This window comes from Coturnix japonica, chromosome 5, assembly GCF_054131305.1.
Source record: "Coturnix japonica strain WE chromosome 5, WE-NBRP24, whole genome shotgun sequence".
Lineage (NCBI taxonomy): Eukaryota > Metazoa > Chordata > Aves > Galliformes > Phasianidae > Coturnix > Coturnix japonica.
Window position 1 is genome coordinate 44314276 of NC_140667.1, and position 144179 is coordinate 44458454.

The 144179-nt window shown below is 38.9% G+C and overlaps 4 protein-coding genes and 3 long non-coding RNA genes across 15 annotated transcripts in view; 4 read left to right on the forward strand and 3 right to left on the reverse strand.

The window, feature by feature from the left end:
- Positions 1–755: 755 nt before the first annotated feature.
- On the reverse strand, positions 756–1997 carry LOC146760784 (uncharacterized). Its single transcript, XR_014946786.1, has 2 exons — positions 1644–1997; positions 756–869 (listed from the first exon to the last, which is right to left on the reverse strand). It is a non-coding gene; the product is annotated as an uncharacterized LOC146760784 (long non-coding RNA).
- C5H14orf132 (chromosome 5 C14orf132 homolog) lies at positions 1106–29739 on the forward strand. Its single transcript, XM_085549434.1, has 2 exons — positions 1106–1707; positions 29359–29739. Exons 1-2 carry the CDS (start codon positions 1141–1143, stop codon positions 29581–29583), a joined length of 792 nt encoding a protein of 263 aa, XP_085405560.1. The 5' UTR covers positions 1106–1140; the 3' UTR covers positions 29584–29739.
- Positions 29296–112396, reverse strand: LOC107315221 (uncharacterized). 2 transcript variants are annotated; one of them, XR_014946784.1, is made up of 7 exons: positions 112260–112396; positions 111537–111657; positions 110329–110445; positions 39042–39211; positions 35068–35170; positions 33623–33709; positions 29296–30802 (listed from the first exon to the last, which is right to left on the reverse strand). It is a non-coding gene; the product is annotated as an uncharacterized LOC107315221 (long non-coding RNA). The 2 variants fall into 2 exon arrangements; XR_014946785.1 differs by lacking the exons at positions 110329–110445; positions 111537–111657; positions 112260–112396 and adding an exon at positions 87297–87451.
- Positions 41338–43676, forward strand: LOC146760786 (uncharacterized). The gene is made up of 2 exons (XR_014946787.1): positions 41338–41468; positions 43313–43676. It is a non-coding gene; the product is annotated as an uncharacterized LOC146760786 (long non-coding RNA).
- On the forward strand, positions 89197–108496 carry BDKRB2 (bradykinin receptor B2). 3 transcript variants are annotated; one of them, XM_015865331.3, is made up of 3 exons: positions 89197–89328; positions 94631–94754; positions 105575–108496. In XM_015865331.3, the coding sequence occupies exon 3, from the start codon at positions 105577–105579 to the stop codon at positions 106720–106722; it is 1146 nt and encodes a 381-aa protein (XP_015720817.2). In that variant the 5' UTR covers positions 89197–89328; positions 94631–94754; positions 105575–105576; the 3' UTR covers positions 106723–108496. The 3 variants fall into 3 exon arrangements, with proteins under 3 accessions (XP_015720817.2, XP_015720821.2, XP_015720822.2); XM_015865335.3 differs by lacking the exon at positions 94631–94754 and having other exon boundaries at positions 89199–89328; XM_015865336.3 differs by lacking the exons at positions 89197–89328; positions 94631–94754 and adding an exon at positions 99219–99321.
- On the forward strand, positions 111163–113489 carry BDKRB1 (bradykinin receptor B1). Its single transcript, XM_015865337.3, has 2 exons — positions 111163–111289; positions 111772–113489. The coding sequence occupies exon 2, from the start codon at positions 111784–111786 to the stop codon at positions 112870–112872; it is 1089 nt and encodes a 362-aa protein (XP_015720823.2). The 5' UTR covers positions 111163–111289; positions 111772–111783; the 3' UTR covers positions 112873–113489.
- Positions 113490–134543: 21054 nt separating this feature from the next.
- Positions 134544–144179, reverse strand: part of ATG2B (autophagy related 2B) — a 41651-nt gene continuing 32015 nt past the window's right edge. For 5 of the 6 annotated variants that reach the window (XM_015865250.3, XM_085549419.1, XM_015865249.3 and 2 more), the window contains 8 exons: positions 143208–143286; positions 142078–142282; positions 140779–140848; positions 140013–140095; positions 139386–139507; positions 139043–139197; positions 137975–138124; positions 134544–137175 (listed from right to left, as the gene is read on the reverse strand). In XM_015865250.3, the coding sequence (XP_015720736.2) occupies positions 136945–137175; positions 137975–138124; positions 139043–139197; positions 139386–139507; positions 140013–140095; positions 140779–140848; positions 142078–142282; positions 143208–143286 (1095 nt within the window). In that variant the 3' untranslated portion in view covers positions 134544–136944. The remainder of the gene's footprint in view (positions 137176–137974; positions 138125–139042; positions 139198–139385; positions 139508–140012; positions 140096–140778; positions 140849–142077; positions 142283–143207; positions 143287–144179) is intronic. The other variant, XR_014946782.1, reaches the window with a different exon arrangement.

Below are 144179 nucleotides of genomic sequence, written 5' to 3' on the forward strand. Positions count from 1 at the left end.
TTTCCAGTGTCAATGCAAGCAATAAATGCCTCTTTCTCTAACCTAATAGGAATTTCTCTGTATCCACAACAGTCTTACGCTGTTGCGTGCATGGAAGAAGGAGTGTCGTAGCCAGGAACCTCTTGGAGACAACTCAGTTGTCTGAACCCATTGAACATCACAGTAAAATACTTGGAAATCTGACTGAATGATCTTCTTGCCACTAGTGATCTTCATTAAGAGTTTTTAGGAGATAGACAAGACATAGTAATTTATCTGGATGATAAGGACTAAAATGATTTGAATTTACTTTATGGCTTCTGATGCACACACCAACATTCCTTCAAAATCTTGGAGAAAATCCACAAATAGACAATTTCATTATTTACAGAACTGAGATTAAAAATTCATAAAACAGCACCATCTCTTTTGGATTTTACTTGTTAGAGTTAATGGGCCTCTTGACATAAAAGCATTTTTGGCAGGTGCTCTAGCAGTCAATCAAGTAAAGCATTGATGTAAAGCAGCTGAGCTGCTTTTCACCACCACCTGCTGCAACAGCACAACATCATAACAACCCAAGAGCACACAGCTTGTGCTATTCTATTCTGGAATAGAATAAAGCTGAGTCTCCAGTTAGTTCTTGTATTGATATTACATTCACAGCCCCTCAGGTCCCTGTTTTAAGCTGAAGTAGTAAAGATATCACAAAATGGTTTAGGCTTAGAGATGAATCCAGCACAAAACAGACATTAAAATCTCTCAGAACAAAAACATTCAGCGCATAAGAATTTCCATTTTTATTATTCTTCCATTCTAGTTAGTGTCAAAGGTTTTTCAATGCCGCCCAATGTACGAGCGCACTGAATCTTCACTCAAAATGGCAGCATCTGTGAAATACAGGGGAAAACAAAATGTATATGCCATGAATTGTTGAATTTTGGACCAAGGAGGAGAGAAGTTACAGATGAAGTTGTAGCATCTAAGTCATGAAAACGTCTGAGAATGATAACGTGTCATGAAGTGTAACAAGTTCTTTTCAGCAGAGGTTGTCAGAAGGTGTGTTGTTGGATATTAAAAAAGCAAAAATAAATAAAAAGAATAAAAGATGGACTTGCTGGCTAGGCAAGAAAAGCAAGGGTATAATAGTCGGTGAATCTCATGGGGTTTGTATCATGCAAAGGATCAGCAGATGCGGAGAGAGCCGTGCTGCACCTGCTCCCTAGAGCGTGCCTCCGTCATTGCCCAGCATCGGCCGTGCCTCCGACCCGTCCTCCCTATCTCGGCACCCACAGGGGAGCAGGAGCTGCAGAGCAATTGCACGTAAGCTCCAGCCGTGAGGAACGAACAAGACGCCACAAAACAGAGACGTTCCCCCCGCACCCTGACCCGAGAGCAGCTCTGTCCCACGCGGGCGCTGCCCGCGGCCGCCCCCCGCCCTGTGGGGGCGGGACAACCCATCCCACGCGGGGTCGGGCCGCCTGTTCGAGTCGGAACAGCGTGTTGCATCGCACCGTGTCGAACCAGGAGCCACCGGAGCTGGAACTGGTCCCGGTGCCGGTCCCGCGGCCGCGCCCGCCGCTGCTGGGGGAGGCGGCGCCCGCCCCGCGCCCCCGCGCCCCGCCCGCCCCCGGCAGCAACGGCGGCGGCAGCAGCCTCAGCACCTCCGGCAGCTCGGGCAGCAGCTCCAGCAGCAGCAGCATGGACCTCTCCTTCATGGCCGCACAGGTAGGTGCAGCCCCGCTGCTGTTTCCTTTGCTAGGGGTGTCGGCGTAGCGGGAGTGCAGGAGGGCGAGGAGCGAGTCGCTGTGCCGCGTCGGGAAGGGGGAAAGTGACAGAGAGGGGGAAAAATGAAATAAAACGAAGGAGAAAGGAGGGGGAAATCGGGGAGAGGAGGGGCTCTGAAGTTGCTGGGAGCAGCAGGTGTCAGCGCCCAGCGGATGGACAGCTCCCCGCCCGGCCCTGGAGCGCATCCCTCGGGCCGCTCCGCTGCCGTCACGATGGGGAGGGAGGCGAACGAACGTCCCTGCCTCCTGCTGCGGGCTATAAATAGAAAGCGGAGAGCTGATTTTTTCGGTTGTTTACCTCGCTTCCACGTTTGTGCACGCATCTGTGTTTGTATGAGTTGTCTTTGTGCACGGATTCTGGCCTGGTGTATGTAGAGGTGCTCCTGTCTGCGTGGCCAAGTTGTTTCAAGTGATGGCTAAGTTTGAGCTTCAGCCCAAGGGTTGTTTATGGAAATTGGTGGTCAATGTACAGAGAAACACCTCAGGTCTATAGAGCACCCAAAGACAAAAAGCATCTTGTGAGTCCAAATGACTTAGATTTTTAAACAGACAAATAAGTGTAGGAAAAGGAATTCATATTGAGCATCCATTTCTTGTTTTATCAGAATGATTTCTTCTATCTAGAATAGAACAGTTCCATTGGAAGTTCCATTTAACTGTCATCAAGTCCAACTGCCTGACCTCTTCAGGGCTAACCATAAGTTACAGTGTATTTTTAAGGGCATTGACCAGAAGCCACTGGAGCACTGGCAGCTATGGGCCATCAGCCTCTTCTCTAAGCAGTGTGTGCTGGGGGCTTGCTCAGACAGGGCAGCTGTGGGCTCTCCCATTAGGTGCCTGGGCTAAGGTCTGGAGCCATACTCCAAGAGGTTTTTGTGTTACTGTTATAGAATTATAGGAGAAGGTTTCTTGGACTCCTGCTAAGGGAGATGTTTTTATGTTGCTGCATACTGTGGCTGCTGCTCTTACCTCTGTGCCGTTCCCCTCTGATAGGCCTTTTGCAACTCTTTCTGACACAGGCATTGCTCCCCACCTGTCATCACAAACACTTAATCCCCAGTGTCACTTCTAGAAGTGATTTTCTGCACTCCTTCCACTTTCTTTTCTCTGCTGTATCTTTTCCTCCTTTTTTGGAGTCCTTTTTGTGGCATTTCTGGTGACATGGTCCACTGAGATGATCCTTAGTGTGAAAGGTGTGTGGGAGCAGAGGAGAAGGCTGACCACCCCTAAATATTCTCTGCTGTTACTCATTAGTGTCCTGCTGGTGTTCAGCAGGGCTGGCCGTTTTCCTGGTGAATGTCAGGCTAATACTTCATGCCAAAATAGGCAGTACCTAAACTGAGATCCTTAATGGCAAGAAAACACTGCTTGCCTTCCAAGTGAATTACAGGATACTTTAGGCTATGTTCCTGTAAGTCGCTTTTGTGCATTGGATGCCCTGAAACTATTTTTTGTGCTAGCAGGAATATTAATGTAAAGCTCTCTGAATGATATATTAGATGCCATAGACAGGATAATATTTTGCTGTTAAAAACTGTTGAGGAAGATTGGAGATTGTCAGATCAGTAATGCTAACAAATGTGTGCACTGTAGGTACAGCACAAAGGTTGGGCTGCCCAGCTTAGGCGCTCATGTCAGAACAGCTCAGCTGTACAACATTTATTAGTGTGTAATGAAGAACAGCTTTCAACTCTGACAATTAAATCCCTTGTTAAAATAAGACCTTTCACATCTGTGTGTTCAGCAGCACTGGGCTGTGGAGGCTTCAGTGTTCCCTGCTCTGCAGGTGCTCTAATTGATTTCTGTCAGGTCACTTGTGCTAATAGAAAAGCCTATTAGTTAGGATTTTTTTCATTTTGAATCCAGATTTTAATTAAAGTAATCCTGTGTGCCTCAAAATATGGTCAGAGATGTTCAGCTGCTGCTGAGCTCTGTGACTGTGTGTGTGTGGCTCATTTCAGTGATTTCAGAGCACTCTTGTAGTCTAGGTAACCTGAGAAGTAGCCTCTTATCATAGGTAGGGCCTTCAGCTTCCAGCATTGAAACCTGATTATGGGGGACTTGAACACTGTGTCCAGGCTAAGAGCATTCAGTGGTTTTCAGAGGTGGCTGCACATTGTTTCTGCTGCTGAAATATTCAGCAACAAAGCAGGGGTCTGGGTTTTGCTATCAGGTGTTTGGTGGCAACTTGTTCCCCTCCCTCAGCTCATACCTAAGAACAGGCTATGGCATTTCTGCTGGGGAAGCTAACAGTAAAAATTGCATCAGGGTTAATAACATTGTGAGCAGGGCTGGAACATCTATTCAACATGAAAAATAGAGGCACACGGTGGGAAGCTACAGAGAAAAAAATGATGTCATGGTCCTCAGTAGGATACAAATCAATACCAGCTCAACAACACCTGCAGTCATTATAGCAGTTATCTGTTTTTCAGGATTTGTGTTTGCAATTTAGCTTTCCCGTAAATGACTTCTGTGTTTTTTGTTCTCTATTGAGAATGTAAAGTAGATTTCTACTTGCAATATCTTTATAGTTGGGTATATGTATGTGTAGTAAAAAATATTGCTGTAATTGCCAGATGAATGATCTTTTCTTTTACATACAGGACAGAGAAGAGCTAGTAAGAGCCTTGGGGACATGCTTAATTCTGTGGAATTATTTTTTTTGTCTTACTCACAGTTTATGTTTTTATCTCTGTGTTCAGGAGCTCTTTTAAAATTGTTGGAGCTCTGGAATGTGGTAAATAGAACCCTGTGTTTAATTTCAGTGAATAAAAGGGGGTTTTTAATCTTGAATTTCTATTATGGTATTGAGGATTTTTTATTGTAGACATTTGGAGAAGGCTGACCTATTTAAGGAGTTTGAGAAACATGAACAAACTTGGTACAGAAAGCAAGACCATGTAATAAAGAGAACTTAGACTTCATTGCTTTTGTGTTCTGTATCGCTCTGCAGGTATTTCAGGTCTGATCAATGACCACTCCAGTCACTACGTCTCTTTCATTGTCTTGGCAGTAGTTGAGGTCAGTTGTTTTCCCCAAAACAGGGTAGTGGGTCTTGGTGTACCTTGAAGAAGCTTTGTATCTTATCAGCGTGAGAAGTCTGAAGCTGTCATGCTTCTATATCAAAAGTATGTTGTTACGAGCCATGTAACTTCTGGAAAGCACTGGAATGCCCATGGTAAGCTGTGTTTGTTTAAGATGAATTTGATATACTACTCATATTTTCCCAAAGATACACAGTGTTCATGTCTATGCTGCAAAATTGGTGTATGTGTGTGGAGGGTTTGCTTGGTATTTTGGGAAATCTAATCACCTGGTTGAACAGAGCTGCTGCATCTTCAGGCATCTGAGACATAGCTGCTGCTCGCCTTAATTCCTTTCTAATGAGATTTCTGGATGCAAGGAGAGGTGCAATTAGGACTTGCTGTAGTCTGCTGTACAGAATAGAGGAACCAGAGCCCAGGATAATCCCACATCTGTTTTCCCTCTTCTCTCTTAATGTACTTTTGGTCTCAAGGGTCAAGGCATTCAAAGCCTTTATTAGCTGTGTGCTCTCAGCAAAGTATTCTGAAGATATTAAAACCAAAAAGGGTTAGATTTGTGGGTTTGATAGGTTATTTCCACTGCCTTAAAACAGATCCTAGGCTAGCTGCTCAACAAAAGCTTCTGTATGCATGCTTGTGTGCACATTAGTGTTCTGTGAAAGCTAACTTCAGAAAGTGCCAGACCTTTGGGTTGTGTTTGTGCTTTGAGAATCTGTGCTGATTTGGAAGCTTTAACACCACTGATGTAAGCTTAGGGAGACACACTGGTTTTATTTTATTTTTTTCTTTAAAAATCGTACTTGCAAGCAACAAAAACCAACCAAACAAAAACACCTCTAAGATAAATTGTGTGGCAAATCATGATTTAAGGTTAGTCAACCTTTCCTTGTCAAAGGCAGGGTTAAGATTATAATCAAGTTGTGAGACAAAAAACTCTTTGACCTGTCGAATCAAACAGTAATTATGCTAGCTAGGAAGATGTGGGTGTTCTTTTACAATTCAGTGGTCACTTATGAGAAGAATAGTAGGGCACTACCAGCTCTGCTTCCTTCCAAAAGATCAGGTGAATTCCTCTGAAACCCTTTGAGTCTTCCAGATTGTCTTATAGTAGATAGAAATCAGACATCAGAAGGCTGAAAAAGCAAAGCAGAGCTTAACTAAAGGTGTCTCAGGTGCTTGAAGTTAAACTAAAGTGCCTTGCTGTGGTATGGCACCCACACAGAGACCAGCTACGTAATCCAGATGATCCAGATGTTGTAAAATGCCACTCTATGTATGGAAATTAGTGCTGTCCTCATCCAGGATGTCATTAGCAGTTGAGAGGAAAAAAAATTTCTGGAGAAGTCTTTCTGCTACTTGCTTGGTGCACCCGCATTAGGTCTTCTTGGGGAGGAGTGGGGAATGAGGAATCTCTGCCTGTTTCTTATCACTGCAGTGACAGCGCACACTCCACTTCCAAGTTCTTCTATAGGAGAAAATTCTGTGCCAACAAAGCTTTTGAACGCTCTGCAGAGATTTGGACTAACTGATTTGGTCATGTGTAGATACTGCACTTTGGGAGAGGCTGCTGTTTCAGGCTGTAATTGCTGTCAGAGATGCTAAAAGCAGTGATTCCAATCCAACAAAACACTTAAGCACTTATTGCACTTCGAGCAAGTGTATGCTGTTCCAGTAATGTCAGCAGGAATGTCCACTTGCTTAAAAGGTCATATCTCAAAGCCAGGCGCTGATGGGGTGAGAACGCTTTGCAATTCATAGGAACAGCTCTTTGAATAGCAGGAGGAAACCTTTTAGTGGTCAGTTTTGTTCAAATTGGGAAAGGCTATGTTTTGGCTTGACTGTAATTCCATTGAATGACAGCAGGTCCAGTTTCTCTTGGGAGATGTGTCAGGAAAAATGGCAGGGAAGGGAAAGGAGGAAACAGCTCATGTCTTCATTTGTACAGTCTATGTGCATACTTCATAAGGAGGTTTAAGGAGAGACTGAAAATGATGTGTTTCATGTGCCAATTAACAGAGACTAATTCTGTAAAGTGCTTTTTGTTTTAGTTTTATTTTTATCAGTTGACACGATTTTCAGTGGATATGGGCTAAATGATTCACAAAGGGTGCAAATCTCAGACACTTCCATCTGTGCTGAATGCAAAAAAATAGGCTTGTAAGATGACTGCAAATGAACACATTCGCATGCATTACAAAAGATGAACCAGCATCAACAACATAGTTGATTGCAGCAGCAGCTGGGGTCCTGTTGTACCCAGCAAGTAGCTACAGGTGGCAGGTAAGAGAAGTTAAGGCTGAAGCAGCACTACATTCATGTCAGACATCTTGCTTGTTTGGGTGTCTGGTATTTCTTTAGCAGAAAGGATGCAACCCTGATACACCGAGCAGCAATGCTCTTGGTAGACTTGATGAGAGCTGAACATGGGTAGCACGATGGTGTTGGGCCCATAGTCTGGAAAATCTAGACTTAATTATATAGACATAAATATGTATTTTATAAGTTGGATTTACTGATATGTTAATGAGCTGCAAACGTGGGGAAGCTTCTGTTTTACATTTTGTTGGAAATGGCATGGATGGTGGCCATTAAGTTTCACCATTTAACTGCTCTTCATCTTGTTCTGGTATCAGGCAGAAATGTAAGTCCAAAAAACTTCAAATGAATCAAAGGATTGCATGGGATTTAGTAGTGCCCGGGATGCATTGTTGACCGTTGGAACACCATCAGATTAGATCACTGTTCAGAGAAAATATTAGTGTTTTCAAATGAAATGCAATGATGTGGAAAGCACAAAATTTGAACAATAACCCAAACAAATTCAGCAGTGACCAGCTCCATTAGCTTGCTGCACCTGCCCTCCTGGGACTTGCTTTCATTGAAAGCATTTTCTGTCATGAATTGCATTATCTCCTTTTGTCAGTGAGGTCTACAGGAGCCCCTGTCTGTTGTTTTGGTAGGCTCCTTGTGGCTTGATGAGTGTGTATTATCCTAAACTGGATGAGTTGCAACCATTTCCACTCTTTGCAGGGTGATGGTTTTTAGAAGTATGTTTAGAAATGGTGATGGCTCTCTGCTATTCTGAGCTTTTTTTCCCCTCAGCAGATACTCAGTTGTAAAAGGAAGGTCAGTGAAAATTGGTGTGAAGTGAAGGCAGTCATCACTCATCAGTGGCTTCATCTGTTTCTTCTGCCTGGGGATGAGTCAGGAGTTGCTCTCTTACAGTGGAACAGCAGTAGTATCAGTGTGGTGGAAGCCACTGGCAAATATGCTGCTGACACTGCATATATAAACTGTTAGCACTAGGGTGAAAAAACAAAAGGGTCAGAATGAAGTGTAAGACCTCCTTGCCATGTATTTTGACATTGCTGAATGTGCTGTCCAGTCTGCGCTCTCCCGTACCCTCTAGTACTCAAGTGAGCAATATTTGTCCCTACGTTGTTTAAATGGGAGAATACTCCATGATGCCAAGAGCCATGGACATTTACTGAATGAATGCTAACAGCTGTGGAAAAATTAGGCAAGATAACACCAGATCCAAGATAGCTCTCTGCAAACACATCCATGCTGTGTGTACAGGGAAGCCAAAGCTGGTCCTAGCTGTGGTTGCTGGCCACCCTTTCTCTTGCAGGCCTGCACACCTACATGGTGCTTTCAAGTTGTTTTTGCAGCACTGAATGTTTGAAGCAGCGTGTACTCTCAGGCTGAATCTTTAGTCTTTTTATTCTTAGAGCTCAATTTCTTGCTTGTAGAAGCTGCCAGAACAAAAACCTGCCAAGCGGCAGCTAATTAGACACCATTATTGTTACAGTTGCTTCAGAGAAGCCTGACTCCTCTTTGCAGCAGGCTTTGGGAGACTAAGTTGGGTATGAGGCCAATTCTTCTTGTTTCACAGATTATGTCTAATGTGGATGTGATTTTTAAAATAAATTTTTAAAAATTAAGCTTTTAACCTCAGTTGGTTCTGTTTTTTGCTGTTTTGCTTTTAAGCCTTTCAAATGCTTCTGACCTACACCTTTGTTAAAAGAAGTATATAATTAAGTGCCTTGACGATGTTGTGTATTGCCCCTGTACTTGACATTGGTGAAGCCTCACCTCAAGTACTGTATTCAGTTTTGGGCACATTGGACATGGAGGTGCTGGAGCAGATCCAGAGAAGGGCAACAAGATTTGTTAAAGGCTTGGAGAATATACCCTATGAGGAGAGACTGAAGGAACTGGGGCTGTTTAATCTGGGGAAAAGAAGGCTGAGGGGAGACCTTATTACTCTCTTCCAGTATCTGAAAGGTGCTTACAGTGAGAGCAGGGCAAGTCTCTTCTCACTGGTGACAGGACAAGAGAAATGGCCTCAAGTTGCACCAGGGTAAGTTTAGGTTGGATATCAGGAAAAAACTTTAGGGAAAGGGTTGCTAAGCACCGGAATTGGCTTCCTAGGGAGGTGGTTGAGTCACTATTCCTGGTTGAGTTTAAAAACTGTTTGGATGTGATGCTGTGATTTAGCAGAGGGTTGTTAGAGTTAGGGTAGTATGGTTAGGTTGTGGTTAGACTTGATGATCTTTAAGTTATTTTCCAGTATGAGCAATTCTGTGATTCTATGTGCAATAACAGTCAAAGCATTCTGAGAAATTATAATAGCTTTCCTTTGAACATGAGCTCCACTGAAAATAGATCAGGTTGTTCCTTTCTCTTCTGTCTCACTTTCTTTGCTTGACACACCATGTAATTTTATTTATTTCCTTACTTGGATTTTGGATATTTTCCCAACTTTTCTTTCATAAAAAATTTCCATCCAAATCATCTTCTATCCTTTTTGAGTACCTTCTTTCTGCGCCTCTCCTATCCCCTATGCCTACCTTTTATAAATTATCTCAGCTGCTGTAGTTGTACCAACTCAAGTCCAAATCCTTCAAAGATCTAAATTTTTGTTTAAAAAACAAAATCAGCAAGGGAATAAATATTTTCATTGTGCAAGGATTTCTTGTTTTGCCTTAACAAGGATTTATGTGTCTCTGGAAGACAGCAAACATTTACATGGGGTTGGGTATATCCAATTTCATCCTGTGTTGCTAGAGCTCTTTGAAGGAACAGCAAAACAAACAAAAAAAACCCTAAACAAATAATAATTAAAACAAATAAACAAAAACCATTGTCTACAGAACTATAGAGGAAGCAGCTCAATTTTGAACAGAGCTAATTCTACTATATGTATTGAGTAATGAGCTCTAGAGATCAGAATCTGTTGTCCAAACAACAGTATTTGTTCAGTATGTGATCCTGAGTAAACCTCATACTCATGTTTCCTGTGCTCCATATTAGCAGGTACTTGCTGATCTGTATCTCGATCAGCCTTGTAAATTGCTATAGAGAAGATGTGTGTTTATAATATATTGTTTATCAAAGGTGAAAGTGGAACTGAGTTGGGCCATCATAGAAGGCCACTTATGTTGGTCAGGAAGAATTTGCTTTCAGTGTTGCTGTGCTGGTTGTCTCGTATCACCTGCCTCTCTTCCATATGCCTTAACATAGCTTTCAAGAGGATCTGCTTCATAATCTTAGCTGGCACAGAGATAAGGCTGACAGATCAGTAGTTCCATGGATCAATCTTTCTACCCTTCTTAAAAATGGGTTTGAAACTGCCTTTGTTCCACTCACCAGGGACTCCAGCTGAGCACCATGATTTTTCAGATATCGAAGTGTGGCTTGGCGACTGTCAGCCAATTCCTTCAGGACTCTGGCATGCGTATTATTGGGATCCACAGAGTTAAGGATGTCCAGGTTCCTCACTCCACTCTGGTTCGCACCTTATGAACCATCCTCTCTAGGGTTCTGTGTAGAGCTACACAGACTAGAGCTACACTAGTCACTAGTGAAATGGAGGCAAAAATGTTGTTGAGTACCTCAATCTTCTCCTTGTTTTCAGCCTGCTTGCATTGCACACAAGGGATGGTTACACCCTCACGGACTTCTCTTTTCCAGTTCATCTACCTATGTAATAGTTCCAGTTCATCTACCATCTATCTAATACATAGAAGTATTTATTTTCTTTGCACCTCTTGACATGTTCAGTTCCAGCTGGGCCCTGGCCTTCCCAGCCTTGTCCCCACACAGTCTAGCAGCATCTCTGTACTTCCTTCAGGTTACCTGTCCCTGCTTCCACTGCCTGTGCAATTTTTTCTTGCTCTCCAGTTTCACCAGCATTTTAAACTGTAGATGCTGCTCTGTAGCAGGATCCATGCTGTGAAATGGTTCCATGTCTGACTGAGCATGCTGTGCATGTGGGCCAGGCAGGGAGGTCCTGAACCAAGTCATCGTCAAGGTGGCAGATGTTTTATTCCCTGATGACTCTTGTACACGTGAAATGGAAGCAGCAGAAATTGAATTGCTGTGCTTGCTCTCACTTGTTCTCCAGTGTGGTTTTGCAACTCATTTCTCCTGTAATCTTATCATGTGAGAAGACTCTTGACTTCTCTTACAAACTGAGCTTTGTACTTTCACAGGTAACCTTTACCCAAGCAGCTATAATTTTCAGCATGGTTGGTTTTCATAGTGCATCTCTTGCTCAGGGTACATAATACCCTTAACAGTGCTTTAAAAATTAGCATCTGGATGACTAAATAGAACAGCCCTGCCTCAGAAATATTTGTCTTGTGACCTCTGGTCTGCAGAGTATGGATGAGGCAGAGGAGGTAGGGCATAGGCGCAAGGCAGAAAGCAACATGCTGATGTAAGCCATTGACTTCCAGAGTTGGTCATCTGTTGCTGTTCAACAAAACCTCCAGGTATCACTGCAGCACAGGGAACACTGAACCGAAGGGAAATGGGAGATAGCCAGCAAAGGTAGCTTTGGCCTAACTCTGGTGTTCATCTTGAGCTTGCAGCATGGTGTGGTTGGAATTGATGCAGAGAATGCTGGCCAGTCTATGGGAGCATGTCCATTTTTTTTCTGAAAGTGTTGGCTTAAGAAATGATACCTAGATTATTAAAAAGCTTAAAATCAGCTCTAGAGCATAAATAGCTATCAATGAAAGCTGGTTTATCTCACCACGTGAGATGTTTGCTATTAGAAAACCAATTACATGGTTTTACACTTGGGTTCATTTTATTCAAGCAATAATATCATTCTGTCTATACAAATATGTTTTTTTTATTAGTTGTTGTTTTCGTCTTTTAAAAATTGCTACAAAAGATGTGGAATTTGTTTTCCATGTATACTGTGTTGGATTCAGCTGGACTCCACCACATCCACGATGTTGGGGTTTTTTGCTTGTTCTAATAGTGACGTGTAACATACAGGGTATTGATGCATTACTCCAGAAACCTCTGGAGCTCTGTTGTTATATAAGCGATGATTAGGTACACAACCTGACTTTGGGTAAGGTGTGATTAGAAACTGACTCTGCCATGTTATCATGAAGGAAATAAAACTCAGTGCATCCCTGGAGTTCTGAGTTTGGATGAAGCTTGTAGCCTTGCCTTTCAAAACTAGATTTCTGACTCTCTGTGGTTTTCTTGTGTTTTAATCATGGTGGTGTGTCCTTCAAAATGAATTTAGCAGGTGATTTTAAGGTTGGAAACTGCAGCTTGTCAGCCTGCACTATTTTAGCAAAGGCCTGTCCAGCTGCAAAATGGGGGTATTCTCTTCCCCGTTTAAGCGAGCATCATTTGAGTGCTGATTTTGACAGATGTTTAAGAGTAATACAGTTTGTGTATAGCTCTTTGCCTGAGGATCATACTATGCTGCTGTCAGACCTGGTAGTCATCCCATTCCCTGCCTGTCTCACAGGAGGAGCAGAGCAGTGACAACAGAAGAGATGCTGCAGCTGTCACACCTATTTACAGCTCCTTGCTCATTGATGTGAGGATAAACAAACTTGGTTTGTTTGTGCAGTTGCATGATTAGCAATTTATTTTGAAAGTTGTTCATTTGAAAAATACGAAGGCACAAGGAAAATAGCTCTGACAGCACTTCCTGTGCAATGTACAACCTAGTGCTTGACCCGAGGCTTGTCTTTTCCCTCCTATTAACTTGAGTCAACATAAAGGCTGCATCCCTATGTAGTGGAAGCACATGTTTCTCCTCTGTGAGGATTTGGCTCTGCAAATACAAGAGCATAGCAATTCTTGTTGCAATTGTTGCTGGCTCTTTATTCCCTGGTTTTATTACCAGCTCTGAAGTGATCATTACCTCACACATAGGCAACTGGTATTTACTGCAAAAGGGCTGAGTGAATTCATATTTGAGTGGATGTCTAAAGAAATAACAATTGGAGATTGCTTTCTTCTTTTGCTTGAAAACACTGGGGACCTGGGGGAGTGGGAAAGGGGGGAAAATGGCATTTGAAAGCATAAATGTTTTCTCTTGGATATCCATGAAACAAATACTCACGCTCATATCTTCCTGCATTGCATACCCATAAATGCTGGCATGAAGCCATATCTCATTGTGTGTTTAGTTGCTAAGTATTATGTACTCCATATTATGTACACCAGTACAGTGGCTGCTATTTTTTTTTGTATGCAGGCTGACCTGCAGTCAGTGTTCAATACTGGGACTTGCTGGTCCCTTAGCATTTCAGCTACTTCTGAAGTGTGTGGGAAATGGTGTGATAATAATCTCAGCACCTGGTGGGTGCTAATGCATGGACAGTGCATTTGGGGGGTGTGACCTTAGAGCTGCATAGGAACATCTTATGCTTCTTGGTTTCCTCTTGTTTTGGGATGCTGCACCCCTGCTGCTGCAGCTGCCTGTTGTTAATGTGCTGATGCAGCCTTGAACCCAACACCTATGTGACACAGCACATGGCAGTGCTTGAGTACCTCTTGTGCCCAGCCCTTGCTGCGGCTCTGTATGATGCTGCTCCTCTTTTCCTCATCAGCTGGTTCCAAGATGCTTGTCTCTCACAACCACTAAGGGATAAACATAGTCAACAGCTGCAAAGCATCACCCTCCATAGGACCTATAGCTGCTGTTACTGCTATAGGAGCATTTATTTCATTGTTGTTTTTTTTTTAATATAAGATGCATTTATTTTTGTGGATCCAAATTCAGCTGTGGGCTACACTGCCCAAACTGAGCCCTGGATTTTTGTGGTGAGAACTGTCAGAAAAACTATCAATTTTTACTTTACTTTTTTATTAGATCTACTTCTCAGAAGTCACTGAATGGTCTCTAAATCAGTTCTCTGGGAAAATGTGATAACATTGCAAATAAATGGGTTGATGTGAACAATCGACACTGAAAGGCTGGAAGCAAAGTGAAGTTAAGGGCATGTGTGCACTTAAATCATGTAAACTAGATGCCTATCATTGTGGGTCTGTGCATGCACTCCTTGCTGCCTGGGAAAGCCCAGAAGCCTCTTGGCCTTATGGCCGCTTAAGGATGGGGCTAGCCCAGACTTCATCACCAATATGCAGGAGCAGACAGCTGCAGGTTTATATATCCTAGGCAGAGCAGAGGCCCTTGAGTGATTGGAGGGTCCAACTGCTCTTCTGCTCTCCATCTGCTGCTACCCACCAGTACAGCTGCCCTCATCTTTCAGAGAGCAGGATATGCATTTATCCGAGGAACAGAAAGAGAGCCTAAGAGAAGGGGTGTTTCCTGTACACCTGCTGTCTCATGTTGCTCAAGGGGCTTCTCAGGTCCACATATCTGTGTGAGCATTTTGAGTTCTCATGTCATCCATAAATCATCAATATAGCAAACACATATTGTCTGAGTTAAGCCTGCTGCCTCAGGGAGCCTGTTCCATACCCACAGCTCTCAGGTGAAGAACCTTTTCTTCACACCCACTCTGAACCTTCCCTGTTCTTCTCCTTTTCTGTCAGTAGGGTTTTGTTGTTTTATTTTTAATTTATTTTTAACTGAAATATAAAATCTCATGCTTTTTATACATCTCAGGTGTGGATTTCAAAAGCATGTGTTTAGATCCAGTTTTTATGCGTCACTTCATCGCTCTACTTGCATAGTCCATTTCAGGTTGTTAGTCTTTATCTTTTTCACCCTATCACTGTAATTGTAGTTCTCTTTATGCGAGTATGTCAAGGTGTGATAAATACTGTACTCTTTCCAGTACTTTTCTGCTCAAGTTATAGTTTGTGGCTACTCTGAACCTCTTAACTCCATTCTTAAAACAAGTCTTCCGAGCAAGCAGCGAGTTCAAGATAAACTGTGGAGTTTTTGGTTGTCTAGGTGAAATCTGAGCTTATGTAGCATATTTTCAACAGATGTGTCAGTCCTTGGGACAGAGTCTGTGCTGACTCCTACAAATGTGGGGTATGATTGAGGGTGTCTCTGAGGAGGTGGCTTTTACCTTGGATGTAAGTCAGTACCTCTGTGTTGGATGTCTGATACGCATAGAATAACTTGACTCCAGGTAGCATATTGTTCTGGTTTGGATTCATTTGTTTTTACTCTATGATATTTAATTCTTCTGAAATCATGATGCAAATTATTAGTTCATTTTTTATTAAAATCATGTTTAGCCTTGCTATCAGCTTCTTTCACACTCTTTTTATTTGACAGGATGATACTGCCAACAGATGCAAAGGGTATTACCTGGAAGACACTATCTTAAATGCGGCTTTCATTCTTAGTTATTCAGGCCTCCTACTCTAACCTGAGAAGTGTGCTTTCCTTACCCTATTACAGTACTTTGTGTAATTTTTTTTCCCCACTGAAATAAATCATTAATAGCAAGTGTAACATTTATCTTAATAACATATGTCTTAATCAAGAAAAGATCACACTAACCTTTTGAGTACATCATTATTCCCATAGTTCAAATGCACAAAGTATCTTGTTTGCATTTCTGCAAAGGGGGGAAAAAGGGGGAATAATCTAAGTTATATTAACTAACGAGGGCATAAAATGTTAATGGTGGCCTAAAATCAAAATAACATTATGTTTTAATGAAGTGTAATGGCAAAATAATATTTCTATAAAATATCTTACCATATTTATTTATTTATTTTCCAGTTTGTTAACATGTACTGGGGGTCATCTTGCTCTCTTTATAAATGTCCAAGTACTATTAGGAGATGTTGCTGCCTTATCTTGCTTTCTTTAATGTCAAAACTGAAGTGCATCGGAGAATCAAATGCATAGTTTTTGTCTCTGGAATGCGAGGCAGCTTTTCATCAAAATCATGCATGAGTTTTGTTGAGACAGATCAAAGGCAGAAGACTGGGTTGCAAGTACTGGAATTGGCGTGATAACAGAAGTAGAATCAGATGGAAAAAATGGGAATAATTGAAGTGTAATGGAAGCAGGGAAGGAGAGATGAGCGAGATGGGAGGATAGAATGCAACATGAGACTGAAATGTAAGTGATCGTTTATGTGACTCCTCAGTTTTATTTCTTCACCATGCCCAACCTGAATAACCTATAACCTACCTGTGTCTCTGGGTCATTCTTAGTTCTAAGGTTGTTTATTCTGGCAGAAGTCCTTTGGCAGAATTGCATTTCTCTGTTTTGTTTAGGTTTGTTTTTTTTCCTCAAGCTTAACCCCAATAAAAGATGAAGCTACAAAACACATGAGGTAATTACCTTTAGTAATCAGGGCCTTTCCTCTGCTATAGCCCATTTTCTGAAAACAGTGGGCATGCTGCTGCTCTCTACGCGTGAGCAGATTCTTGCTGAAAAATCTCATTTGGAGCCTTCATAGGTCCTGATCAATTGGCATCCAAGGCTTGGTGCTGAGTAATAGGTTAAAATTTTCTTGGCACGAGATATACTGAAAGATGCCAGGTCATTCCAAAGCCAGATATGACCCAATTATATTTTATACTTCAAGCTTTCTAGAAATTCTTTTTTACTCTTTTTATTTTTCTCTTTGAGGTCAGCAGGAATAGAATGAATTGTTAATGTTCCATCATTATTTATCTTTGTGTTACGAATGTAGGTAGCTTGAAACGGAAGAGACAGATCAAGAGATCTGTGGTGGTCAGATTTACAGGCAACTTGCTTCTCTGTGGAGAGTGGTACAGTGGCATTTTCCAAAGTTGTAGAAACTTGAATGGTGCCTGCACAGCAGGATGTCAGAAGGAAATGGCTCCTAATGGAAGGAGAAATGGGAAAGCTAAACCTTCTGTTATGGCGTGGTCAGGTTACTGAATGACTACTGAATCTGGGTCTGAAGTGTGAAATTCAGGTTCTGCATTCACTTCAGAGATGATGTCACTGTTTTTAACAGTGCCTCCGTGGGCAGAGCTGTGATTCGCAGCTTGGCATCTTTACTTAGTGTCTGGAAAAAATGTTTGTTATGTCCCTTACATGTATATGGATACTGAATTGTTAGTCTCTTTTTTCAGGAGCTCATATTTGAAGCTTATAATTAGATAAACTTAAATTGGGAGAAGATTTGCTCTGGGCTTAAGTGAAGTACATACGGTATGCATAGCTTCCCAATCGATTGTCTTCCCTTACACATATTTCTGACATACTTCTTCCTCTTGTCCTCTTGCCTATCTTTGTCTCTCTGCTTTAGTAACTACCTCCTGTTAGTTTTCTGGATCATCACATAAAGATAAATCGGGGAGCACTGAGGATAACACCATGACTTTCCATGCCATAGTAAGGAAGGTCATTGTTTTATACACTGAATCTGTAACAGGCACCAGCACAATCTGATGATTATTCCTCTCCCTGTTAAAATTACTGAAACTGCATGGCACAGTCTGGTTCTCTTATCTTGATTGCACTGTTTAAATGTCCCTGTTGGACTAAGCAGCATATTGGATTTTGTGAATATTCTTTAGCTGTGTCTTGTCAGTTTTGCCTGCAAGCTTATAAACCCTGCAGGCCTCTGAAATCAGTGACATGATTGTGTATGACAGTCATTAGTGGTTGAAACAGAAATCTGTCTGCAAGCATCTGCTTAGAGAGAGCCAAATAGAATTAAAGTTTAACCATGCTGCATTTGCTCTTTTATTTGCTGGGACGGCCACATTTCATACAGTCCCTCCTGAGGAGGTTTGACTTGCTGCCTTCTTATGTTTTGTATGAGTGTGTTTTATATCTCAGGTTTCTTTAGAGACTTGCTTCAAGATACAGAAACTCTACCTTTTTGACCGTCTTCAAGATTTTCCACGGGGAATCCTCCTTGGTTTTGAGCAGTTCTGAAGGGACATACTCTTCAATGTTGCTTCTCACTCCCGTGTTTCTTAAATGAGGTGGAAATAATGATGGGTGAATTTTCTGCTTATTATTCCCTCCAAAATGATGTGAGTGCAGTAAAAGTCTAACAAACAGAAAGAGGAGTGGGTTTAGTGAATCCACTGGCTTGAATTTTGGCTACAGATAGCAGGTGTGGATATGCCATGCACTGATAAAAGATATTCAACAGCAGATGTTTGATTACACTTTTAGATCTTGGTATTAAGAGTCTCTAGTAGTTGCAATTACTAGTTATAGTAGCAAATGAATAGTTTTGTAGTGAAAGTGTCCAGACAAGACCGGAACATCAATGGGTAGTCTTTGTGTAAACTAAAACTAGGCAAAGCTGCAGAGAAGCTCAACCATTTCTCAAGGAATAACATTCAGTTTTTATAAAGAAGTTAGAACATAAAGAATAGATTAAACAAACAAGCAGTCTCCCAAGGTACTGGCATGAGCAATAGCAAGGATTCATATAAGAAGTTCTTCATGAGTACTGTCCTGCTTGTCCATGGCACCTGCTATATCTCAGACTATTCGTTTTCATTTGGGTGGCTGCCTATGGCCAGGAGTGTTTCTGCTTTGAAGCCCATAGTGCTTCTCCACTGGCATCTATAAGTCCCGAAGGTTGTATTAAATGGAATATGGTTTTTAATTGGCCTTAAAACACATCACATTCATCTTTTAAATTTGATGTGTTTGTTTTTGCTGACTCAGTGGGAATCCATATTAGCACTATAGAAATAAAACAGTTTAGAATTGTTTGACATCCCAGTCTGGGTATTTTTTTTGTGTTGATTTTTGTTTGTTTTAATTTCCTACTTCTCTACATCACTGGTCCCTGAACTTATATTTATTAGCTTATTTTTAGCTGGTTCTGAGTTTTTAAGATGGACAGTCCTCTTGCAACAACGTATTGCATTTTATCAGTGACATTTCCATTATGCTTTTTTAACAACAGGATTAAATGGGTTTTATGCTGTAATTATTTCAGTGTACTTGCCAATAGATAAATAATATCTTTCCCTAACTTAGAGGGACTTCAATTAACAGTAATCCACAGATGAAAGGCACTGTGTTATCTTTTAATGATGTATTAAAGAGGTCAATTTTGTACAGTCTCTCCAGTCAGGGTGTGTATTATGTGATATTGCATCATGATTACAATTTATCTTCAAGGGAGAACTGGAACAAGTAGTGAATGTGCTAGGAGGAAAGCATTCTGGGCACATCTGTACTTTTATGGAGTTTTAAGAGATCTTGGAAAGATACTATATAAAAGATTGTCTTGTATACCGGACTGTGTAGGAAACAGGGCATATGTAGAAAACTTATTTTATTTGGGAATGTTTTAAACCACCTAATCGACTTCATTTTAAGTCCAGTGAACATACTCATCTATTTGTTATGGTCATACATTTGTTATCTTACCCTTATCCCTTTGAGTATGCTTTCAGTGTACAAACATTACAGTAGAACTTACGACTCTCAGGGCACTTTCAAAGCAAGAAAATGCAGAATTGGTTAAAAGAAATGGAGTCTTAAAAAATCTTTCTCTTCTCTACCTCTCAATCTTTTATCTCCTTTTTAATTTCACAAAAAGATCTGTCAATATGTTAGGGAACTTCATGGAGAAGATCACCTGGAGTGCCGTCACTGAAGAACCCAGTTACACTGGGGATTGTACTGTGTTGCACATGCTGAAGTCTCTTAGAGGTGGATGTTTTACTTCAGGCATTTTTTTTTTTTTTTTTTTTTCAGCTGTTCTTATAGGATTTGTGTACAAAGGATTTTATAAAGCAGGCTTTTGGATTTTGGTGCAGTTTGCTTACTTTGTTTTCAGCTGTTTAAGCTCATTCTCACTCTTGGGCTGATGCAGCGTTTGAGGCACGGACTCAGATGTGAACGATCCAAATTGTTTATTACAAATTCTCACATCCCTTATATACGTTCACAAGTTGTTATTTTCTAACTTTCCCGTCTGCCCTTACAACTTTCCCAACCACCTTTACATGTCAACAAAGCATTCTACAAAACACTTTCCAACTGTCCATGTAGGCACGTATCAAATCAGAGCTGTGAGGCCCTTCTTCTCCTTGCAGAGGTGTCCTTGGTTCTCATGCTGTTTATCTTGCTCCACAGCTGTTGCTCTGAACAGCTTTTCTTGTATTCCCACAGGCTGATATTTACTAGATTGGTTATTTTAAATTTACGTGTGCAGCTGCAAGATGCCACCACATTATCGTATACCTGATGGCATGTGCAAGTGAGTATCAGCACAAGGGTATGTGTGTGCACTTGTCTTTCTCTGAGTCCTATCCCCTAAAGCACCAGCATATCCCTTAGCTGGGTTGTTGTTTTGTTGCTTTTACCATCTGAAGTTCCAAGGGTTCTGAAGTTCAGGTTTGAAGAAAAGTCTGCCTTTTTTGCTTTGCCTGTCAGGCTTTGGAGAAATTCTTACTGAACTTGGAACCAGACCATTTTCTGATTGGTTTTTTTTTTTTTGGTACCCTTTATGTGAAAGACTTCATCTGTTGCATTGTGCTGTTTGTAGTTATTTTTCTCTATACTTGAGCTGTGTCAGACTCAGGGACATAGTTGGATTTGATGATCTTTAAGGTCTTTTCCAATCTGAGCAATTCTATGATTATATGAACCTTAATGACAAAAACATTTCTGTTTATTTTAAGTGAATTAAGATGCTTGCACATTCAAAGCATCACTCTAAGGACCCTAGGATGCCAAGGGATTGGAAACTTGTGTCTTCTATTAAGTTTGGGAGGCTACCATGCTGCACTAGCTCCTAGAACTGTTTCAGTCCTCCAAATCAGTGGTGACTGTATAGTTCAGATTGCACTGAATAAAATACAGAAAAAGAATGCATATAGAATAAATTTTGCCTCCTTTTCTCTCTTCTCCCTTCCATAACACAGAAATAGCTGAGAAAGTTTTTTTGAAGTCATTTTTGAGTAGGAAAACACTAAACTTTTACATATTCATGCCTTTTAATTATCCTGTGCAGCCCTGCCAACTATGACAGCTCAAAGTACAAACTGCAAATAGAAGTATAATAAATTATACATTGGTTTGAGCCCAACCTGTGCATATGTATATAAACAGTCACTAAGGAGTCTACTTTGTGTGTGAATATATAGACTCACACTTATCTAGAGAGATAACAAAAATGTATAATTTATTATATTTTTCTGTGACGTTTTTTGAACTGTTTGAACAGTTTTAAACATAACACAGATGGTTTGGCTGTTCTGTTTTCTTTGGCGTGACAAAGATGTCATCAGCTGCTGTCTAGTTCAGCCCCACTTAATTATCCCTTTATTGTCTTAATATATGAGCAAAACCTAGGATGTGAGAATCTGAGTTTGTGAAAAACATATGGAATATTTGGCTCTAAGGAAGGCTGTTCTCACACTTTGTTGAGGACTTCTGCCCTCAAAAGGGCCAGTGAAATGTCCCATATGGGTGCTCCTCCTCTACTTCAAAGCAAAGTGATACAGGCTTGTTTTAAGACTTCTGTGAAATGTATGCCTGTTGACTTTGCACCAAAGTAAATGAGAAGCATGTTAATTCTTTTTCTTGAGCTCTGCTTTGGGAACAGTAAATCCCAGAAGGTGGCTGAAACAGCTGCCAGGTAGCACTTGCCTGGTTCTTGAGTGCTCAAGATTTATAGGCGACCAAGCTTTTAGCCTCCTCTTAATATTCAGCCTTTGGAAGACAGCTTTCTATGAATTTCTTCTTGAATTCCAAAAGTTAGGCAATTTTCAATGTTTTTTCACATTCTAATTTTTATTTTCTTGTATATTGCACACTTAGCGTGCTCCTGTGGCCAAAGTACAAGATAAAATGGTTAATTTTCAGGCACATTAATGTCGTTTCTTCTTTAGGTATAAAACCACTCCTTAAACATTAAAGAGTAAGTTGAGAGGGATGTGCAGTCTATAGGTTGTTCAAGCCATATGTTGAGCCTGGTATGCCTGATGGAATCAAGAAGCATGACAGTCTGCCAGATGTTGGTATTCTATCAAGTGAAATGTATGCAGTAGGAATAACATTTGGCAGTCCTTCTATCTTCCTAGAAGCTGTGTTGTATGTTTTACTTGACCTTCATGTGTACTGCTTCTCTTACGGTCTCCCAAAGTGAAGGGGGTTAACGATGTGTCAGCTTTTTCTATGGGTTTTTTTTCATCTCAAGTGGAATAGATCATATTTTTTCTTAGTCTTGGGCTTTGTGTGTGTCTTGAACTACACGCCAAGTTGGCAAGCAAAGGTCTTTATAAAAATAAGCTTAATTCTTGGGAGATATATCTCAGATTCTTTATCAGCATGCCTTTTTTTTTTTTTCTTTTTTGAAAATGCAATGCAACGTGAAAATAAAAGAAGAAAATAAACTGGTATAAAATGTTGGATGAAAATGACACATAGCCCAAATAAAATTGCTTGCATTGTTTTCTCTTTCCTGTGTTTTTTGAGGGAGCCTGATAGCTTATATAAACTTTGGGAAAATAATCATTATGGTTTCAGTTGAGGCTGTAAAATTGTTTTTATTTCCATTTTAAGGCTTTCTGTTGGATGCCCAGAAGTATTTTGCATGGGTAAATGAATTTCTGGAAGTCATCACAGAATGATTTTTTCCCAGTGGATTTGCATTATGATGAGGTTACTGGCCTCTTCTGTTATCATATTTGAGGATAGATTCCAGGTGGCTGTTTCCAAGGTGCTGAAAATGAGGCATTTATACCCCATCATTAGGTACAGCAGAGCTGCAGTGGTAGTAATTACTTCCTTTAATAGGCAGATGCATCCTAGCTTTTTGTAGTGCAGCCATCATTGTGTGAAACATCAAATGTATAGTTTGAAAGCTTTTTAGTCTTCATGGAATAGTAAATAATTTCTGTGATGAAATAGAGCTAAGCGATATCATGCCTGTTGCTGTGGTATAGCTGAATCTCAACCAATTAATTTTTCATGGGCTGTGTAGCAGGGATTGGAGCTAGCATGCAAGATTTTTCTTCTTAGTGGGTTTAAGTTTGAACATAATCAGTGTGTGCAACACAGAGGAAATTGTATGTAATTAAATTTTTGTCTAGAAGAGTAAGGTGTCCAAAACATCCTTCCAGGTCTGACTCCCTGAGCACCAGCCCCTTGAAATTCTTTTAGTTTTTGTGAGAAGCATCCTGATTACTGAATACTGGAAAATACGGTAATTTACATACTTACTGTTTTTGCCCATTTCTGAAGTCTAATGATTTTTCATCTGGATCTAGTTATAGTTTTGAAATTGTGTTGTTGCTTCTATTGCCATGAGCAGTTACTAAATTCCCATCCTTTCCCCATGGCTACGTTGCTGCCTCCTTGCATGAAACAGCCTAAGAATTGTGTTATGCTAAGGGAGATGGAGGAGAAAGAGAATTCTAAAAACTGTAGTCATCAGCCCCTTTCTTTGCTACTAAGATATTTTGGCCACAATGTCATGAGACATTGACACTTTGAAGTCATCCTTATTTGTGACAAAGACCACAATGGAGAATGGGCTTGTACAGCCCTTTTCCAAATTGCGAATTGGGATTAGGCTACATTTAGTTATTCCTACATGCCTGCTCTCGAGCTCTGCTCTGTGGTTTTCTGTTTAAACCTCATCGTTTGACTTCCTGCTTATGGTGGGAATGCTTTTTATTCTTGAATATACAGAACATCATTACAATCAGCTTGTTACACTTCTTTCCGAGTTTTTCTGTATTGATAAATGTTTACCTCCCTGGTTCTCTCTATTCATATTTTTTTCTACCACGTGTGTTTGTATGTCCCTGGAAGCGTGAAAGCTAGATGCAGCTGCTTCTCTAACATAATGTCCCCAGTAGGATGCTAGCTGCTATTATATTACAGTATTGATGCTTGAATGTTTTTTCCTGACTTATCCAGATAGTTCAAAGATAGTTCAAAGCTTGACTGCACTGCCCACCTTTGTGGTATTTGCCACCACCTCCGGTATCGAGGTGGTATCATGCTCATATTTTAAATTAAATAATAAACCTTAGACTTGAAGGTTCTTCACACTTGTTTTTATTTCTGTTCATCTCTGAGCAAAGATTCCTCTTTTTCTTGATGAAGCATTGCTGGCATTGGCTGGAAGGAGAGGAGGAACTCTTGAGACTAGGGATGAGATGAGACATCCCCCCTCCCCCCCGTTTCCATTTCAGACTTATCAATTTTCAGCAATTAAGAACTTTTACTTTCTCTAGTCTTCTACACTTGGAAGATGAGATACAAAAGCAGTTAACTGACCCTGATAGTAGTCAATTTGAAAGCATTAGTTTGTTTTTGTTTGGTTTGGTTTTTTAATAAGAGCTATAACAATAATTTGTGAAATCTAGATTGTGTGGAATGGAATTGTGATGTCTGTATCACTAAGGTAAATTGCATGCTGTTTATGCAGAAATATAAGAGTTGGGGGGAAAAAATCAGTATGGAAACACCTTCTCACCAATTACTGTTTCTTTCAACTGGTTCAGCTGAACAACTTTGCACAGGTACATGCTTTGGTTTGGACAAGGCATGTTCTCTTGCAAGGCGCTTGAGGTATAGCCATGCTTAGGGACAAAGATTAGCTGATCTCTGTCTGCTAGTGGATTTTCTTGCTTAAGACAAAGCAGTTTCTACATATAAGAGCAAACTCAGAAGTGAAGTGTCTGCTGCAGCTCTGGTCACATTTGGACATTCCTTCCAGAGTATCTAATGATCTTTTGAGCATGACTTACTTTAATGGACGGTTGTTAGAGTTAGGGTAGTATAGCTAGGTTGCAGTTGGGCTTTATGATCTTTAAGGTCTTTTCCAACCTGAGCAATTCTATTATTCCCTGACATCTTTTAGTGTGGTCAATGGCAAGGCTGAAACTTGTGCCTCTGGCATCTGAGATACTGCTGATAAAGAACAGCTGTGAACATTTTTCCATTGCTAGTTGTAGGGGCAGCATTTTGACAACTGTATTTTAAAAATAAGTCGCTGTTTTTCTTAAGCATGTCAACAAGAGACCATGATTTTAGTGTGAAGCAAGGATCTGAATTAAATGAAGTGAGAATTGGAAGTGATCTGCATAGTGCATTTGCATTGATCCTCCCCCTTCAGAATTAGATCTGTTTACTTACATTAAATAAGATTGCCTTAGGTGCCCTTTAATTCCAGTTGTGTGGAGATTTAAAGCATTTTAACTAATCTTGTAATGAACACCAACAGTCCTGGCTGTCACTGTGTAGCCAGTCCTTGTGTGGTAAATAATAGGGTGATGTTCTGGTAAATGGTGGATGGAAGGAATTGGTTCTCCAGATTTTACCAGTAAATGAGTAACGTGAAGAACTTACTTATTTGCATTATAGTATATGCCCTAGAGTTGGTGAATTACATAAATGTATGATTCTGTGAGAAGCAAGAGACTTAGTGTGGGGAAAATATTGGTCATGTGGGATATCTCTTTAAAGCAAAACATTTATATAAAAAGAGTCTAAGAAATTAAATGTGGTTATGATACTTCTGTGTACTGCCGTCATCTTTATCAACTGCATTATTCAGATTGAAGTGTGATTGTAGCTAGGTTTTAAGATCCATTGCAGCCATCACATGGTGCTAGGCCTGAAGGAAATACTCATTTCACTTTAAGCGCTCAGAATCTGTCATGTAACCTAAAAGAAACAAAACTTCTAAATATTTTGAAGTAACAACAGCAATTTGAGAAGACAACATCTGAGCTGGGGTGACATTTCACCTATCAGTATCTAATTTCCAGAAAAGTCTGCAACCAAGGTCAAGGTCCAGCACATCTATCAAAGATGCTGCTGAGGTTTCCTAGTCACTTGAAAACAGCTACTGGAAGATTTAGCTGTGCTTTCAAATCTCTTTGCTGAGCCTGGGTTTCCTCTAACATAGCAGGAACTGAATGTCGTGCTTGTCTAGCTTGATGTAAAAGATGTTCCCTGATTCTCAAAGAAATGGAACAATGTTTTTGCTAAATGATGGATTTTATGTGATGTTACTTAAGAAAGCCATCATTTTTAGACTGTTGGTGACTGGGACCTGCCATGTTTTCTTTCCTTCATGTGAACCATTTAAGTTATAAAACAGAATTTTTTTGCTAACAGGCAGATGTATTACTTAACTGTTTGAGGGCCTTGTTCTCCTACTGCTGCCCCTTAGCCATCCTCTTGGATGCAATCAGGAGGCATTTTGGGGAGTGTGGAACAGGTGCTGCACTGCTTTGCTCCAACTGTAAAACCCTCTGAGTATCCCTGTGCAATATCAGTGATGTGGGTTAAGTTCTTGGCTAAAATAAATTGCATATTTTGCAGAGGCAGAGAGAAGCAATTGGAGCAAGAGCAGGAAGTACTGCAGGGTTTCTCTCCTTAGCCTACAGTTTATTACAAGCACTTCACAGCTCCTGTTAGAGTTGGGTATGGGTGTCTCACAAGCTTTAACACAATATCTTAAATAAGGCTGAAGTGGGAAGGTACTGTACTTTTTGAGAGAATCAAAGATATCGAGGCTAAGGGTGAAATTCAACTTCCTAAGGTTAATCTACCACTAAGATAACCAGTTTGTATTTTCCCTGTGCTTCCCTCTCCACTGGAGAGCCGGGTGTGTCTCCCAGGGCACATTTATGTGGTGCTAATTACTGGGCAACCCTTCCAGTTAAGTGGCAGCAAGAGGCCAGATTGAGAAGCCTGAACAGCTTTAAATGTGTTCATGGTAACAAAATTGAGAGTTGGTTATTAAATCCAGAGTAATAGCATTGATTTTACATACTACCTTAGCAGAGATGTTAATAAGTAGGACCAGATATTCTGAGTCCAGTTGTGCTTTTACTCTTTCCACTTAGGGCCACTGTTGGAGCTTAAAGCCAGTCACAGCCCAGAAAATCGGCTTTCTTCCAGATACACTATGGCCATTTTATCAATGGGAAGGGAGAATGAAAACTTAGTAAGGATCAATTTTTTTTTCAAATGGGAAATCAGCAGTGAGGTTTATTTCCAGATCTGTCAATGAAAAGTGCCACTGACCTACAAACAGAAAAACTGAAAGTCAGTTTTACAGGGAGAGCCTGTGCCAGGTGCTGAACATCAGGGTTTTATGCCAGGTCACTGCAAGCCTTTTGGAGACTCGGATGAGCTGTTTCACCATGTGTTCCCCTCAGATGGTGAAAACAGCTTGTTTGATCCTCGCACGGAATGAGGAAGCTCAGATCTGACATCACTTGCAGCATGGTGTGTAGCCGTGCTGCTACACTCGTGTTCCCTGCCCCTGTGACAGCACCATGTGGACCAGCACAGTGGAAGCTTGTCAGCTCAAATAATTCACAGAAGGTAGAGAATGTATGGCCCAAAAAACAGATATCACTTATCGGAACGGTGCTCTCAGCTTCCCACAATCTTGGGCACACACACATTTTCATGTACCCCTGTGTCTTCCATAAACAATCACCAGGGATAGTTGCTATAGTTGAAAGACTGTGTAGATTTGATCAATGTAATTGCTAAAAAGAAAAACTGAGCATTTTGCTGCTGCTATGGTAAATATATGCCTGTTGTTTTCTGCTTTTAACTCCATAACTGCTGAATGGCAGCACTTCTGCATGAATGTTCTCATTGTGTTAGCTATAAAAGTCAATTCTGACTTCAGTCTCTACATAAAAAAGAATTCTGGTTTAATTGAATAGTCTTTCCTATTGAATCCCAAGATGTAAAAGGCGCTGGTGCTGTTGGATTCAGAGGACCAAGCTGGGCTTGCTGTGAAATTGTAGCCTTTGTTCTCTATAAAGCAGTGTTGCATGTAGAAGCAAAAAGTCTTTTGGTGCAGGGTCAGTGTTCCAGACCTGACTTTTGCAATTTCCTGTTTGTTTTCTTGCAAACTGCTTTTGTCTAATCATACCATTTATTTGCTCCCAAAGATAATTCTATTTAATGTGGATTGGGAAGTATGACATAACCGTTGCTCTCTTTATTTCATTTTCAATGTGACGTATTTTCTAGTATAAACAAAATCTGTTCAGCATTCAGTTTTTGAAACAGAGACTGCTCTGTAGAATGTTCTGAATATCAAGAGGAAAAATAGCTGCTTTACTGTCACACTTACTTACACTTATTCTTTGCTCTAATATTAGATTACAGCCACCACTGTGGGAGGAGAGAGCTGGCTTATCCTTGAGTCCTATCTTGTATAGAGCCTCCATAGCACAGCTGAAGGTAGACAGGTGGGGTGTAACTTGGTACCAGCAGGCAAATCAAAGTGTGCTGTAGGGTTTGAAGGATAAAGTGTTGAAAGACACTAATCTTCTGGCACAGTGAGTACTGCACATGGTAATTGAGCACCCATGGTTATATCAGCATTCTGTGGTGTGGCTAAAGGAAAGTCAATTCCTTCATCATTCATAGGCCATGCTGACTTAAATAGTACTGTGCTGCTGCTAGCTGTAATAGTACTGTTGCTAGTACTGACGAAGAGAGGGTTCTTATTTATTTTGTTGTTACTGGACCAAAGACTTTGTTTTCAGGCATATCAGAGAGCCCTATTGGGATAAATGAAGAGTAATGATGCCAAAACATCAAAAACATTTGCAAGTGGAGAACTGAAAACTTCATGAGGTAGCACTGACAAAACCACCAAGAACACCCAGTAGGTGGTAGTGATGCTGGAAATCTGTCACTAGTTTCATTATTATGAAGCCTGTCATAATTGAAGTTTTCCACTCTGTCAGTTAATAATTCTTTAGAATTATAGAATTATTAGAATTTATAGATTTATAAATAATAACACATTGCAGATATGGTTTGCAAGTGAACTTAGTGCACTTGGCACACTCCGTCTTCTTTACTGTTAACAACTAACTTCTGCAATTCGTGTTTTTGTTTGCATATATATAAATTGTGTTCCCTTTGAAGCCATACATAAAAATGGAACAAATTCCTTGCTCACATCTACACTGTGCTTACTTGATGAGTTCATTGCTGACCTGCCTTAGTACAGTTATGGTGCTGTGCTTTGGTACGTGAATCCTTTGTGGATTTTCATTTCTTTATTACTTCAAATCATCGTTTTCTTTATCATTTGAAAAGAAATGATAATTTCATATTATTGTGTAGCTTTACTTGGAGCCTGTAGACTAGCTCTGATGTATGATGGTACATGCAATATGTATAGGTATCCTAACAAAAATGGAAGAAATAGTGTACAGTGTGTATGTATGTGATAGGCCTGACAGCTTAGCACCATGAACATGGAATCTCAGTGATTCGGAAGGTTGGCTAGTGATTACTCTTTTGTAATAACTTTGAAACCAAACAAATCCATTTATTGCCTTTCAATCTAATTTTGCCATATTCTTCTTCACAGCTTCCTGTTATGGGAGGAGCCTTTATGGACTCACCAAATGAGGACTTTAGTACAGAGTACTCCTTGTTTAACTCGTCAGCCAACGTCCATGCAGCTTCTTCCATGCAGAATCCACCAGAAGAAACACCCCGGTCTTCAAATGATGCCATATTGTTATGGATTGCAATCATAGCAACAATTGGAAATATTGTGGTTGTGGGAGTGGTGTATGCCTTCACCTTCTAGGATGCCTGTCACTCCAAGCACTGGAAGAGAGGATAACTGCAGCAGTATTTGTCATGTGTATGTATGTATGTGTGTATATATACATGTATATCTATATAAATACATATAGGTAGGAACTTTGTTGAATAAGTACTGCCAAAATAACAGAAAAGAAAATGCAAGTTAATCATCGTGAATCTTGATGGCAGGAAGTTTGGATGGTATGGCAAACGATATGGAGGTGAGAGCTCTAATGGTGAAAGTGCCAGCACAGCATTTGTATGGAAATATAATGAATGGCAGACCAGTTTGATTACAGTGGATACAAAAAGAAAGTGAGATTTATATAGGAAGTGCTTATTTTCTACTGTTGAGATTTTTCTAGCAGCTTTTCTGGGTTTTGTCGGATTTTTGTGCATTTTTTTACTGTGGTATAACATTGTATAGAATTGTTCGATGTCATAGTTGCTAAACATGTTAGTTTCCCAGGTGGAGTGAGTGATAAGCATCGATTCAATTCTGATGCAGTACAAGTTCATTGTATGTGCATTCTAGCACTTGCATACACTAAGCAGTGTCAAAATTGTGAGTCTTAACATTATGAGAGGCAGATGCATACTACTAACACTTGCTTTCCACTATCAATGACTGGGTATGATAATCTAGGAATTGATGCTCCACCTGGCTGTTGTTTGCAGGAGGAGGCACAAAGTGTGATCAGAATAGGGCAGCACAAGCCCCTGTTTCTATGTAGATATACTGGATTGCAATAGCAACATCAGTTTATAGATGTCTCATCCAGGAACCAAAGGACAAATATTATGTTTTCAAGCTTTTTTCATTGTGAACCAGGTTTTCCACAGAACTCATATACCTTCATAAGCATACAATTCTAGTAAATGAATGTGGAGGAACTGTGAAATGTAATTAACAGTGAGTGATGTCTTATGAACAAAGTTGAAATGAAAAAAGATGAGATGCTTCTGTGCTCACAAGGGAGTGCGTATAGGAATCCAGTGTTGAGTGGAAATAGCACAGAAAGATGTGGCAGATACAAAAGTACCTGTCTCAGTAATTCTCTAGGTTCTGGTGAGTGTGTGGAAGTGGCTTTTATAGTGTGTACTTGAGTAACAGCTCTGATTTCTGATTTTATTTCTTTTCCATTGGGGAACATTTTCCTGTGGGCACTTCCTCTTCAAAAGAAGTTGCAGCTGTCCTTGTTTCAAAGATTATAAAAATCCTGAGGGGAGAGGAAAAAAAAAAAAAAGTGAATCACCTTATTGAAAATCTCCCTCTTCTTCCTACACAAAGAAAAAAAAAATAACACCAAAAACCAATACCTCGAAATATTTGAACTCCGAGACAGTGGAAAAGAAATTCTTGCTCCAAATCTATGTGTACTGCCTCATGGAACCACTGTGCTAATTCCAGAAAGCCTTTCTGAAGGCACAGAGCCTATTTTTGACATTTTCCTGCTACTGAGCCTGAGGTTGGACTAAGAGATGGCAAATCCATTGGGAAGTTTTCCTTCTCCTCCTTTTAACTCATTTCCCTTCAGGGCTGGCAGACAGTTACTTGAATCAAAGCAGCATGCTTCAAATTGGTGATTAGAATTGCTTCTAGTCACTGTGTATATTTTGTTTCTGTCTTTGTGAACTTGTTTGTATCTTTCCAGCTTTAAATGTGGCAAGCAAGAGAAAAAAAAATAGATTAAGTTGTCCTGAGGATGAAAAATCCAATGACAACTCAGTTGAGAAAATGAGCTGCTGTGTGTTGAGCGTTTTCCAATTTGGAGGAATTCTGTGACAATGGTTGAGGACAGAAGAGATGTTCTAAGAAAAATATTGAGAAGCAGTGTTATGGAAGCTTAGCCACACAGAAAGCAAATTATAATAAAACAGCTATATATTCCTAAGGAAAAAAAAAAAAAACCCTGCAAAAATATTGCTACACACTGTCCTAAAGTAGCTGTTTGCTCCTGTGGTAGATCAAAAATAATGAAGTTTTAAAAATGAGTAAGCTGTATAAATTGTGTACCTGTCCTGTTCTTCAATTCTTTACCCTTTCTTAGCAGAAGGCAAACTGTTAAGTGAGTCTGGAAGGCTGCAGAGGGGTAATTGAACAGAAAACTGGCAGGACAGTGTCACATATACAGATGTGTTGGACCTGTGGAAACATCACATGAAGTACAATTTTCTGATATTCTGTTGCTTTTGTAATTAGATCAATTACGTGCTTTTCTTCAGAATTTCAGTAGGCTCTTTAGTTATGCTAAAACCAAAATAAAAGCATATGAACAGCACAACATCTTTCACCATGATTAAAACTAATTTGACAATAAAGTACATGCCCATTGAGGTTATTCTACTGCCAAGTAACTGCCAGTAGAATGCTTTGTTTAGATTTCCTAGAATATTAATTTATGTTCAATTAGCAATGTTTGCATTTTTTTCCACAAAGCATTGGACTACATTCTTTGTCCATAAATAAATGCATTAAAGACAGAAGAGCAGAGAACCACCACTCTGCTAATGAACCCAAGTGACACTTTTGTGTTGTTTTTCCCAAAGAAAGTGCCCTACTTTCATGTGAAATTAATAGTAATTGCAGGAGTGTTGGAAAACAATGAATTCCGACTCACTAATCCAGATCATTCTCATACATATTTTCATCATTACAGGCTGAGTTGTCAAAAAGGGCCAGACAGAACTTTAATTAAAGTAATTGGCTTGACAGTGTGATAGGAAAACAGGGTGCAGGCAGCAAGCACAAGCAGTTCCTATCTTGTAGTTAAAGATGTTAACTGTTCTGTCAGTTTCTTGCTGAAAAAAAAAAAACCAACACACAAAAAAAGCCACCAACCCAAAATATCTATTAAGATTCATGTGCAAAGATACTGCATGCAAGAGTATGCACAGAATACTGTCAGGCACATAAGAGATACCTAAATTAAAGCAGGCAGAGCTGTTTCAGATTCTGGTCATATTTGACAGTGATAACATGCTGTGCATGTTTCTGGATTTGGTGTTCTGGCTTGATCCCTTACAGTCACTTACTCTCCTAGAAGAATCAGGAAGGTTAAAATTGAAGCACTGAAAAAGGAGACTTATCCATCATTAAGTGCAGCTAAACCACAGAGGGGAATGGGGAAGAAATGGCGGCTGTTTCTTAGATATGGTCCCTTTAAAAGGTGATATTGCTGCCTTTTTGTGTGTGTGTAAGTTATACCCTAAAGTGGCAGCACAGCTTGCCAGTTCTCCTTTCCTTGGAGCCCAGCATCTGGAGAAGTGCTGTCTGACACTGAGGGATCATGAGTAAGCCCAAATACACTCTACAGAGCTGTAATATATAAAAAGGTTGAAGAGGCTTCTGTGCTTTGCTGAGTATTTTGTATATCAGCTTCAGAGCAGGAGACCACTGTAGTAGATCTTTGCTTTAAATAATAGCATTTAGCACAGATAGTAGTTATAAGAGCCTGATCAGAGTTTGTTTTGTAGCAGGTAAAGCAAAACAGCTACCTACAGTACTAGACTCCTAGCTATGCTGTAAGCACAAAAGCAATACTTTGCTCTGCAGTGTTATTAATGATCTCCAGGAAGCAGGGAAAGAAACTGGATGCCCTCTGTGCCTTTTCTAGCCGTAGCCCCTAGGGATCTGTGACAACATATCAAATAATCAAACTGTCACTTACAAATCTTATTTTGGTCTAAGCATCCAGCAGATCAATGCAGCTGCTGTGCAGACGCAGCAGCAAGGAGACAGAAGGCTGAGCACCCATGGAGGCAGGTGGTGAAAAGGGACATTAGATAGGAGAACTGGGTGAGGAAACCCACGCAGCCATTCCTGTTACAGTTTTGTCTCCAGGGCTGGCTATCTGTGCTTGTCCACAGCATAAATATCCCCCAAAATAAAATGAGGGAGCGAGATGTATTTTCATGTCAATGCATCTGCAAAATTAAGCAACAGATTTTGAAGCTGATGCAGCAGCAATAGCAGAGGGACTCATCTGCCATGAATTATGAATTTAGTGATTTAAATGAATAAGTGAGCTGGTGGTTACCTTGAAAGTAAGGAGGTCCCCTCTCCAAAATCCTTGTTTGTAATGGAACTTGAGGGTTGACAGCATCCCACCAAACTGCTGAGCAGCCTGTAATAAGAAAGGCAAGAGTGAATAGAATCATATTAGCACCAGGGTTGGAAAAGACCTCCAAGATCATCCACAGTCCAACCATCCACCTATCACTGATGTTTCCCACTAAACCACATCCCTCAGTACAACACCTAAACATTTCTTGAACACCTCCAGCGACAGTGACTCCACTACCTCCTTAAGCAGAATGGAAGCAGACAGACATTTTATTCCGGCCTTGTACATTTGTTTGGAGTTAAAAGGGAAAATCTGTCTTTGTCTGTGATCAAACTAAAACATGAGTCTTTGGTCTGTAGGACATTATGCATTTTATCTATTATTAGAAGCTTTCTTTTTGCTGTTCTCAAATTTATTCCAGTTCTTAATATCCTCTTCACATCACTCTGCGGGCCACTGAGAGCTATTAATTTCATGTAGCTCTGTTCATTTATACAATGTAATTTTACTGGGTTTCCTGTGGCTAATCACAGAGCAGAATCTAGAAAATCATTCATTCTAAGGCAGAGTTCCATTATAGAGAAAAATAGGCTGAAAATCAGAATTGTAGACCAAAATGCTTCTGTGCTTTTGGAGCACGCAGAGCTCTGGTAACTGGATTTCATCTGGCAAATGCTCAGAAGGAAAAAGGGCAATCAGGTCTCTGATGATAATGTCAGACATCAGGGTTCTGACAAGCAAAGCTTAGTGCTTCATTAACTTCTCATTTGCCCCTCTGAGTCCCACTGCCTTCCTGCACACGCAGTCTGAGCTAGTCATCAGGTACAGCATGTCCCTCCTGTCTTACAACTTGCTCATCCTCAGGGAAACAAGAGTATTTGTTCCCTTAGCAGAAGAGCAGTGATCAATATTCTGCTAGGAAGGTTGTTACTTAGTACACTGGTCAGTCATTATACGATCAAGATCAGGATGATTTAACAAGCAGTAAGCCCTTTGCTGCTGATCTGGGAACACCCTAAAGAACTCAAAACATCTTGAGGTCTTAAAATCTTCTAAATGCCCTAGGTCTGATTTTTGTCTTTCATCATACAGCTCCTCTTTGCCTTTTACTTTGTCTTCCCAACTCAAGATGTTAAAAATGAAGTCACCTCTATGCTTGTGTATGGACATACAAGAAAATCATAGCAGGCTGGAACCATGTCCTATTTCAGTTTTGGCACTTCTAGCACAAAGTTGAAGAAAAGATTCCAGTTTTCCCTAAAGATGCTAGAGAGACATGTGTCACCCCAACACAGAATGATGATTTTGTGTCATTCTGGCCTGTTAGTACCAAGGTAAAAAAGCCCTTTCATACAAACACAGCCAATGGTTTCATCTTTTTGGTACCACTTGGGATCATTATGCTACCCACCTCTTACCTTTCCAGTACAAGCTGCTACTGAAGATATTTTTCACTGGTAGAAAATGCATGGAAAGCTTCCAATTTTGTAAGAATCATCTTCTAATGTGCTGCTCAGTCTCCTACAAAAGCAAAACAAAAACCAAACCAACAATCCAAGTTTGTTACACAAGGAATGTTAATGAGTCAAGTGTTATCAGTACAGTAGCAGCACCTCAATTTGCTACTTTAATCTACAGCTTTATGCTAGTAAATCTTAAAGTCAACCTTGTTATTACTGACAATTAACACAAGTGGAAAACAGAGACAAATAATTTTTTAAAGAATGTGTCAGAGAACACTTTGTTCCTCTTACCTTCCCAAAATACCCTGATGTGAACTCTCATCCATCACTTCAAAATCACTCGTCACCGTGCAACTTCATGCCTTCATTTTATTTCTCCCTTTGTCTTCTTGCCATTCTCTCTGGCATCAGAGCATGTGAGTGTTTGGAAGTCAGCAATGTTTTTCAGCCATTCTTAACCTTTGGTGACCTTCAAAGTAACATTATACAAAGATCAGTAAAATAATGTCCCTTGCAGAAGATAGATCTTAATCATTACCTTCTTCAGCAAACTGCAATGTATTTCTCCAAAGCAGAATAGCAGAATGCAACCGTTAATCTTTCCAGTTGAATCATCCAATATCTGTATAACAGAAAGGTACCTTTTAGATTCCCCCCACCCCTCCCCACAATCACTACTGCATCATTCTGAATTTACTAAGTTTTCTCCAGCCCCAAGACCTTTGTTTTTCCTTGCAAATCAGTATCATTGGCAAAGAGTACTTAGGGTAAAGCAAAAGATACTGAAAGCACTCACTACAAAATACTGCACACAGAAGAGTGAGAAAGCTCTGTATGATTTATTGTAGAGGGAAGCCTTGAACAACAGGCTGTTCAGTAAAGAAAAGCAAGCACAATGTGCTGAGCCATTGGTATTTCATATCAAAGTAACACCTGTACTTTTCAGATGTGTGGTAAAGCTGCTATAATCAGCTTAAGCACTTCTAAGGCTTATTTTTAAACACAGCAAAGGGTAGTCCTTAGGAACTAAAAAACAGTGAACAATCTTCCCTCAGTCCATGCTCGTTCTGGTATTGATCCAGGAGCTTCCTGAGCTCCAGTCACCAAGCTATATCGTGTTTGCTGAGGAATTTGATTCCATCAATAAGTGAGATTAAACTACTTACAGTTCTAGATCTAAAACACATTTCAGTTGCTGCCTTCACAAGGACGCTGATGGTCCCAAATCTGCAAGCTACTCTTTGCAAAGGGATCTTTGCCTCCACCTGGAGTCAACTGGATTAATAACACTTCTAAAGCCTGCTTCAGACACATTAAATATATGTTCATAGCTCCCTAATCAAATGAAAGCAAGAAGAGAGCTGTATTTTTTTAAATGAAAGAAAAAAAAAAAAAAGGCAAGTCTGAATATTTTAATAGGTATATAATGTAGCAAACTGTTGCACTATTTTTTCTACTGTCTGAGCACCAAACCTGAAAAGTGTTTTGTTATTTCTCCAATCCTCCTTCAGTTATGGAATTATTAAGGTTTGGAAGGAAGGGAGTGCAAAGCCTCAATGAAATTTTAAGCTAATGTAAATAAATCTAGTAGCTGCTTTTATGTGGTAGTCTATGCCATTTACTTTTTAGTAAAACAAATAGGCAATATTTGAGATACGTTTTGTTTTTCAAAATAAACTTATTATTGGCACTTCCAAAAAAGCATCTGTGCTTCACATAAAAAGGAAGTCATTTGGAAATTACATCCTCCTTCAGCTCATATAAAAACATTTTTACAGGCTGTTATTTTTCTTAATAATACCGGACAGTTTAATCTCTTGTTCTTTGTCTCTGCTACCTAGCAGGTTTGCTGGATCACTTTGTATGTTTTTTGTAGTATATGGGCTGGTTTAAGCAAAAACATTTACTCTTGTAATAATCATTCTTGAAATGTGGATCTCTATCTGTAAAGAAAAAGAATACCCTCTCTTTTCTCTAATTTTACTGTAATAAGCAAATTTAGCTAACAGAATTGTATTCTTTTCAGCTCCTGTTATATTCTTATCCAGTTACTGACTGCTTTCACTATGTATGTACTTGGTACTGGTTCATTCTTTTATTATGATGAAGATGACAAGTTTTGTTAATATCAGGTGGAAACTGTGTTTTTGGATAAAGCTCTTCAAATTGGTGGCAATGTGTAATTTTTCATTTTAGTCTCTTTATGCGGCAGTATTTAGAAGTCTGTAAATGCATCTATTTAATTATTACCTCAAGTGACATACAGACACCAATAACTTCTTAAAATTCGCAAATCTGCATTATTTGTAAATTTTATCTCCATTTGATGCATGGTACAAACACAACACTAGGGCTTTCTCTATAGAAGTGTGTTAGCCTTCTGTCAAAGCATCACAGAACACCTTGGAGCCAAAGAAAAAGTCATCTCAGCTTCCTCAAGCTTCAGCTGAACCCTGAACTCTTGTGGAAGTCAGTGCTCTCTCTCAACTCACTCCTCAGCCTAGCACAGCCCTACTTTCAGATAGCACAGCACAGGCATTTGTTTGTGATTATGCCCCCCAAACTGCTGTTCTAGGGCAGCCATGTGGAAGACATCACTGCAGGATCCTATATCACTGTAGGATGTTCAGCAAGTTTCATAAAAGTAAACAGTGGCAAGAGGAAGAAAGGAAAACATTTGGCTGTGTTAATGCAGTAACTACATGAAGATTACCACCTCCCTTGTAATTCCCCAAAGTAAAACCAATGGGCCAAGTATGTTCAGATCTACTAAAGAAAGGAAAAAAGGACATTCACATAGTATTACCTACATTAAAATATATTAGTACCCAGTTTATGTAAATTCTTTCATAAAAAGACTAAGAAAGACTATCAATTTTTTAGCCCAAGAGAGTCTGTCCGCAATGGGGTTTCCACTATCATATTTTGCATTGTATAGTGCTATGTTACAGATTTATTTAGGCTGAAGAATAACTCAAACTCAAAACTGTTTGGAAAGACTGCACAACTTCACTGCAGCATATATACTTTTGCTAGGGCTGAAGAAGTACTTTGCAAACAGCCTGCTTTCCATTTCATCACCTGCCGAGATAAAAGCACCAAACAGGAGTTCATGTTTTCCTTTGAATTCTTATGAGATGCCTCAGTGTTTTGAAAGCTGAAAGCACAGCACAATGAAATTGCCAGCCCATATTCAGAACAGGGTTTGGCACTGGGACATATTCCTTTACACACTCAAATAATCCATGCATGTTATAGTCAAGAAAGATGTTCCTTTTATGAAAAGTTTTATCTTGCAGTTTTTGTTTTAGCTTACAAATATCTTATTCTTGCAAATGCTAGTTAAGTACACAAGCAAGTTTTACTGTACATTCTAAGTATAGGTACAGTTTTATTATTTCCCGTTATCTCCAGTGCACCAAGTGATTTTAAAAGCAGCTGTTCTGTTTTCTCAGCAGCTCAGCTCACCTTTCAAGTGCTGGAGCATTTTTTTTTTGGTAATATTTCTCCTCTTCCCTTTTTAACATGTGCTAATACAAAGCTCTTCTGATCTCTGGCATTATTTACCATTTGAAAAGAAAAGATTGAGGGTAAATGTTCTTCAAAGTTCTCTGTGATGACAGCTAAGGCAAGTAATGTACTTAACAAAGTAATTACTTCCCTTACCTTCTGGTAAGTCAAAGAACACATTAATTAGTTTGAAAGTCTCATGGCTTTGTTTATATTTCTTTTTTAATGATTTATATGACCATACAAATTTTTTTTAGCCTTTCAAGTTTCTAACTTCTTAGCAACCTTCCCTAGTAATTTCTGCTGGCTGCTTACCAGTTTCACATCGCTAAAGATCAGTCCCAGTCTTCTAAAGTACAGCTTTATTGTAGTCCGCTAAAGCCAGACTCAAACTTTGATCATATAAGAATTGTTCTTACCCTCCTGATTCCTTGATAGAAGAATATGTTTGAGCTCATTCTTAAGGCTGCTGTGCTTGTTGCTTCATTTCTGCTTGCAGGATACTCTGGATGAAAGCTGGATATTTCTGTCTTCCAACTTCAATTTAGAACTCCTCTTCTTCAAGTGATTTTGGAAAAACAAATCCACTCTAAATGGGGAAAAGAAAACAACCCACGAAACAAGCAAGCATGAAGCTCGTGATATTTTGTCCTATTTGAAAATGTTTTAGTGTTGCTTCAATTGTGGTGCTTTACTATTTGAAATAAGAGCATTTTTGTACAATACAATGTGACAGTGTAGTTGTAAATAATCATAGGGTTTTATACTCTAAAACTTGCTGTATAATCTGTTCATTGGGGCCCCCATTACAAGAAAGACATTGAGCCACTGGAGCAGGTCCAGAGGAGGGCTGCAAAGATGCTCAAATGACTGGAGAACCTCTCTTACGAAGAAAGGTTGAGGTAGCTGAGCTTGTTCAGCCTGGAGAAGAGAACAATCTGGGGATACCTCATTGCAGCCTTCCAATACTTAAGCAGAGGTTATAATCAGGGGGGAGAATGACTTCTTACATGGTCTACTAGTGGAAGAACAAGAAGGAATGTTGTAAAACTAACAGAGGAGAGATTTAGATTAAAAGTTATGATAAAATTCTTCACTCAGAGGGCAGTGAGGCACTGACATAGGCTGTGTGAAGATCTGTGGATATTCCATCCCTCAAGGCATCCAAAGTCAGTTCGAATGGGGCCCTGAGCTGGTGAGGGTCAACCTGCCACAGCAATGAGTTAGAACTACATGAGCTCCACGGTCCCTTTCTACACATGACATTCCCAGATTTAATGATTGAAACAACTTCACTTTGAGAACACTACCGAGAAACAAAAAGCACAGTGCACAAAAATTACACTGACATTTTTCATAATCTCTCTTGCAAGAAAGTTCATCAGGTATTAGTTCATCAGGTATTTTAACATGTTCAAGTGCTGGCATTATGGATCCCTCCCCAAGTGAGGCTGATTTCTGGAGCCGCCCTTACTTTCTCGCCCAATGACCAGCCCTGCTTTTCTTAGCAGTTGCATCTTTACCATGTTTGTTCACAGTGTGTGTGCACATGCTGCCTCAGAAACCAGCTGTGCTGAGAACAGATGACTATGGAACCTAAAATGCTCTTCTTCAAACCAACTGATTACTTGAACACCACAGGAAGGTATCACAGATGCTGCCAAAAACCACATGTTTTATTGAGAAACTTCTGCTGAGACTGAGTACAGCACTGGGCTGGGACCAAGGATGGTAAATGGGGCAATACCCATCAAAGCAAGGTACATCGCTGCCCTGGAAATTACTGCAGGGTAATCACGGCTTGGGGGTTACCCTGGCTTCTCTCTGTGAATGAGTCACCCCAGAGATATAAGGAAGCATCTCCTTCAAATCTGTGTGGATGTCTTCATTGTGACACATCCACTTCAAATGGAAAGAATCTTCAGAAGAAAATAAAAGTAAAATCAAGATGTGAAGTATTGTTTTATATCACAAGAAGAAAAATAGAAAAACAAAAAAGCAGACTAAATTTCTAAATTTGGTGTAGAATTGAGCTTTATGTCCCCCTTAAAACACTCCAGTACTTCCTCTCTGGCACAGTATAAGCTAGGGAAAATGCTACCATGCTAGATTAGTAAAAATCCTGAGTGCAAAAGCATCAAACAACTGGAAACAAATAAAACCCTAACATCCTTTACTTTTCCTTCTGTATATCTCAATAGCCTATTGCATGCACACCTTGCAAATAGAAGAGTGGCGCAATAGCAAGACTTTAAAAACAAAAGCAGTTTCTACATTACCAATTTAAGGTTTCTCTTTCCCTGATCAACTTGAGGAAAAAAAAGTCACTTTGCCCTAGATATCTGAAATGAGTAATTGTTTTCATGCAAAAAGAAGCATCTCATGCTGTCTACTTCTTGGTTTTGAATCTCATATGAGCATCCACAAGTTAGCATCAAGTCCACATCTCTTACTGACTAGAAATCATGGCATCTTTGAACTTCTTCGGATGCATATTAGACAGCTAGAAATCTGCATATTGTTTATGTAGAAAACATAATTTCAGTGGCTTTGTCAAACTGTGCCTGCATATTTTTGCTTTTGTCATGCCTTTGTAAAGTAGAAAATCACCGAGTGGAGAAGCAGTGATAGACTCAGCTTCTTTCCCTGCTGAGTGACCTAACTGCTAAGCCACTTACGTTCACTTTCTCTCATGCACTTAATGTTTTATTAGAGCCTGAATGCTAAAATGGGAGTGTGGCAAATAGCATTCCTCAGTTCAGCGAGCGCATCTGTCACCTTAGAAATGAAAGTTCATGTCCCCACAAAGCAGAGATGGATCCTGAGCTGCTCTCCACCACATTTAGGTAAGTGCTCTGACCAACAAACCCTGAACATTGAGGGGAAGGAGGAAAAAGAATATGACTTTAGTCTCTTGTCATGAATTAGTTTTGTCCAGTGGTACACTGGACCTCATAAATGAACTTCAGTGTTCATCGTTCATACATTATGCTCTGCCTCCTTTTGTTGTTGTTGCTGTTGTTTGGTCTATGCCCCAAAATACAGATTTTAATTGCTTCATTGCAATCTGCCAGGCTGTCAGAAGACAGCATCATGATGTCTGTTTTTTGTTTGTTCATTTGACTGCTTCCTCTCAAGGAACTAAAAGAAGTTTCTGAATGAAAGCTGCTCCACTGGTACAACAGCCTCCATGGTACAACAGTCTCTAAGCCTCTACTGCTTAAGTGTCCAGCCATGAGAATCTTCTTGTTCGTTTTGTGCTATCAAGTGATACAATACCTAAGAATTGTTTTTATTCTATACTGATTTTTTCCCCCTTCCTTTTCTCTCCTGTGTTCTTAAATTATGTCAGCGTACACACTACAGGCAACTTTCATTCTTCAGATTATTTGATATTGGAAAAATACATAGGTTTCTTTGGACTGCTGTAAAGTTTAGACAAGAGAAAAGCTATGGATAGCTTTCATCATGAATAATACTATGAATGCTGTGCAACAGCCTAAAGTGGTATTTCTCCCATCTTGTTTTGGAAATAAGTAGCTCTGCTACAATCAGAACTGCAGGATTTTCCTTCATTTTCCAACAGTAATGAATACTGTTTAATAACACTGTTTAACGTAACTTTATAGCCCTGAGATAGAATTAGAGCTCTCTACTGGAATGCCACTTTATCTACTATGAATTAATCATTAAAACATATCACAATTACAGTGAATGATGAATCTGTTTCTTAATAGGCTGCAAAACCAAAATGATTTATGTTACATTTGTCCATTAGTATATGAGAAATTTAAAATAGGCAACCCACACCCACCACCCTGTTACTGCTTGTTTTTCCTAAGTCACAAAAGATACAGTCACATTAGTTGCATAGGGATGAATCATAAACTTAAAATAGGCATTGAAACAAAAATGTATCTCATTTCTTGTCCTAGATATGACTTACCACATAGCGTACTTGTAAAAATATATATTCCTTCTCATTATATGGCACTCAGTTACAGAAAAGATTCATGAAATTTAACTGGCAAAAACTCATTGTCTGAAATTATGTGGTCTATCAACAGAAATTCAAGTTAAATAACAAAACCATCTTTTAACTTTAGAAACCTTTTAAGAACTTCCATTAAATGTTTGTAAATATCTACAGCGTTATACAACCTTCAAACTTCTCTTTCTGCAGCTTAAATTTTGTAAAAATTTATTTACGTGACCTTCAACATATTTTTAGACGAACTACTGAGAATGCTTGGAATCAAAGACAGTAGAATTCCATTTCCATTACTTTAAAAAACAAACAAAACCAAAACCCCACAACTATAATCTATCAATTTGACTAAATTGAGCAATATTTTCAGCTGATGTCCAAGACATAATCTTCCTTGTCTCTTTCATACACATTTTAAATGACTCCACCTAATATAATACTGGCTCCAGTAAAGTTCTTCTTGATTTAGACCACTAACAGTAAATTAAGTCAGAGCTTTTGTTTCATATATGGCCCAGAAAATGACCAGAAGTGTGATGACTAAGTTCAGGCCTGGGAAAAGAGCAAAGCAAGTTCATCTAGCCACCCAAGTTGGCATGCTTTAAAGAACTCACAGGAGTTTGAAAATCCTCATCCTTAGAATTGCCATGACTTCTGTCAATATTTCCATTTGCTGAATAATGACTGGATTTTCTCTTTTAGAATCAGCACATTAGGAGAGTGCATCCATTCCTCAAGTTCTTCCAGTACTTTCCCCTCCTTTGCCATGGGAACCTGCATCCCTGAAGTCAATGAGAAGTTCTCTGCACAAGGATATGAGAACTGCTGCTTAGCTGACAGATAAATGCTTATTGCCCTTCATGCTCTGGATTTTTAAAGGCAATGCATACCATGGCAGGGGACCTTGAAAAACACCTTGTAAAACCTTGCTGGTTTTGTATTTCCTGTTACCACTCTTGGGCATTGCTTTTTCAGTTTTCTCACAAGTGCTATTCTGTCTCACTTTGGTATATCCAACCTGAGCAACTCTATGATTCTATTCATCAGCAATAAATATTTTCACTTTCTTGTGTTTCACTTCAAGATATGTGGTACTTAAGGATTCAATTTCTATTCATTAGAGATGAATTCATAACATTCCATCCATTCAATCTCTAACCTATTTTTTTCCCCTTTTCTCTTTTTATTTTACCTCTATACTATATGCAGTGCCTTTTCTATGTTCCTTCAAAGAGCAACTTCTTAATTTGTTTTCCTTATAACAAGCAAAACAGAGAAGAACACAGTTGGTTTTATGTATTTATACTTGAAGAGATATATAATAGATGTCTGCTGGTCATACGTAATTGATCTCTCTTATACATACAAACATCTTGTTCCCTTATCTGAATTCAATATGCTGAAACTGGGAAAAGTTCAGCAAGGGGCAACAGCAGAGAATAGAGATAAAGAAAATGTGCCTCTAAAGAAAAATCCGACAACTTACATTTGAAAGATATCTACAGAATCAGGACCAACATTGAGAGAATTAGCAGGGACAAGGTGGTCACCATTACATCCATGCAAAAATTAATGGCAAAAAGTGAATCTAGTAGGTTCACAGGTTTCAAGCAAAGAGACTGTTTTTCACATAGAAGTTGGTCAGCTTGATGAATGGTGTAAATTCCTAATAGACAGCTTGCTGTTATAAGCACACTTTGATAAACCTAGGTATCAAGTTGAACATCAACAATTCTTATAGGCAACGGACACAGGCACAACTTAGCCCATGGGTGGATCGGATCTCTCAGATTAGAGAAAATCATGTGTGATTATTTGACCTCCAGGAGCAAGATGGAAGAAAACGCTAAGGCTGTTACCCATTCACTTTTAGAGTGGAGTATTAATAAATAACACAGCTTTGAAGATTAATGGAGCTACAGCTGCTTCTCTTTCTAAAAAGAAGAACATCTCAAAATGCCCAGCATTTGAGGTTTTTACACAATCCAGTATTAGAAGACTGATCAATTTACTTCTTCCAAGTATTATAGTCAGGAACACAGCAGTTAAATAATATTATTCCAAAAAGTACAACAAAATACTTTGCATTTATTTCATGGGGATTTTTAAAATCTTTACACATAATGTCTTCTAAAACAAGTGACTATTGTCTCCTCCTCATGACCCTAAGAATTTTAAGCAATGCAAAGAAAGTAATTAAAAATCAAACAAATAAATAGCCACATCCCACAAAAGACTGATTTCTACGCTCACATACTACACATTCTTAATTGTGAAACAAGTAGAATGGTAGGCAAGCTCCTTCAGATAGATGTTGACTATAAGGAACTTGACTAAGCGGAAACGTCTGAATAAATGATTGTGAAACAGGCAAAAAAGTGTAAGGACAACAAAGCCACATGCTGCAGTTCAGAATTAACTAAAAATAAACTGAGTCCACGGCATAACAATTTATCAGAAAGACAGACGGCCAAGAAGAGGAAAACCATTTTTTTTTTCCTCTGGGGCTATATTTCTGAAAGTAAACAATCAGTCTAGTCCTGACTTTGTAATGGAAAACAGAACTGAATAGCATAGAGGAAACCCAGGAAAATTCTACAATTGTGTACTGCACTGTTTAAAACTTAGCCATATTAGGGAAGGGACAAGTGATGACAATTGTTCTTCAAATCAGAGCTGAAAGCAGACTGAGAGGAAACTTCGTCTGCCAGAAAAAGCAGTCTGGGTACCAGGAGACCTCTGTTCTCATCCTGGCCTCCCGCCACTGGCTCCCTTGAACTAGACATTGTGTACCTTTGTTTCTACAGTGCTTCTGAAATGATATGTCCGTCTGGAGGGAGATATGGTATATTCAAGGGAATCATCACCTGAACCAAGACAGAGCTAACAAAACACTTTTCCAAGTATTACCAAAATAATTCTACATAGTGATACAGTAGTCTGCTTCAAGAGGGAGCTTTACAGTAATGGTACAGACAGTTGCTATCAGAAAAACATGGGACACCTGTCAGCATAATATTTATATACAGCTAATTTTTATATGGTGTATTATTTCAATCAATCCTTGCCATTAAAACAAAAAAATGATCACCCACATTTTTCAGGGAGCTCAAGTTTCCCATGGGCAAAGGTCAGCTGTCCAAACAAGCTCAGCAAGGGTCTGCCCAAATTCAGAGAATATTTTCTTGGCATAGATGAGAACACTGTCCTGGGAAAGGCCCCAACTCAAGCAATTTTGCACATGGCTCATTACACAGATGGAATTGCTCAAATGATTCACTGGGTCCCGCTCTAAATTGGAGAAGTTTGTAGGCCTTCCCAATGAGAAACAAATACATCTACAAAAGTTGATACAAAAATGCAGTTTCTTAATACAAATAGTTTAAAAGTAGATGCATTTGTGATACTTTGATGACAGGAGGAGCTAGGCTAAAAGCTATTAAATCCAAACTCGTGCTGTTATTTATCCATTGTTTCCAATAGAAGTACTACTACTAATAAAATCTATTTAGCTTTTCTGAACAGTCTTCTGTGTTCTTAATAAATTGCTTGCCACAAGAAGAAATGTGGCCAGCATACCAGTACACTGAAGTGGCAAAGCATGTCTCACATCCTTAGACAAATTCTTCAGGTTGTAAATAACTCACAAACAGCCACATGCCATGGCATCTTATTCTCTGTGCCATAGCTGGGCAAGGGACAAGCAAGGAGACTGCATATTTAAATTGCATATTATCCAAAAGGCCTCTCCGTCTAACAGGGTAATCCTCAGTTTTGCAAACCCAACTCTTCTCCATCCACCTCTATCCTTGGTAGATAAGCAAGGGATCAGAAAATATACAGCAATATATCCCTATACCATGGCTGTGATCTATCACTCTTTTAGCAACAAGAGGAAAGTATATTCACCCTCATCAGCACTACCACTTACATCAGCAAGGTATCACTGCCATCTTTGGCCCCATAGTCTGCTGCTGACAATAAGAAGCAACAGCCTGGCCAGGAAAGGGAAAACACATGACACTGCTGCCACCACCAGAACCAGATGTACTGGCCTGCACTGCAGATAGGGTTGGGCTCAGGTCTTATGGTGTGTGAGCCAAAATTCTCACGAGTATGCCTGCTTGACAGCACCCACTATGTTCGTGTAACACCTTTTTTTTTTTTTTTTTTTTAAATTAAAAATAACTTTGGTTTCTCCATTAAAAATTAAGCAGTTGTTGGAAAAGAAATTCACTTGCAGGGGCTATTCAGAGCAAAGCATAACACATCCCAAACACTACACAGCAGGAAGTTCCTTAGTTAGGATTGTCATCTTCTCACTGATAGCGCTGACCTTCCAGTGGAGATGAGGGAGAAGTCACCCTCTTTCTGCTCTCTGGTTTTGCTGCAGTGTCCATATGCTGCTGCATAGGCTTAGTGTCCAATGATCAAACTCCTGCATCTGTCCTATTACACTGACCACACTAATCCCAGCTCCCCTTCCCCACTCTCCTTAGGTCTCACGCCTATGCCTTCTGCAACACCCCTTTTTCCATAGGAAGTGCCTTGGGGCCATGTATAAACCTGGGGAGACAGCAGGTGGGGTTGGTCATTTCCTCTGCTCACTGTATGGCACCACTTGAAACTAAGCGCTGATGTTTCCTGTCAACAACATGAGCTCTGGCCTGTGTTGCACTAGGAGAAACCTTGTGTACTTGCTTCAGTGATAGATACATTCAGGATACTTGAGAATATGAGCATATGAAAAACTAAAGCTCATTAAAATACAAAGCCACACTGGGGGAAACCAGTTCTGTGTACTTCCTTGTACTTGCCATAAATACACCAAGGCTCCTTAGAGCCTGGACAAGGTAAGGGAAAGCACATACCTTTCTCACAAGTGTATGTACCCTGGTTCACTGTGAAGCAAAACACCCTTCCTGCCAAGCTGCTTGCATAACCAGTTGGAATTTATCCCACACTTAATTTGACCATAAACAAAGGCACTGCATTTGCCTCCCTCATCTCTTAAGTGTTGTTTATACACAGCTGCAGAGATGGCTGTCTAGTCCATTTGGATTTCTTCCCCCGCTGCTTTCCAAGTTAATTAATACACTCTGCTCTGTTTACTGGTATCAGTACACACCACCAAAAAATAGCAAGTTGTGGTCTTCACATTAATAACTGGAACGTCATTGTAAAATAGCCATGACTACTAAGAGGATACAGCATCAGTTCTCTGTGAATTCAGCAAGGCCAACACAGCAGGAAAATCTGCCCATTGCTTTAGTAACATGTAGGACAGTGAAGAGAGCTCAGAGTGTGCTTAGGCATTTCACGTGAGGTGTTCAAAGTCCTCAGCAGTTCTAATAGAAATATTTTCATCTAAGCATTTGAGAGGCCTCCACTGAGCTACTCCAGAAGCCTGGCCACTTGATTTGGAGTGCTTGGCAGAAGCACACAAAGACCTTTTCTAACAAGAAGCCTGAAGGAATCCCTGTGTATACACAAATTCATATAAAAAAAAAACAAACCACCCTTTGAGAACTGATCTATAACATCTATTGATCTGCTACAACAGTACACAATTTTTTAACCCCCCCCCCCCACACACACAAACACACACGCTTATTTTTTCCCTACAGGAACCAGCAAGGTCATGCACTACACAAAAGCGTATGCTTTCCAATTCATCATCCAATGGGGAGACCAGATGGAAATGACATTATTTCTAGAGCTAGACCCTACAAGACATCAACACCCAGTGGTAGCATGCCTACCCATACTGTGCCAGAGCCATCTCTACTTACCCAGATTTACAGCATTCACCCCACAAAGATACAGGGAAAACTTCAGATGGTAACAATATTTCCTACTGGGAAACAATCAGATTCTGGGGGGAACAATATTTGATTCCAGAAAATACTCCTTGTTTCTGTAGTGCTAACCGTGTGCTGGCTGTTCTGCAAGCACCAGAGAAAAACGAAAGCCCTGGGCACAGATATGCATAGCACGTGACTTGCTGTTCTCATTTAAACGGAAAATTTAAACACGGTTGTTTAGATATACACTCCTCTAGCCTTAACTGTTGCTCACTTTTACAAGAGCCTTTTATAAACTGAAACATGCTCGAGGCTTTTGGATTACTCAGAAATGCCTTCCATTACAGTTCTGTTCATCCAAACAACCTCAGTCACCCTATGTGGGCTGTTGCTCTTAAGCCTCCCATTCCTTGCTTCCTAGTCTGACTACATCTTGGCTTTCCAAAATGCAATGGATGACATGCTCAGGACAAACAGTCTGACCAGGGACTCAAGTCAAGTCCCAGAACTGGGTTTTGCAGGGTGCTTTCCAGCCCAGTCAGACATAGCTTAATGTCAAATGTCCAGCAAAAGCATGCACTTTCTTTGACAACAAAAAATAACATAAACTAAGCAAAATTGTTTTACATTTACCCACATAGCAAATAAAACATTTATAAAAATAAAAATTTTCCTACTTAAGTGTTTACTGCAGGAATTGTAACTAAAAAGAAAAAAAACAAAAAAACGCTCTAAACAATCTTAGAAACAAATTCAAGTCACAAACATTTACAGTCTAAGATTATTTCCCCCCAGTGAATCATTCATGGGGATGGATTTGCTTGAAGCTCTTTAGTAAGATGATATGGATACATAGTCCAATTTAGGAAATCCCTACGGCTGCTGATGTTCGGAAGAATTATCCACACATTTACTGTTTTTATTTTCTTCTTTAAGTCAACGCCATCAGCTGCTGCTGTGCACAGAATAAGGATCTAGACGAACTTTAGATTTGATGCTATGTACTACTTATATTCCCATGTGCATCTCCTGCTCTGGTGTTCCTGATTACCCAGGAGCTATATGTGGACATACAACATTAACCTCAGCCGCCTGGCAGACATCAGCAACACTCAGGTGCTGACACCTTTCCTGTGTATCAGCAAGAATTTCACTATAGCACCAGGAGACTATAGCAAGATACTGTCTAGCAGCTCAGTGAGTCTTTTTAGACTATCTTAATGAGGATACCCTTATTTTCATCTCTCAAGACAGCCTCATTGACTTTTTCTAGCAAAACACTACTGTTAAACTCCATACCATGAATTATGCTAAGAGTATTCTCAGCTTTCCTTTAACACTGAGCTGATCACTGTCTGACTCACCAGAGCATTCTGGTAGCCAGATGTTGCCAGCTTAGGAGCATCATATTTCCACTTGTGTATGTTCTGCACACAGGTTCCCTGTGTTTAGCCTGAATGGACAGACCACACAGGGCAGATCACACAGGTTTTATGAGGATTTTTGCCAAACCATCCAGGTTAGCTGAACTTTATTTTCCTTCTTTGCAAATACAGAATAACTTGCACTGAACTACATTCAAGTATTTAAAAAACTCAAGTCTGTAGGAGATGGCCAAGAACACATGGTTTGAGTGAGGAGTGAGTACCTTTCCACTGCAGGGTTATCAAAGCTGCTCTTATGACCGCATACCTTATACAGAATAAGATTATGCTGACACTAGCCCTGAACACATGCCAATAATTCTCAGGAAAAGGATTCAAGTTGGATGGAAAAAAGCAAAGGATGGGAAAGTGGATCAGCAAAACCAACTGGGTAAACAAAGAGAAGGAAGAAGAAAAATCTTGGAAATGGGAATAGGAAGAAACACTGCACAGAATTTTTAGCACTTTAACTATTTTACCCTGTCTCCCAGGAGGAGCAACCCCTACCTTCAGGCACTAAACTTATGAGTGCAGCTGCCCTGCTTTGTCACTTTTTAGGGGTAAGAATTAGGCAAAGGCTGATGCATATAATCTCTCTGTGAGTGGCAATAATCAGGCCATGTTTTGATTTTACAGGTGACATTTAGAGGCCTAAGGTTCAGGAAATATGGGACTTTGTGATTTCTGTCAGCATCTTTACACTATCAAAGGGGATGGGAAATATTCATGAAAAGAAGGGATTCTGTTTACTTAACATAGAATGAACGTACACTTCAGCTTATTGGGAAAGCAAAGAAAGATGTCTAGGAAAGCAAAATAACATTTTCAAAAAGCACAAAAATCAAATCAGAAAACCCAATTTTGCAGACAGACATGGGAGAAGGAAAGACATTTATTTTCTGATCATTCTATGACAGCAAAAGTCATAGAAAGGTGAATTTTTATAATCAGCAAAGGCGTAAGCAGAGATGCAGCTGAAGTAGAGATGAAGCTGAATGTGCTTCTGCTACATTAATTTAATTTATTCAGACAAAATGGTATCATAGAAAAGCCTTACACGCTCTTTTGCTTCTGTGAAGCAAGTTTACAGTAAGAGCAATTGCTAGCACAGATCCATCAGCCAGTCTTTATTGTAGGCACTCAGCCACAGATATAACACAGATTTCTGTTTAGCTGCAAAGCACTTACAATTTGCTTTTAATCATATTTTACTTCAAATAAATAAATATTGGAGGAAAAAGTTCATGAACTCAAAGCTGTGGTGCAGATTTTGCAAGATGCATGATACAGTGCTATTGAATGCAGCCATGACATCGACACAAACCAGAGCCAGATGAGTGTCAAATGTTAGCACTGATGATTGCAAATACATACAATGTATGGTTACACATAAAGCAGTATTTGTGGAAGCACAAATAGTTCTCTAGCAACAGTGGTAAACAGAGCTATGCTTCAGTTTTTCACTTCTAGAATTATTTATCATCTATTCAAAAGGACAGTTCTCTCTTTCTGAGGACTGAATGCAAAGCACAGAGAACCACTGCCTTAGCTAGCCTTATCCTGTAGTTAGACTTGGTGTTGCAAGCATTATAAACAGGTTCTGAAGGGAGTCTGAGCTCTGCACACCAAGGTTCTTCCTTCTGAACCCTATATAGAGATGAAGCCCAAATGCACCAGAATTAAATAAAATCAGCAGAAAGGAAAATTCCTTTGCAAAGGTTATTACATGCTCAGGTATCAGTGTATCGTATTTACCTGATACTGAAACATCAGAAAAACACTATTTTAAACTGAGGACAGAGTGAAAATAAAAGGGCAACAAATAGATATTTACAGAGAATTCCCCTTCCTTTATGCTCAGCTTTCACATATTGACAACAGTTAACTTTGAAGTTCTTTCCCATGTTTCTTATTGAAATGGGAAAAGATTAATGACTTTATAGATGTCATTCACATGTAGCAGGATAAACTGTTTCAACAGGATTCTGTGTCAGACATTAGCTTGAGTACATGCAAGTTCATTTTACTTCAACACTTAAGTCAGGAATGCAAATTGTGTCCTGGAAACCAGGTCTTCTTAAAGCTTCTGAGAGTGGATATAAAGAGAACACTTTTATAAACTAAGTTTTAATTTCTTTTAAAAAAAAAAAAAAAAAAAAAAGCATAAGCCCCTACTTTTCTCAGGACAAGTAGTATAATAGGAAGAAATGGCATAATATCCTTCTGAACAAGCCACTATGCAATCTAAGTGGCTGCACAGGCTAATGAGATGATTTCACATTGAAACATAGCAGAGAAGTGTTTGAGCTCCTGCACCAGCCAGATTCATAGCAAGATGCCTCTCTGCACCTGCAAGCTCTACAGGTGTGCCTGATAGAGAATATTCTCTGGGAAATTCATAAGCAAAATGGGTACAGGTCTGTACTGAAGATGACAACTTAGGACAGCCTAAGTAAAAGGCATTTTAGGGGATAACTACATTCTGCAGAAAAGCAACTGAAAGGAGCACCACACACAGATATGACTAAACGCCAGGGATACGTGCGTATCCGTAATAAACATGTGGCAATCATAAAGATTTCTAAAGTGTTAAATTAGATAATGTTTTACCATATGGAAGTTACAAAAGGAGTGCTCACAGAGCACAGATGAAAGCTGTACATGCAATTTGCCACAAAGTACAGACAATGTACATTGTCAGAGGCAGATGTTAGAAAACAGAGAGGCTTCAGCAAGAAATCATATTTCTTCTAGAATATGCCATACTCCAGAGAATCCAGACTCTCCCTGTAGCTATGCTTACTAGAACACAGTACCCTAAAATACTATGGGGAAGGTCAGAAGTAAGACTGATAAAATCTTGCTAAACGGTGAGGGTATAATTTAACAACAGGGTATTGACCAGCCCCCCACAGCTCGCACCAATATTTGTCACGTGTTAAGATAGGGTAATCCAAGCATCCTCAGAACCAATCCTCAGAAAAGGAAAATACTGTTAGTACAGTGTTGAAATGAAGAAAAACACCATGAAGTCACACAGTATACAGTAAATAAGTTTAGAAGTTAATGAAGCACTGTAGAGGCAAGTAATAGGTATAGAATATTTCTATTTTAATTACTGTCAATATGAGTAACCGTGCCCTGCTGAGGAATTCCCCAGTGCAAGGCACGAAACAGTAATTTCATAACATTCTTCTTATTTTTATTGGAGACTTTGACCTCAAAAATCTCTGCCACAAAGACTGCATGTTTTCAAGTTAACTTGTAGAAATACTGAGTCCGTTGATTCTAATTGATGGATTTTATTTTAATAACATTGGAAGAAAATAGTTTGTTTTATAGTCAGTGCAACTCACAAGAGCTGCACCAATCTGGATGAAACTGCTGGCATATACATTTTGTCATGTCACCTGTTTATGTTGTTCAGAACTTAACTCTAAGTGTAAAAATGCATATATATATATATGCATATAAATTCATGCTCATTAGCATCTATAGGATGAGAAAACTCCCCACCAGAAGGTCTGTGGCCATTTTTGTGCGCAATTGAATTGTGTGCTTTGCTTTTGCTGTTGTCAAAAAACAAACACACAAAAGCTCCCTAAGACTGAAGACAAAAATCTATGTTAAATTAACATAGGTAAATAAATGTAGGTATTACCACAGGTAAATAAAATGTATTGGTAGAAGGACATATAATAAGAGTGATTTAAAAAAAAAAAAATCTTAAAATCCAGCTAATCTGACATTATATATTTTTTCAATTACTACCTAAAAGAAAATTGCTTCAACTCCAAAAATCCTAAACAATTGTAATGCAATTGAAGTATTGGAAACAGGATATTTTAGCATTATGGGAAAAAAAAAATCCTCAAAAAATATAGTACTAAGATTTTGTTTTATTTCTTGTAACTTTGTCTTGTCTCTAAAATTGCACAGCTTGAATGAAATAATGGAACTCTTGTCAGAAAAAAAAAACAAAAAAAAACAAAAAAAACCCCAAAAAACAGGAGCTCCTCAGATAACAGTAAGAAACCATTTTCATATTAAATTATTAAATACTTTTTGCACACCAACAAAGACCTAAGTTGCTATAATTCAAAGCCATTATTCTCAAGCTGGGATGTATTCTCAAGTGTCATAAGAATCCTTGAGAATGTTTTCCAGTACAGTTTGATTGAAAAGAGGTGAAAGAGGGATAGGAAAGACAAAGCAAGATACACAAAACTTTTAACAACTCTTTTTTTCCTTCAACATTTTAAATCTAGGAAGGAAAAAAGGTCTTTTTCCTGGCATGATAGCCTAGCTGAACATTATTAAATCTATAGCAATGCAAAAGAAAACTGTGGAGTAAGTTCACTGGTGCTACATGTGCTAAGTTTGTGCCTCCTAGCTTTAAACAAAATAAGTAAAAAGCATTAACACCCTCCTTTAAGCATTCCAAGTACCTTCTTCACAAATGGAAGTGAACCCAGGAAGATGACATGACCTGTTGCTCTGGTTCTTACTTGACAGTTTCTCTATCTCAATGAGCCTACTGGAACTTCCTGCTTTATCTACAAAATTACTCAGAGAGGATTTTCTATCAGCATTCTCCTATTAGAAAATCACTTCCCAAATAAAATCCGGCACTAAAGCAAAGACCAAGAATGGAAACAAAGATTGCATCTCTTTCAATCAATCAAAATTGAAACTGAAATCATAGCTCTAGGTTGTCCTTTGCAACAAATCCTGCAGAGGCATCACCTGTGGCAAGTATACCTGGTTTTGTGCTGGAGCATCTGAGATCTGCCAACCACTGAAGCAGAAGGTGGTTAATCCAGCTACTAATCTGAATGTGTAGAAGCAGGCAGAGCCTCTGTTATCCTTTGCTGCCCTCCGGTCTTCACCAGTTCTACTGCTACCAGAGCTTCTCATGCAGATAATTATTAAAGCTTTAATCAAGCAAGGGTCTGTCTGTTCCCTTCAGATGCAAGAGAAACTGTTTTTCTTAAACCTGCTTGTCCAATATGTTTTCTAGGATAACAGATCTGCTAAAACAGCAGCAACTGAACATGTCCACACAGACTTTCACTCTTTCAATATTTATAATTTAATAGCAAAGTTTCTGGCTTAGAAAAACTATTTGGAAACAGGGATAGATAAATAGGGTTCAGGAACAGCTTTCATTTTAAAAAAACAAACAAACAAAAACAAAACTAGCACGAACATAATGTACGTAACTAAAAGCAACAAAGCATTTGGTATGGCTTTCAGCTTAAGACAGATAGAATGCATATCTACAGATGGAACACTGGACGCTGCGAGTATTTTTCCCCCTTACTTCAGCTGTAACTGAAAAACACCTTTAATTTTTTTTTTCCTATGAAAGCTACAGCATTAAGACTTTCATTTAATATGAAAACAAAATGAATCATGTGATGACACAAAGAAAATGCAAACTGAACTTTTTTTGTTGTGTTTTAAATAAGTGAGTAATCTTTAGCTAACATGAGCACTAGATCTGGATCTCCACAACTTCTGCGTATTTTCCCACTCCGCCTCACAGGGCAGGTGGAACACATGCCATGGACAGCCCTTCCTCCCCTTGTAGCCTATCACCACACCCAGCTCTGCTTCATAAGTTTCTGTGCCTCACAGATCTCATAAAATTATTTGAGAGACTGACATCAAATAAAAGCCTTCTCCCACCCCAGCATACACGCTTCTGCTCTCTCCCTGCACACACCTTTCAAGGCTATTAACCATGAATATTTAATATTCACAGAGACCTATAGAAAAATCTTTTTACAAGGTTGGTAACCATCACTTAAGAGCTTTTGTAGTTTCATTCCAAAAAGTCATTTTGATACGTATACTGCAGTTAGCCTTTAATTATTTAGAGATGCGCATATCCCCAACAAATATGTTTAACAAGCTCACCACCAAACAAGTCTGCTTATAATAAGTTATGTTTCCCTGCATAAGTCACACTTTCTTTATAACATTATTCAAAGAGCAGGAATGGCTATTTTCCATTATTCACTGAAGTAAACAAACCTAAAAGCAAACACAAAATTTGAAAGGAGAATATGCTGGAGTCTAAACATACCAGTGGCTTTGAAAGGCTTTGAAAGCTTCTTCAGTGCATTCCTCCTGAAAAACACGAAGTCACATCTATGCCTGCAGCAGAGCAAAGTCCTAAATTGGTGCCCTGAGAACTAATCTCTCTCCTGCTAAAACATGGAGACATTGTGCATGGTACAACATGCACAATAGAAAAGTGGATGTACGCAAATTGTTCCACCTGTTACATTCTGCCTTGATGTCTCATCAGCCAACAAAGCAGCAGTGTCCCTGTGTGCAAGATGTGAACTTCTATCCTGTGCAGCAAGGTCTGATGCACGGAGCACCCAGTGGCTTCCCACAGAGCCAGCAGTCCTACAAGAGACCATGGGAAGCATTGGTACCCATGCCTATGTTCAAAAAGGTAGAAACATCCTTTGTGCAATTCTTACTGTTTCCAAATATCTTTATTCCTACAGTCTTTACAGCCAACTCTCATAATTGCATACTGGCAGATGAAGACAAGGAATCAGAGAGGCTTTGTGAGGGGAATCACAACAACAGTTCGAAAAGACAACTAAGATCATGTAGTCCAGCCATCAGTCCATCACTGCTATGCCCACAAATCACATCCCTCAGTGTCCCATCTACATTTCTCTTGAACACCTCCAGCAGCTCCACCACCTCCTTAGGCAGCCTGTGCCAATACCTCACTGCTCTGAGAACAAACTTCTCCTGGCAAAACTGAACCCATTACCTCTCACCCTGTCACTGTTACCTGAGAAAAGGTGCCAATCCTCACCTCATGCTACAGACTACTTTCAGGGAGTTGTAGAGAGTAATGAGGTCTCCCACAGAATTGTGAATCAGTTTGAAACGTTAGATTTTAAACATTAATTTACCTTTCTCTGTGCCTTTACTGGAAGCAGTTTCCTCCCTGTTCCCTCACTGAGCTATTTCAATTGCCAAAATGGGACAGATGCCTACAAAGGCAACGGTGCTTTGGGAGCTGGATATAGAAGAAGAGACAAAAGGTAAAATAAGTGATAACAGGGAGGGATGGAGTTGCAGCAGCAGAAACCTTACAGAACACAGAGTGAAGAGGGAAGCAAAGAAATGGGATGTGAACAGATTAGAGACAGGGCGGAGCACAGGTGAAAAGATCAAGGCTGGCAGAAAAAAAAGAAAGGAAGTACCCTATTTGTATCATCAATCTTTATGCGTGTGTTTTTCCTCTGAACAGCAAGGGATGCAAGAGAAGACAAAAGTAATCTTGTTAATAAGTTCTGGTTTTGACAGAGTATCTCTGCTGTTATTTCCTTTTTCTTCCCTTTCCTCCCCCAGTGGGTTCTGTAGTTAAAAGCTGAAAAACAATCCTGCCAAGGCCAACTTCATCTTCACATCAGCCTTCTGCTTCATTGCCTTCTTATCCCTCTAAGTGTCACCTCACCAGCTCTTTAAGTTCACAAGGTGTCATCTTTCCTTCACTCAGCTGACACTCAGTCAAAACCCTTTAAGCTGTTACAGTTGATGCTTATTTGGTGAGAAATTAGAATAAAAATCTTACTGCATTAATAGAGGTCTCTTTGCTGCAGTGGCCATTGCTGCTGCTTAGCACTTGTAACATTTGATGGGCTTCAGGCTTTGTGAAGTGCACGGAAAACAGGTTGGGTTTGTTTATCCTTTACAGATGAATACACAACTTTTTTTTCCTCTGGAGTTTTGGACAGTGATGAGGAGGTAGGAAAACAAAGTGACAAAGCAAGATGGTGGTAGATAGAACAAAATTTCTAAGTTTGGGACACTGTATTTCTGTATTTACTAATACAACTGACTTATTCATATATATGTGTATATATTTAGATGTCAAAGCACCATTGCAATAACATGCTTGGTAAGATAATACTAAGAACAAGGATGCTTTGCTAGGTGACAAGGATGACACAGCTTTCAAAGACCACACAGAATTGTGCCTCCCTCCAGTTGCATTAGCACCCTGCGCCTCCACCCATCAGCTTGTCCAGCATAGAAACAGCAAAGAACAATATCACTGCAAGATCTGAGTGTGACATAAGTTAATATCACTGTCCAGCTCTCAGTACCGTCAGCAGACCCAAGTATTTAGTCTGAAGAATATTCTCCCACAATCATTCCTCATCAGCTGCTGAGACAACCACTAATGCAATAGGCCTTATCTATGTCATCCCAAGGAGGAGAACATCACATTGGGCACAGGCATTACAATACAGAGTACAAGAGTTGTATTAACAATATCACCAGTGCAGTACTTACTGCATGGTACTAGTAGCACGGGTTAAACATGGAGTCCTACAAGGACAGCAGTATAGTGTCTAACAATAGCTGAAACACTGGGTTTCAAAGCAATCTGCTACTTTCCTTTGAAAATGCTTCTTGCCTGTCATGCTCTTTCAACAACAAACTAACAGTATTTCATGTCTTTCTTTTTATGTCCTTGATCTCACTTTCATTCAGAGCCCAAAAGACTTCCATAGCAGCATCACAGTTATTCATAGTGGCTTTGCTATGGATGTATGGTAAATGTTGTTTGTCTTCTACCTTTCATAGTTATTAAAAAAAAGTCTTTTAATCTGTTACATGAGTCTTATGATACAGTATCAAAAACCTGCAGCTCATCTTTACCCGTTTGTCTCCCTACTACTAACACAGTTGCACACCCTGAAGCAAGGAAGGTTCGATGTTCCTCAGTGCACGCAGCTCTGTAGTAGCGAATATACCTGCTACAGAGGGGTGGGGGTCTAACTTCGGAGCTGTTGCTACCTTGCCTCCCACTCTGAGGGAAGTCCACTAGTTATTGTCCATTTGCACCTTCCTCAAAATTAGCCAAAGGTAAGGATTAAATCAGGGCAGGAAGATTTTAAATCAACAAGCCAGAAGCCATGCACAAAACAGATTCTACAAATTGGTCTTTTACACCGGCAATTCAGACTGACACATCTCTGCAGCTGTGCTGGAGGTGCAGAGGCACATGGAAACTTCGAAGTTTAATCAAGGTCATAATTGAGATGCACTACATAAATTATTGATTTCCATCTCTTGAGAGAAAGCAGAGGACAGCTTCATTGCAAAATTCAGAATTTTAATTTCATTTACTGAGCATATTTTTGCATTAAGACAGATAATTATTTTTTACTGTAATGTTTTTAAATCTGCTTGCAAATGCAGAAGAGATCCCAGCTAACAGTTTTGTTCCAGAGCACTCTAAGTGCCCTTTCAGTGATTATTTTATCTGATCACAGGTTACAAAAATAATAACTTGTATTTAAGCTTTACATTTCATAAACATGAAACCCGCTCTCTCCCTCCATTATCTGATGAGTTTGAGCTGTCTCTAGTGGTGATGAATCATTTTCCAAGGAAGATGACACAATCTGACAAACCGCTTCCAACAAATCACTAACTCAGTGGAACTGGCAGTGAATTCTCCACGTGGTGTCCTGCACAGCCCCTTCTCCTTTGATTAGAAAGATGAACAAATTGTTGTATGAAATGCATCACTACAGTGGGACTTTCCAAGGAAAGTCTGGCAAAGTTTGAGTGAGCAAATGTTGTAACTGTTCCATTCCACATTCGCACACTCCCTCCTATTTCTCATTCCCGTTTCCAATCTGTCTCATTGTTCTACAAGGTAACTTATAGTAAAATTGGTGGATATTTTTTCTAACTCCATTCATGTATTTTCAAAGTTGGAGAAGCACTGAGTAGTTAGGGTATTAGGGTAAAAAGTGACACATGAGCTCACTGGACTGCAGTTCTGCAGCATAAATGGGATTCAGTGACTTCTCAGAATGCAGAGAGCTACATACAGTTACAAGTGGATGGTCAGGCCTGAGATTTATAGGGCAGTATTACTGCAAAGACCTCTTAATGCAAAGCCACAAAGTGAAACAAAGAGAAACAAAGGAACAGAAGCAGTGGGAAATCAGACAAGGGAATTTAATTCCTCATCAGTTCCATAAAGTAGAAACACGTAAAAGCTCCGGTGCTGCAGATGTTTGTGATTCTTATCTTAGGGCTAGAGTAACACCACCTTCATCACCATAAGGCCAGTCCCCATCTGCTTTTTACTCTCACATCTGTTGTGAAAATCTCAAACCCAGCACCCAAACGAGAAAAGAGACAATTTAAAGCAAGCAGGAGGCTTGTCCACCCCTCCCAGGGAGGCATAAAATCCTAGTCTGCGCTCACAAACACAGCTGAGCTCCAGCTATCACAGTTTCAGGCCTATGAATTGCTCGGGTGAAAGATATTCACAGCACATTCAATGAAAGCAGAAACTGTCCCTCCTTTTCCAACTGGTTAGGCCAACTCCAGACATGCTAAGTAGGCTGCTGCTTAAGGCAGCACAGTAACCATGACTCTAATATTTATTAGTGTCCAGCTGTATTATGAAAAGGCTGAACAAAAATCTCCAGGAGTACACAGAGAAGGATACTTCCAGGAGAACCAGCTCCTCCTGTCAACCTGCCAGCCACCAGTCACTTCTGACCATAGCTTTGGCACAAAGAAGTATAGCTTTGTATGCACTACTGAGCCAAATCTAAGGTCTGGTTTCCTAACTTGGGTAGACTTACATCCAAGCACCCAATGGCAGGATCTGGTCTGAAATATCTGCAATGTAAACTAATGCCTTTTTTCATTGCAGTACGTATTACTTCAAGGAAAGGATAAGAAAATCCCTGAAAATCGCAAAGATGCTGCATAGGTTCCTTCTATATGAAAACAAAAGAAATGCCACTTCACCCTAACCCCATCTTTCTAAATTCTGCTGTTTGTTGCCATGAAGCTATTATCCCCTTCCTTGTTACTGAGAATTTGTTTGGATGTTTGCATTTAGTCAAGATAAAGCATTCATCCATGACTGCTGCTTGTTTCTTATTTGCTGCAGTCCTTTATTTTTCACAGAAACTACTCACATTTTAATACAAGCACAGTGTGAGCATTAAAAAAGAAAAATAAGAGAGGCAGATGAGCTCTCTACAGGAGAGACACAATTAATCAGGACAGACATAGATGGGGCGCAGGCAGCAGGCTACAAATTCATTAAGTTAAACACTGAGCACTAATCTTTATTCCCATCTCACTAACGCACCAAGCAGGTGGTATCAGTGGCTGTGCCTAGATCATACTGTGTGGATAAAAAGAGGCAAACTCCCACGCCCTACTCTTCAGCCCATTTCTGAACCACTTCTCATTCCTCCATGGGGAGGAAAAAAATAAATAAGAAACATACTACACACCAGAGGGACTCTGATTTGCTTTGCGGCATCCTGATCCCATTGTTTGGCAAGCATTTCTTTGGGAATTAAGTCCTTGGAGTCATTTGCTTTGCATTCAGCAGCTGCCTACAGAACACACCCAACACAGGAGCTATTCCTGCACACTCCCACTAGCAACTGAAGGGCTTTGCCTAGTAGCTCACAGTCACCCTGTTCAGAACACCCAGGCCTGACCAATTACCCAGTTCCACTCGTATCTAAATCAAATATCTAAATCAAGTGCACAGAGGAAGCTGATTTGAAGCTGGAGTATCACAGTGAGGTGGACAACATCCAAGAACAGAAATTGGCAGAAGGCCCTAGTTTATACTTTTGAAATACCCATTCTGCTCTCAGGAAGAGGCATCTCAAATTAGATAACCTGATATTATCAGAGCTATCTGCTGGAAAGCCATCATGGAGCAGAACACTCACCAAGCCAAACCTAATACAGTCGAAAGCAGCAAAAGTATCTCCTCCTTGATGTTGCACATGATGTCAGTGAGCTGAACACAGATGCTTTTTCCACCACCAGTTGCAACTTAGTAGTTAAAAATTCTCAGATACTGTTGTCTGAGCTCTAAGGAACACATAGCTAAACATCATCCTGCCTGAAAGAAAACAAAACAAAACACTCCTGCCTACACAGTTGCCATTCCCATATAAAAGCAAACAGACATATATTATTAAGAAAACCTTTGACAAGCGAGGACAAACTGCTTCCTATGCACTGCTTTCCATTTGTCATAGATTCCCCATTCCTGATCTTTCAAGTATTCTAATACTCCATTCTCATCAACACTGTTCAACATAGGACCAGCATATTACTAAGTTGTTTTGAACAAACTGACTTGTCTAAACACTCTATGAACTCTACCGAGCTGGTCTTAGAAAGCCTGGCTAAGTGCGCACATATACACCCCTGAAGGTCTGGTAGTCTGTGTTTTTGTACTGAGGTAGCAGCTACTAAGCAGGAAGACGACACTGAATTCTGGAATCTGTGCTCTTGACACCAGGCAGAGCACCCACACTATCATCACCGGGCCTGAACTAAGAGGCAACAGACAACAATGGCACAGGGCCTGCTGCTTTCACAGACTTAACTCATAGCTGAGCTACCACCAGGGTGTCATATGACATTTTGGAAATCCAACTTTACAAAGTTTGTGGCTTTGTGGGTTTGCTTCTTTTCTTCTTTATTTGTTTTTAATTAAGACTTGAAGCCTTCCAGAGACAGCTACGGGCTTTTCATAATAATTAAGGTCAAGGCAGGGGTTAGGGGAAGGCGCACCCTGAACTACTTGCAGATACCTCATGGATGAAACAAAAGCTGACGTTGCCTAAAGAGCAGCCTTACTCATCCATTTTGACACTATGCAATACAACTGAGACATCAAGGGATTTCCACTGTTCAGAAATATTGCAGTTCTTTTGCCAGAAGGACAAAAATGATGGAACAAAATGACCAGCATAAGATTATGATTAGCAAAGCTTATGAGACTTCCTTTAAAAAAATAGTAAAGGTATTTCTTTACATCAGATCTGGATATAGGAATTCAGATACGAATGGAACCATTCCCAGAATGCAAGGGAACACAGTGCTCTAGAGCTTGCTTCCTCTCATAAGGCACTACTTACAATGAATCAGAAGTCAGAATGCAAACTTTAAGCTCGCTGTTAGACATTACTTTCTTACTTCAGTATCTTACCAGTAAAATGTATGTTCTGATAATTAACAATAGAATAACACAATGGCTTGGGTTGAAAGGGACTTTAAAGACCATCCAGTTCCAACACTGTCATAGGGCAGGATTTCCACCCATTAGATTTGTTTGCCCAAAGCCCTGTTTCTTTAAGCACCTCCAGAGCTGGGACATCCACAGCATCCCTGGGCAGCTTGTTCCAGTATCTAACCATCTTCATTGTGCTTTCTTCCTTGCACTTAATGTAAACATACTCTCTTTTAGTTTAAAGCTAGTACCTTCTGCCCTATCACTACACTCCCTACCTTTCCGATAGGCCACCTTCAAACACAGTGGGGCAGTTTTAAGATCTCCACAGTGCATTTTCTTATCCAGACTGAACAAAAGGAAAACAACAGGAAAAGACACTTAGCAAAGGCATGTTCTGCATCATATCACATTAAATCATTAGCGGTATGACTGACAATACTTCTAATACCTATACATACACACACATCTATATAACATGGTAAACTTAGTCAGTAGTGAAATGACAGGATGATCCACTTATATCCGGGTTTCTAAGGAAATATTTTGATATCTAGAAATTCCATTATTTCAGTGATTTTCACTGTTGGTAATTCCCAAAGGCTCCTGTTCTTTAGAGCAAGACACTGACTGTTGTCACCCAGCCCCACCAAATCTTTCTTAATCCTTCCAAAATTGTTCTCTAAGTGCACCGGCACTTCCTTAAAACCTTTTGTGTATTTACACTGCATCAAGCAAAAGTCTGTTTTTCCACAGTTAATAAACTCTCCTGGTTTCCTTAAATCCATTAAAACCTTGAACCTACTTCTTCTACCTCACAATTTACTGTAAATGTTTTGGATAACAAAAAGTTTCTGATAAAACTTATCCTGTTCATCTGGCTTGCATAAACTGTAGAACTGTAGAATGAATCACACCCAAAGTTACCTCTAGATATATCCAGTTCTATTATATTGCTCAGGCCCTTGTTTAGGTTAGTTTTTTAATTTATTATCATCATCACCATGTTCTCCATACCCCAACCAGCTAAGCAGCCTTGTATGCACTGGCATGATGTGAAGTCTCAGATCCCTTCAATTGCTGACTGTGCTGCATACACTTTGACCCTGCCTGGTCATATCCTCGCTTTCTAGTCTCTCACAGTTGTTTGTTATGGTCACTTGAGATTATGTTTTAATGAAAAGGTCTAATTAAAATAATAATAATAATGCAATAAAAGGCATACAAATAAAAATCCCGATTTGGATCCTAAAAAAGAATAAATAAAATAAGGCTATAAGTAAATATTGTAAATCAGGAAAAAAAAAAAACCAAAAACAAAAAAAAAACAAATAGATTGGCACCAAAGTTAACAGTGTAGATGAAATGTAGAAGGGCAGGTATATTTTCATTTAGACCATGGACTTGAGATCACCTTATTAGTGAGACAGGCATTACTATTACTCATTTTACTCAAGAAAAAATAAATTGGCAGCAGAAAAAAATAAGTATATATAAAGCAGAAGAGAATAAAACTTAAATCCATTCAATATATGCTTCCAGTTCTCTCTGGAGGATTCCCTGTGCCTGAAGAAATTACATTTTCCTTCAGAATGGCAAAGCAGCTCCTGACCTTCAAGTGCTGTCCAGGCAGAGCTATTGCATAAATAGGCACATAGAGGGAAGGACAAGAAAAGCAAAATGAATACAGAAACTGAAGTACCTCCTGAGGCCCTTTGCTTAGCCTTCTGCTGTTGCAAACAGATCCATTACATGATGCTTTTACTCATCATGCAGCTGGACAGACATAGCCACACAGAAAGAAAGCTGGCATTACATACTGAGCACCAGTAAATAGAAGTTAGAAGAAAGTTTATAACCTCCCAAGCAGTTAAGTACAGCCACATCCAAAATCTTTAAGAGGGGAGCACAGAGAAAGGAAAAAAAATAAAAAAATAAAAAATAAAAAACATATATTGAAGTAGAACCTTACTGGGTTGTTTTGGTTAGTCTCCAGATAACTCTGAAGACCACCAGGCTATTCCTCTTTCTCAGTATCTAGCTATGGAAAGGTCATGGTATCAGCTTTGATTACAGTGTCTCAAGACACAAACAGGATCCTTCTAGAAGCAACCGTTTATAGAACTATATCTGAAACACTGAGTAATGATTTAACCACAATAACCCCAGCAGGCCGCTACTCCTCCAGATACCACAGGGCAAGATTAGTAGTTGATCCATCTTGGCAAAGGCTGTGAAATAAATAACTTTAAAAATAACCACAGTAATAGTCCTTACTCTCTTAGGCCTTCATTGCAAGAGCTAAAGCCAAGTTCTGCTATTTGGTTTAATATCAGCCTGAATCCTTTCTTCTCTTTGATCTATGCTTTGAAGGCTTCAGCCATTGCGTAACCACCATCCTGCAGCTGGTTAGTACTGGAGACAAATCCTATTCCTCTTGTGGATGTCACTTGGAATCATCTGGTGAAGGCCAAAGCCATTGTGTAAAAATAAAGGGATGGGGGTAAGGAAGAATAGAAACCAATGAGTCAGAGAAGGTTTGTTTTCCTGTAATGACAAAAAGTCACAATATGACTAGTAAAAACAAACAAACAAACAAAAAAAAACCTCACTTATATTTTAATATCTACACTCATTACTGTGAACAGAAACCCACCTATCATATCAGGCAACCTGACATTTGCACAGCAGCAAGTAGGAAAATGAATGGCAATGATTTAGATGCACAAGAAACTCTCCAGATTCTGCTATAATAGCCTGAGTGAAGCTCAGGAACAAGGAGTAGGTGGCTCTCCAAATACTTCCCAGGGAATTAGACTTTATTATTATTTTTACTATAGCCATTAGCTTTCCAAGTTACATAAAGTGACACTCAGGAGAACACAGACTTAATTTGTTGAAGTATATTCATGTGTTATTTACTAACATGCCTTCTTCTGACAGTCTAAAATAGCTGATGAAATAGTGCATCAATTAATCACTCATTCTGAATCCTCAGTAATTGTTAAGAGCATTTATTTATCTTGCTCACTACGGAATTAAGAGCTTCTCTGCCTCATGGTTGTTCAAATGCAAGCAAGGAATTTCTAGAAATTTACATAATTCAGGCAGAGCTGGCTGCTAACCCACTCTTTCTAAAATAAGATGAAATCTTAAAAGTAGCAAGTGAGAGATCACTAAGAATGAACATAACCCAGAACATTCGTTTTAACCCAAACAGAAAACATCCTCATGCATTCAAAAGCAGCGCACGTGCAATGGAATCACTGTCACATCTTCTGCATGCAGACTACAGGAATGTGTTTACACCCAGGTCACAGGAAAGAAAAAAAAAGTCTTTATGTTTTCACAGAGGAACGATCAATTTACTGAGATAACAGCCAAGCTGTCCATCCTGGAGACAGTTTACACATAACTTGTTCCAAACAAAGGGACTTTGCACAAGTGTTTTCATTATTGTCAGTCTTCAAGAGAGAAGACAGTTCTGTAGCTTGAAGAAGCTTTACAGCATATATCCATCAAAGAGATTTTTTATTCATTATTATTATTAATGAAGTTGTGTCCACTGCTACACAGTAGCATTTTTGTTGCTTATTTATTTATTTACTGCAGACTTTTCTAAACAGGACTTTCAACAAAGTCAGTTTTCCATAACCATTGTATTCTATGGGTGGGGTTCAGCTGTGGAGGGAAAGTGCTACCTTACTCACTTCCTCCCTGTAGAGACTAGATTTCACCACCCCCACACCAAGACAGTTCATTTATTTGCTGTCCTATACATGATGTTTAGTCACGTTCTCATGGTCCTCAGCCAAACAAACCACACAATAATTTGTCCTAACAACATCCTAGAAACAGCCACTTCTCCCCATAGCAAAAAAGGATTCCAAACAACCCAAGGTATAACTTGTGTTATACCATAGGCACCTCTTCACCTTTACTCCTGTCATACATTTCAAACTCAGTGTTTTCTTTCAAGATATTAGTGTTTCCATTAGAGTGGTTTGTATAAATACGTTAAAAACTTCAAAGCAAAAAAAAAACCAAAACAAAAAACCGAAACAAACAAACAAACAAAAAAAAAAAAACCCAAACCAAAAAACAGGGCAAGAGGGAGAGAGTCCCATTTACAATCTCATTTTTTCTTTTCTCAGACTGTTTTCAAATCAGTTTGCTTTTTTGCTGTATTTCCCCTTTGGCCAAAACCCATATACAAAAAGCATCAGGACTACACACTCTCTTTCATTCTGGCAAAGTGAAACGCTTGTGATGCTTCTTCTTATTTATGTGTCAAATGGATTTTCATTCTGCTTTCAGCAAACAAGTTGCTTCACTAATAGAAATAAACATTTGCTTAGATTTTGAATACACTTGAACAGAGTTCATAATATACATGCTTTTAGAGGGAAGTTAATGGAAGTAAAATACATTTGCCCTATCAGTCTGTAGCAAGTTTCATGTTCAGAGCTTAAGGCAATCAGAGATCATTTCCAGATGACCTCAATGAGCTGAATATTTGTTTTCTCCTAAACCTTGTGCTTGAAGACTAAGTTGAAGTTTTGATGTAGAGCTTCATAGCAGATAAAATTGATTTCTGATAGCTTTGATGCAAGCACAGAATTGATGCAAAGTGACAGACTGAGTTGCAAGTCATCTTTCCAAGCCTTGGAGCACAACAGCAGTTACTTACAGAGAGAATGAATCAAACCCTCCCACCTACTTTCTAGAGCAGGACTTGCTCACATAAGCCACCAGCCTCCAGGAGGTGTACTAGATTTATGGATAGCTACTAGGATTACTAAAGTCAGTAATGACTTAAAATCTGACAGAGACTAAAACAAAATAATGACCTTTTGTTTTAATCGGATATTAGAAAGATAAAGTGTGTGAACACACTTCTGAAAAGGTACTGGATATCCAGGAAACTGTAGAGATTCTATAGCAATATGTCATAATTTTTAGTAGTGAGTAGTCTACATACACACCACACATCCAGAGGGTGCAGGTGAATTGTGACCAGCATTACCACTTCTCAGTTCTCTTGAGGAGCAGTGTTGCCAGCCTGGCACACAGCAAAAGCAAACTCTGACTCTGAATAAGGGCAAAGAATAAGCATGAATATACTTTAATTATTACCACAGGATAAAGCTCATTCTTCAAAAAGCAACTCAAGGCATATTTACCCTACTGGCTGAAGCAATAAACAAATCATGCAGTATCAAACAGGATATAAAGAGGTTCTAATTTAGTCATTTTAAACAGAAATTCCTGTCTTCTCAATGCATCAGTAAACAGCAGCACTAAACCAGGCACTGGCAAACTATGTATCTGACCTGCCTGCAAATCAAACCATCAACTGCACACAGCTTTGCATTACAGTCACTGCATTTAGATAACAACAGAAGAAAAAGATTTTGTTGACTAATAAAGCCTTCCTTCAAAGAACCTATAGGCCAGGAAAACACAAGTGATCCATAAGAAAACAGAAATAAATCAGGCTTTCACATGCATTTATACCACTGCTTACATGAGAATTCAGAGAAATGGAGTACATGTATAAGATTTACCGCAAAGCTGTCTGGCTCTGAATATAAACAAGTATGTTTTTCTAGTACAGGTCACCAGATTTTGACTGTTATTTACTGGAACTGTAAACATAAGTCCAGAAAAGAGATACTCAAACAGTTTTTAAATTATTCATTTTAACAAAGAATTGAGTTGAAGCAGGCGCCAAAACCTTCTGTATTCCAATGAGGCAAATATGATAATAATGCTACTCACTACGCAAGTGAGCTACATATAATTCCATCATAACTAAAGCCTAAATAAGAATTATTTTCTCTTACTGGCATAATCATTCTACTCTTCTTCCTCTATTATTTAAAACAACCTCCCAGTCCACCTATTATCATGTACTAAGACGTTATACCCTTAAAGAAAACTGTCTTTAGACTGTAGGGATCTATTTCCCTGTTTTTCTCCACCCAGTTTTTCCTCAACAACCACCAAGTTTATGGTTGTGCCTTCATCCTGTTTACACATCACTTTTCAAGGTTCCTCTTCCTGTTAATAATAAAATGAATGGCTTGGCTACTAAGCTAAATTTTTGTTACTTACTTCCAATACTTTCAGTATACTTCCAATTTATATATATTCAAATGAACACCAAGGGAAAACTGTATAGTTGTCTAGTTAAACTCACTTTGGTCTGATCAACTACAACACAGTTGCTCTGTGCTGTCAGTTAAACCCCATTATTAAATCATCCTATATCTCTGCTCAGTGAGAATTTCTTGCCACAGATTTCCATTGCAGCACTTTCAGCTGCAGCATATGTGTTGCGATAGGACATTTGAATCTTGCTTTCTTTAAAAAACAAAGGGAGAAGTGGGCAAATGAAGGGAGGCAAGAATTCACTCATATGCTTCAACTGACTCTTCCTGGGCACAAAAACTCTATGGCACTTTAGGAAAAAAAAAAAAAAAAAAAAAAGAAGCACAAGAACAGCTACACTCACCACCTTTCTAGTTAAAATAATCTTCTACCACTTCCACTGGTAAATTCTAAAGGTCCAGCCCTGTTAGAGACTGATTCAGGCAGCTAATACTAAAAAGTAATTAGGTATAGGTTATAGAATCTTGATACAGCAATGCCATTAGATATTATTGCTATAGTTTCTAAATACACATTAAGATTTAAAATTGAGTATTTGGCTTGATGCATAGTTTTAAGCTGTCATACTAATCTTCACAAAATTCATGAATTCATATAGAACATCACTGTCCTCAGCTGATACAAGACCAGATTTCCACTTTTACTGTCATTAGAGACTATATCAACTCAAATGGAAATAATTTGGTCCCTTGTCCACCAGAAGTCCTGCAAACTCGAGTGAAAATAATTCGATTACAGGCTGCAAGAAGGACTTTAGATCAGCTGAGGATGGTCAGCATGAGTCCCATGGGCTAGATTTGGCACCAGAGGCATCTCAGCTGGCCTCCAGGAATGTGAAACAGAAGGTTTCCTTCTTTAATCAGAAAAAACAGGAAATAAGCTCAATGAGGTCTCCCAAATCTATTGTAGAGTTCTCTCTTGACTAGGCAAAGAAACGTTCCTGCATGATGGGGAATTTAACCAGCTGTAGTTAGATAAATAAGAGCTGAAAGAACATGCTAGCAAGTCTCAGACATCTTCAGCTACACTATCACAACACAAGGAGTTTATGATTAATTTCTTGTGGTGGGCAGGCATGCCTACTTCATTAACATTGTGCCCACTGTTCATAGACAAAACATTCTCTAAAGCTACAATGTTTATGGAGGTACTTTTGACTTTTTCCCTAGCAAATAAAGATTTCAGCACTCACTCCCCTAATCAGGCCCTCTTTCTCTCACATAAATATAATAACAATTGTAAAAATACAGAAGGAACAGCGATTATAGACAGCATGATAAAGCAATTTATTTGGATTTGTAAGCGTGTTGCCTTAGCCAGCTATGTTTTATCATCTTCCCATCAGGTTTTCAATGGAAATACTGTCGCATCTAAACTGTTTTCCTGGTGGCACTGTAAGAGCTCTGAGCTAAAGAATAATAACTTGAAAAGGCATTTCAACATAAACATGTGAGAAGGTAGCTGCTGATTTGGGTTCTCTGTCTCCTGGCTTCTGTACACATTGGGCTAGCTCAGGTTTTGGACCAAGACCCAGAAGACTCCGAGACGAATGAAGTCACCCTTTGGACTCCAGAACATGGTCTCACTTGCTTCTTTTGTTGAGGCTAATCCTGGAGGTGATGTTCCTTGCTAGGAACAAGAAAATATTTCTGCAAAAGCTGAAGCCATGTTACTAAGAGTAGCAAAGGGAAAGAAGAGATTACCCTGCTTACATTTGCTGGTAGACTGCATGTTTGACAGTCACATCAAAGCTAAAGTATCCTGTTTCCAGCCCTCTGCATCTAGCCTGAAGCCTGTGCAACCACTGAAATGAGAAATAATGGGCTACAGCATGAAATAACTTCAGGTTGATGAAAGATATTTTGACCACTTGGAAAGATATTTTTCTCACTCCCAACATTTACTTCTCTCAAATGCACCTAAGTTACTTTATGATGGCATTAGGGATTTTAGTTACACACTGTCTCTCAGCCATGTCCTCAGTTGTACTGAAATACAAGAAATCCCAACATAACTCTCATTAATATTTCTGCCATTGCACTTTTTTACCTCCATTCTCTCCCCCACTCTTTTTTCCCCCCCTCTTTTTAAAATTTGCATGTATAGTTGTTTCAACTGTAAACATTTTAGGCTCCAGGCAGCTTCAAGAACAGTCAGTAAACTAACGATGAAAAGAACCCCAAATAAGGAAAAAGTATGGTTCACCAATACGGCCACAAACAAATCTGAGGGCAAAGGCAGGGAGGAAAAATAAAAATAATTAAAAAAGTAATAATAATAAATTGGGCAGAGTTTCCACATTCCTCCTCCATAAGGGCTCTAAGTGAGTCATCTACTTAACAACTTACCTTGAAGTAGATTTATAGTCGATATTTTTCTGGCTTTTTTAACCCCCCTCAAAGCTTTCTCCATTGGTTTGTACAAATACAAGGCTAACTTTGTATTTCCTTTGCACATTTAGCTCCTTACTTTGCATTGATCCCCTGATCCACAAAGCATCTCTGATACTTATTCACTTTACTTACTTACTATCTTGCCTCAGTAAAAGGCCGGTGCTAGTTAGAGGACAAAGCCGTAAAGGCAAATTCACAGTCCCAACATTGCCTTGGGCTGGCACTGTCATTGCCTTTAAATGACTGAGCACATACTCAACTGTCCCAAGATGGCAATGTCATCTAACTGTAGCTGTTCTGATCTAATGAAACAAAAGTTCACTACTGCTGCATCACTTCATCTTCATACCCATTTTATTCAGGTTGGGCAATTCCTATCATTACCTATATCTCTTTGACATAGGTAACTGACATGCCAGATATTCACATTCAATTCTAAGCCATGGTACAGGCTTCTTTCAAAGTCTTGGGCTAGTTTCCTAATGGGAGTTCTGTTTTCTTCACTTGTAAAAATCAGAATAGTAAGATTTCTAAGCTGAGCTTTGGATACTTTGTTTATATAAACTGTTAATTTTGTGTACACAATCACAAAAATTACAAATACTTTATAATAATGTTCTTCAAAGTATATTGTTCTTAAATGCTACCTAAGAGAAATGGGAATATTACTATAGGACTAATTTATCATGAATTAACTAATATGATGTTTTAAGGTTTTGTTTTTAAATAAGAACTACTATCCTCTGCATTGTATATCCAAGAGAAGCCCTATTGCCTGTAGGCTAATACATTTTTTTTTATGCACTGTCACTATGTTGCTGAAGACAGGGATTTAGAATTTTAATATTTGTAATAACATAATGACATCCAGGTGCATGACCAAATACATTCTTCCACCTATGATTTAGCATTGAGCAGACGTGCATTTTGTTGCAGTCATGAAGGAAATTAGATGTGCCCCCTTACATAAGCCTATCTTGTGTTTATCCTGTAATACACAAGTAATAACTTTTAAGATAAATGTTTTGGTGCAACTGAGCTCCTTAGAGTTTTAGCCTAAGGAAAAAAAAAACAACTATGAGAGAATTTATGGCTTTGGCTTGGTATAGTTTGTAATTACTCCCAGGGAGGTCGGAGAGAAAAGGCCAAATGATGAAAGACAAGTCCCCCACATCTTTGAGGAGAGCTGTGTGGGAAGAACACAAGAAGCCTTTCTGCTGTAAAGCAGAAGAGTGGCAGTTAATGAGTAGCACTGTTGAAAATTTAATCTGGGGAGTGACTTCAAAGCAAACACGTCACTGAATTATATTCCAGCTCATGTTACACATATGCCATTGTTGGATATGCCTCATACTACAAGGACATGATCACCTTTTGGCTTCTCTTAATCCTTCATGTTTTCCCTTCAGCACAGAACCTCCATCCCACTTCAGTCAGGGGTTAAAACACATGGAGAAATTTATTCTCCAAAACACAAGATACAATTTAATAGACTTCTGATAAGTGTACTTTATTCTTTGATACAATCTGCTGCCTTCTGTGATAACAGAGATGCCAGAGTAACAAAGGTGTTCAGATGACTGATAGGCATAAAAATTTCTTTAAAGAATTCTCATGACAAACATCATTGATTTATTAACATCCAGATTCTCAACTACTAGAGAGAAAACAGTGGTACTTCTGCCAAGAACATACTACAGAAATTAAATTGTCAAAACAACAACCCATCACATGGAACATGCTTATCTGTTCAATACACAGAGGTTCCCTCAATTTATATTAGTATTATAAGAACAGGTACATCTAACATTTCTAATTTGCCAACAGTAGAGTTGTGTAAGAAGTCATCACTGCTCTTCTGGTGCGCTCATCACTGTGTGACTAATTACTGCTATATGCCTCTTCTTGAAAGGAAGAACAACAATTAAAGGAATATCTGACCACACTGAATTTACCCCATAGTCAGCACTAATCCAAGAACTAACAGCAGTTTTCCTTTCCAACTACTGATGCAAGAGATTTATAGAGGACTATAGAAAATTGTGTCAGCTGGGCACTTAAGCAGTTAATCATGAAATAAGACCTGCAGAGATACAGTGCAAGTAAAGCACATTAACATTTCTTGCAGAATTTCAAACAGAGCCAGAGACAGCAGACATTAATATTAACATCTGACCCACCCTAATTCTCACAATATATCCTCCTTCATGTAAATTTGTATCTCTGTAAGGACAATTGATGTACAGCAAAATTAATGGAAGAATTCCTCTTAATGACACATTTAATTCCTTCTTAATTGATCATGCATACTTATTTTCTGAAAAAAAAGTTTATTTAATACCCCTAAGCAGATCTCCTTTCTGAAGGCAAATGATGATAGCTCAGCCATGAGCATTCTGCAGCTTTGCTAATATAACTGATTCAGATATAAGAACCTCTATCACACAAACTTTTCTCTTGCAATTGCCTAAAATCTGTTTCCAACAAATTAGTCTTTTCCATGTTGTTGCACAGTGAATATTAATAAAAATAGGAGGTGAAACGGGAAAACAAAGCAGCTAATGTACAGGAAGTCAGTCTCTAATGAGCACTTTAACTGTGCTATTGAAATAATATAGTGGGGCTGGATGTGTAAGTGCAGGAAAAATGTATAGTACAATTTGAGGGAAAATGTGGAATTAATAGATTTACAGTTATCTGCACTTTTACACGTAGTTAAGAAGGAACCTTAAGTTAAATTTCAGTGAATCTACATGTTAATTTAGGGCATCCTAGAAGGTTACTTACATTCATGTAAATGAGGACACCTACCTTCCTCCCCCCCCCAGCCCCACTCAAAAAAAAAGAAAAAAGAAGTACTGAATAAGTGATGAATTGATCTAACTTCAAATCAGCCAAAATAACAAATAATATGTTAAGATAATCTTTTGTTATCTTAAGTTCTATCACTTGAATTAATAACAATCACTTGTTCGTAAGTAGAATGTGCTGCTATTTTACCACCAAAATATATTGTAAATACTAAATTGATCTTATTAACTTCAAATTTTAAAGGTGAAATATTCTACTCAACTTTCTCCACAGTAATTTTGATTTAAAGAAACTTGGGACTGTTTCAAGAGCTGTCTGAAGAGATAAATTCATTTCAGATGTGCCCACCCCAGATCTGCTGTCACTGATAGCAATGTTTTGTTTGTTCAAACACATGGTTATCTTCTCTGCCAAATGTTTTGAAATGACTAGTATCAATGAACTTTTCCTTAGATAGAGCATGCACACATTTGATTTGCGTGCTTTCAGCTTTAGTCAGCAGAGAAGTTCACAACTGGGCAAAGTTAACAAGGTTTCTGCATCAGCTTTCTACACCTGCTGTAAAGACATACAAACTGCTCAATCATATAATGAACCACTCAAAATTTTCAGCCACGTGTTTCCAATCAGAGAAATCACTGACTTGGTTTTGCTCAACCTCTGGAGCTGAGCTACAGCAGTTCCATCTGTGATCAACAGGCAGCTTGGATATCCTTCCAGGATGGGCAGGACAGACCTATTGCTCATCACCATCTTCGCTAACTCAAAGCAATCTACCTATTTTTAGTCAAAGACTAAGAAATACTAGATTTTTCTTTTACTTAATCTCAGATCTTTGTGAAGGCATTTTCTCGATTCATTGTTCATTGTGTTCTTGCTGTTTTCAAACAGAAACCAAAAGCTCTTTGTATGCAGAACTAAAGCATATGCATATGAGGAGCAGACTTAATGAAGGGTTGGGGTACATACTGGTGATAGCATTGTAATTATAATTTTCTTTCACTCAGAATTTGCAAACACACTTGGGAAAGTTTGAATGCCTGCCTCTGTGCCAAGGGACAACAAGAAACTCTAATTGCAATTCACTGTCTGCAAGACATGGAAATGATTATGGCTTTCCACTCTTGCTTTGGAAAGTTAGTAACTCATTCCCCCACATTCAGATTTCAGACATGAACTTCTGGTGACCAGCTAGTGCTTTATAGAGAAAGGAGACCAGCTGCTATTCCCTGAAAACATACTGTTCACAGTACATCAGAACAGCAGTACCAAATAAAAGTTTGAAGAGTGCTGAAATCCTTTATTCACATACACAAGCTACTCTAATGCTCTCTCTGGATTTCAGGACTAGATTATGTCATTGATATAGACACAAGTGACATAAATGAAACAGAAGCAAGCTCTTTCAGTCTTTCTCACTCAAAAACTTGTCTTCAAGTCATCTTCATCCACCTCTGATGCTTTTCTGACAGGTTTTACAAGGAAGTCAACAGATGTCACTACTCATAGAGAAAACCACCAGGCAAATGTTCCCCACAAGTAGTCCTGACCTAGTAAAAAACATAGCATAACGAGGACATATGTGGGCAAGCCAGCACTACAAATGCAGTAAGGATGGGAAGCTGCAGCATCTCTGTTGTGTTAGCAAATACAGATTCAGCTTAGGTCTCTTCAGCTTTACTCTAGAATTCCAGTAGACCAAAAGAAGTCTGGAAGTTGAGAGCAGAAGTATTACTTCCCCTTCAAACTCTTAAGTCTGAAGTTAGATCTGGTTCTAAAAGCCCAATCCTGTATCTAATCCACACTGATTGCTGAGATATTTCTGCCCATATATACACACACTTGTGCATATATGAACAATCTATTTTTAAGTACACTTGCTACAATCCCTACTCAATTATGAATTTTCTAGTGATAATTCATACTCAGCAGCAAAACTCAGATCCTGACTGCCAGAATTTCAGAGTAATAGTTTTAGAACCTTCTTACAGCTTGACAGTAAGTACTTTCATAAGTCAGTAAATCCAGTTGAGATTTGTTCCAAAGCAGCATTTACAAGTTGTCATTACCTTTTCACGTGATCCTATTGACTAAAGCAAACTCGAGAGTTTCTGATCTACTTGCAGCAAAACACATTCTGCACTGGTTGAAGTAAGCTACATCAAGCTATTCTATGTATAATTCATATAGCTTCTACAGTCCAGACCTACACATGTACTCATCTGACTCTTACATCCTTCCAAGATAGCCACAATTAACTGAGACTTGAAGGGCAGTTACTGATCGGATAGAGGACAGGATCTCTATAGCTCAGACCAGAAAAACCTTCCTCTTCCTAATGCTGCTAGAGTGACTTAGAAATTGCCTTCTGGGCTCCTAAGTTTTTATATTTAAGTTTTTTCAAAGAAATCATTTCTTTGGTTTTCACACAAGAGCTGCAATTACGAAGTTCAACTTTCAAGTCTTTACTGAGAATGCGGTGGCAATACCAGCCTCCTTTCCCATACCTGCTGCCCTCCACATTAGTCAAGGGGACAACAAACACTATTTGGATGAATCAGACAGGAAATTAAAATAACACATGAATGTTTTTGTCAGACTAGTCAACTGGAGCTATCTTCCCAAAGCAATTCGGCCAGAACTCTGTACACACAACTGCACCTCAACAGCTACAGGCAGAAACACCTCTTGCAGAGAAAAGAACAAGCAGGAGGAGTTTTGAGTGAGTCAATGAGAAATGCTGTTAAATGTCAGACCTCAGCCACAGGGCATCCCTGCTCCAGTCAGGAAAATCTGGATCCAGGATATGGCCATAACAAGATTTGGATCAGAATTCAGTCTGTGTCTTATGCCTGGTAAGGGACTTTGCTTTAAAACAGCCCACCTCAGCACATTCTACTTTTTGTTCTCATGACGTGCATGGACTCGGGCATTAAGCGCTAATTTGGAAAAATCCATAATTTGATTACCTTCATTGGTTCATGGCTAAAATTACGACAATATAGAGCAAGGTACTTTAGGCCTTTTGTATTCCTTAAATCAACAAAATGGACAGGAGTTGAAGGAAGTTATTACACACAAGATAATTAAATCCACCTCCAAACACCATTCACTTGACCTATCACTTGCTTTTCTGTCCTTATTTTACCCAGCAGCCTCTGTCTAAGCACCTGTCAACAAAAAGCAAAAAACTTGCATACTTGGCTACAAAAAAAATAAAGCTGAACTTGTTTTACTTTAATATCATATTCAGTATTATTTAAGACAACAAAGAAGGCCTTAATAAAAGACATGAAAGAAGGCTCTACCTTCAATTTAAATTCAGCACTGGATTGTCATCATTACAAATCATTCAGCCTTAAATTGAACTAGTTTAATATCCTGAAACCTCACAGAAACCAAGAGAATTATTTTTCTCCCTCTCCAGGAAGGATTTCAGGCATCCCACTGGTACTCCACATTCTTGTAGGAGCTGTTCAGTGGCCCAGAATTGAATAATACAAGTACTCTTGCTTATATGAACAACTTACTGTCTATCACTCAACTTCACCATGGTATTAACAATAGAAATGTGAAAAAAATAGTTGTGAAGACTGGAAGAACAGAAATAACTGATTTAGTGCAAGCTAACTGGAAGAGAGAATAAACTAATAAGATTAATTGAGTAAATTAATTCAGTCACTCAGTTTCAAGAAAGAAGACAATCATCTCAGATATGCAAACCCCCACAGAGAACATCACTGAAGTGAACTGCCCAGGGAGACTGAAGTGCCACCAGCAGAAGCTATTAAAGCTGATCTAGTAAATATGCTTCAGTGGAAGAGCAACAGCTCAAGAAACGTGCATGATAGCTACTTTCTCTGAACACTTCTGCTCACTGAGTTCAAATGAAGGTCAGGGAAGCTGCTTTCCATTCCTCCAGACACACTCACTTTCAAATAACTTTTCAAAGCATGCAAAGGATTTGACATATAAATGCACCTGCAATTGCATGACCACATCTGGGTTCAGCTCTCCTTCATATATCAGATTGATAGAGGGGAGAGAAGCACCCCTCTGGAATACACAGATATTGACATGCATTTTATTCATTAAAGAAATGTTATTTTTAGGCATTATTTGTCACCCACTAATTAGCATCCAAAAGCAGAAGGATAAGTGAACAATATCCAACCTGAAGTTACTGCTACAAATCCTTCAGCTGAAATGCTGCCAGCTTTTTAACACCTCAATCACTGCAGATGTCTAGTAGTTTCACATTCGTTGTTGAACGCAGCCTACAGCCTCCATGTTTGTAAACTAGCTTTTTGTCCCTTATGCATCACTTCCCAAAGATGACTGCATAGGCTACCAATTGTTAATACATATTCAGATTTTCTTTCTTCAGCTTATTCTCCCACATCCTCACAGAATACATACGTAGACTAGAAAAAGAAGTCAGACCTCCAGTTCTGATTACAAAGAAAGGAAAAATACACGCACACGCAAAATGACTTCTTAAATAAGAGAATACATCTGGGAAAGTGATACCTTTCAGGAAAGAGTGTCAGCATTTAAGGTGTTGCCACTTGCAAAGATTTCCCTTACTCCTACTAAAACGCTGACAGTCTGTCTAACAACTACCATTCAGGTCCCCTACATAGCTTAAGAAAAGAAAACAAAAAAGCAGCATCCAGATGCCCCCCACGCACACTTTTTATCTAAATGCCTGTTTCCTGCTGGTACAACAAGCTATACTTTATTTTTGCCTTACAGAAATGACACAGATGGCACGATTTGTATAGTTAGGGGAAATGATCATATTTTAATAATACTAAAAGATGCCTGAAAAAAGGAGTATATTGCAGCCCTAGCTGTTGTCAGACCACATCTCTCAGTCACAGCTTCAGCTCTGCTAGAACAGACATCAGCTAAAGTGAGAAATGCAATATCTCAGAATGACGTTATCTTCTTGAAAGAGGATACCAAGGAATTCACTTACAGTGCCTTTTAGTTTATATAACAGCAGTACTGATTCATTGATTTACTTTTTTGCTTTAAGCCAACGTTGAAATTTCTGGCACCTCAGACAATAAAACATGCTTTATTACTACTACTCTAACTCCAGCATTTCTTAAGCTAGCAAAGATATCATCCCTGAGCACCCTCTAGGATGAGCTCAAAACAGCTAAAGGATGATCGTGATTTTAGGCTAAGTGGTCTGTGTCCTCCACCGTTTTACAAAGCTCAAGTAAAACCAGATGCCACTGCAGGGTCTGGAAGGGAAGTCCAGAGATCACCCAGACAATCCTCTTCCCCAACCCCAACAGTGAGATACACCTGCCCCCCTACAGCAATGAATGCTTTCAACAAAAAAGGAGGGTGCCAGTGCTTCACTTGCTTTTGGATTAGAAAGATTTTTCTGACATTCAGCCTAGATCTCCCTTGCTACAATTTACAGCCATGATTTATTGATAACCTAAAATAGGAAGACCTCCCGTGTCTTTTAAAAGCCTCCTTTACATGCTCGAGGGCTCAGGCATCTCTTTTATCTGACTGGGTTTGGTTGTTGATCCAACACCACCTCCCACTGAGCTACTGACTAAACATAAACGGTAGTTTTATTCAGCCAGATCATGTTTCCATTGTTTGTAAACAGAATACAAAACACTGCCTGAATCTTTATAGTCAAGATATTGGATTGGACCACACTGCTGTTTCTATCTGCAAGATGTAACGGAGCAAAGTAAAATTAGCCCAACATCAACACCATAAATTTTTAAAATGTGGCCCTATTAAGAAAACCACACACCAATTCACAAACATATGAGATCTCATTGCCATGCAGAGGGTTTTCACTTCGTGAGCCCTTCCTCCCTATCCCAACAAAGAAAGCTATCTCTCAACCACAAATAAATCTAACCCCAAAAAAGGCTGAGAGGGCCAACAAATAAATATAATGTTTCAGTTTGGACTGTGTTCTGCTGATACAACTCTTACAGAATTCCATGATAATGGATGATGGTGGAATGTCCTTGGTTTGGATTCATTAGATAAAGAAAAACTCAAACAATATTTCCCTTATTCAATATGAAGGTTTATTTCTCCCCCTGAAGATACAATATGGATTTCACCTATAAAAGAAGTAGAACTATCTCAGTATCCAGCAGATCTGAATATCCCACAGTATTGGTTTCCTAGGTTACCAGTTAAAGTTATTGTCTAAGCTCTTAAGAAATATTAATTATAGCAACTAAAAATATAATTTTCTGAAAAGCTGAAGTTTATACACATTAGCATGCAGAGCCCACAGTCATCATGCTTATTTCTTCTAAGTACATTTCTCATACAACAGCAAGAAGATCTCAACTTTTGATCTCAGTAACAAGAGCAAGACATAATAACAACAAATCTCTTAAAAGCAAAACAAATAAATTAACTGTTCTTTCCATTCCTATTCCTTGCACTGTTAGCAAAATCAGTTTTGCAGTCTCTAGATATTTCTGCAGTTTAGTCCTTTATCTTACACATATTTTAGTCTATGAATATTTTTCTTCATTGCAACATTGCATTCATCAAGGCAAGAAGTCTTCCTAGCTTCATTAAAAGAGAGGGGAAAGATCAGAAAGGATTGGGTGAAAAGCAGCAAAATTTAAAAGTTAATAATAATAAGTAAAAATAAAAGTCACTTATTATTTTAAAAGCCCAGTTTTTTCGCTTAGATGCTCAAATAGAATGGAACATAATAAGAGGGCTCGATTTTTAACTTAAGTGCATATCTTCCCAACAGGGGCTTGTATTCCTTCTTCAAATTAATTCCTGTTTTAAAGACTAATTCAGCAGAAACAGCGTGTCACTTCAGTTTATACAGCACTACTAAATACTGCATTTCCTGCACGTATAAGATCTCTCATCACAGCCTCCCAAAAATTTATTCCTGACTGTAATGAATGCTAAGCCAACAAAGAGAAATATATTAAGATAGAACAGACAAAGAGGCTGTAGCTACTTTTTTCAATGAACTTTAGAAACCTGGCTTATACTAACACCCTTGAAAAAGTATGTATCACTCTATTTTCAAGTAGAAAAATGATGGCTTTTATCCTCATCAGAATCATCAGCTCATCAGCACAGAAAAATCTGGGTAAATTAATAATAATGGAACAGCTTCTTTTTTTTTTTTTTTTTTTAAGTTAATGACATCCATCAGCATAAGATAATGGAAAACTGATCTTTCTAAACCAAGAGATTTGCTGACAGAGGAAGGTGTTAAAGCAAGAAATCCAAAAGCAGAGTTAATGAAGGTATTCAACATAATCTTGTGCAACATCATTATTAGCAGACTCAAATGGCACCAGAAATGAAAAAAATATCATACAGTTGCTTAAAGCTGGCTGGCAGAAATCCTGTATTATTGATAATGATAAATCTCTGTAGGGCACTTATACTTCTACTGATGTTTCTCATACACTTACAGGACACTGAGAGGGGAAAAAGCCCTGTTACCAGTGTATCTGTGGAAAGGCATGAAGACTGATATCTAGACTGTTGTGCTTATTTGTTTGTTTTAAATATATTTTTCTTACAAATAGGGCCAGAATAAATTATTTTCGCTTATGGTGACCGCAGGTTAAAAATAAAAAAGGAAGAAACTCCTGTCTATATAATGGTAAAAGACTTGGGAGAGACTGTAAAATTAAGTCTTAACAGACAAATTCACCCCTTTTTAATGTATTATTATGAGATGGCTAAGAAAAAAAAAGGGAAATATTACAGCTTCTCTTCAGTAAGGGTAAGAAAGAGGTCTAGTTCTATTTCAAAGGTGGATTCCTGTCTACTTCTGACAGCTGATGGGGAAAACAACACATTGGAGAAGAGTTTGAAAAACACATGAGTTCAGATACTGGGAAACTTAGCATAAAGGTCTGGTTTTATACCTTTTCAAATAAAGGACCAGAAATAACTGTACTACAGACTAAAGACATCTATACAAAAAGCAAAACTTCAATGACGGCTTTTCCAGCATAGAAAACAAACTCCAGTGCTTAGAATACACAAATACTCCAAATAAACAATAAGGACGGTGAGAAGTCAGACATCAGAGAAACTTCCTAAAGATTCTAGTAAATACCGTCATTTCTCCAATGGTCAGAACTTCTCAAAATGACAGAAGTCTGTTAAAAATATTCTGAAGGCCAACTGGCGCAACATCAAAGCTCAGTGAGACTGTGCAAGACCCTGTCAGGCTGTGTTTTAAATAGTTCTGAATATGCGGACTTCCCAACAACCAATTGGAACTTTCCTTGTTGTATTTTAGATCTTTTGTTGCTCATCTTTGCTGTTTACTGTTGAGAAGAATTCCAGCTTCATATTTTCTACCACCTGCTACACAGTTCAATATTGCCACTATCTCCCCTCTGCTTTCTCCAGGCTGGGAAAACCCACCTCTCTCAGCCTGTGTGTGCATCAATTGCTTCAGCTTTCTGATAATTTCAGTGATTCTGCTTTGGAACCCTTTCAACCTGTCTGAGAGGGTAGAGGTGGGTTGAAATAGAAACATTACTCTAGAAGTAGACTCAAAAATGCTAAATAGAAAATAACTGCATCCCTTAAACTGCCAGCTATGCTCATACTAACTACCCAGTATGCCGCAAGATCTTTTCTTGCTTATCTTTCCAATTTAGCTACAAGAAATAGAAGATTGTATCAAAAGACCTGCTAAGCCAAGGTAAACAATATCCACTACTTTTCCTTATCCCCTCAGACTGCTGCCATTTTATAAGAGTAGGCAACCCAAATGATCAGAAGTTACTTGCCTTTAGTACATCAACACTGATGGCTCCCAAGTACCCCTTCGTGCTTCATGAGTTTCTATAAGGACTTTCATAACATCTCCAGGATTAACATGAGGCTAAACAGCCTGAAGTCTCTGTTCCTGGCTTTTCCCTACTTCTGGGTGAGGAAAGTATACAAAAGCAACTAGTAGTTGTAGTTTATTTTGGGAAATTAATTGATGAGTAAAAACCCCACAGCACTATAAATAATCCATTAGTGTAAGGGCAAGAAACACATCTTTCATCTACAAGAGTAAACACAGAATATTTGGCAAATTACTTTTCCATAAACTGAGCACAGATCTCTACGTGGAAAAGGAAAACTATCAAAAACATAACATCTTGGTTTAGTTCCATGTGAACAATATGTCTTTGATGTCCTAACTCTGTTAGATCAATCTTACCCTTAAACCAGACCAGTCATGCAGAGGTTTGTAACAGAAAAATTAAGGAACGACTGGAGTACAAATCTAAAGACATTACAAGAATCAACATAGCGACAGTTTAAGAAGCCATGTCCAACAGGGCAAAATTAATAATCAAACTGGTAAACCCTAAAGAATGCACTGCTCATACCAAGTTCATGGCACAGATGATTCATTAGCTGAAGGCTCTGTTCTGGTAACAGAGCAATGACAAGTTAATAGCCTGGTATTGGTGCCATTTCTCTTCCTGTTATTCAAAGCAGAATACAGACAACAGCCAGAAAACACAGAATTGTAGGGGTTGGAAGGAACCTCTGGAGATTAAATAGCCCAACTTCTCTGCTAAAGCATGTTCCCTAAAGTAGGCAGCACCAGAAAATACCCAAGTGTATCTGAACATCTTCAGAAAAAGGATATTCCACAACCCCCCTTGGCAGCTCACTTCAACCCTTAAAGTGAAGAAGTTTCTCCTCCTGCCTGTATGCAACTTCCTGTTTCAGTCTGCACCCATTACTCCTTGTTGCATTGCTGTTTACACCACTGAAAAGAATCTGGCCCCATTCATTAGACTCCTGCCCTTTGACATTTTATAAAAAGTGACAAGATGCCCTTCCAGTCTTCTCTAGGCTGATCAGACCTAGGTCTCTCAGCCTTTCCTCATAAGGGAGGTGCTCCAATGGACCCTCATGTTGAACTCTCATGAGACCTCTGTTAAACTTTTTCTAAGTGAGGTCAAAAAGATATCAAAAATGAGAAGATGAGAAATCAGGCAGAGATCACATCTTCTGAAGGGAAAGATAAACAGAACTTTGAGATGAAAGATTTCTCCACACTAACAATTGGTTGCCATGGCTATATAAGCGCATGTTCAAAAACTAGATTGTTATCATCAGTCTGAAGGAAACTGGAAGATACAGCAGAGGTTCAGTAGCCAGAGTTCCACATCCTATACAACACACAATCCCAGCTAGACTACTTGTACACACATACCTAGGTTTTCATGAATATGAAAGGATGGAGTTAACTAATCCAGGAAAAAGAATGATCTTCTCGATCTTATCTTTCTTTAAAATCTCACACAAATTTTGTTAAAACTCAATGGTTTTCTTTCCTTTTCTACATCTCTCCCAGAAGGTAATCAATGCCTACAACGAAGGAAGCCAAACATATTATTGCAGGGACTACTGCTTCACAATTAGAAACAATCGGCAGTCAGATAAAGCAGATGGAGTCACACTTATTGCTAGTGGTAGCAGGAATTAGTCACAGCCAGCCATATAATAAGGTTACAATAGTTAAAGTTCCTATGCTATGCTGGAGCTATAACTCTTGGACTTAATTACTCTCATCGTCAAGTCTTTGCTTTATCTTTAACTTGGGTTTTTTCTGAATGATGGCAACTATATTTGTTTAACTGGCTTTCTGATTTGCAAATGCACATTGCCAGTACATCAAAAGAAACATGGCCAACAGGGTGAAGCAGGCGATTATCCCCTCTCTGCTTTGTTCTCCTGAAACCCAACTGAAGTACTGCACTCATCTCTGGGGGCTGACAAAGACCCATTGGAGCAGGTGAAACCACATCACAGATTAATGCATAGCAATGAAGATTGGTTCAGAAGATTGGTGTGATCAAGAGACAAGATAGCATTAAGTTAATCCATTTGTCAACTTTCAGCATGACATTTAAGCCTCAGGAAAGAAGAAAATACTTCCCTGCCAAGTAGTGTTTCCTCTACCTCCCAGCAAACACTAACATATTTCACAGCTGTCAGAGTCCTAATTAATTCCATGTATTCACAACAACTTGTGCTGGTGGAAAATCCATTACCAGGAGTCTGGCAAAGTGATGCTAGAGGAAGACACACATAATGATGTACAAACCTAACAATAAAATAAAGCAAGAACCAATATAAGGGCATGTAGGAAGTTCTAAAAAACACACAAACTGCCCAGTAATTTATTGTGTGCAATACAAATGCATCAACTAAACTTTCTTTTCACGTAAATCCAGTATGTGTGGATTGACCAAAAATCCATTAGCTCTTAAAATATAAGCAGGCCAACCAGCACAGCACCCCAGTAGAACCATTCCAGTCTTTGTTTTGTCAGACTTTCACTGACAGCGTATAATCACTTGCACAGGACTTAATCCATGCTGCTGTTTAAGCTTATGGGCAATAGCTTCTACCCATCAACTTCTTCAGAGGAGGCAGGCTTCAAGTATGACAAAGAAAATAAATGTCAGGCATCACTGTAGGAATGGATCTACATAATGAGCATTTAACGGAGATGAAAAATAAGGCATTAGACTTCCAGCTCCTTCTGAAGGCAATAATACCATCTTTATTAACACAGTCAAATTATGGTCTGTTTCAGAGAAGCAGAACCAAGAGTCTCATTTACAATGATGTTTCCTTTAATAGTTATGTCACACTCAGGTTTTAAAAAAAAAGACTGATTCACACAGATGGACACTGTCATCCCAATAGTACTACCTGCTACAACCCCCACGGACAGAAAAACGGGGACAGCTGTTTTCTTCATTCACTCTAATATCATTTGCTTGGTATCATACAAGGCAGTTTCAGATGCTGGCTATTCAGTTGAAAGTAGCTTTAGTGCTAAGATAACACTCCAGTATTCAAGTCCATCTATGATTTTCTGTAGAGGTAAGGTTGAGACCAGTTCTATTACTTCCAAAGAGAAATGCCACCCTTCTCACAGAGCTGAAGAAGTATGGTTCTGACTGTATGCTTTATGATACCACACATAACAAACCCAGATTTCAAACAAAATATTGAGTGTGTTTTTCCCCTTATTTCCACAATAAAATATTGATGGAGAAACAATATTAATCTGTAGTCAACCTTCACCTTCTTAGGAGATTCTCAAACATAACTCCTTACAAACACTCAGTAGCTGACACAGCTTCTAAATGCTGACAAGTAAACATCCTTTATGAAACAAAAAAGACACACAAAAAAGCTTTGACTGCCTTTGGAAAGGGCATTTCTACACAAACAAGAAAAAATAAGTTTTAAAATAGCCATATTTTCTTTGAAAAGTCAGAAATACATAAGAGACCAAAAGAAAATAAAAAAGAGTTCTTATTCCAGAAAAATGCAGCTGACCAAAAGGAGTACATACTTCAACCAAAATACATACAAAACAGCTTTCTGAACAGTGATCATACAAAAATCTCTCTGCTGACAAAGAACAGTCCAGATACAGTTTACCTTAAAGTATCAGATTTAACCAAGGGTAAGAAAATAATGCATGAACAAGATACTATAAAGAAGATAGCTAAGTCTCCTCAGTCATGTGTTTTAGTCATTAAGTCTTGGGCAAAACAGGGAAGTTTTACAGGAAGTAAACATACATAGCTGCAGGAAAAAGCTTATTCTAAGATCCTGACCTACATGCACAGACAACATTTGATATCCACAGAAAGCAATGGAAGATCTGAGCATAGCCTCTCCCACCTGCCTGAAAAAGGATGCAAGTTGTTAAGGTACTCCTGCTCAAATACCAGTAACCAAAGCTGGAAATCCCAACCAGAAACAGAGAACTACTATTCTCTTCCAAACCCTGGGATACAAAGACAACCAAACTGCCAGCAGTATAGCTAGAGAGAGAAAAAAAACACGCTTAAAAAAGGGCAACAAACAGCCAGTAAAGCCACTAAGCAAGACTGTCCCCAGAGAAAGCACGTGTAACAGGCCTGAACAACAAATTAATTAATTTTCCTACTATATTCATTTACTCACCATTTGTTGTTTAAGTTAGTGAAGGGAATGCTCAGCTATCCTCTCCTCCAATTTCCTAGCGTAATCCTAAACAAGCTCAAGCTGATTAAATCTTCCACAATTACAAGTTATGACTCTCAGCTGCGGTCTCTTGCAGCCATTCAGACAGTTACCCTCTGGAAAACAAGAAAATGGTGGGATAGGAAAGGAGAAAGTTTCATCATCTGTCTGAGTTAATGCTAGTGCAGCCTTATGCTAAGATACTGAAGATTCCATGTTTTATCTCCTTAAATAGCTACAGACAAAGCCTGGCTCACATTCTTATCATCTCCTCACACCCATGAACCATCCATGATTCTTCACTTGCACAGCTTAGCCCCTCTGAAGCCCTTGAAAGGGGCGAGTGTATTTGTTTCCAGTTTCAGAAGTTAGTGCTGGTAGCCAACTAGCTGCTGGCAGCAAATGCTCCAGCCTCATGAAGAGGGTAGAATTCCCCACATCTGCTCTTCAAAAGGCCACCTGCACTCTCCAGGTTTAGTAGAGTAGAACTCTCTGCAGCTGGGGTTCATTACGCTGCTACAAATGAGCTTGGCAAATCCTTCTTGTGAACAAATAAAAGATATTTTAAAAACAAAGGAGTTTACTGTATTGCAGTTGCAAGATAAAGTTATGATCAAGGAAAAAGAAAAACAGAAGAAACTCTTAAATATGGTTCTAAAAGTTTTTATTCAATACTAAAAAGTTAGAACTAAATAAAGAGTTCAGGATGAAAACCTTCAGATCCTGGAAGATTTGAGCTTGAGGATTTTATGATAAGATAAAACTATTGCAGGGCAAGGAGGGATGGAGCAGAAGACGTGGTTAATAAGAAAGTATGACCCAACTTTCAGCAGTAAATAAAGAAAATGTGTTATTTGTATTAGAACAGGTTCAGAAAAAAGAAAAGGGAAATGACTGGAAATCAAAGCTTTTATTCCTGTTGGAAGAAGTATGGGCAGTATTCTAAAACAATACATGAAGGAGTGGAGAGTACGGGCCAAATGCTTTGTCTGGTAGATAAAACTGATAACAAAATAGACCGCATAGGCTATAATTAGCTCTATGTTTTTTCATTAATGATTTACTTTCAGAATTAGTAATATGTGTGAAACAGAGCAAGCAGGCTGTTCCCTGTTAATTTTTCCTCTGAATGAAGGTGTGTTCTTTGAGTGGAATGCTGCAACCATGGCTGCCATTTCAGCTTTCAGTTTAATTGTATAAATAGAAGAAAAACAGCTATGCCTCTAACGAACATGGAAAAATTGGCTCTGCTGTGATCTCAAATTCAGAATAAAAGTCACTGCCAAAGGAAAAAGGCTCTACTCGCTGGGTATAACTCTGTTTCCTATGGACGTTTCTTCCAAAGTCTTGGAGAAATTCTGGTACTGCTTAAAACTTTAAGTGGTATTTCTGTTGTCAGCTGACTGAGAGCAGCCAGAGATCTCTTCTGAGGAAGAGCAATGCTCTTTCTTTTTGAGAAATATAAACACTAAATTTCTTCCCATGAAAGAGGAGAATGTAAGATCATAAATGAGGTATTTGTTATTTTATTTAAAGATTTGAGTCCTGCAAGAAACTAGCTTGTTTAGTTCTTGGTTATGCCTAACAGCAGTTAAAAATAAAATACACACACCATCACCTGAGAACAGGATTGAGGTTGTGTGCATGTGTGTTTACAATTCTGGAGGCTATTTGCAAACACATATGGCTGTTTCATACACACTCTGTGGGATGTCATTATCTCAACTTGATTTGTATTGTTTACCACCCGTAGTCAAATACGATTGGTCTCATGCTGGTTAAAGCAAACAAGCTGCAATCCTGAAATGAAATACAGTACAGCAGAAAGTCCAGGAATATGATGTCATCAACAGAGGGATGAGTCTGCTCTATTCAGGGAGGGGCAGAAAATCAGAAGTTACACTCATTCATACAACAGAAGGAGCGTGGCTGCTCACTGAGAAGAGTTGCACTCAATTGTTTGTACTTCTTCAGTAGCAAATTTGCAGTCAAGGTACGTGCTTCCACTTCTTTTTCATGTGAAAAGTTGTCATTATCTAAATCCAGTAGTTCGTTACTTTTTCACAGCCGCTTCTTGAATTCTTAATATGTTTCTAGTTCAATTAGAAAAGAACTGGCATCATTAACATTCCAGAAACAAAAGAAGAAAATAATTATCACTGATGCAGTGTGCTAACTGGGCAGATTTTGCAAAGGTGAAATATCTGCAGGAAAAAAAAAGAGCTTTATTTCAGAGTGCTCAGGATGCCAGAGACACACGGAGTGTCAGATATGGGCTACGTGAGGGAAACAACCTGTTCTTTCTGGAGGGCAGTCAGAGTGTTCTATTTGTTTTAGCTATGAAAGAACAGAAAGTACAAGTAGCTAACTTCATTTTCAGCTGAAAACTTACCTAACAAGGACCAGGGAAAAGGCAGTGACAGTTCTTTCTGTGTGCCCTCAACGTCCTCTCACTGTTTGTTGTTCTGATTGTCAACTTTGTGCCACAGCATGGATGTGTTTGTGCTGCCTTTCTGTCTCATCTGTACTGAATGAATGGCTAAGATTAAACCTCCTGAGTTATTTCTCATGTAACAAAGAAAGGTCTCAGCTCACCTTTGAATATCTCTATTGGTTTCCTTCTGATATTTATATTAAAATGAAAAAATACTGAAAAAGCATGATTTACAAAATGCTTATAAAAATAAAAAGCTTAGAACTGGAATTGTAATTAGAATAGTGTAATAAAAGGACCAAATGTTGAAATATGTGCTACTCATTTTCCATTACTCAGTACTGTAAGCAGTAGGCTGTGTATAGTAACCGTAATAACATAATAGTCATAAAGCCAAAATAGTTCACAGTTTGTCATTAGAATCCTTGGTTCTGATACCTTGTATGTAATCATACAGATGCCATCTCCTAAGCTTAGAATGTGTTTTATCTTGAACAGTTGTACATAGTTTTTTAGAGAAGCTTGATCAGAGCTAGAAGAAATTCATTAAGGAAAAAACTGAAGAGAAGCATATTCACACATCAGAATCATTCAGACAGTTCCAAGTGTATCTATCTTTTCAGTCTAAAGAGCACAAACACACAGAGGAGATGAGTGTACTTAAGTTAATAAAGATGATGGGATAGCCAGAGCAGAGATAGCTCCAGAATGGTACTGTCAAATTTTCCACTGAGCCTTGTACAAGCTAGAACAAGATTAGGTGAGTATGTCAGAGTTACCTGAACATTTTGTACTGCCAACCCAACAGAAAAGCCCAGCCTTCCCTCTTGAGTTAGAGCTTCCTCAACTAAGGATCTCAGATCTACACTAGAAAAAAAAAAAATATCTCAGAACTGTATTCTCAGAGCAAGTGTTACCATGCTTAAAGTCTTTTCTCAGATAGAAAACAAGAGATACTTGAGAGTTTTATCCTGTTAGTAATGAAGAGGCTAAAATTCAGCTCTTAAGAACAGTTGGGTTTAGATAGTCTATTTCTTCCTGGAATGAATGAGGCAAAAAGCTTTTAGAAACCCAAACTCCACAGCTTTCAGAGTAGGAAAAAAAGATCTTACTGCAAATCCAGGAAGACTTGTTAGTGAATTGAGCTTTGCTTTCAAAACAAACACATTCCCTCCTAGTAACCGTCAGCAACAAATGTACACCTGAGCTCATTAGCAGTGTTAATCAATGTGAAATTTAAAAGAGAGAGAGAATGCACATTTTCTGTCAAAATGTCATTTAGATAAAACCTGTTTCTTCTTTAAAAGCTACACGTAAGCCAGGCTTGTTCTTTTGTCACCAATGGTTTTTAGAACCCTCCCTCCACTCCAAACTTCTGGTTTTCCCCTGCCTTATCTAAACACTGGTCTCTTTTCCTTCTTACATACTTCAAATTTTATACACACACAGATGAAAGGTGTCCTCCTGCTCTGCTGATGCGTGACTGCCAACAAATAGGGCCTCAAAGTGGAGGCAGAAGCCGTCCTTAGCCCGTCCTCTACAGCTGGTGTGGCTCTGGGTACAGCTGCCTGCAGCCTCCAGCTTGTCCTTACACTATGGACCTGCACTGCTATTGCCTTTCTGTTTCTCCTTCCTGTGCTGTTGTAAAGTGTTTCTGATCAGGGAAAGGTTAAACAAGTGACTTTTCTTGAAGTGTATCTATTTCCTGAGCTAGTGATATATTTTGAGTACTTGTGGCATCTGCAAAAGAGTCACAGCCTACAGCACTAAAGTGGGAACACACAGTGGGGTAGACTGGGGAGAGGTGAGGCAGCAATGCTTTAAAGTGACATTGCTGCATGACTCCTCACCTTTTTGGACCAGACAGCCAGGTGAGCTCCTATCCTAGCACAGCTAAAGAAGAAGACATCCCTTGGTGAACATACAGAAAAGAGGTTTGGTTTGTCCATTAGAGACTGGTATGAAATCACAATGATCAAACAGAAAAGTAAGTACGAGCCAGCAGTAAGTACGAACCAGCAGTGTGCACTTACAGTCTTGAAGTCCAACTGTATCCTGGGCTCTATCAAAACAGGGGGGCAGGAAGGCAAGGGAGGGGATTGTCTTCTGCTCTGCCCATGTGAAGCCTTATCTGGAGTACTGCGTCCAGGCCTGGGGCCCCCAGCACAATGGAAACATGGAGTTGTTGGAGTAGGTCCAGAGAACAGCCACAATGATCATCAAATGGCTGGAGCACCTCTCTTGTGTAGAAAGGTAGACAAAGTTGGACTTACTTAGCTTGGAGACAAAAAGGCTCCATGAAGATCTCATTGCTTAGAAGCAATACTTAGAAGCAATACTATTCAATTAGCAATACTAGCATAGTGAGGCTGAAGAGCATTCACCATGGTCCAGCACCTCACTGCAAGCCCCAGAAAGTAGAGAACAGACCCAAAGGAAACACAGACCAGAAAGAATAGGAAAAATAACACAAGAAGCAAAGCTGCCTGCTGAAAGCAAGGTGTCTCCATTCTGATGATAAGCAAGCTCAGAGAATTCAGACATTGTGGGAAATCTCCATTACAAACTGCTTCAGGATTCTGCAAAAATGCTGAAGTGGTGGATTTTACTGCTTTCTGCTGCTGTGTTATATTTACCTCCCCAGTATATTAACTCTTCAGCTTGATTCAGCAGCTCTGGGCTTGTCTTTATGATCACTACAAATAATGAGAAACTTTCAGGTTTGCAGACCCTCTGGTGCTAAACCTTGCATGTTCAGGTATGCCAGCATGATGAGGGTGTTGCAAACAAAGCCAGGCTTCAAGCTCTTGAATTACCAAAGAGTGGAGCTTCCTAAATGCAGAAATCAATTTCTCACACTCATTATCTGCAATAAACTCAGCAATAAGGAAAGAAAGCTGTGGTTAGAGCTCAAGGTGATTTTGATATTAACAGGATCTACATATGAATGCACAGAGGCAGAACTGTTTATAGCAGGTTTTACTCCTGCAAGTTATTTGGGAGCTGCATCGCCATGACCTTGGAGGGCCTTCTTCCCTTTCTTGCAGCCAGCTGAATGCCCAAAGGGCTGCTGTTCTGTGGCCACAGGGCACAAAGGATTGGCAGCAGGCCCCCTCCAGAAGGCTGTTGCAAGCTCCTGCCCACACACATGCAGCAGACCCCAGCCACCTTTCTGGTGCAATGGTAAACTGCTCACGGACATCGGGCAGACGTCTTATATTCTCCATCATTCTCTTCCTAAAATGGGCTAGATCCTTCACTCTTTCTATTACATTTATTTTCTTCTTGGACTACAGGTATTTTGAGGCAAAACTTGCCTGTATACTTGCAGGGCTCTTGCACATTTATTAACACCTACGTGCCAGGTCTCCCAGTTTAAAACAGACAGGACAGTAATAGCATCATCCTACAGCTTTTGCTCTGCCCACTCCTTCCAGCACAGGGTACTGAAAATCGCAAACCATTTTTCCCAAAGTAAAGAGCAAAGCAGCAGGCAAATGGTTTGTGGAACTAAAAGTAACTATGAAATCTTTGTTTTGTGGAAATGTTCTTTCTTTTCTATCTATGCAGTCATAGGAATATAGAGAAACACATGCACAGAGGTTATTAGCATCTTGTCAGAGAAGTAAAATGCACGCTCCTCTATGTAATCACTATACCCACCCAGCTCTGTTGTACTCATTTCTATGCCATCCTCTGAGTTGGTGCAATCCATTTCAGACTTTCTGACTCCAACATTTGGTTCCTGGTCCCCATATTTTAACTTGCTACAAAAAATTATACGTATATATCTATTGACATCCATCTGTGTTGTGTCCATCCATTATGACTGACACTTATATGTTTGCTTATTTCTTCTTCTTTGCTTGGGCAAGTATTATATTTTATTTATTACAGTTAATGCTGAAATATCCAAATAATGAGAATCTGGGAATAACACTCATGAGCAGATTAATTAACAAAAATTCTTGTCTTCTTAGAAACCATTCTTTATAGAGATTTACAGCAAGTAAAATAATCACATGATGGAAAAAAACCTTCTGGCAGCTTACAGAAGGGTGTTGGCTTAAAATTTGAGAGCTTTTTAAATGGTGTTATTCTTGTTTGTTTGTTTGTTTGTTTTTCTGGTGAGCTGCAAGTTCATTTTCAAAGTGATGCTATTCCAGCCTGGTTAAACCTACATAACAAATCTGACAAGAAGGCAAATTGTGTACAGAGGGGACATTCACACTTGATCTAGATCTGTAACATATGTGCTTGTAAAAACACAGGTAGAGACATGTTGCATGAGCTATGGATTGTGTTCTCTCACATTCTACTTACATCGTTTCTCTGAGAAACATTTTTTTTTAATCATTCAAAAGTCACCTCATAGCCAAGAAATTCCAGCCAGCTGGCTCAGCAGGAGGAGTATTTCCCAGAACTAAAAGGAAGGAAAAGTAACAAAGTGAAGTCAGTTCGTCAAGGCATTTCCTGCTATATTTTGGAAACATCAGTCTTTTTCAGAAATGCAAGACAGCAATTTGTTTTCTTCCGTAATAGAGTTGCTCTACCAATTGGCATCTAAAGTGTAAATATGGTGCTGCACAAGACATTGGGAAATTCATTCTTCTGCACTTGTAAAAAATCCAGGTTATATAACATTTTGAATGGAAATGCCAGGTAAAAACTCTTATTCATTTGGTGCATATTTGACACAAACAGAAATTCTTATTCATTCCTTTTTGCTTTCAAGCCCCTTTCTCTCTTGGGAGATTAAACTCCTATTTCCCTTCTTACCTTCTTTCCAGCATTCCTTCCTTCCTTCCAATTAGTAATATTTCTCCAGTGTTTTCTTTAACAGTGTTATGTTCTCTTCCAGAACTCACATCCCCTCATTTCCTCACCACCTGTTCCCAGCCTGCCACGAGACTTTTCTGTCTGCTGCGAAGAGCTGTTACATGCCACAGAGAGCTTTATATGCTACAGTGCCTGCAACACTGGAGGTACCTGAGTTCAAACGGGATGTGATTAAACTTAAATGAGAATATTTTTCAAAATTAACCAAGCTGGTCAGAAAGTAGAAATTCTGTTTCACATCAAAGTTGGGAGGGGCAAAAGGAAGAAATTCCCATCTGGAATGAAAGAATCTCAAATTTTTTTGGAGCAGCAAGAAACCAAAACATGTGCACTTGTTTGGGGGAAATCTGCCTGAAAATGGGCACCACAGAATTAAGAATTTTGTATAATGCATCTTCCTTCTGAAGCAAGCTCCTTGTGGATACTGTAGTGAGTTGGCCACTTTCATTCTCAATGTTTTTTGGAGCTGCTTCTCTTTGTTCACTTAATAAACTATTTGGACGGCCACTGAGCTCAAAAGCAAGTCTGGGTCTCATGCAGAGCCACAAACTACTTGTCTGTATATCTCCTTCATTGTTCAGAATCAGAAAGCACATCTCCAAAATCTTTCCTGTTATTTTTCCCAAATTATTTGTGAAAAAGATATATATATACATTTTAAAATCTTTTTCTCAAGAAATTTTCAGTTTTGGTTGTTTTTTTTTAACAGAAAAAAGGAAATTTGCCTTTTCTGACATGTAGGAAATCATTTCATACAGAGCTGCAATAATAGGTGAGGTATGGGAAGATGTGATCCATGAATTGTTACTACTGTACAGACAGGACAGTATCTCTGATCTCATGTCATACTACATAGCCGCCCAGTGACAACCCAATGCCACTAGAGTACTCAAGCTTAGAAGTATCTCTGCTTTTGCTAGATGTGGGTACAAGAATTCTCTGAAGGGGCTGAGGCATGTATTCAAAAAAGAGCTTTTCAAACAAAACCCTCACCATGTTTTTGTATTGGTACTCATAATCTCAAAAGAGCAGATAGACAAATCTTGGCAACTGCCTGTGCTCAAAAAATGTGGCCACAGAGTGAAAAACAGATTTTCTCTATCAAATTCCAGCAAGTCTCTGACATCTCCTGCTGCTAACAAGGGAGGACAATAAATTAGCACTCAGTTCAATTTCAGAACATTGGCAAAGAACGAAAAGGCAAAAATAAGATCATAATCCAAACACTGTTTGTTATGAATTGGTGCTATAAATCGCACCAGTTCTCAGCTGGAGAAGTATCCTGAGCCTTCCAGACCACACAGAGTTGAAAAACACATGACTGCTTATACAATCTAGTTAATCACCAAATACTTATCAACATTTATTTGAATGCTTCATTCTGCATTTCCATAGAGATACTGTGCACATCCACATAAAAGTTGTCATCACTGTTCTGCTATGTTTTCAGCAGGAAAACACACTATTTTGGGGTGTGTATTCAACTTTATCGGTGCTGGCTTTCAAAATGACTGAAATGCAGTCTGAGGTTCACTATAGTTATTCTCTCTCTCACACACTCATTTTAAGTATATATATGGTTTTGAACTTTCCTCTGTGATGTACTCATTGTGGTAATTTATATCCTATTAGCTGAAAACTTACCATTTCCAATTACAAATGCTTCATACATTTGCTAAGGCAGGAACAGAGACACAAAAATAATATGAAATGACTGCCACAGCTACTCAGGTATAAACAGAGGTGGCCAAGTTTGACCTAGGAAGTGGCAAGACAAAATGGCTTTCTGAAGTTTATCACTGAATTGAAATTGAATTACAGAGTTTCTTCTCCTTGAGAAAGGAACTGTCTGGTACTTGGTTCTCCAGAGAGTACAAAATAGAAAAGAAAACCTACTGTTATATAGTTAATCAGACTTTTCAGCCTATTCTGTTGTCTGAGCCCAATTTAAAGTTTGAAAGCTGTGCCTTTACTGGATGAAGATGTCCATATATTGTATGCTTTTTTGGGAGTTATTAAGGCATTCTGTTAGTATTAGCTTCTAGAAAAGACAGATTCTGTGTGTGATATTTTCAGATATCTGTATGCACAGACCCAACAGCTTGCTGGTGAGATTAAATGTATCTGCAGATGAAATCTTAGTTGCAGCAGGACAAAGTGTGCTGTAAAAATGTAGCAGAGTCTGATCAACTCAGAGTAGAACCTACTGGAGATAGTTAGCCTTTTTCTCAAAAGTCCTAGTTGTGAGCTTCACTTGTGAAAACGTGCAGAAAATGCTGCATTATTGTAAATGCCATTAATATCTGCATAAACATGGTAGTAATTGGAGTCACTGGAGGCAAATCTGTGTTTTTGCCTAAATGGCTGTTAAAACGCTCTCTAGAAGCTAGAAGCAAAGTACTTTCAGGGCACAGAGCCATTCATTTGAAAGGCAAATCTCAACATTAATTAGTGCACAACGGAAGTAGCATGAATAAACATTATTTGGCCATTAGACCTTCACATTTTACCTAGTCAGGAGAACTTAGAGCTGAAACCAAGGAAAAAATGCTGTTAGGAGAAAGGAATGGCTAGACAGGACCAAAGAAGTCTGGTAGGAGTAATGTAGAGCTGAAGAGGACATCCACTTGTTCATCAATGAGGGAGCCTTAAGTGGAGTCTCATACTCTGCTGAGCAACTCTTTTGTGCAACCAATACAGCAAGGCAAGTAAAGGAGCATCAGTTGCTCTGTTTTCCTGGGAACAGAAATACTTCAGATTTTACAGTTTTTTTTTCCTGTTATTATCCCACCTCTGTTGCTGTATTCATATTGTCCAGTGCTTTCTGCAGGATATTCCCACTTTACATGGTAGAGAAGATACCAAGAATTTATGCTTCTTGGTATGCTTCATCAGTGTTTTCCTATTTATCAGCCATGTAAAAATAAGTGAATGAAGGCGGGTTCAGTTTATATTTCCTCTGATATTTTGCCTATATATATATATATATACATATATATATTTCACAGAGAAAACACATAAAAGTAAAATAAAAACAACCCATTGCCTCTAGCTCATCTCTTTTAGCTGTTGCCAAGGTACCGCAGCGCTTTACATAGCATTCCCAGTGTCCCAAAAGACAAGAAGAAGGAATTTTCTTTAAAAACAACATTAATCCAAAGTCCAACACACTGAGTACTTCATCAAAATTACTCATTTAAAATACAGAAAATTAACTATTTTTCTGATTTTAAGTATATTTCGTTGTTAAGCATAATTTTATGTTTCAATCATTTTTTCCACAACAAATCATCATCTTCTCTTGCTCAGCTGTTAAAACCTGGTCTGTTTCAATAGACTAATTCCCAGGAGACTCTTTTCATTCTCTACTTTTGCTGTAATTCTGCATTTCATTTTATTACCATAATTCTCTATTTTATAGTCCCTATAATGCTCTGCTAAGCTTCAAAATTTGCTAGTTTGTAGTAACATCAAATGCCAAAGAGTCCCCAGCAGCGTCTGGGGTTATTTCAAGAACTCCAAGGTATCTTGCATGGCTCCAGAAGCACATGCTTCTCAGAAGCACTATCTCATTGCAAACTACCCATACTCAAGCATCTGAATGGCCTTCCACACACTTGGCTGCTGCTGTTCTTCAAAATAACTGATTTTTTTCTCTTATGCATCTCCCCTGCTATAATGACTTAATGTCTTTTCTAAAGTCTTCCAAATCTCCTCCTCTCCACACTTCTCCCTATGATCACCTAAAGAGACAAGTGTAGCAACATAAATATCTGAAGGTATATAGATAACACACATTTGAAATGTGACTCCAACAGTCCGCTGTATCACACAACAGCCTACATGGTAGTAATGTTGATGGGAGGACATTTGTACTATATGATCCTGTAGGTCCCTTCCAACCTTGTGATTTTATTATTCTATGACAAGCAGATGTGTCTGGGCACATGTCAGCCCACAGCATCACCTCCCAACCTAGGAATCCAGGCTCCCTTCTGCCCTCTCTGAAAAATCAGTCAGTTAAAGTCAGCTTTCAAGATATCAGTTTGGAAAAAAATATTATATAAAGAGCCTTATCACACTTGATTGAGGTTCTGTTCTTACCACATCTTTCTTCAGTTGATTACAACAGCAAGTATTGAAAGTGTGTGTCTCCCCATCCCACCCATGGGACAGAATAGTAGTCTATTTTGGCCTTAGACTCCTTCTTATTGAAATAATTGCTCTAATAGAATATGTATTTTTCCTTTTTTATCGAACATAATTGAGCCTTAGCAGTAGTGTAATGGCTGCTGTTCCATGGTGTGCTTCAGCTTTACACACCAGAGAGTCTCTAAAATCTTCTATTTTAAGAAGTAAAAACGTTATTTTTTGTTCATTGCCTTAATTTTCTGATGAAGTGGGGATTGATTCTCATTAAAAAGCTTTTCCTTCTACAAGGTTATTTTTGTCCCAAGTTCCTCTATCTGGTTCAGCATAAAAGCTCATAAAACTGAAGAGTAATTGTGGGGGTAGCCATAGGGTGGAAAGGAACAGCAGAGGAGAATGAACAGGAACTGCTTAAGCCAGCATTGCCACAGGAAGTATCTGCTGATTTACAATATCATGTGAGCTAAAGCCAAGTAAAGGCTACTTATACAAAGGGCGGAAATTAGAAATGAGTCACTGAGGCCATAAAAGCAGAGAATAAATCTTTTCATCGTGAAACTGAAGGTAAGAATTATTACTATTATTATATATAATATTATTATATTATTATTAAGAATTATTCAGGCACTTCTTCTGCCTCTCCATAATAATGAATACATTCTCAGTAAAGCAGAATTAAAAGGATATTCTGAGTAACTTTCAGAGCACATTTCAAAACAGCCACACAGTTCTACATTTTTGATATTTGGACACAACTATAATGCTTGCTAAGGCCAAAGAGAGGGCAACAACCAATCCCATTGCTCTTGGTCTGGATGGAAACAAGAGAGTAAATATAATAGGGACAGATGAGAAAGATTATTTTTGAAATAGTAAAAGTTGAGAAAAAAAGTTGAATGAGCAGCTTTGGAATTAAACCCTCTAAATGTGTTAAAATGAAACCTACATATCCTTGGATGGCAAACATTTATGACCTGTCAGATGGTCTCAGATGCAGCAGTTAGAGGCAGTTTTGTCACATCTTATTTTCTTAAGTCAATAAATTTTAACATTATAGGCCCTTAAGAAAGCAGAAGTAATACTTTCACTCAGCAGAAAACAGACTTTCTAGTAAGAACCATGCTGCAGAAAAACCACCCTTACCAACAGCATCCTTTAAACTCATGTTATTTCTCATCTCAGTAACAGTAGATTTGTTGGGAAGGTGCCTTTTTTTCTTCTTGTGGCTCTGACAGCTCCACTGTTGCATTTATTGTAGTTTTTATAGCAGCATGAAGAAGCATGGCTGCTAGACTGGTGGGCACTACCAAGGGACAGTTGGCTTCCCAAGCTGTCTTCAGGGATATTAAGGAGGACAAATCCTCAGAAAAATAAATAGCATTGGAACAGCCTCAGGTCTGCATGGGATTGGAGATTTAGACTGAAGACTGTGGCAGGCCTTGGGTGTTCTGCTGTTTCTTTCTGCTGCTGATCTTTCTTCTAAAAAAAGCACGTCTCTAAAGTCTCACATTTCAGAAGCTGGCCAATGCCCCTCTCAATTTGCAGCCACTCAAAACTATTTTATTCCTCACAGATTTTCTGCTCTTCCGTACCAACATCACCTGGTTGTATATAAAGCTATATGTACATATGACAAACCAGCTTCTGGCAGTACTTAGATAAACATAAAATACTATTTAGGATGATTCCACATATACTTCAGTGTGGATTTCAGCTGGGTGTTCTACCCAGCCTTCACAAGGCCTTTGTTCTGAATCTTTATCATTGGAATGAATTTTGGGTCTGGATACCCAGCTCCCAGGCACTACCACCAAATAGGTCTGATATAATTGCTTCCATAACCGTGACAGCAGGAGATAATCATTGCAGGGAATAGGACAGGCACAAATTGCTTCTTTGTAATCTCATAAAAACATTGATTTACATTCTGATAAATAATAAAACCTTACCTGAAACAGCTTATAAGAGCCCTGAGGTTGAGTACAACATCAGTATTATACCACTTTATTTCAGGGCACACAATCTGGAGGCATGAATAGATTACTGCAATAACATTTGTCTACAAAATGAAACATGCTGTTTCATTTTAATTGAATACTCTTTCTCTAAGTTCAGTGCATGTACCCCATTAATACAGGAAGAAAAATGAGCATCTACCTTATGCTGTTAAAAAAAAAAAAAAAGAAAAAAAAGAAAATAAAAGAAAAAAAAGAGGCTCTGGGCGTTATGATTTTGGTGTAATGATGCCAGGCTGCCTGTCTTCTTCTGTGCATGCCCTGCCTGCATGAACCCCTGCACCATGCCCTTACTAACATAAAACACCCTGTTTGCCTGAACCACTCCATCATTTTTGAAATGTCACGGAGAACAGGAGAGATGCCAGAGGAAAGCCAATGTTTCTTCAGTCTTCAGAAAGGGCAAGAAGGATGAGCTGGGAAACTTCAGGCTAGCCAGCTCATGATCTAGGCAGCACAGATTCTGGTGACTAGAAAGTGTATTCTATTGTGTACAGGGAGGGAATGTTCAAAGTTTGCCTTGAATAAAATTGAATCAAACCTCCTGGCAAATTTTTTGGTGGATAAGAAGCCTTATAATGGCTCAGAGAGGTAGGCATGTCTTAAGAGGCAGAGCATGGACACAGTGTGACACAGTGGGAGAGGGGTGTAGTGGTTCCTTGTGCTTATTCCAAAGTGACATGACAATGGTTAGCTGACCCTGATCTCAAAAAGGAAAGGAAAGGAGAAATTTTTCACGTCTGTGTGAAAAGCTGATAAACTGTGTAAACCCAGGACAACAGCAGTAGCTGTCAAGCACTCGGTGTGAAGACATTTGATAAAAACATAACTGCAAGGATAATCGGTCCCTGTTAAGTTTTAAGCTGTATCTACTATTGCTTGAGGGCAAATGAAGGAGTGTTTATTGTAGGAGACCATAAATTAAAAATGAAAGCATGGAGGCCTGCAGTGACTCATTTCAACCCTAAGATCTAACCAATGTAATTCGTGGACAATTTGATCATACCAGGATGTGGCTATAATTTACAAATAAGAGAAAGCATAAACTTCATAACCTGAAATATTACATCATGCTTGTAATTTCAGTACTTTTGTAATCGGGAATACTGCCATAGGCTAAACAGTCTTGCCTCGAGGAATGTTTATGCTATATTTTTGTTGGTGTAATTTAAACATCTCATCATTAATTTAGATACCGAGAACAAAAAGTCCATAAACTATTAAACACTGAGTATTCTGGCTAAGCTTAAGACAGATAGCCCTCTTCCTCCTATTTTGGTCTCCAATACCTTCATTTACATAATAGTTTATACTTAGCTTTCCCAGTCCTCAAGAAACAAGCAGCCAAGACGGTTGAGGTCATATGGCAACAGTTTCTATATTGTGCTTTGTCCCGTGTTCTTCCTGACTATTTCTCCCTATATCTCAGCACACTAGCAAATATTTAGCACAGTACAACAAAAGTTTAACACCACTGTCAGAGGTACCCAAATCTGATTGTGAAAAATATTCACTTGGCGCACCATGGCCATTTCTCCATTTGGAGAAGAAAAGATCTCAGCTTTCCTGGAACTCATTCATATCCATTAGTACTATTAATTGGATTCTGAGCTTTTCCCCCCTGCATCTGCATTCCTTATTTTTCACCTCTTGATATTTAGAGGGCTTACCATCGTGCTTCATCATATTCTGCATCTCCACCTTCACACCATCCATAGGTTATAGCATGTACAGCAGTGCTGTGAAAACCTTAAATCCTCACCGAATATTTATCTCAAGGATTCCTGGACTCTGGGAATTATCTTTGACTTTCTGCTCCTCTTACACCTCTCTTGTTGTACCCCCCATCCTTCCCAGGATGATACATACAAGACCATTCTTGATCAGTAGAAGAACCCACCAGGTTACCAGGCAGAGCCACGAAGTGTGAATGTCTGTTCACAGCTCTCAGAGCATTCAAGTCATGGCATTTGTGACTGCCACCTTTTGGGGTGCCTCTTCCCTTACTTGTAAACAATCCAGGACCACATAAATTACAGTACATGACCCTCTTCTTCCCAGTCTCTTTGTGAGTGTACCTTATTTGCAGAATCAGCAGGATCTTGCCATTGCTCAACATACGACTGCAATGGCCAACCCCTAAGCCCCGCTCCACTGCTCGGGACAGTGTTTGAAAATAGTAGAGGACTGGGTGCCACCTGCCCAGGCAAGGTATGGCTATCTGCCACACAAGCCATGCTGCAGCCTCTGACTACCAAAACTTTGCCATTTATGCCCAATAGTACTAGCAACAGCAATAACAAATGAAAATCCTGGAACAACAAAAAACAGTGACTGACAATGTACTTATCTGACTGTAAAGGATGAAGTATCCAATAATAAAACGTGAACTTCAGCAGTACAAAATTCAGCTCACTACAGCAGTCCTTCCTAATCAGTAATAGTAAACTGCTTCTACTAGACAGTTTACATCAAAATCACCAGATAAAATCAGTTCCAGGTGACACATTAAAACTGCTTTGCATTGTCCACACTATGTCTTTGTGAGGGGACTGCACTTATTTTCACTGGCCTCAGAATAGACAATGACAAATCAATCTCTTTTCTAAATTGATGTTGTGTAAATCATAATTTATTCAGTAAGCACATAGTTTAAATGATTTTTTCCTATGCTGCAGAGAATAGCCCCAGGCGATTGTTTAAATAGGACATGTAATGATGATTAGCACATTTTACACCGTTCACACCCTCATTTCTAACAATGACAGAAGGGTCTGAGCTAAGGACCAAGGAGACAGATCAGCCAGGAGCTGCACAGCACGAGCCTTGGTCACATTCTATCTCCCAAAGTCTGTTTCTAGACCACAGTAATGTGACAGAAGTAACTTATTCTAAACAATTCTTGGTCTTCCCTTTCTAAAGCACAATCATTTAAAAGATGAATTAAAGGAAAAATATCATCAATCAGTGGGCAGTTTTTGTGCTTCCGTTTGCTGTAAAATTAATTCCTGGTTCTCGCTTTCCTATTAGTCATAACTATGAGAAAGAGGCATAGAAAATGCCAACAGTATCATAGCCTTTATGACTTTGAATTACTAATGAATGTCTTATTAAGTAACTGCAGATATTCAACCTCAAAGAATTTCATAATGCACTTAGTTCTTGCTGTTGCCTGCTCCTGGCAGAAACAACAGCTTCTGCTTACAGCATCACCCAACAGAACTTCTGTTCTCAGATGACCTTCTGTTGGTCCATTAGCAATTCACTTCACATTTTTAGAGCATGAAGTGCCAGGAAAAAGGGTTACAAAGAGGGTGTGTGAGAAACTAGCTTGCTCAGCCCAGAGTGGAGGGAGTTGAGAGGGGGCTTATGACAGCTTGCAGCTCCTCACAGGGAGGGGTGAAGCAGCTCTGTATGACAGAAACAGGGCCAGAGGGGACGGTAGTAAGCTGCCAGGGGAGGGGCAGCTGGGGGTATTGTTTCATCCCTAAATGTTCTCAGTCTCGCTTGTTTTATCCAGTTGACCTGTACTGCCTGACACTTGTGTTGTAAATTTTATGGTTGAGAGGTTTTGTAATACTTAATGAAATGCAGTCTTGATCTTTGCGTTTGGTTCCCAAGCACTACAGTACTTAACTAAAATAAACATACAAAATATGGTCATCATTTTTCAGCAGTTCTTAATCTAACAGCCAAATGTCAATGTGCATACCCAGCACTGACTTTTACCAACCAACTAATGCAGTAACCAGAACATGAATGAGAACTTAATCCTTCCAGGAATTACAGATGTTTTCACTGCCAAGTTACCAGATGAGTCAGAAAAATGTTTTAGTTAAAAATACATCTGAAAAGCTTCCAGTAAAACAATAGTATTATCAGAGGTATTTTAAAGACCTGGAATAACACAAGCAATATTGCTGTCATCTAGTCCAGATAACTATGCATACAGGCCTGGATTCTTATATTTGGTCAGTCAGTGTCTCAGAAACATAGCAGTAATTACCACAGCTAACATTTTAACAGCACCAAGTGGAATATGGACATTCAATTGTTTGATCCTAGTAACTTTTAAACACATATCTGAGATTTACATCCTTAAATAATTCCCTATAAGACCCTATGCTGTTCTGAATGTTTACAATACAACACCTGGTTTTTACATTGTGCTCTTACAGTCAAATTAGCTCACTGAAGCTTTACTGCATACAGGCAATAAAATCAGAATGTCCCAAGTTGGAAGGGGTCCATAATGATCAAGTCCAGCTCCTAAGATCTTTGCTTACATGATGGCCACTGTCTTTGCCAACCTGCCAACTCACCTAATATGGACCTATTAAACCTAGATTCCCTTCCAAAGGTTGGTACCATTCATCTCTTTTGTGACTTGCCTGCAGAAAGAGATGCAAACACAAGTACAGAAATATGCAGGCAATTCCAGTGAGCTGACAAAGCCACACTGCTTCCAAATACTAATGTACTCTGTGAGAGGAGACTTTTTTTAATAATAAGGAGCAGTGTGGAGAGAAAACACCTTTGAATTCCACCAGTTCTAGCTTTACAGAAGATGGAAAATGCTGAGAAACACGCCACAAGCCTATGAGCTTTCCAGGTGAAAGCATGAGTCTCACAGTGATGCATCTCTCCTTTGGGAGACTATGAATATTGATACACAAAGATAAGAAAAGGAAGAAATCATCACCCTCATCAAAGAATTACAAAGAAAAAGAAGAAAAAAGCAGTGAGCTAGCAGTCTCATTTTACCTTTTTTTTTTGTTTGTTTTCCCTCTCTCTCTGCACAGGAATGGTTACCATCACAACTGAAAACATTATGCAACTTTACAATGCTACTGTCACACAGGAGTTTACCATCAGTCCTGCAGGTTTCCACAATAATTCAAGTGTGAATCAGACGAATGGATTCAAATGTATTAATCCAGATACAGTGAAATGGCTAGAGACTTTTCAGCCTGGATTCCTTTGGATTATATTTATCTTGGGAACAATAGAAAATGCCTTTGTTCTTATCGTCCTTTGCTTCCACAAGAGTCGCTGCTCTGTGGCTGAAATTTACCTAGCAAACATGGCATTTGCTGATCTAATGTTTGTTAGTTCTTTACCCTTCTGGGCCATTAATATTTCGAATGGTTTTGAGTGGCCTTTTGGCCTCTTCCTCTGTAAAGCTGTCAACACAACCAGCTACATGAACTTTTATTCCAGCATTTATTTTCTGACATTAGTGAGCATTGACCGCTATCTCGCCTTGGTAAAAACCATGTCTCTGGGACGGATGCGGCGAACAACCTGTGCCAAGTGGAACAGCTTTATAATCTGGATGTGTGCATTGTTCATATGCTTACCTACAATGATGTTCCGAAACTTGCAGTATTTCAAAGAGATCAACATCACAGCCTGCTCTCTTGATTATCCAACCCCCTACTGGCGCCCTGCAAACAATTGCCTGCTGAATATTGTGGGCTTCTTGATCCCACTCTGTGTAATCACCTACTGCACCACTCAGATCATCAAGGCCTTACGAAGTAATAATTTACAAAAACTGAAGTTAATCCAGACAGAGAGGAAAGCCACCTTGCTGGTCCTTGCTGTGCTCTTGTTGTTTGTCATTTGCTGGCTTCCATTCCAGATCAGCACTCTCATTGACACAATCTGCTACATAGCACAGAATTTGGAATGCCTTGAAGAAATCAATGACATTGTGACCCAGATAGCAATCTACTGTGCCTTTAGCAACAGTTGCTTGAACCCAGTCCTGTACGTTATTGTTGGGAAGCACTTCCAAAAGAAAGCAGTGGAATTCTACAAGGAATTGATCCCAGAAAGGTGCAGAAAATCACAGTCTGTGAAGACAGAAAACTCCCTTGACACTTTAAGAACTTCCATTTCAAGTGAATATCTAAGGAAAAAGTCTGTTTTGCCATTATCACAATAGCAAAATTTGTTCATAATGGAAAAAATAAATAAACAACACTTCTAACATATCAGTCTCCACTAATATTCATCTGCTTTGGGCCAGCAGAATGAACACATAGCAACATTCATCATTTGAGGGAAAGGTTTGATCTTAAAGCAAACTCAATACAGTGAATTGTTTCTAATACTACTGGTCATTCTTTTGGTAGAATCATTCTTTGTAGCATATTTACATTTTCATGGCTGAATTATAGTTTTTTGCATGTATCATTTGAAATGATTGTATTTCTGTGGAGTATAAGTGTCAAAATGCACGTACAGTTCTCTGAATAGAGTCCCAGTCTAGAAGCTATTGTAAGGGTCATGCATCTACTTATGGTACCTATACCCTTGGATAGAGTGCATTTTTTTGATAGGAGGGAGGCATATTTCTTTAAGTTTAAATGAATCTAGCAGGATTATTATTGAAATGGATTTGCAAATATGGTCATCTTCTGAGCTTTTCTTTTCTCTGTGCCAAAGTAATTTTATTCACTTGATTAACAAGCTGGGCCTTCTTGCAAATGCTCTGACCGCTAGGATCAGATTTATATCTGCCTGTATGTATGGAACATGGTTCAGAAAAGGCAGTGCAGTAAAAAAAAGGAAGGCTGCAGCCAGCTTCACAAAGGCAGTGGAGCTTTCTTTATAGCAGGAGGCTTTTTACTCCTGCAGTGGGGTAAAGCATTCACTATAGAGAGCTCCTTTGGAGTTAATGTTATTTACATTCATACCTGTCCTTCAGCTCAGAAACTTGTTTTTGAATATTCACAAATCATAATTAATATTTGCAATATTATTTCATGGAAGGATAAATGCTCAGCACAACAGGCTGAAGAAGAAATAAAATATAGTGGAGAGCATCACCTCATTGTCCTTGAAAGATGACTGAAGATTACAGGGGTCTTGAATGCTAGGAATACTCAAAATATGGCATTTTCAGACTCTAATACTACCTAAATTTTATTTATAGAGTTAGTCTGATTAAGATACGAGATAAAAATTCATAAATTAGACTGAATTTAAAAATGAAAGAATTTTACATAGAATAAGCTCAATGTTCTTAATAGACAGTGAGCACTTTTACTTCTAAGAACCTATATCTAAAACCAAGCTGGAGATGATCTAAAAGCTTCTGAAATTAACAGAACCTTCCTGTTCCTTTCAAAGCACTTAAAACTCCTAAGAAATAGAGTTTTGAGACATCAGTAAACTAAAAATGCTAACGCGTGACCTTTATTCATGAGAGCTAGAATGGAATAATAAAGTTCAATTCAAGCCAGGAAATCTGTATTGAACCTTCAAGTAATTAAACCATAGAAATGCTCCTGAAGTTTGTGAATGTGCTATAAAAACTACACGATTTAGATGGCTGCGGATAATTTATAAACAATTTGTATTGGTTTCATTTAAACACGCATTGTAATACTATGTCATAAATATTTCTACTGTTTGTTCTAGATATTGTCCAAGATGTCTGTGATGAAACACTGCAAGTCTTTCTGTTTTCTCCAGTGTTACCAATATTGTCTTGTTCACGAGCATGTTGTTCATATAACCCTTAAATGAAACCATAGAGAGGTTATGGGGAAAATGGAAAAGAATTTTGAGTATTTGGTACTGACAAGTAAAATATGAAAATGTTATGACATGTAAAGAATATGACATTAATTTAAACTATGTAAATAAATAGATGTGTTATTTTGCTATTCAGTAAATATACACAACAGAAAATAAACTACCTTAAGATATGACAGTGTTTTGTTCTCTAGCTTGAGTTCTCTTACTTAGGAGGGACTTGTCAGATGTGCAACTGTTAACAGATACTTTCCTTCTTTCACTCCCTGTTGTACCAAGAGAAGGCAAGTTGAAAGAGTAGAATTTTAGCTACTTTAAATGCTTTGGGTCACTTTTCTTTTGGGTCAGCCCATTGGATAAAGATACTGGAATCCTTTCAGTAGCTTTTCTTTGCACCTTGGTAGCTCAATTTCTCATGAAGCAGCAGATGCACCTTTTCTTTCTGAGGTCTTGGAGCACCCAAGAACCCGTAGGTGCCCTCCACAGATGTTTGCAGGATGGGCTGCCTGCCTAAAGCCTTCACTCTTCTATGAAAGCACAGATAGCAACAGAAGGCAAAGACTTTCCATCAGACTCTGTAGACTGTAGAATGCAATAGGTTGGTTTCCAAGTCACCCACTTTCTAGACCTATCACATACTGTCTAGAACTGGCATATACCTGTTATGCAGGTAACAAAGTAGAAACAGAGGAACAGCAACTGTATGAAAACCCAGCTGAAATTTTAACAGAATAGTTCAAATGGAAGGGACCTTCAAAAACCGTTAAGTCCAACTACCTGTCAACTTCAAGGGTAACCTAAAGCTAAAGCATTGCCTAAATGCCCCTTCACAACTGACAGGCATGGGGCACTGCCTAGGAAGCCTATGCCAATGTTTGATCACATTCACAGCACAGAAATTTTTCCTAATGTTCTATGCTCTGTGCCATTCCCACCCTTTCTATCAGTTCCAGGATCAGAGCCAGGCACCTCCTGCTTCTTATCCTCAGGGAACAACAAGGTCTCCTCTCAGCTTCCTCTTCTCCAGCGCCCTCAGCCCCTCTTGACAGGGCATGCCTTTCACTGTCACACCTTTGCTGCCCTCCACTGGACGCTTCCAAGGACTTTAACAATCTTTTTAGCCTTTGGAGCCTAGGTCTGCAACACCACATGCAACGTCAAGCCACACTAATGCTAAATATAGCTGACAGCCACCTCTTTTGACCACTTGGCCGTGCATAATGCATCCCTCAGTGCAGTTTGGCCTCTTGCCTGCCATAGCACACTGCTGGTCTGCGCTTAGCTGCTGTCAAAGCACCCTAGGTCCCTCTTGCTGAGCTGCTCTCTCCAGCCACTCTACCCAGCCTATGACTGGCACAGCTCTGGGCAGCTATGGGCAGGAATAGTGATGAACTTTTTACTGCCTTTTTTTTCAAATGGATTATTGTCTCTACCTGGAAAACAAAATTAACAGTCTTATAAGGAGTTAGTCCAAGCAGCTGACACTTGTTTTGGATAGGATAAGATTGCTGTTTGTGTAGGTACTCTGTGGAGAAGTCAGGAATTCAGCCTAAGATTCTAAGATGTTTCAGAGCAGCACTGATATTCGATGCTATTCATTTTACAATCTACATGAAATGCATAGAATTGTAATTTTGATTATTCGTTGCTGAAAACAAGTTTTAAACATGAAAATAAAAAAAATAGAAAATCAGAAGCAAGATTAACAAAGAAGAGTTGGGCTTGAAAACTGAGGCTTTGATCCTATTTTGAAATGATTTCAGTAAGTCCGCATTTTTTACCATTTACTTTTTAGACATAGCCACCATCTGATATTCGACATCTGTAAGAAAATGTGGATGTTGGCTCCTCTTAGCAAATCTATGTCTGAGCAAGGCTGAATTCCAAACTTCTTGTTATTGCTCAAATGTTCTTCATGAAAAATTACTTCAACACAAATCCAGTAGCGTAAGCAAAGAGGAAGTTATGGAAAGCTTATGACGAAGACCTACTCTTCCATTGCACTTACCTTAGTGACTCAGTGACTCAGTCTGGGATGAGATATTTAAAGACTGACCTCCTGCAGGTTATTAGGATCCTTTACGTTGTTTGTTCAAAAAAATTCTTCACCAAAATAAAAGTTTGACTGAGATGTCAAAAAAAAAACAAAACAACAACAACATCAGATTAGAGGGCAATTAAAATGAAGAACTTAGGTTTATAGACAATTGGTCTCAGTCTATGAAGTCTTATGTAATGATACAAAATGCAGATTGCATTTTGCATGTCTGATAAAATACAGTCGCGATCACACAATCCTGAGAAGTAATGTTCACAGAGATTCATGCATTATATAACTATAGTGGTGTGCAAATGACATTGGTTTTCAAAAATGGTGGAAAGCTTCAGTGATTCCAGGTTTCAGCTACCTTCCCCAAATACCTCCCTCTTCTGCTCTAATCCCAACTCCTTGGCATGGCCCACCACACATGCGATATCATCTTCCCTACACCAGCTGGACAGGAAAGAGTTCTCACAGCAAAAACCTCAGAGAAAGTTTGTCTTTGATTGCATTGGCACTGAGAGACAGGTTTGGAGCTGTTGATAAAATTACCATTGTTGCTGACATTGTTATTCATACAAAGGAACTATTAATTGCCATTGACCTGCACTTGAGACCTTTAATTATGTTCACGTAAAAGTCAAGGCATATAGCTTGACTTTTTCAAGAATTTCACAACGAGAATGAAATATCTCAGATGCCTTGAAAATTACCCCAGCTGACATTTGGAAAGCTTAAAAAAAAACACAGTGGCGTTCTTCCAAATAGTAACATCATACATAACGCGCACGGCTAACAAAAGACTCAGACAGTGCTCAGTCTCACGCACTGATGAGTCTGAATTCCCTCCGTAATCACTGAACTGCTGCTTGTCAGTTCTTCCTGGATTTAAAACTTCACCTAAACTGCCTGGAAAGACAAGAATAAGGTATGTCTATCTGTTTTTAATGTCTTAGGTAGGTGAAAAGTATTTCAGATGCTTTTATCTTGTGCTCTCAGTTCTAATGTGTGCAGACTAGTAAAACGTTCTCTTACACTGCTCAACTAAACTCTGAAGATCAGGATTAAGTCTTCTAATCCGTAAAAATACTTGAAATGTATTAAGGACATACATTAACTGAAAGTCATTACTTTGGCTAATTGTCCATTAGCACTAAATACTTTACGGTACTTACAGAAGAAAATTGCCTTTGAAAGAGAAATGAATTAAGCAACTGCAAATGAACTGCATTTTCTGTCAACAAGGCATCTGGAGTTCTGTGTTCATACAAGGCAGTGTCGGGGCACTGGAGAAATCTGAAAAAATTAAAATGTTTGTTACATCACTGATAACAGACAACATTTAGAATTTTATGCCTTCATTTTGCGGTTCTTTTCTCTTACTTCAAAAATGTCTCCTGTTAATTACAGAACCTTTAAAAAATGACTGAAACTCCTCTACTGAGCATTCCCTACTCAAACCAGAGTGAAAACAAGAGCAACTCAACTGCTTGCCCAGACTTGGATAACTGGTGGGAAATCGTGTACTACTTAGTACCTAAGTGTATCGACATCGTCTGTATTACTGGAATTCTTGGAAATCTATTAGTTCTCTTTGTTTACTTAATGCACAAAAGCCCCCTGAAGATATCTGAAACCTATCTTGTGAACCTAGCAGTTGCTGATCTTATTTTCCTGGTATGTCTCCCTTTCTGGGCAGAGAACATCCGAAATGAGTATAACTGGCCATTTGGAAATTTTCTTTGTCGTAGTGCCAGTGCATCCATCCACCTAAACATGTACACGAGCATTTACTTGCTAGTAGCAGTCAGTCTGGATCGCTATTTGACTTTTGTTCATACCTTGACACACAGAAGAATACGTACTAAAGCTACAGTCAAAGGGATCTGCTTACTCACCTGGATCTTTGGGATCCTTCTCAGCATCCCAACCTTTATGTTTCGGAATGTGAAACACCTTCCTGAGTTGAATATCTCTGCATGTGTTTTAGACTTCCCCACCCCATCATGGACAATGGCTAATCGTCTGATATTCAACATAGTGGGGTTTGCAGTGCCATCAACAGTAATAATCTTCTTTAATTTCCATACCATTCGCTCCCTACAAGAACACACAAAAGAACAAAGAGCATTCAGGACAAAGTGTTGCAAGGACCTCAGAGACACAAAGGCCGCAAGGTCGATCTTCTTAGTGGTATTGATGTTTCTTGTGTGCTGGACTCCTTACCATCTTGTTACATTCCTTGATATATTATTCCGGATGAAACTGATACAAGGCTGTTTCTGGGAGGATTTTCTCAACTTTGGTGAACAGTTTAGTTCTACTCTGGCTCTCACCAGCAGCTGCATTAACCCAATAATTTATGTCTTTGCCGGGAAATACTTCAGGCAAAAAGCTTTAGAAGTTTTTTCACAGTTTTTCTGCTGTGGGCGTTTTTTGAGCCAAGTATCCTTCCAAGAAAAGCTTTCATATTTCAATTTGTTTCCAGTCAAGAGTAGTTTAACTTCGTGATTCTCGGTTCCATCTTAATTTTGATATTACAACTTATTTTTAATTGCATTAAAAAGGAACAGGAGTTGCATTGTTTCAGCATTCTCAGAATAAGTTAATTATTTATTAAGTTAAGTCACTTTACTGTTTATTTGTCCCTGGGTTTGCTTCTCCTTTTCTGTGTTACCATCCAAACGTATAACGTGTGACACCTGAATTTTATACCAAATGATCTAACTTGTCTCATCAGTTATCAGAGACTGGAAAGAAAAGTTCTTTGACAAAGTATCAGAAGTCTGTTTTCTTTACAAAATGCTATAAATTGATTGAATAATTTATTATATTGTATCTATGGTAACAGCTATTGTACCACCAGAAACACTATGCAAAGAGTTACAACCAATATTACAGAGCAATTATGAGCTTAAATTTCGGCTGATAGCTGCATTTGAGGAATTACAGAACAGACTCAGCTATTTTTATCAGTACTTTAAATGGGTTGTATTTTCAGTGTAATGTATTGAAAATTTGAAGAACTGTTCATTTAAAATGCATTTGTTGCAAAAATATTGTATATAAAATGTAGCACAAAGGAAATGCACATGAACTGTAATAAAAGTCCAGTATCATCCTCAAAATTGCACTTTTTTTTTTTTGATCCAGCACAATGTTATGCAACCACTCTTCAAGTAGGCAAGGATTCTTTTTTTCTATATATGAAGAGATGACCATTAACACTGTATAGTTTTGAAATATTTTTCCATCTATGGCAAATCCTTGAGTTCATACTTATATTTTTATGAATCAATACCCACATAATATCCCACTTTACTATAACCTTGTCCTTTTCCTTATTCCTTAGGACAGGAGGAAATGCATATTTCCGCAATAAAAAACCTTTCAACTACTATAACATTAACTCTAATTGTAGCAGTAATAGTAATAATGATATAACAATAATGTACCAAGCAGGAGATAAGAAGGAAACTTTTCCATCACAGGCACAACAATAAAACAAGTTGATGTAACCGAGATATCTCTTCCCATATCTGTGAAAATACTTGTGTGTGCAGACACTGGAAGGAGATGTTTCAGTAAAGAATTTAGTTCAGCCAGAAGGACACCGAGTACAGAAAGGGGCACATAAGCACTTCACTTGTATAACATTTTACATAGTTTAGTGTAAGTTCTGTTCAGTCTTTCACATGCTGTAACAGCGTTTCTGTTTTTAATATGGAATTAATCTCTTATTATAAAAATCTAACCATTCAACATTCCAAAAAGATTAGCGCTCGTTTTTTTAATGATTTCTTCAAACTTTTTTGAGTTTGAATGTTGAAAGCTTTTTGGTGAGTTAAAAGTTTGTCTTCCTGCAACGAGTTAAGAGCCGGGGGTGGATTAGGCAATGAGGGAGGAAGAATTATTCATAACTCCATTCACTTTTCTCGCTCTGTGACAGGCTTTTTTTCTAAGAATTTTCAGCTAGATATTTGTAACAGCAACAGTATGTGAAGTCTGGTGAGTCACAGAATCATAGAATGGCCTGGGAAGGAAAGGACCACAGTGATCATCTAGTTTCAAACTAGGATCTCCACATCCTTCCTGTACTGGGGGCCCAGCTTTTCATCCACCAGCACTTAAATTTCCCATCTTTTATCTTATAGCCATTTGCCCTTATCCTATCGCTAACAGACCATGTAAAAAGTTGCTCTTCCTGCTTAGAAGCTCCCCTCCCCCTGTACTGGAAAGCTACAGTGAGGCCTCCCCAGTGCCCTTACTTTTCCAAGCTAAACAAGCCCTACTCTCTCAGCCTTTCTTCATAGAAGAGGTGCTTGAGCCCTCTGATCCTCTACATAGCCTTTCTCTGGATCCACTCCAACAGCTCTGCATCCTTTCTGTACTGGGGGCCGCAGGACTGGACACTGTACTCCACCTGGGGCCTCACAAGGGCAGAGCAGAGGGTGAAAAGCCTCACCCTCCTGCCCCCCCTTTTGATGGCTTGACCCTGCATAGCTTCTAAGATCAGATGATATCAGGGTGGCATGGTCAGTCTATTTTAAAATACTGCACAACATTTGTTTTACAGATTGCCATCTGAAGCCTTAAGTTCAAATAAACGAAACTCACAGATTCTTTTTTTTTTTTTTTTTTTAAAGCTGAAATATGAAAAAAGTGCATGGGAAACCTTAAAAGGGAAAAATATCTCAACATCTCTAACTCTTGTCCAGTTAATTATAGTCTGTTATCTTGTCTGTTATAGTACTCCTACATGACTAAGGTTTGACTTTCTAACATCGCAACTTAGCCACTTCTGATTTAGCTCTGTGTCAGTATGCTTTATGTGGGAGAGAACACTCAACATAATTAAAGTGTATGCTCAAAAAACTAAATTATCATGTCTTGTATATTAAATACCACCTAGGAGATTGATAGCACATAGCTTACCATGAACTTTACAGAAATAAGTCTTTGAAGAAGCATTCAATTAAATTGAACAATTTGTCACAGTGAGATTGTACAGAGACAAATGGGTCTAATAATCAGAACTAAAAACATTAGAAGAACTAAACTAATAGGAATTTGGAAGAAAATAGTCATCAGTGTCAGAGTAGGATAGAACATCCTTCTTTGTAGCACAGTAAGATGCCTCACAAACAGTAGAAACCACTCTTGGTCACTGGCAATGAAGGGTCAAAACAACTTTGCCATAGAAGAGTAAGATAGGGCTTTAGATCCACTAGGTGAACAGAAGAATTGGAAATTCCCCCCAAAAATCCCACTCTATCAATTCAGGGCATGTAGAGAAAAGCTGTAAACACAGCCCCTAGGCTGAACTATACAACTACAGTTTATTTTACTCTAAGGGAATTTGAAGCTTGAAGGAAAAAGAAGCCCACCTGAGGAGTCATCCTTGTCATTCTAGTGTTTTACCTGGTTTATTCTTCAGATTTTCAATAGTTCCTGCTTATTGCTGATCCTGTTATTTCTCACATGCCTAAGAGTCAAATCATGAGTGTTTTTCACAGCCTACTAGATGCCTGGCTTCTCCTTCCCTAGGAACATATAAAAGAAACCCCTTTCAACTAATATGATCCTCTATGGTAGAGAATGGTCATGGATCCATTTATTCATAAGTATTATGTCTTCTTTGGAACACACTGCCTTACAGATACCTTTCACAGTGAGCTGCTGAAAATATGAGCAAAATTCTGCTTCAGGGAAGGAGTAAACATGTTCTCCATCTTTTTCATTGCTGTTGAAAAAAATGGATATGCCTTGCTGAATGAATTCACACTGTGGATGCTCACAAGGAACCAATATTTGATTACACCTATTCTGGAGTTTCATGTAATCTATGAAGCATGAACAGATCCAACTGCCCCTCAGGGCCATAAATCCATGGGCAGCAACAGCAAAAAACAAAAGGTCTGCTCGAGAGCTCTGCTACTCAGGTTCAAGCAGAGCAGGAATGTCTCACCCACACAAACTACTTTGGCTGTGCTGTTGTCACAGACAGAAGAATTCTCTTGTGCCACCAAGCAGTGACATAGTGAAAACCAGTGAAAAGAGATCAATGAATTCAAAACTTTCTATGTTTAAGGCATAACTGAGGCTAATTGCACCGAGCAGTATAAGAAAGAAGGCAACGGATCAAGAAATCCACTTGCCATCTTGCGCAGTCCAAGTTTGTTCTGTCAAAACCTTCACTGTCTGCTGGTTGTACTTTCTTACAGGAGCTGAGGCTTATTCTCCATTGAGACCCTAATCTATAGCTACACCTTGGAGAGACATTCTCCTCTGGGAAGTAATTCACACATGGCAAAGTTCATGTTTGGTTTCATGTATTGCTGTTCACCTATTTCAGCTACTGCAGTACAAATCCCCAGCTGCACATTAGGTATGAAACAAGTCACCCTCATTCTCCACAGGAAGAGATAAGTCTTACATCCATCACACAACGCTGAATCAAAAACATGAGCTGTAAGCCTGAAAAAACTCTTCAAATTATCACAGCATCTTTTATGTATGGACAAATATGCACATCAGGTAACTACAGAGAAAGAAATGCTCATCCTTTAGCACTGAGTGGATACATAGCAATATTTCTTCTGTATCCTCAAACACTTCACATCCAAAGAACAGGATTTTACTATGATGGTAGAGGCTGAAACCTCACCTAATGTACATCATACTGAATCAAATTTGATGGAGATGTACTTAATTGTACCAGGTGAAGGATCAGCCCTGAACAGAGATAGTGACTCTGAGTCTCCGTATCATTCCACAATTTTCAAATTACAATCATTTTTCTATTAGTATGAAGACAACATAATAAGTGAGAGATCTTTCTGCATTTTATTATTTTCTGCAATGCATTTTAGCTATTAGGGTTCTGACAAAGATCCCTCTCAAATGACAAAACTGCTGGTGCATGCATGCTGTGGAAGTGACATAGATTGGTTATGTGCTCTTTTGCTTGATAGATTATGATGAAGTGAGATTCCCATTACAATCAGTTTTTACAAAAGTGACATGCAAAAGAAAGCCAAGATTTAATATTAAATTCAACTAATAGGCAACGGAGATATTTTTTTTCTTTTAACAGAGGAAAAGTAAGAAAACTGTAAATCTCAGGTTGTCTAGTTTATGAAAACCTGTCCATCTTACAAGAAACTCTGAGCAAGGCCTCTTGACAACACTGCTCAGCTCTTATCTGCTGGTTGCATACCTGGTTCCCAGCATGGATGCCAGTAAGTCACACACAGCAAGAACATAAAAACTGCCTGGTGTGGCAAGTGGCAGCCAGACAATGCGTGACAATGTGTCTGATGGGAATTAAAGCCTTACAAATATCCTACTCTACTGGAAGAACTCAATTTATTTGTGAGAGGCTGCTATAATGTTTAACACAGTTTTTCCTCTTTCTTTTCTGCAAAGCAGCACTGGATTGGCTAAATACAGACCTCTGCAAGTGCAGAAAAACTGCTTTGCGTAATGCCATAAAATACATTACCAGGCAAACTTTCTTCTTGATGGTGTTTTGAAGGAAAAGGAATATCCTGCTTTTTTTTAGCAGCCACTTTACGGCTTTTAAGTAATAACAGCCACTGGCAGCTGTCTATCATAGAAGAGGTTATCCTCACCATATTAGCAGAAGGAGGAAGTAACCATAGCAAAGATGAAAGAGATAAACTTGGAACATATGTAGTGCACCATTTATCACCAGTAGCAAAACCCTACAGCCAGTCCTAGGGGTGCTTTTTGTGTTTTGATAATAAAAAAAAGAGAGAAAGTAATTCAAACTAATGGGAAAATACCTACCAGAAGCAAGTTCCAGAAAAAGAAAAAGTTTTTCTTTTATCAAATGACTTTTAGATGTGCATACTGGAACTGAAGCTTTACACATCCTAAAGCTCAAGGCAATTCTTGGCTAAGTTGTCACTGCAGATCAAGAGTAACATTCAGGTGCTCATTGATGCATTAAAGACACACACTCGCCTTGTACACATGACCTTATTCACACCACAGCTTAGTATCATTTCTCAGACCTATCCAGTACAATCACCTTAGTGGCCCAAGGGAAGATGCTAGTGGTCTAAATACCAATTGCACAATCAGCAACTCAGCTTCCCAAAACCATAACATACACATGCAGATCCCAGCCATACTCAGCCAGCCTTCTGGCTTTTTGTAACAGTGCTACTGTGTCTCTCAAACAGCTCCACACTCATGCCTTGGAAATGTGAATATCTTTGACAACAGCCTTAGTATTGAGAAAAAACCTTCACAGTAAACAATTTTGATTTTCACCTCAGCTACAGATATTTAGTTTCACTGGGGAGAAATCCTTAGTTTCTGTAATTAGTTCTAAGATAGCCTTTTAAAAGTGGACATCTGAGTGTCCTGGTTTCCAGAAGCTTCTCAGGAACCTTTCAGGTGGAAATAGTTCACCTTACCTGCTGCATGTATGCTGCTTAGAGACCCCTTTTGCCCTTTATCTTCTTCATCACGGATGATGAAGGATGGTCAGCCGTGGAACAGGCTCCCCAGGGCAGTGGTGATGGCACAGAACTTGCAGAAGTTCAAGAAGTGTCCGGACAATGCTCAGGCATATGGCTTTATTTTTGGGTGGCCCTGTGTAGATCCTGGACTTGATGATCCTTATGGATCCCTTCCAGCTCAAGTGTTCTATGATTCTATGAGTCTGAAAGAAATAGAAGCAGGTAGAATGGAGAACCAAGCCCTCACAGTGAGGTCAGATTCAGTGTGCTGATAATAGGAATCTAATGACATCCTCTCTATGAGCTTTACATGCAACCTGGATTTGCAACAGAGCTGACCCTTGACCAAACACTGTACAGAGAAGGTCACTGCTGCCACTATTAACTTTGAAGTAATAATCAATAACATGAGTTTTTAAAATTTCACAGGTGTATTACAATGCCTAGAAATAAAACCAAAATAATCTAATCATTCACACTGGAGTAAAAACAATCAAATACCCCTCAAGTACACCATACATTATCGAACTAATAACAAGTGCTCTAAAGAGCACATGATTTCCTAAGGAAGTGCACAAAAGCGCCACTGATCACATTAGAAGGGCAATCCGTGCAAAAACAGTCATGTGAGCCAACGCCTTGGTTCCACTGGAGTAAAATTAGATGTGATTCTGCACCTCCACTGCTCTTCCTGCCTGACTTCTCTCCCCTGAGCTCCGCTTCATTTCCAGGCATTTTGCACAGCCCATCCTGTTTATTCTGATGAGGCGCAAAGGGTCTGGATGGGTTATTTTGGGATAACATCCCAGAATTTAGGGATAGCGATACGAAACACTGCTCCTTTCGTGCACTGGATTCTTTGATCTTTTTTCAAATCCTAACCCTTCAAGGCTAATATTAGCAGAATGACCCTGCACGCCAATTTCAGTGAAACATTTCCTTTTCCACTTCAATACATTCTTCTCTGGTGTGTTGGACAATACTGTATCCAGCCATGCTGCAGGAGATATACCTGCAGTACCTGGTCACTGTGGGAGGCAGCCTGCAGTAGCAGATGATGCCCTTCCGCAGTGCCCCTCTGTCCAAACCCCAAACCTCTTTCCTATCTTACAGTTGGAGCCCCAGGAACAGCCAGCAGTGGTGGGAACAAGCTGAGCAGCTGAGGCACTGAAGTTTCACAGTGACATACATAGGCTGCAGAGAGCCGCGGGACAGGAGCCAACTGGAAAGAAAAATGCCACGGAACAGAAAAGAAACTTTTTTTTTTTTTTTTTTTTAAATTAGGATTATTAAGGTTGGAAAGACAGCTAAAATAATCTAGATCAAACATAAATCCACAAGTATGACTGCTCCAGACCATGTCACTCAATGTGTCATCCATATTTTCTTTGAAACCCTCCAGGATAGTGACCCCCACCTGATTCAATACCTCATCCAACACCTCTTCCTACACACTTAAGATGGCTTTTCTGTGCTCGTGTCACACAAACCAGTTGGAGTATACCTTTGTTTGACTATGGCTATCACTATATGAAGAGAAAATTCTGTACATCTTTCAGGAACAAAGAGGACAGCGTGATGCATTCAGTTCTCTGAGCTCTATATAGTGTGAGGAGAAAGACTAAGCAGCTCTGATATTGTCGGTCCCACTTAGAGTGAGGTTAATACATTAATAACAGAGAATTAGCAGTAAGCTCATTCCATAACACTATGTTACAGAAAAAGAAAAAAGGAACTATTCCAAGAAACGTGAGTGAAAGTTGAGTGAAAAAAATCTAAAACCCACCAACAGATCCTAGAAAAAGATCTCTAAAGATATTAAAGACAGAAAAATCATTTCTTACTGTTTAATTGCAGGGTGTTTCTGAGTTGCATGTTATACCTTTATAAAATGCACTACAGTGAGTCAAGTAATTAAATGGCTTCCCTTTTCCCAGACATCTTATTGTAAAACTGTAAATATCATTAATGTGGAAGGTGTTTTTGAGAGATGCATTTTAGTACGCAGCTTACTCAAATTCGCTTCTGTACTACCGTAAGTGAATGAGCCAACTATGGCATTAAAAAAACTTTTTGACATAGGAAGAAAATTACATACAAAGGTACATACAAAACAAAGATTTGTTGGCTGAGATCACAGGGGGTGGTAGGGATACACCAAAAGAAAGATGTCTGCTTTTCTCTAGAGGACCAGGCTATGCTGAGTTGGTAGCACCCCCTGAAGCTGCTCTGCCTCTGTGGTTCAGTTGGACCCTTCTGCTAGAATGTGGCAAGCCATCTGCTTGGCTGCACTGAGGGGACCTCTTTATCCCCCCCCCCCATGCCTAGAGATATGCAAATTAATTCAAAGTTTCAGTCTATTTTTATAGAAGCACAAACCAACCCGGAGGAGACCTTCCCAACAGAATAATAAAGAAAGTGGCAGCTGTACATGCAGTGCTGCACTGCAACTCGCAGCACCCTCCGCAGAATTCCACCAGCAGCTGTTACCCTGAGCAATTACAATGTTAATGTTGATGAGCGGCTTTTTCAATGCATCTTCAGTCTCAAGGAGAGGTTGTCTCATACTCTGCTTGCTGTTGCATGCAGCGTACTGCGCTCCTTGCCAAGCATCTCTCACGAAGACTAATGAAGTTTACAGAACTTCTTACATATTTGGACACAACAGTTTCATATCAACATCTAGAATTCAGATCACCTCATTGGTCTTCTTGGAGCAGATGAGGGAAATATCTACTAGCAAAAACAATTGGTGAATCAATATGGGCTTCATAAATTGTTAATTTTTCCACACCATTATTAGTTACAGCTGTATTTTATGTAACTATAATTAAATAACTGTCATTTATAACATATAACAATTACAAAATATATCACAGCAGGTCTCTTGAAGCCTGAACCATTGCTGCCAAGCTCTGTAAAGCTTTGATTTGCATCGGTTTTGACCTATGTGAACTGACAAGCTAGAGACATACTGTGTGCACAGCCACTGCATGCACGCTCCTTACAGGGAAGGCTGTGGGAGCTGAGCCATGCCTCTCCCACAGCCCAGACCCCCCTAATATCAGCACTGCACAGTAAAAGTATTCACTGAATTAAATTGTGCAGTAATGTTCACATAGCTTCCTCATCCAATCCCAGTTCCTTGCACACCTTTGTACAAGGCACAGCACACAGGCTGTCACGGCAGCAACTCTGACATTTTAGATTAGATGGTATTTGCACGATGCATGATAACGCCACAAGGAAGGCCAGGTCCCTCGCTACACATTTACTAACAAATATCATCAACAGAAACACCTGTCCCAGGGGTGAAACCACCAATACATTGCATGTGGAAGATGCCATTAGAGTTAATGAACTTGAAAGAAAAATGGAAGGAAATTGCACTTAAGCAGCAAAATGAAGGGACCAGAAGCAGGATTCTGCAATGGCCAGATGAAGCCAAGACTCCCTGACACGTTCCAAACATTAAATAACTTTATTCTCCTTGATTACCTTGACTAGGAAAAAACACAGAAGCATTACACAGTTCCTAAAATTACCCACATGGTTAAACAGCCTTTGTTAGAGAAGTCAAGAAAGCTGCCTGCATGCCCATCTCTCATTTCATTTGAGGAAGGATTGAAGAGCAAAACAATGTTTTCCTAAAAGGCAGGGGTTAAAGTAAAATGTCATTTGTTGGGGACCCATGGAAACACACCAGGGAAGTACAGTACTTATATTTCCTCTTTAAAAGTAGACAAAAGAGATTAGCGTTCTTTTTCTCTGGCTATTGCAACTCCTTTCCTGTTTCAATCTATTTTGGTTATTTTAATTGTTCTGGAGGACTTGACCTAGTACACCAGACATAAACATCTGCACTCCAATTCTGCCCTCCTAAAACACGTGCATTGTCCTCTTAATTTTTTATTTTTTTTTCCTGCTTCCTGAGAAACTTTTGGCCCACGAAAAGAGAGCAGAGTTCTATCAAAACTCAGACACCAAAATTCAAAATAGAAGTCTGTGATGCAAAGCAAGGTGCACTACAGGTGCTCACAGGTAGTTTCTTACCAGCCTGATACTTTTCAATTCTACAAATGGCCTGTTAAGGCTTTCTCACATACCAGGAAAACACATTCACCTAAGACTTGTGGATGTCCAGAGATCCTCAGCATGACTATTTCTTCCCACAGATGCAGAAGTCAATGAATGTAAGGTCATTCTGAAAGCAATGCCTCCTATTTATTTCCATGAAAACTACAGACACAAAGAGCAAAATAACACTGCCTGATAGAGCAAGTTCCCAGTGACAAAATGCTATTTATCAACATGGTCACCACCATTAGTTATGCATTTCCACCAGCCACAAACGAGAGCCTGCATGTCATGCTTGTAACAGTCTGCACCAGTGTGAGTAATCCACTGTCACCACAGCTGAAATGCACCCTCCACCATCTCACTGTGCTCACATTCACTGTTTGGTCTCCAGAAACATTCAGCAAACATTTATCAATGTCAACGGGTGCCATCTGTTCTGCATGGAGGAGTTCAGTGACACACCTTGCAAAACATAATCAAATAATGGTGGGAAGGTTCAGCCTCTACTGCCATACCACCACCATCTGCCTCTGATGTCATGGGCCAACATAATAAAATAGGAGGCATTACTTTCAGAGCAACCCTCGTAATACTGCTCTGTGCAAACAAAGCGTCATTTGACATAAAGTAGAGAACTAACCAAGTGATGCAAGGTGGGTTGAATGAATTCCGAGTAGCTGAGGATATTGTTGCCTTCCCAAGGGTGAAGTGACAATTCTGACAACTCCTTGGAAAAGGAGTACATATCATTCCTAACCAACATCTGCGATGCTTCAGGGACAACATCAGCACATCACAATTGAACCATGGTGGAACAGTGTCTTTTAAAACATATGTGAATCTGAGATCTCAAGAGACGAGACAGAGAGGATCAGAAAGAGCGAGGGCATGAGACAGGAGCCAGAAGGACTAAGAACTAATAGGGATACATGCTAGATGACATGGTAACAAGAAACAACGCACACCCTTCCTTTCTGCAGATGCACATTCGGAAATGCTCTTGCCAAAAGAGAGAGGTAAAAAGGTCTGTAAGCAGCTGAACAGGCTCCTAAGGATGTTTGCACAGAATTCTGTGGTATCCTAAACTGTTTTGCACAACCATTGCTAAATGTACACTTTATATGAAGTAAATATATACAACTGTTTAGTCTCAATATTTCCAAAGCATTTCCCCCGTTCACCAATAAAGATGAAGAAAACACCATTAGATGCAATGTTCATAATTTTCCAAGGTTTCAACATCCTGTTTTATGAAAATATTGTAACTGAGCGGATATGATTTCCAAACAGTGTGCACTTAGGAAGAGAGCTCAGAGATGGAGAAGCATCCATTTGAGAGAAACATCCTGAGATCACCCTGTTCCAACACCTCAGCTCACGCAGAACCAGATGCAGCAGGCTGCAGAGAACCATGTCCTGTGAGGCTCTGGGCATCTCCAAGAATAGAGGCTCCAGAACCACACTAGGTAGACTGTTCTAGTGGCTGACCGCTCTCACAGTAATAAATAAATACATAAATAAATATAAAAATAACAAAAAATAAAATAAAAAGTGTTTTCTTACATTCCAATGGGATTTCAAGGATTATCATTTTTGTCCATTGCCTCTTGTTCTGCCGTTGGGCACCAGTGAGAGGAGCCTGGCTCATCTTCATCCCTTCCCATCTGGTATTTGTACACACTGACGGTATCCCCCCAGGCCATCTCTACTCCATGCCAGACAGCTCCACCTTTATCACTCTTCCCTCATATGGGAGATGCTCTATTCTATTAATCATTTTAGCACACCTGGTGCTGGACTCATTCTATTAAATCAATCCTTTCTTGAACTGGGGAGCCTAGAACTGGACACAGCACTCCACCTCATTGCGCCAGTGCTGAGAAGAAAGGCAGCATTGCTTCACTTGGCCTAAGAATTTAAGCAGTTCAGGTCACAAAGAAAGAAGTGAAAAAAAAAATAGCAATAAACAGACATATGGCACTGTAAGAGGGGTGGCCCATCGCCACCAAGTGAAACACTGCTTTATGGTGGTGTTCCACAGCCTCACCTGGAGCATGGGGAAAGCATGCACACAAACACACACAGGCACATAGAGGCAGGAACCTTTCAGTCAGGCTGTCTGAAATCAGGGGCACATGTGAACACGCAAGATGCAGCCCAGTGAGGTTTTCCCTTCCTCAGCAGCTGCTGAGCAGCCTCTCCTGGTAGAACAGAATTACTGCTTTTCCAGAAGAAAGGTTTGAGGTTTGGTTCCTGCTGAACTCACTGCAATAGTGTTTTCATCTCTATCGATTTGCTGCCAGAGAAAATTGCAATGGGTTTATAAATACAGTCAAACATTAAGCTGAATGGCAATTATAATCTAACAGTTTATTTTCATAAAGTCTTGTATCTGAGAGAATGAATTGCTGTTTCTTTAAGCTGTCCTTACGTTATATGTTACACTCCACGCTTGCTGTGAATCTGCTACTTGTATAGAATTTGATGTCTTTTCAAGCAAGCACTCACACACCTCCTCCATCATTATAGGAATAGCTAAAGTACATGCATGACTAACTTCAGCTCACCTTTGCCTCACTGTTCTGCTGGATCTAATTGTGGTGCAAGATTACTCACTGTCAAGCCTTTCAGACACCTGAAAGCTTTATTTTGTAACTGTGTAAAATGGCTACAGCTTATAAAATGCACGACTGCAAGTAAAGCAAAGCTCTGTACATGTTTTAATGTTTTCGAGGCTGTGCTTGTCTGTCCTTTCTATTACTGGTAAAATCTGCCTGTCAGACCACTTGCACTAGTAGTACAAGTGGTATCTAAGCTACACCACATCGTTTCACCAACACAGCAGTTTCAGTTAACCCAGCACAAGAGGAGATTCGGGCAAAATAGAAAGCAGCTCTTCCAGGTGCTGAGCAGCAAGTTAATAATGGCAAGACAGATTACAACAGTTACAAGTGCTCATAAACAGTCTGCTTAAAGGAATGTGAACTGCCTGAAATTCCTTCCAGAGAATGAAAGATGATACAAATGTAACTGATCTTGCAGAAGCTGGAGTTTCTGGAATACGTCTTTAAGGGTCACTCTCTGGCTCAACCGAAAGCTGCTGAATTAAAGTTATCTTTCCTCAACCCATTACCACCATCTTCTATGAGTGTCCACTTCAAGGAACTCAGTTTACTACTGGAAACCACATCCTGACATTCCAGTTTACTACTGGAAACCACAAATGCTTTTTAGCAGCATTACACCATTTGAGAGGTAGTCACGCAACTAAAACATACCACACTGAAACATCCGATCAACAAAGTTAACGTGACACTGCATCATCACCATTCAAGGTATCTGACTAAATACCTTCAATTTTTTTCTTACAGATCTGCTTTACCATAAACAATGTATGGAAGTATTTTTGACACTGCAACACAATGTAATTATCATTACTCTTTGCTAGCCCACATAGATGCACATTACCCTTTCTAAATGAGGCTTTAATTGCTTTCTCTGTTGAAGCAGGACCTAATGTATCGTTGGTAGTTAATGTAGTGTTTGCCATATAAAAATGCATCATTTCAGCTGTAGGTGACTTGTAAAACAGCACTGCTTAATTCTCTGTGATATTCCATGGGCTCTGTGAACAACTGCAGCTAATACCATAAAGGGTTATTCTCTCCCACAGTACTAACTTCTTCATGTGCAGTATTTCCTACCAGTTTGATTAGAAGACCTAACTCCAGTATTTCATTACAAAGAGCTGAAAATCTTCCCCTTTGAAGATGAGGAAATTATTGCTAACCTTCAGGAAATGTTTTCCTTACTCACTGCTTGAAAGAGCAACATCTTTCAGTCTTCTTCATGCATCTTAACTTGCTGTGACTGTCACTGTCATTTGTAGGGACTTAAACTTGCCTTGCAGTCGGTGCACACAGCAGTACCCAAGATTGCATTCAGCATCAGGTATGGGTCTTGATAGCCATTGTCCAACACCTTCTGTCCTGGGCTGGTAGAGCTTTTGCACTGCCCTCTGTAAAGGTAGTTTCTATACAGAATTGCTGCCTGGGATGAAGTTCTATCCACAGAAGACAACAGAGCTGCTGGTTTTGATGTGAATGTTCTGAAAACACATTTCAATCAATTTTTTTTTTTTTGCACTATAGTGGTAGCTGACATTTATAAAAACACTGCAATGAAATTCAAGATTTGGAAACTTGTCTCAAATGTGATTTATTGCTGCTTGAAGTCTAGCACTTGATCTTAAATAGAAAAGCAGTCTGAAGAATGAAACAGCTTACGGCAAAACAAACACAGGTTCAGCCATGTGGAAGTTCCCCTGCAGACTGGTTGTAGTCTGTCAAACACTCCCAGTTCATTGTCTTACACTAAGTGGCCTCTTCAATTTTCCAGCAGTAAAGAATTTGAAGGAGTCTTCTCCTTTAGTTCTCCTCAAAGTCTTACTTCACCCTTGTTATAAATTGGGAAACAGTTTTTTTTTGTTTTTCTTTTTTCATTTTTGCTGAGAACACCGAAGATACAAGCAGGAAGGTACACACAGGCCACCCGCTGGCTGTCCTGCCACCTTCCCAAAAGCACTGTACAGATGTGTGGTTCTAAAGGCACAGCTTCTGCTCTTGAGGCCAAAAGTCAACACACACCACCCAGCAGGGCCATCACCAGACTGGCTGCAGCAACATGTCCACAGCAACACAGTGATAGAACTGCATTCCTCTGGAGTCCCTCTCACTGGAGACCCTGGCCTGAGACTCAAGGAGGGAAGGACACGTACATCCACAGCTTTCCTCCTCAGCAAAGGAGCCTTTGTTTGGGCATATACTGGGTTTATTATCCTTTACCTATCCAGTATGAATTTTGCTGCAGAAATGAGATTTGTGCAAGCAACAGGTATGAAGAACTGACACTCAGCAACACCGGCAGGACTCTCCTAAATTGTGTAGGAAAACAAAGAAACCATTTTCCATGTTTTCGAAATTAATCCCATGAATCTGCTGTTCAATTCTTCCATTCACATGGCAAGTTTAAATTCAAGCAAATGCCCTGTGGTTAACTGCTGATCAAGTAATTTGGACAAAAGAGCACTTATCAGCAAGTCTCAGGGTGGCAGTATTAAAAATACTGCTCATCTTTATCCATTATCCTTACCGGTCTTTCCTGAATCTTCCCAAACTTCTGTTTAAACCTGTTCTTGTTTAATAAGAAGCAGCATCAGAAAAAAAAAAGGCAAAACAAAAAATCACTCTGAGGACAACAAAATAAAGATGGTTATGATGAAAATCACATCTGAAAACCTCCTCTCTCAGCGTCAGTGCAGATCTTCACATTAAATGATACGAGAGGCTTCAGGCAAAAACGTAGAGGCATTAATGGTTAATGCAGTGGGACGCGCTCCTTCGTAATTGCCTCCTGTTATTTCTGCACTGTCCCTGGGATATTTCAAAGAGACAGCGCCCAGTTTATATTCTCACATCAGTGAATCTTTTCAAACTTGGAGGTCATTTTTTCTTTTAATGAATTGTCAAAATACATCGTGTAAGCAAAGAATTTAGTCACAGGGGCATCAGCACTGGTCTATGAAGAAAAAAGTTGCTACATGGTACTAAATTGCTGCTCTTAGGAAACAGTAAAAATACAAAACAGTGCCCTGAGATGGTAATTCTGAGTGGTCTGAATGAAACTCAGACATGAAGGGGGAGAAATCGTTCAGTGAACTTGGTATAATTGCTCCACCTCCATTTATATCTGCTGAATTTGGCCTGCTGATTACTCAGGAAAGAAAGCACTCAGAGTCAGAAGTGACATGGAAAAGAATAAAAATAGTATATGTCACTACAAGAAAGTACTAAATAGCTCTAATAAGCAATGAGAAAATGGAATTCAAGAGCGTGACTGAAGGTCTCATGCTTAAAATAAATACCTTTAGTGCTCTTGAAGATACTTTTGGCACCAAGTACACGGAAACACACCATAAAAGCTGTAAAACATTTCATTTTATTGAGTAATTACAGGAAACATTTCAGATCTGTTAAACATTACTGAAGAGATAAATGGTACCAGGAACTGCATTTCCTAATAACTGGGATCTGTATAAGTAACCTGTTTATACAACTGAGCACTACTTTTTCCATCCTCCTGTACTGCTGTTTTGATTTTCTATTAGCCTTCTGCCCACAGCACCAAGTGTTTGTACAAACATCTGTCACACAGCCACACTTAGCTGCCATTGCCAGGTCCACATGCTGTTTGGCTTTCCATCAGCAGTGATGGAGCCAGATCTGAGAATTACTGTTCACACCAAAAGATAAACTTAGCCATCAGCTTACAAACGCTCCTATGGCACACCCTGCCGTCCTAAGTTTTTCCTTTCATTGTCCACCACCCACTTCAGCCCACCAATCCCTCACCCTTTTATATCCCCTGACCCGCCATTTGCACACAAACAGCAGTTGTTAGAATAAATAGCATGGTACTGTCAAAATGCCTCCTGCTCACAACTCCTTTCGCTTACAAACAAGCACAAATCTCTCAGACTGTGTTGTATGAAGTAAAAAGCATTTTGAACCTAAGTTAACAGAAGAAGAAAAAAGTGTTGCAAGATTAATGGAGTTGATGGAATCACCTGCAAGTTTTCAATACCAAAGAACTGCCAAGTGGTGAAATTAAAGCTCTCTTATTGATACAGCTGTGACCTGCTAACTTTTGTTGCACATTTTACCTTAGCGCCCATGAGTGACACTGGACGCAGTCTTCATTCTGTTGAGTGCTGTCATGAAGGACACAGGGCAGTCCATATCCTTAAAAACAAGGTTGCTTTTTTCTCTCCTGAAGCCTGACGATCCCGGCCTGTAATACTCAAATTCAGTGCTCAAGCTCCTAGTAAAGAATGAAATCAACAGCAAGGCAAACAATTAAATATATAACTGAGTTAAGGAACAAAATTACACTGCATTTAACTATCTCAGAAATTCTAATTACAAGCAACTAAGAAGCTTAAGCCATTTCCTTTCCTGATAAACAATAGATATTTCATTGCTGACCCCCAGTAAATTCTGTGTTCATGTAATCACTCTGATCTAGAATAGCTCTGAAATGATAGCGGCCACAAACAAAAAAAAGCACTTTTATACAGTTCACACAATCTAACATAATACCAGGTGGTTTGAAACACATTTTGCTAGAGATATGAATCAACTAAGTGAAACCTATAATGTGACAGAAAGCACAGCAATAATAGCACGGCAGCAAAGTCCGAGGCTGCATCAAGTGAGGAGTTGCTCAAATGCAACATCCACGGACATAGAAATAAAAGAAGCTGCTTACCAGAAGGCCTCAGGTACATAAGAATCTCCGGCAAGATACCCTTGCTTCCACTGCCAGCCCTTAAATGAAGTCTGAGAAAGGTTTAATCCTGGCTTCACCCCTTTCAGTCACCCATCCGCACTGCATGCACTGAGCTCCCCCAGGGTTGGCCCTGCCTTACCACCAGGTGCTCAATCACTGGTTCAGGCTGTGCTCAGCACTTCTGCTACAGCAGGGGAAAAAAACATCACTTAATAGCACAAAACAAACAAACAAACAAAAAAATCACTATGATGAAAGTAAATAACTAACACTTCAGCTGGGCTCATTGTCAATCAGCAATTGCAGTTCAAGGACTCCAGCTCACGTTGCACCTGGTTGGTGGCACACTGTTGGCTTCCCATAAATTCTCAGCTAGCTGAAGTGCCATAGACCGTGGCATCTTAGCCTCTGCTCCTGGGACAGATTCTGAGATATTAGGAGACTGTCTTGCAGTCATAAAGAGAAATAGATCTTCTCTGATATTCTCCTTGAGTTGCATTTCCATCTTGTGCCATTCCATGTGATCTCCCCAGAGCTCATTCAAGCAAAATGAAGCCTTCTGCTCTAACAAGGTGGATACAAGCTTCACAGATGCAAACTTAAACTACAGCAGCTTTAAATTTGGTAGAAGATTTTACATAATTGTTTTCTTACAAGTGTCAGATGAGACCCAAAAATCTTGGGGAGCACTGGCTGCAAATGAGGAGTTTTCATAGCGTATGTGAAATTGGTATGGGAAATTCACAGCCTGAACCTCTGATTAATCAGCTGAGGCAAGTGTTGGGTCAGCTGTGGGAGCACAGGTGAGGGTAATTCAACTGTGCTCCTGGAAGGGGTAGAGCTTGACTCCATCTCCTCTAGACCTCATTTAAGGGCTGACCACCACTAGGGCAGCATCTCTTTGAGATTGCTAAAGGAGGACCTGCATTGACTAGGACTCAATTTTCTTCTTAAATGTAAAGTTTCTCTTTCACCAAATAACCATCCAGGCTTCTTGGATTTTTACCATTTTAGTTTTTAAGCTATAAAAGCATTGCAAAATGTAGTAGGAACACTGCACTGCTACCAGGATTTGAGTATCTAGCCTTTCTAGAGTCTTTTAAGAAAGCTGCAACTAAGTACTTGAACAGGGCATTGTACCAGGAGCCTGAAGGAGTTACTAATTACACAGCTGTGTAGCCAGGTAGATTAAAAAGCATTGGCATTATTTTTGATATCTGGGGATAATTTTTGTTGTATTATTTTGATTCAGGTAGAGAAAACCAACTCAAGGAACAAATTAGTGTATTTATTTAGGTACTTTTACAAATTTGTGTTTTGTTTTGTTTTTACCATTAAACATATTTACTAGGACCACCTATTTGCATTCAGGCCTTTCAATATTTTAATAAGTGAAAATATACACATTTAGTGCCATATAAATAATGGCCTAAATATAATTAACACACAGATTGAGAGGACAAGAATGTTAAGCAAAATAATTCAAGTCAAAAGTGTAAATTCTTTCAACAGTGGTTTCTAGCTCATGAAATTACACCCTTTACTCTTGCAAACTCTAGACAATGAATAGCACAAAACTACTATAAATGCAAAAATGTAAAAAATATACACAAACATTTACACAAACAGCTGTGTTTCTGCCTGAGCTAATTCACTATTAATTCGGAATAAAGGCATATGTAATCATGTATTTAATACATAGTGTTTAATTATTTTTTTTCATTGTAAACAAGATTCAGCACATACAGCAACTTAAAACAGTTGTCAGAAACTTAAAACAAAGTCCAGAGACTGAGAGAGCTCTGCACGCTATGGATCCAAACATGATTACGGCATTTACATCTTTTCTGAGAATGCTTGTACTACTGTGAACTGTGGGGTACTTGAATGTATTTAACCATTCTAAATGAATTCTTGGATTTCACTGCTTTATAAATGCTTATGTTCCAGTGTTTAAAGTAAAATCAGTACCACGTTTGCAACGATACAGATAATGTTCAGTAAAAGTGTCTCCTTTCATAGTTTCATAGTTTCGTGCGGGTTGGAAGGGACCTTAGAGATCATCGAGTCCAGCCCCTGGGATTCGAGCCTCTGTGTAGCAGAGCAGCACTTCTACCACTTGCACCACAGGGGGATTCGAACTCCGGGCCCCAGTGTTGCAAGGCGGCGTCTTTAACCACCTTTCTTGCCAACTCAAATAATGGTAAATGAAACTGAGTAAGGTATGACCACAATTAACCACTTAATGAAAAAACAGGCGCACCCAATAAGCATATATAAATTCATTGGTGAGTGACCTAATGCTTATCACTACAGAAGCAAGCATAGTGTATACTGCTAAAAAGTTGGTTTTACGAACTGTCAATTGAGAACTGTAAGTAAACAGAGGCTGCCTTTGCATTGAAGTATTTCTTGCTCACACTGTTAAGGTTCTTATGGAGCATAGCTGTCTTTCAGGTAGTTCCTAGGCACCCACAGGTTCCTAGGCAGAACACTTAAGAAAATCCCAGTACACACTTCTGAGCCTGAACATCTGGCTAAGTAATAGTAGTAGCAGTGTTAGTTCAATGTTACAGAATTTGTGTGTTAGAGAAAATGGTCAATGCCTGCTCACAGACTATAACAATGAGAAGTACTCATTAGTATCTATACAAGTTGATTTCAGCAGAAAACATGAGTACACTTTCATAGATCCATGCTAACAAAACTACAGCAGCGTGCACAGGTTACTCCAAAAGTAATGTCTCCTATTTATTTCCATGGGATTGACAGCAGATTAAAAAAAAAAGAGCACAATAACACTACTCGATGGAGCAAGTTCTCAGAGATGAAATGCTAACTTTCAGTGTAGTCACTAACACTGGCTGTGTATTTTTGCCAGTGATGAGCAGAAGCCTCCATGCTGCACTTGTCAAAATCTGCCCTTAGCAGAAGTGACGCACAGTTTCACAGCTGCTGTGATGGCATCGCTTCCCATGAGTCCATGTTACACTGCTGGATAGAAGTCAGAAAGTATCAAATCAGGACCATACAGTGGGTGTGGTAGGACAGTCCAGCCAGGACTGGCAATATGCTCCAAACTGGTTTGTTGCAAGACAAAGGTTGCCTTTTTCTCTGCCCTGACTCTAGAAGTTTGAGCCTTCAGCTTTGTCAGCACTGTAGTGTAGCAGCCAGAGCTGATGGTTTGTCTGGGCTCCAGGAAATCCAGAAGGATCACTGCTTTCCTGTCCCTTCTATTACTTCACCCACTGTGGGCCGCATCTTGCACTTTTTCTTGATGGGGATTTCATGTCACCTCTCCCTGGTCTGTCATTTTGACTTTTTCTCATAGTAGTGATACCACACCTCATCACCACTGATGACACAACCCAGGAAACCATCACCTGCAGCCTCATACTGGCTTAGTGAGCCCTGACACACTCGCATATGGTATTGTTTCTGCTCCTGAATGAACCCACTCATGAACCCATTCATGGAACCCACCTGACATAAACTTTGAGATATTCCAACATTGCCACCACTGTTGCCAATGCATTGAAGTTGATGTTCAGATCCATACACTCCTCCCTGGATATAATTCAACAGCTCGTGTGAATGAGACACTCCTCCATACATGGCAGTCATGACCACGGTTTGTCTTTCACAGTTCTTTTGCCTCTGCTGAAATGCAGCACTCATCTCCCCCCTGTTCTAACATCTATTGTTGGTCTCCATAAAAGTTTATCAATTGTCATCGAACATTCAATGACACCCTTTTCCTTCATCCACACTTCGATGTCAGATACCATTTTGTATCTGACTGCACTCCTGCTTCCATCTGTAGTCACAAAATGTAATGGGATACTGGCAGGAAAGTTCAACCTCTATTGCCACACAACCACCACCTGCTCTTGATGTCATGAGTCAACATTAGAAAATAAGAGGCATTACTTTCAGAGCAGCCCTTGTATATTATAGCCTTAATTTCCAGGAAATCCATTCAATCTAATTGTATTTGGTGAATTAAATGCTTCCAAAGTATTGAGCAGAACCTTTGATAGGCAACATGTATCTTTTGATTTAAAACTGCTCCAAAACACCATGTACAGTCTGAGTGTTTGGATTTTAAAATATCCAGTGCTACATGATGTCACTGAAATAAAAAACAATACAGAATATACATTCAAAAATTAAGAAACTGGTCACAAAAATAAAATTAAGGGGGAAAAAATCTTAAAGTTTCCCTAAAAAGGCTCAATAAAATACAAGAAATAAATTCAAGGGTTTAATTAGTGAAACGTTTGAAGTTTAATGATTTGTACAATCTGTATTGTCAACAGACACTCTACAAAATGTTTCACCTTGAGAGTACGGCCTCGTATAAAAATATGTTCAAACTGCATTGCTGTACAATCAGATGATGACAGAATGGAAACTGAACACTGAAATACCAGTGCTTCTTTTAAGCAAAGGAAGAAAACATGCAGATTTCTACTGTTACAGTGTACTTCCATTAACTGGATGAACTAGATCAGAAGGAAGGATGTAGGATATTAACTGTAATTGAAAATGATTAATTGCTACTTACTTGCACTGATTCATTACCACTTCTTCAGAAGGCAGACAGGAGGTGTGAAATAGCAAGCATGGAACTCATTCTTGTGCAAAATGTTCGGCTTTGAGCTCTTACTGAAGCATTTAGTAACAATACTGAAGAAAAATGTGAACTGCAGCAAGTATTTTTACATCGGAAAGTATTTCATATATGCAGGTATTACATACATGTAGGTATTTGTCCTCTCAGAAGAATTTCCTTCTGCTTACAACGTGTTGCTTAAATGAAATTATCAGGTCTTCAAAACATACTGCAACTACGAAGATTCCAGTGAATGAAAGCCAACTTTGTAATAGCACCTTCCACCCACATAAGAACTTGTTTGCAAATGGATTTGTTTTATTCAAAATAATAAAAGCAGTCTGCAACAGTCATTCCAGCAGAGGGGCCCTCTCTCACAAATCATTTACCCTCCAAACAAATTCTTTGGTGTCCAGGAACAGCTAATTAATGCTTATTCATCTTAATATACTGTTTTCCTCCATGTGCTACTTTTGTCCTGCAATGCAGTATAGCAGCAAAGGTTCTGCTAATGGTAGATCATTAAAAAAAAAAAAAGAGAAGGAGATTACCTCCTGATCAACGTTAGAGATTCAAGTCAAATGAAAAGCACCTTTCAGCAGAGATTTGTCCATGGCGCACCTGTAGGACAACAGGACTAGCAAAAACTAATGTTCCAATTGGTCACTCAAATTATTAAGCTGCTGAAATTCAAAATAAGTAGTTTTCTATTCAAAGTAGTCTTTACTTTTTATCCTCCAGTCTTTGCAAGCACAAGGAGTAAAGGTTTATTCCTGCACAGCTACTGTCTAGCCTTTTGATTTCCCAGAAATGGTGCACTATCAGCGGCTTCATAAAGCTCTGCAGAGACCCTGTTCCCCTATTAAACTGTAAAGAGCGTCAGAATCAACTCTGACTTTTGAAGGTTTTTGTTTTTCAAATCCTCAACTATTCCCAGTTCAAATTAAATGGCTCCAAACTCTCACTGCCAAATAACTGATGATGCATGATTTAAATAAAAAAAAAAAATCTTGTTAAGAGCAGCAACTCCGCAACCTTAAACGAAAGCAGATAATTAAATTTGGTGGAGAATTTTAACCATGATGTTATAAAATAATTTGGATTTATGTAGGATTCCTCATTCTTACAAAGAACTTTTCGCTACAATATTTTTTTTTGAAGAACAGTTATTTTTAGCTTTGTAATTAGTGTAACAAAAGACAAGAGTCTTTTTACATATAACAAGCCATTTAAACAAATTTAAGACACTTTCTGTAGAATCATCATCAAATGATGCTTTTTATCAATTACTTGTTTAAGCTTTTAACCACATAAAGGATAATGCACATTACATTTTATTCACGCTATAAAAAAGCACAATATACAGGCCATATCCTTTAAAGTGCAACACAACAGAACATTTCTGCAACATTCAGTTTCTTCAAAGACCCACAAAAGTAGGTATTTAATATTGAGAAACAAATCCTGTTCACAGGTGTATCAGTACTGAATCTAAATTCTGAATGGTTATCAAGATTGCTCCTTAAGTGCCACACTAAAAGCAATGCCTATGACCACTAAATGATATTATCATGTCTGCTTCCATGTTACATTGCCTCCGTATCTCAAGTCCAAAATGAAAGCTGTTATATTTTAGTCAGTGAAGAGCATCTGCAGAGCCCTTTATTGAAGACTGTTTCTTGACTGAGCTCAAAAACCATCTCTGAAGTATACTTATTTTCATCATATAGGCTGCTGCTTCAGATGTTTAATCTACCAAGAAAAATATGGTAAACAGAGTAGAGCAAGCACGTCTCTTGAGTTGGCAGCGCATGCTTTGTTATGTTTGGCACTATCTACCAAATGTATTGGTAACACACAGCATAAGCAAGTACCAATTTGCTTTCCACTTCATAAATATTTTTGGTTGGATGTTTTGCTAATAATAGGCAAAAACCTTGCTTGTTCCTGAGATGAGCAAAACAAATTCAGCTTCATCTAAGGCTGCCAATGGGAAAATCTTCTGCATTTCTAGCCTTGCTAGCTGGCTGCTGAGCCTGATTTATAAATTCAGTCTTCCCCGAGGCGCCATTTCTGAGACTCTTCTTGACGCACATCTGGCCTGATCTGGTTTCTCATTCCACCTAGGACATTTGAGGTTGCCTCTGTTGCAACAATGAAAGGTTTCACCACAGTTGGTGGAATTTGGCGGAGGACTCCTCCTACAGCTCCTGTTACTCCTCTGTTTTCGTGCTCACGAGCAGCAGTCTCATAGATGGTTTGGGCTGTGTCCGTAATTCCCTTTGAAAAATTAACAGAAATTAGTCACACCAAAAACAACAAAACCAATTCTCCTGATTTAAGGGCAACTTAAACTGCTCAGCTGTTTTTTTTTTAGTTGTTTGTTTGTTTGTTTGTTTTGTGTTTTTGTTTGTTTGTTTGTTTTGTATTGTAACTGTGATCCAACTACATTTAGATAAATCTGATTTAACCCTTCTAACGAGGCTTAAAATAACACTATCACGAGCATACAGATGAAAAGAACTTAAGTAACTTCTGGTTGCATTTTCTGTGAGGAAAGGCAGAAGTTCTGGGCTACTCTTTGCTATTCAGAAATGACAATTCACTGAAAATTCCCCATCTGAGACTTAATTTCCTAGGCATGATATCAAGCACAACCAGAACTATAATACAAAAAGTTCAACAATAACAACAAAAACCAACAATGAAACAACAGCATTTCAACTTTTAATAGGTTGTCACTGTAAAGAGACAGAGCTTTTACTCATCTGCATGCAGCATTACACTAACTGTCGAAATTAATGGTAACTGTTGTTTAAGAACGAAAAAAAGCCTTATATGCCTCTAAACAATAGCATAATCTCAGAACTGAAGACTTACTCATGCTTCTCTGTCTAACATCTTAATTTGTTTTTATTTATTGCACTCAAGGCTTTTCTTGGCTTGAAACTACTGATGAAGACAGTTGCGTTCAAAATGTAGTCCTCCGGTCAGCTTAATCTAGCATCTCACATTTTATTTGCTTTGTCTTTACCGATATTTTTTCAATATTGTTAAGGGCAACCACATTTGCACTCACCTCTTTTACAACACTGTATGCTTTGGCAACACCTTCCCGCAGATCTACCGGCTGATGAGCCAAACGATGGCGAGGGAATCGTTTGATCTTTTTTGTTTCAATAAAATTTGGCCCTGGTGATACCATATCATACGCTGTTTCTGCAGCCACCTGATGATCAGGAACAGAACAAAGAAGTAGTCTTATTTCAGCATCTGACCCCATATTTGAACAATTTGTAGGGAAACATAATTGAAACAAAACTATTTTAATACTACAAATAATAGTCATTTACATCAGATTAAAGTTCTGTACCGCAATAACTTCTAGAATGGGTGCAGCTTCAACTATATATTAAGTTCAAAAATAAAACAACAAACACTGAAGGTTAGTTAGCTCCCTCCATACTCCCCCAACTGTTGTTGCTTCAAAAGCATCTTCTAACCTGTAGTAAACATTCAAGATGAAACTAAAACATGAACAGTGACATGTTTTCTTACATGCACACAACGAGACACATATTTCCATTCATAAAAAATATCAGTTTTGGCTAAGAACATGCACATGTGAGCACATGAACAATGCTTTCAAAATTAGGCGGTAAAAATATATTATCATGTAGTATTTAACATTAAGGATCATGAATTTGTTACCACTTCAAACCACAAGTAGAGTTATTGCCTATTACTTTTTCTTCCTCTTCAATGAATAAGTACAGAAAATGTTTTTGCAAACTTTTCAGGATCTGTTACTGGAGAAAATACATGCAAGACTGTTCTTAGTATCAGAAATTTTTTCAGTGCTGCTGTTTGACTGGTTAGTCTCTCCAATGTAACACATAGAAGGTATTAACAGTCTGGATGCCGGGCAATATTTTAGTACAATTTTCTAGAGACTGCACTTGATTAAACCATTCAAAGTGCTGTAACCCTTGCCTAATCTCATCTCTGCATCCCTATTTGTACAGCACCTATTTATTCTTAAGCATTCTCCCAAAATTAAACATAGCATTAAGATATTAGCCCAACATAAAGCACTTACTAGCAACACCTCTCACTTATGTCTAACTTTAGATACAATACACTATACCTGTATTGTCTGAACCATTCTGTTTGTTAGCTCCAGGGCTGCCATTGCAGTTGAAGTACCAAAAGATGCCGCTCCTCTCTGAAAGCCTCTTACAATACGGCCATCCTTTCGATACTGCTCAATTGGTAGCCACACCAAGTCCTTCAGACCTTGAACTGAAATGAAGCAAGAACACTAGAGTTACTAAGTTCTCAGTATACCTTAAGAGGAAGTAGAAACAAGAACTACCACTGTTTTGTTTTGTTGTTCTTGTTTCAGGAAAACAAAACAATGAAAAGAACAATTTGAAAACAAAAACAAGCAGTGCCATTGTGAGCCTGCATAGAAATTAAAATAAGCTTACCTAACTGCACCAGTGAATGCATAGGTCCTACTCCTCCCAAAATTCCTGGTAGCTGGTTTTTCTTTATATCATTAAGCCATTCACTGATGGCATAGGAAAACAATTTATCGACACCTAATAAACTGAAATAAATAAAATAATTATTCTTTTTAAAAAAACAATTCCTGATAAATGTATTATTCATTGAAGCCAGCAAAGATGTCATACAAACAAGAGGGATGCCAATTTCAAGTGTTATCTTTTGTTGCCTTTGGCTAACAAAAGTGTTTCATGTGTCTCATAAAAGCAACGTCCAAAACTGTATACTATGTCCAGTTCAACAGGAAGCAGTACACAAATAAAACTGAAGAGTATAGTACCAAGAATAGCACATATATTAAGTAGTTTCCTGAAAATTGATGTCCTTCTTTAACTGTCCATTTATGAATCTTTCTCAATTATATTTTCTGTATAATTCAAAAAGCAACTGACCAGAAATTGTTTCAAAATTAAAATACTCACTGTAAATACTGAATTTGAGAAATGTATCTTACCAGGGAATTTGCTTTTTGCTTCCTATATTCAGTTATCCACTGTAAACACAACAAATTTGGAATACTGATGTTAGCTAAAATTTAATTAACTTACCCATGTCTGTAACAAAGTCTCTTCAGCTTTAATTCTGAGCAGTTTAACTGTGCAAGCCCAATAAGAATCCCAGCTAGTGTCCCCTGTAAGTGAAACATTTTGTTAACATAAAAATGCACCCATCTGCACTACCTGTATGTGAGAGATAATTTCAATATCTTAACTCTTTCTGATGTCATTTCTGCCTGAATTGATTATCCCACCAAAACCCAAATGACAAAAGTCACAGCGCTATGAATTCCATATCCAGTTGATTTGCAAGTTATACGAAAACTTGCAAAAAGTTAAAATCTGGCTTAATCAGCTACTATAAGGAAAATAAGAAGAGGGCCCTTTCACAAATACTAAGGTAGAACAAATAATGGAAACATAGCTGTGGTATTACTATGTTTCAGGTATCATAAAGCTGATATTTCAAGTTATAACTTCTCTGACAGTATTGATGGTTCAAAAAAGCAATTCTGGTATCATTTTTTCAGGGCCGCCACAGTTGCATAGTAGACTGTAGCCAGTCACTGAGCATACAAATGACTTTCAAGTCTCATTCTGCATTAGTCATACCTGCAAGAGCTACTTCTCAGTTTTCATATTAAGAGTAAAATAAGATCAAGTTTAAGCTTTATTGAAACTGCAAGAAAAAACAAGCTCTATTATTCTCAGAATTGCATCAATAATGAGTGGGGAACAATATAAAAAATATATAGCCCAAGTCTTATGAGAGAAAAACAGAACTTTTTGTTCTACAAAATCAGCATTATACACAAACCTGATCCATAGATACATGTTTGCCATGGTAATCGAGCCGTATAGGAACTTCAGATGTAAAACGAAACTCTCTAAGATACACAGAGGAAATTTTAGAGTTAGGAACATCAATAAGAAATGAGATTATCCTTTCAAAAAGAAACCCATGGTTTCCCATTCTCCCGGTACAGGATGCAAACCACAAATCCTTCAGACACCATGCTAGAGCTTAAGTGTTGCAGAGTAAGTGTACAGACTGCAAATTCAGCTTTTCTTGGTTTATTACCATCTTAACAAAGTGAATATTCACAGTAATTGTAACAAACCTGTAGAAGTGCAAAGTCTAAACATGAACACCTTCTCCCTATTTTCACAGCCTGAATATTGCAGACAAGGAAATAAACAACAAATGATGGAACTTAATTAAAAATTAAAAAATTCTTTTGGTGATATATGTGTGTATGGGAAATTGGTAATCACAGCCTGAACCTCTGATTAATCAGCTGAGGTGAGTGTAGGGTCAGCTGTGGGAGCACAGGTGAGAGTAATTTAGCTGTGCTCCTGGAAGGGGTGCAGCTTGACTCCATCTCCTCTAGACTTCATTTAAAGGCTGACCACCGCTAAGGCAGCATTTCTTGGAGATTGCTCCTCGGTGGCATTTGCCTCAGCGTTTCCCAGCAGACTGAAGGCTTCCATACAGGTGAATTTTTTCTGTAAATAACCTTTTGAATATTTACTGCTATCTTTACATTATTGTCACTGTACAATGTGACAAAAGCAGAACCACAGCCATTCTTTCATAATTTGGCTCTGCCCTGCTTACCAAAACAAACATCTTTACCTACAGTCTGAACACATAATGAAGAAAAAGTTTTTGCACAGCAAGCTGTAATTTTTGTAATCAATTCTCAGCCAGGAACACATTCAGAGTTTTTCTTGTGGTATTTCAATCTCATCCCTCTCTTATAATTTATTTTATGTATTTTTTTTCAAGTACACTCATCTCTATCTATATTAAATCTAATTTACATTGTCAGAGTACAAAGACTGCTCTTTTTATATATCTGCAAAATATACTAATGGTTTTGTACATGGCACAGCTTTAATTCATTTTCTTGTCCTGTGCACAGTAGTTTGCTAAAGTTCATAATAAATGTATTAGTTACTTTCCAATTATGGAAGCAAATACATTTATTTCTTTTATCACTAAATAAACCACCATCACCACTGAACCTAAGATGCATAATTTTATCATAATACTTCTTTAAAACAATCAGTAAAATAACTGTGGGTCTCTGGAAAATTTTTAATTAATATTTACCTGAAAAATACAGGCTGATCACTGTATGATGTCACTTCTTCTGAGAAACGATGATCATCCCCATTAATCACATCCATAGAATCAATGCTACCATTCTCACTTGTTTGCTTGTGTGATGAGAAAGAAATGACTGGACTCGGGTCCTTAAGGCTACTGGAATACCTGGGCAAACTACACGTAACTTCAGCGCCAGGAGACTTTTTAACTAAAATGATGAAAGTTTATACACAGTAAATAGACTCATTTTTCCACAGTGGTTACAAAAATGACTGTATTCATACAACTACCTTAACCTTTGTAACTATTTATATAATGTAATTACATTAATTAGTAATTTCTACTAATTACATTACATCAGTACTTAAAACATTACTAGCAGGATAATAGTTAGATTATCTTAGATAATAACTTAGCTATCATTAGTAATCATTATAGGAAGTTTAAGTTGAGATTTATGCTTCAGCAAAAATAATCCATCCAACCTGAATAAGAACATAGTGTGGTACTTCATTACTTAGGAATTTCAGTACAATGTCTCAACTGAAACAAGTAAATCATAGCTGCTAATAAACTCGCAGATATAGTTAACAGAGAAAATGTGCATTTCAATATGTAAGGCTTTTTTTGCATTGGATGTTTAGTTGAAATGTTGATTTAACTGTACATTTTGTACTGCTTAGTTATAAAACTGACCTCTGTTTCTTCCTTAGGTGTTACACAACCCCAAACTGTTAGACATATTAATTTATACAAGTAGTATGAAATAATGTTTTTGTTTTATCTGATGATAACTCTCAATTGTTATATATACTTTACTCATTTTTTTCATATGCTCTTATTAAACATGCTCTAATTTTGGTGAAGCATTTTATACAGCAGAACTCCCAAATGTTGAAAATCCTAGTTGGTGTTTACAAAACATAAAACCAAAAATACCCAAAGTTTGTTGGTTTTTTTTTTTCTAAAAAGTCAAGTACTACTGTTGATTTCAGGTCAATAACATAACTTATTTTATACATGAGACTTGTGTGTATATTTATAGATATGTATATTTAAATAGGAATTACATAGAAATATATATTAATAAATATTAGAAAGAAAACATTTATGTTAGATATTTTGAAGTTTACCTTCAGGATCTGGAGTAACTAAAAGCTCTACTTCTGCAGAGAGGCTAGTGAAAAAGTCCTTCAGGAAAAACAAGGCATCCTGGTGTGAACAAAAAAATACAATCAGATTTAAAAACAATAAAGAAAAAACTCTCAATTCTCTTAAAAGAGCATCGCAACAACCACAACCCTATAATTACAGGACTTTTTCCTCTCTGTAAAAGTGAAACAAACCTCTCTTATTGTGAAGCCTGTTCCAGAAGCCAAGTGTTTTAATAGCTATAAACTTTACTGATTGCCATTAAAAGCATAAGGAAATTTACTTTATGTTCATTTCTACTAATGAAGCCAATATCAGCCCCATCATTCTGGATAGGCTCAGCTCTCATCACTGCTTCAAATAAAAGGCATTAATACCTCTACTGTTGCTTTATGTCTTGTTAATGTCTTAATGGTATTATACTGTTTGCTTTTTTGAAAGATGCATCACACTTATCTCTTGTTCATCTTGCAATAAGTGACATCTGGGCTTCCTTTTGTCTTTTTTTTTTGGAGGGGGAGGTGGGGGGGCGGGGGTGGGGGGTGTCATTTTGTTTTACTTCCAGAAAAGCTATCTTTTATTTTATAGAAGTCAAAAAAGTGAATTTAGTTATATTATGAAATATAAGCATTAAAGCTATTAAGAGAAAACAAATTTCTTCACTAGATGGAGAAAAAACACATTTTTCTACACAAAATTACTATAAACCAAACAGTTGATGGTTGGATTAGACTATCTTACAGGTTTTTCCAACCTTAATGTGTCTGTGATGCAGACTTTGAAAAAATTCTAAGAATAGAAGGAAAATATGCTATCTTGAAATGAGCAAAGGTAAGTAGGGATTTTGTAACTGTGCCCTTGGTGAAACATCAGATGTTCTATTAAGCAAGATATTCCACAAAAAGTAATACGTACGCTTGAAATGTGAATGCACAGAGATATGTATCTTCCCT

Bases quoted from the DNA above. Each gene is read 5' to 3' on its own strand.
- BDKRB2 (XM_015865331.3), top strand. From the start codon at position 105,577: ATGGTTACCATCACAACTGAAAACATTATGCAACTTTACAATGCTACT.
- BDKRB1 (XM_015865337.3), top strand. From the start codon at position 111,784: ATGACTGAAACTCCTCTACTGAGCATTCCCTACTCAAACCAGAGTGAA.
- C5H14orf132 (XM_085549434.1), top strand. From the start codon at position 1,141: ATGGGGTTTGTATCATGCAAAGGATCAGCAGATGCGGAGAGAGCCGTG. The intron at 1,708-29,358 runs GTAGGTGCAGCC...TCTTCTTCACAG, and splicing joins TCTCCTTCATGGCCGCACAG to CTTCCTGTTATGGGAGGAGC.